The 144,179-nt window shown below is 30.1% G+C and overlaps 3 protein-coding genes, 1 non-coding gene and 3 pseudogenes across 5 annotated transcripts; 3 read left to right on the forward strand and 4 right to left on the reverse strand.

Annotated features, from left to right (window-relative positions):
• The first annotated feature begins 27,326 nt into the window (after window positions 1-27,326).
• Window positions 27,327-30,262, forward strand: LOC111311197 (glycolipid transfer protein 3-like). Its single transcript, XM_089763945.1, has 5 exons — window positions 27,327-27,866; window positions 27,943-27,998; window positions 28,275-28,405; window positions 29,251-29,386; window positions 29,963-30,262. Exons 1-5 carry the CDS (start codon window positions 27,770-27,772, stop codon window positions 29,996-29,998), a joined length of 456 nt encoding a protein of 151 aa, XP_089620071.1. The 5' UTR covers window positions 27,327-27,769; the 3' UTR covers window positions 29,999-30,262.
• A 195-nt stretch (window positions 30,263-30,457) lies between these two features.
• Window positions 30,458-33,185, reverse strand: LOC111311196 (endoglucanase 25-like). Its single transcript, XM_089763949.1, has 5 exons — window positions 32,718-33,185; window positions 32,300-32,610; window positions 31,706-32,188; window positions 31,468-31,600; window positions 30,458-31,363 (listed from the first exon to the last, which is right to left on the reverse strand). Exons 1-5 carry the CDS (start codon window positions 33,088-33,090, stop codon window positions 30,696-30,698), a joined length of 1,968 nt encoding a protein of 655 aa, XP_089620075.1. The 5' UTR covers window positions 33,091-33,185; the 3' UTR covers window positions 30,458-30,695.
• A 2,047-nt stretch (window positions 33,186-35,232) lies between these two features.
• LOC111312216 (uncharacterized protein C57A10.07-like) lies at window positions 35,233-41,232 on the forward strand. The gene is made up of 3 exons (XM_022912278.2): window positions 35,233-36,369; window positions 38,686-38,810; window positions 40,785-41,232. Exons 1-3 carry the CDS (start codon window positions 35,769-35,771, stop codon window positions 41,100-41,102), a joined length of 1,044 nt encoding a protein of 347 aa, XP_022768013.2. The 5' UTR covers window positions 35,233-35,768; the 3' UTR covers window positions 41,103-41,232.
• Window positions 41,233-51,214: 9,982 nt separating this feature from the next.
• Window positions 51,215-54,252, reverse strand: LOC111311198 (pathogen-related protein-like; annotated as a pseudogene). The gene is made up of 5 exons (XR_016343431.1): window positions 53,470-54,252; window positions 52,261-52,494; window positions 52,041-52,173; window positions 51,652-51,952; window positions 51,215-51,570 (listed from the first exon to the last, which is right to left on the reverse strand). The product of XR_016343431.1 is annotated as a pathogen-related protein-like (transcript).
• On the reverse strand, window positions 53,954-54,046 carry LOC149520510 (small nucleolar RNA Z221/R21b). Its single transcript, XR_016326594.1, has one exon. It is a non-coding gene; the product is annotated as a small nucleolar RNA Z221/R21b (small nucleolar RNA).
• An 18,819-nt stretch (window positions 54,253-73,071) lies between the features above and the next one.
• On the forward strand, window positions 73,072-73,867 carry LOC111310732 (putative protein phosphatase 2C 49 pseudogene; annotated as a pseudogene).
• Window positions 73,868-100,438: 26,571 nt separating this feature from the next.
• LOC111311199 (protein LAZ1 homolog 1-like) lies at window positions 100,439-102,650 on the reverse strand (annotated as a pseudogene).
• Between the last annotated feature and the right edge of the window lie 41,529 nt (window positions 102,651-144,179).

Below are 144,179 nucleotides of genomic sequence, written 5' to 3' on the forward strand. Positions count from 1 at the left end.
ACAAGCCAACGTGTTTTTGGAATAGACCCATATAAGAGTAAGAGTATGTGCTACCAGAACCAACATCATATTGTGGACTGATTTGTTTAAGGCATCTGTCCAAATGTTCACCGCAAACCAATGATTATTAGTTTAATTTAAAACTGCAAGGTGGCTAAGTCAACTGTTGCTAGTTTAACACCTCCATCTCCTTACAGATTTTAAGTTATTTGTTTTCGTGTCACCAATAAATGTCCTTAATTATTCTGAAACACATTGATCTCTATATAGGTGGATGCAAATCACTATTATAAAACAAAATGATAGTAGTCGTGATAGAAATATCCAGTCCGGCTAGCCCAAATTATTCCAAAAAAATAAAACTTACAGGTTACTGTTGGTAAATGGTGGAGACCTGAAATTGGATCGTTGCCGGGTGATAGCACTTTAGTGTTGGGCAGAGTGAATATACTGTCAGACCAAGTCATGAAACCAAAACGGAGAGGGCTAATAGAAGAAGCATGAGGAGGTGAGCAATGCTGCCTTTCACTTCTTCTGCGTATTCCGTTGAAGCTAGAGCCAGTATTGTCAAGGGAAATGAGTAAGCCCACCAGGAAACATTGAACCTTCTCATCACTCTCCTGAAAAGAGCCGGTCTGCAAACCTGTCTCAATACAACAAAAATTTACGCAAAAAATCAGTATATATATAGAAGTTATTGCATCAATTGTATGTAACATTGATTAAGTATACCATTCTGTGTCTGAGTTATGAAATGGGAACAAAAATGGCCAAGTCCATGGAAGGACCACGGGTTTGTGTGCAAACACACCTTTTAATTATCTATAATATATATTTATATATTTATATAACTTCAGACTGAGGTTGTGTCATGAGTTAAGTGACACCAACTTAATTGAAGAAAGTATACATAAATTAGATTTTAAAATCAATCATGTATAAATATATATATATTATCGATCGACTCTTAGATTAGTTGATATGTTTTTGAAATTGACACTTAAAAGATTACAGATTCAAGAGAGTTCTATAATGTTCTTTTTAATCATATAAATAACATGGTAAGAGAGTTTAAGGATAAATTAAGAATTTTAAAAGAATTATCAATTTTTTTGTATATATTTCACCCACGTAATGGTGTGTGGATATGGTTAGTTAATTAGAAGTTAATATATGCTCTTTGATTGTATAGCTGAATTAGTGAAGTTGTACTAATTTATTTTTTTATAAAGAGAACAATTTGAGAATAAAATATTATGTATGCTGAAATTTAAATCTCAAATTTAGAATTTGAAATCATTAGTTCAATACAAATAATGAATTTTTTTATGTGGTTGGGTTCAAAGCTTGAATCAAATCTAAATTTCATCAAAATTTAAAGATTATTAGGTACATCCATCGCATTGTTGCGAGTCAAAAAAAATTTTTTTTGTTATTTTATTCGTCAGTGTTTTTAAAAAGTTTGTCTAATTTTAAAAAAAAAAGAAAAAAAGCAAAATGTACAAAAAAAAACTCATATAAGGATGACACTAAAATACCTAAATTGGTCTATTATTCTCACAAAATATATATTATAAAAAATGAAATTTTATTTTAATTTTCTTGTGTGTAAAACCAATTTAATACCAAGTTTTCAACCGAAAAAAAAAAACCAATAAATACATATACAAATATAAAACTAAATAGATAATAAAATATATATTTTATATATATCATAGGGTGATTTAGGGCAGAGCATCCTAAATTTGTTTTTAACCCATCATTGGTTTGAATTGATTTGATATTGATTTTTTTATAAAAAAAATGCCCATATTGAATTGAGATAGATAAAAATTTATCAAATATTGATTGTTAATTTGTCATTTTTATTAATCATCTCATTTTATTGTAAAATTGATTTAGTTTAAATATTAAAAAAAATACAAAAGGAAAAGAAAAAACAAATAAGGGTGCTATGTGGACACATCCATTAACATTATTTTTTAGAAAATTGATCTAATTAAAAATAATAATAAATAAAAATAAAAAAACCAAACAATTTAAAAAGCAAAAAAAAGAAAAAAACATACTATCGAATTGAATGGAATTTAGACCCATTAGATACAAATTATTTTGTCTATCCATCAGCTCTTTTTGTTTCAAAATTTATGTATTTAAAAAAATGAAAGAAAAAAAATTGGAGTGTTTTGTGGATATATCTATCGAGTTTTTTCTTTAACAAATTTATCTAAATAAAAACATTTTCAAAAAAGGAGGGTAAAAATGTTTTTTAAAATGAAAGAAATATAAGGAATCACATCAATACATTGAATGAAGGTTAAATTAAAATTAAAATTATAGACACCTAATTTTGTTCGAGCAAAACTTAGTTATGTTGTGAGGTCTTTAAAATCCAACCTAGTTCAAAAACCAATACTTCTTTAACTTTGATGAGTTTCTAAAATCGAATTTAGGGCTAATTTGACTCAAATGCCCTAAGGTCAAACCTGATCAAATAAAATCAAAGTTTATCAAAGTTAATCAAAATCAATCAAATTGGGTCAAACTTTGGTCAATTTTTACAATTCACAACTAAATGAGGTCAATAAGGCTTGGAATTGGAATTTGTGATTTTAATGCACTAAAAACTTTGATTACACTTTAAAGGGGTAAAATTATCAAAATACCTTTTAGAGGTATTTTTATAATTTAACTCTCTCAAAAATGATTTTTCATGAAAACTTTTAAATCATGATTAAAAATTAATTAATAATTTTTGATGTATTGAAAACCTCAATTTTACTTTGAGATGAATGAAATTATCAAAATATCCTTTAGAGGTATTTTCATAATTTGACTTTCTCGATGTTGGTTTTTCTAAAAAAACTCCAAATCATGATTTGATAATATTAATGAATTTTGGTACATAAAAGCCTTGATTATATCTCGAAACGTGTGAAATTACTAAAATACTATTTAAGGGTATTTTTATAATTTGACCTTTCTTAGGTCAATTTTTGCAAAACGCTTCAGATAATGTTTTGAAGTTATTTTATGATTTTTGATGCATTAAAAACCTTAAATGCACAACAAAAAGTATGAAATTACTAAAATACCCTTTATGGATATTTTGTAATTTGACCTTCTCGAAGTCGATTTCTCACATAAACTTTCAAAACATGATTTCATATTATTTTATGATTTTTTATGCATTGAAATCACAAAAAAAAAATGAAAAAAGGATCATGGTTTTCTAAGAAAATTACATAAAAAGATAAAAAATTTTAAAAAGGGTAAAATGGTCTTTTCACACTATCTAACTGCATCAATAGCCTCATTTTGTGCAGGATACATCATAAACCATTAATCTTTCAAAGGCCTTTGATCCAAAGGTGAAAGTTAATTGCTTGAAAAATAAACCAACAAAATAAGATGAGCTATTAGATGAAATTTTGATCAAAAGCTCTCATGCATTTTGAATGGCTTATATATTTATCATTTATGATTGAGAATTTAAAAGAGGAGATAACCAAGGAAATGGCATGAAAAGGGAGGTAAAATGAGAAAAAAAAAAAAAAAGAGAAATTGGAAAGCTTTTGAAGGTATAATTTTTATCTTATTTTTCATACATTTCCATACATTACATATTATTTTTCTTGGATTTTCTTAAAAAGAGAACAACTTCTTCCATAGTTGCTTGCCTCCATAACTCTAAGTTTGATCCAAAAATTCAATCAACTGATCAATAGTTTGGATTGAAACAAAAAAGATAAAAGAAAGCAAAAATCCACCATTAAAAAGTTTTTGGCTAAGCTTGATATCTTCCTTGGTCGAACCTCTTTTGTTTGTTTTTCCTTGTTTTCTTTCTTTTGAATAATGTATTTGAGCGATTTGAATGTTATACTATATATTATTTGCATGATTGTTGATTGTGTTAATAGTTTGCATGATGTGTTTGGCTAGAATTTGTGTTTTGCTCTTTAGTTAATTTACTACATGTTTGATAAAAATCCTTTTACGATAAAATGCCTACATGTGATAGTTTTCTAAGTGTTTGGTGCATATTCTAGCTAAAGAAAACAAATATGTGCTTGGGAATGGCCATAAGAAGTATTTGGTCTAGCCTCCCCCATGGCTTGGTCGAACCTTTTACTTATGGTTATGGCCAAATGTTGTTCATTTCATATTTGGTTGCTTATGTTCTTGATTATTTCCTTATTTTTTTATTTGTTTGATGAAATTTTCAATGAATAAAAATGTGAAATTAGTAAACTTTTTTTATAGATTTTACTTTGTTTGCATGTGTTTGGTAAAAAAAAAAATGGTGGAGACATTTCCCTATTGTTTGGCATGAAAATAGTATGGTTGAACCCTTTTAGCCTTGAAACCCCTAATGTTTGATCCATTTTTCACTATATTGTTGCATTCATGTTTAGTTTGTGATATATTTATAACTATGCCTAAGTTTGTAATATCTTTGTTTCCATATTCATACATATTCTATGTATCAAAGTTTGCATTTTTATCAATAGCATTTTGGTTATTTTGTTAACCCTAAACCTTAAACTTTAAATCCTAACCCTAAACCATAAACCTTAAATCTAAATCCTAACATTAAACCCTAAATTGAAACCCTAACTCTAAACCAAACCCTAAACCTAAACCTTAAATTGTCATGCACTTACATTTTGTCATTCGTTTTTCATTATCATGCACATATATTATATATTATTTAGCTCATGTATACCATACATATGTTTTATAAATGAGGTTTTCCAAGAAAAGTGTTTTAAAATAAAATAATATCTAAAGTAAAAATAACTTTTGAGATCTGGCTTAAATATAGGTGGACTCTCAATGGTTATCATTAATTACATGTATTATCTCAATTTTGTGAGGCAATTTGAGAACTTTTAAGTTAGGGATTTTTTTAAGCTCTTTCTAAATATAAGATGGTGAAGGAAATATCTTGATACTTAAGACTTTTTCATATTGATAAAAAAATAAATTGTTTTGTCTTTTTTTTTAACAAAAAAAATTGATTTGGTTTCAAAAGAAATTTTTAAAAATCCATCTTTTGTAATAAACTAGTAAAGAAAGGAATTAAGTTATAAACATTATAATAGGGCCATTTTGACCAAAATCTAACTTTGAGGGTGCTAATCTTTCTTTACGTATAACCGACTCCCAAGCTCAAATATAATTTTACAGGCTGCAAATGTGTTTTTAATAAACTTTAAACTTGTTTTAAATGTTTTATTAAAAAGATAAATTTTTCAATAGCTAATCACATCCTAAAAAAAATTAGTGACGGGATTTTGGTTTTGATTTATTGAAAATGTTTTTTACCCCTTTTTTTTGTTACTCTCCAAGTCCAGTGGTCAGATTCCTAAACCCATATGTCACAATAAAAATGAATAAAATTTATACAATTGATGGATGGATTAATAGATTAAAATTTAATTATATATAAATATAATATTTTTTATTAGAATAAAATATTAAATAATAACTATATTAATATAATACATATATAAATATAAAAATAAAACAATTCATTAAAAATGTAATTATATATACCTGAGGTAAGACAAAAGACTTTAAACATGCCTCTGACCTGACTTCGATTCTAATAAAAAAAAAATCTACATTGGATTTTAATTTAGGAAACCTATACATATTGAATTGGGCCGAATTAAAATTCACAAGATATGAGTTATTTCGTCATTCCAACACCCATTAACTTTCTTCTTATAAATTTAACTAATAAAAAAGTTAAATTTTTTTTTTAAATGAACATCAAAAAAAAGAAAAAAAAGTCAAATAAGGATGTCACATGAATTTATTCAATTAAGGTATTAAATAATAATTTTATTAATATAATACATATATAAATATAAAATTAAATGAATAATAAAACATATATTACATATTCGGGTGGAGAAAAACACCGTTAACTCCTATTGGACCTAACCCAATTTTTGTGGAAAAAACTTGATTCGGCACTAAATAAAAAAAAAAAAAAGATACCTATTGAATATGAACAAATAAAAATCCATTGAATATGGTTGTTTTATTATACATGCCTCCATTTTCATTTTCATTTTTCTTAAAAAATTTATTCACCAATTTCTTTTGGTGAAAATTTAATTTAATTAAAAAATAAAAAATGAAATGGCTTCACACGTGACATATCCTTAGTGTCATGTAATCTAGAAACATAGCATGCTTTTAGTATCAACTAGGTACAACACAAAAAGTATAAATCCATAAAAAATATATTTATTATTTTTTCAAAAAAAGTGTGTTTTTTTTAAAAGAACTTAGTATAGGTGGGTTAAAAATTATCAAAATAAAAAATATTTATTAAATATAAAAAAAGAATCTTAAAAAAAAATTTAAATATGAGAAAAAGTAAAAAAAAAAAAGAGGAAGTGATAGAGTGCCATGCGACACTTCAAAAAATTTATTAAATACTTAAAGGAATTTTAAAAAATGCAAAACATAAAAGATAAAAAATGAAATAGGGTATAATGTGAACAAATTTTTTGCTTTTCTTTCTAAAAAATATCTTATTCAAAAGAAACAAAAGAAGGAAGAAACAAACTAAAAAAAAAAAAAGAAAGAAAAAAAAACGGAAGAAAGTTAAATTACTATGCAATATCTGCAATAATAAGTTTTTCTTGAAAAATTAGATCATGGATTTTAAAAATCAAAGACTAAAAACACTAAAAGAAGAAAGGACGTTTTTAATAATTACATCAACCCAACTTTTAAAATATTTAAAAATATTTAAAAATATTAATCAAATAAAAGAAAGTTAAAAAAAGAAAATATAAATAAAAAATCAATTGGTTCAACATGTTGCATGCCCTTGATGTCAAGTAGATCACAAAAAATAAAATCTAAATAATTATTTATTAAATATATTAAAAAATAAAGAAGTAAAAAAAAAAAGAATAACATGTGGCATATCTTCAATATAAAATGGATCTCAAACACAAAAAATTAAAATCTAAAAAATGATATTTTAAAAATGTTTTTTTTTTAAAAAGAAAAAGTTGGTATAAATGATCCAATAAAAAATAAAAAAATCATTTAAAATATCAATTAAATATAAAAAGGTAAAAGTAAAAATAACAAAAAATATATTTAAAAAAGAAAAACTAGGCCAAAGCAATAAAAAAAATAATAAAAAGTTTAAAGTTTAAAAAAATTTAAAAAGAAAAAAAATGAAAAAAGTTAAAAAAAGCAAAAAAAAAAAATTGTCGACACATGGAACCCCCGCTTAAATGCATTAGCAAAATTTAAGAAATAGATTTAATAAATATATAAAAAATAGAAAAAAAAATCAAATATGTGGCATACGCTTTCCATTAACTGAGTCCCACACAAAAAAAATTATAATAAAAAATATTAATATTTAAAAAAAAAGAAAACTTAAAAAAAAAACGAAAACAATTTGGTAAAGTGGGTTCTAATTTTTTTTTAAATTAAATCTTTAAAAATATTTATAATTTTCTTTAAATAGGAGAAATTAAAAAAAGGCAAAAAAACGAAGAACGAAAAAGCATCACATGGCATCCCTAAGGTTTAAGTATTGTGTGTCGTACAGGAGCAAAATTAATAATATGGATGGTAAAAAAAAAAGTTGAAGGCGGTGCATGCCACCAACTCACCTTACCTCCCACAAAAATAAAATTTTCATCAAATTACTTAATGTTTTAAAAAAAAAAAGAAAAAAGATGGAAGAAGTTAATGTGAAAGGTCAGAAGAGATTGAAAGTTTACATAAGGAAAGCAAACTTACTTTTATCCTTTTTCTTAATTCAAATGGTTAGGAAAAAAAATATAAAAAAAGAAAACTAGGAAAAAATTAAAAAAAAAATAACAAAACAAAACAAAAGTTGTGGTGCAAGTGGACACATGCACTCTTAAAAGCCAAAAATGTTTATTATATGGATTTTTTTAATGTAGATTATATTTTAATTGTATAGAAATATATTTTTTATTAAATAATAATTTATTAATATAACATATAATTATAAAATTAAGTAAATAATAAAATATAATATTTATATATTTCTCAATGAAACTTAAGGCGGAGCACTGAACTTGTATTCGATCCAACCAAAATTTTTTTAAAAAGAAAAAATCTGACCCATATAAGTTTAGCGTGTATATAGATTGTTTTGTAATAACTGTCTTGATCGTTTTTTTATTTTTACAAAATTTGCCTCGTTAAAAAATCCATAAAAAAGGAGATGACAAAAAAAAATTAAAAAAATTAAATGAGGTGTTTCGTCAATTAATTAAATAAAAAATAAAATCATTACTTTATTAATATAATACATAAACATAAAATAAAATATAATCAAAATTATATTTTTATATACTCCAAGAAAGGTGGAAAATCCAAAATCCCTTTCTTATTCTTCAATTTAAAAAAAAAAATTGACCCACTAGAATTTATTAAAAATATACACCAATTGGATTAGAACGAATCAAATATCATAAAATATAGGTTATTTTTATCATCTTTAGTTTTAGTGATTTATATTTTTACAAAATATATTAAATGAAAAAAATTAAAGTTAAGAAAAAGTAAAACCAAAATAGAAAAAGTAAAAATATTTATACATATAAAGATAAAATTAAATAAACAATTAAAATTTTTTTATATATATTCGAAGTAAGAGGAACACCTAAATCGATCTTAAATTATTTATTAAATATATACAATAGAAAAATAATAAAAGAGGAAAAAGAAAAAAAAATATAAACACTTATCATCCCTTAGATACCAAGTAAGTCCCATAAAAAAATCTTAAAAAATATTTATTGAAAATTAAAAAAAAAAGTAAATGGTAAAAAAGCAAAAAAAAAAAAAAAGATACCTATTGAATATGAACAAATAAAAATCCATTGAATATGGTTGTTTTATTATACATACCTCCATTTTCATTTTCATTTTCATTTTTCTTAAAAAAATTTATTCACCAATTTCTTTTGGTGAAAAATTAATTTAATTAAAAAATAAAAAATGAAATGGCTTCACACGTGACATATCCTTAATATCATGTCATCTAGAAACATAGCATGCTTTTAGTATCAACTAGGTACAACACAAAAAGTATAAATCCATAAAAAAATATATTTATTATTTTTTCAAAAAAAATGTTTTTTTTATAGAAGAACTTAGTATAGGTGGGTTAAAAATTATCAAAATAAAAAATATTTATTAAATATAAAAAAAGAATCTTAAAAAAAATTTAAATATGAGAAAAAAAAGTAAAAAAAAAAAAGAGGAAGTGATAGAGTGCCATGCGACACTTCAAAAAATTTATTAAATACTTAAAAGAATTTTTAAAAATGCAAAAAATAAAAGATAAAAAATGAAATAGCGTATAATGTGAACAAATTTTTTGCTTTTCTTTCTAAAAAATATCTTATTCAAAAGAAACAAAAGAAGGAAGAAACAAACTAAAAAAAAAAAAAGAAAGAAAAAAAACGGAAGAAAGTTAAATTACTATGCAATATCTGCAATAATAAATTTTTCATGAAAAATTAGATCATGGATTTTAAAAATCAAAGACTAAAAACACTAAAAGAAGAAAGGACGTTTTTAATAATTACATCAACCCAACTTTTAAAAATTTTAAAAAAATTTAAAAATATTAATCAAATAAAAGAAAGTTAAAAAAAGAAAATATAAATAAAAAATCAATTGGTTCAACATGTTGCATGCCCTTGATGTCAAGTAGATCACAAAAAATAAAATCTAAATAATTATTTATTAAATATATTAAAAAATAAAGAAGTAAAAAAAAAAGAATAACATGTGGCATATCTTCAATATAAAATGGATCTCAAACACAAAAAAATTAAAATCTAAAAAATGATATTTTAAAAATGTTTTTTTTTAAAAAGAAAAAGTTGGTATCAAATGATCCAATAAAAAATAATAAAATCATTTAAAATATTAATTAAATATAAAAAGGTAAAAGTAAAAATGACAAAAAATATATTTAAAAAAGAAAAACTAGGCCAAAGCAATAAAAAAAAATAAAAAGTTTAAAGTTTAAAAAAATTTAAAAAGAAAAAAAATGAAAAAAGTTAAAAAAAGCAAAAAAAAAAAAATTGTCGACACATGGAACCCCCGCTTAAATGCATTAGCAAAATTTAAGAAATAGATTTAATAAATATATAAAAAATAGAAAATAAATCAAATATGTGGCATACGCTTTCCATTAACTGAGTCCCACACAAAAAAAATTATAATAAAAAATATTAATATTAAAAAAAAAACGAAAACAATTTGGTAAAGTGGGTTCTAATTTTTTTTTAAATTAAATCTTTAAAAATATTTATAATTTTCTTTAAATAGGAGAAATTAAAAAAGGCAAAAAAACGAAGAACGAAAAAGCATCACATGGCATCCCTAAGGTTTAAGTATTGTGTGTCGTACAAGAGCAAAATTAATAATATGGATGGTAAAAAAAAAAGTTGAAGGGGTGCATGCCACCAACTCACCTTACCTCCCACAAAAATAAAATTTTCATCAAATTACTTAATGTTTTAAAAAAAAAAAAGAAAAAAGATGGAAGAAGTTAATGTGAAAGGTCGGAAGAGATAGAAAGTTTACATAAGGAAAGCAAACTTACTTTTACCCTTTTCTTAATTCAAATGGTTAGGAAAAAAAAAATGAAAAAAGAAAATTAGGAAAAAAATAAAAAAAATAACAAAACAAAACAAAAGTTGTGGTGCAAGTGGACACATGCACTCTTAAAAGCCAAAAATGTTTATTATATGGATTTTTTTAATGTAAATTATATTTTAATTGTATAGAAATATATTTTTTATTAAATTAAAATATTAAATAATAATTTATTAATATAACATATAATTATAAAATTAAGTAAATAATAAAATATAATATTTATATATTTCTCAATGAAACTTAAGGCGGAGCACTGAACTTGTATTCGACCCAACTAAAATTTTTTTAAAAAGAAAAAATCTGACCCATATAAGTTTGGCGTGTATATAGATTGTTTTGTAGTAACTATCTTGATCGTTTTTATTTTTACAAAATTTGCCTCGTTAAAAATTCCATAAAAAAGGAGATGACAAAAAAAAAAGATAAAAAAAATTAAATGAGGTGTTTCGTCAATTAATTAAATAAAAAATAAAATCATTACTTTATTAATATAATACATAAACATAAAATAAAATATAATCAAAATTATATTTTTATATACTCCAAGAAAGGTGGAAAATCCAAAATCCCTTTATTATTCTTCAATTTAAAAAAAAAAAATTGACCCACTAGAATTTATTAAAAATATACATCAATTGGATTAGAACGAATCAAATCCCATAAAATATAGGTTATTTTTATCATCTTTAGTTTTAGTGATTTATATTTTTACAAAATATATTAAATGAAAAAAATTAAAGTTAAGAAAAAGTAAAACCAAAATAGAAAAAATAAAAATATTTATATATAAAGATAAAATTAAATAAACAATTAAAAAATTTTTATATATATTCAAAGTAATAGAAACACCTAAATTGATCTTCGACCTGATCCTATTTTTCAAAAAAAAAAATTTAACTTGATCCTAATTTTTTAAAAGAAGCAAATTTGAACCAATCAAATACAAATTGTTTTATCATTTACTTTCTTCAATGATTTTTTATAATATTTATTTGATAAAAAAATAAAAAAAAAAGAATTAAAGGTTTTTAAAGCAAAAAAATTGAGTTACACAAAAAAAATTTTAAAATCTAAAAAATTATTTATTAAATATATAAAATAGAAAAATAGTAAAAAAAGGAAAAAGAAAAAAATATATAAACACTTATCATCCCTTAGATACCAAGTAAGTCCCATAAAAAAATCTTAAAAAATATTTATTGAAAATTTTAAAAAAAGTAAATGATAAAAAAGAAAAAAAAATCTCGGTTCCCATTTAAAGAAATGTAAAACTTTAAAAATATTTATTGCATATTAAAAAATAAAATATTAAAAATATTAAAAAAGTAAAAAAAAAAAAAGCAAAGAACAAAAAGAGAAAAGACAAGAATTAGTGCCACATGGCACCCTAAGGAAAAATATACATTAGCAAAATTTATAGATAGGATTAGAAATAAATTTGCACATTGTCACAAGTTAAAATTATTTATTTCTAATAAATTATATTTATAATTATAGACATCAAATTTTATTCGAGATATTTTTTAAAATGATTGATCCGGGATTCACTTATGAGCAAAAAGTCAAGATCATTTACGATGACCATTTAAGACTCTTAAAAACCTTATAAATTTATCAATTCAAAATTTAAAGTCAACTCAAGTCAAAACAGGTTAAACAAAGTTAAATTATGTAAAATTCTATCAAAATGGATGGAGTTCAGGTTAATTCTAAAATTTTAAAATCTCATTGAAATCAAGGTGTTATTAAATTGAATTTGAGATTTTTTTTAAAACATTAAAATTTTCATTGTGCTCTGAAAAATGTTAAATTACCAAAATATCTTTATAGGAGGTATTTTCGTAATTTAATTTTTTTGAGCTTGGATTCTCATGAAACCTTTCAGACCTTAATCGTATAATATTACATGATTTTTTATGCATTTAAAATCACAATCATACCTCGAAGAGTGTGAAATTATCAAAATATCTTTATATATGTATTTTTGTAATTTGGTCTTCTTGTGTTCGAAATTTTGTAAAATATTTTAGATCTCACTTTTTTAATATTTCATGATTTTTGGTAAGTTTGGAATCGTCGTAGTATCCCGAAAAGTGTAAAGTTATCAAAATACTATTTAAAGATATTTTTGTAATTTGGCATTTCTAAGCTTGAAATTTCACGAAACTTTTAGATCTCGATTTTATAATATTTCATGATTTTTGACGCATTTGAAATTATAATAATACTTTGAGAAAGTGTGAAATTATCAAAATATTCTTATTGAGATATTTTTATAATTTAATTTTTTCGAGTTTAGAATTTCACGAAAATTTTTAAATCATTATCATATAATACTTCATGATTTTTTATATTTTAAAATCTTAAAAATGACCATTATAACCTTGATTTTCAAGAAAAAGCTAAAATTTTGAAAACTTTGTAACTAAGAGTAAAATAATCTTTTTACATGTTTGGAGACCATAAAAATATCATCTTTGCAGTAATTAATACGAAACATTGGATCTTTATTTGATATGGATCTAATGGTCAAAAGTGGCCCATTTGAAGAAATAAAAGTGCAAACTTTGATCCTCGGATGAGGGTCCACATGGATAAAAATCAAGATCTTTCTTAAGCTGACCATTAAGAAGGCTGGGGGAGGTTTCGGTTAAGAGGGGGGCTTCTGGATAAAGGAGGAAAGAAAACCAAAAACAAAAAGAAAAGAGAAGGAGCAACAGAAAAGAGAAAGAAAGAGAGTTGAAAACGGGAAGCTTACGTAGAATAGAAGGGAGAGTGAACCAAAAATGTGAAAGGAAAAGAAAAGCAGCAGGAAGGCAGCAGCAAAAAGGCAACAAATAACCAGAAGAAGGGAACCCGTGGAAGGTGGAAGCAAACGATTAAGGGTAGGCTTGCAATGGTTTCTCTAACCCTCTTTTATTTTTGTATGAGTTTTGTGTGCTCTTTCATCTTTCCCCCGCATGGGATCCCATCCCAAACTTGTTTGTTTTATAGCTACTGTTGTTCTTCACAGCTACTGCTAATAAAGGATTATGGAAGCTCAAAGCTTCACTTTCACACATGGTTTCTTGTTTAAAATATATTGGTTTCGTTTCCTCTCATGGTTGTAGTTATAAATGTTGCTTGTTGTTTTAAACTTTCACATTTTCCTGGTCTGATTGCGTCTTCCGTACTCTTTCATCCTTTCCTCGCATGGGATCCCATCCCAAGCTTGTTGTTTCATAGCCACCGTTGTTAGTTCATAGCTACTGTTAATGGAGGATTATGGAAGCTCAAAGCTTCACTTTCACGCATGGTTTCTTGTTCCAAATATATTGGTTTCTTTAAATACCCAAATACACTAGCAATATTTTTAGAAAAATATTGAACAAGAAACCATGCGTTAAAGTGAAGCTTTGAGCTTCCATAATCCTCCATTAGCAGTAGCTATGAACTAACAACAGTGGCTATGAAACAACAAGCTTAGGATGGGATCCCATGCAAGGAAATGATGAAAGAGTACACAGGACGCAATCAGACCAGGAAAATGTGAAAGTTTAAAACAACAAGCAACATTTATAACTACAATCATGAGAGGAAACGAAACCAATATATTTTAAACAAGAAACCATGCGTGAAAGTGAAGCTTTAAGCTTCCATAATCCTTTATTAGAAGTAGATGTGAACAATAATAGTAGCTATAAAACAAACAAGTTTAGGATGGGAACCCATGCGGGAGAAAGATGAAAGAGCACACAAAACTCATACAAAAATAAAAGAGGATTAGAGAAACCATTGCAAGCCTACCCTTAACCGGTTGCGTCCACCTTCCAAGGGTTCCCTTCTTTTGGTTATTTGTTGCCCTTTTGCTGCTGCCTTCCTGCTGCTTTTCTTTTCCTTTCACGTTTTTGGTTCACTCTCCCTTCTATTCTACATAAGCTTCCCGTTTTCAACTCTCTTTCTTTCTCTTTTCTGTTGCTCCTTCTCTTTGTTTTTCGTCTTTGGTTTTCTTTCTACCCTTTTTCCAGAAGCCCTACCTTCCTGACCAAAACCTCCCCCAGCCTCTTTAATGGTCAACCTAAGAAAGATCTTGATCTTTATCCATGTGGACCCTTGGATGAAATCGGTCAAAGTTTGCACTTTTATTTCTTCAAAGAGGCCACCTTTGACCATTAGATCCATATCAAATAAAGATCCAATGATCCACATTAATTACTGCAAAGATGATATTTTTATGGTCTCCAAACATGTGAAAAGATTATTTTACCCTTAGTTGCAAAGTTTTCAGAATTTAGGCCTTTTCCTAGAAAATCAAGGTTCTCATGATCATTTTTCAGATTTTAAAATACTAAAAATCATGAAATATTATAAGATTATGATCCGAAAAGTTTCATGAAATTCTGAGCTTAGAAAAGCTAAATTATAAAAAAAAATCTCTATGAGGGTATTTTGATGATTTTACACTTCTCGAGGTAGTGTTATAATTTCAAATGCATCAAAAATCATAAAATATTATAAAACTAGGATATGAAAAGTTTCATGAAATTTTGAACTTGAAAAGGCCAAATTAATACCCCTCAAATGGTATTTTGGTAATTTCTCATTTTGCGAGATATTATTATGGTTTCGAACTCACCAAAAATCATGAAATGTTAAAAATGTGAGATCTGAAAATTTTCATGAAATTTCGAGCTCGAAAAGGTCAAATTACAAAAATACCCTTATAAAGGTATTTTGGTAATTTTACACTTCTTGGGGTATCACTGTGATTTTAAATGCATTAAAAATCATAAAATATTATAGGATTAAGGTCTAAAAGGTTTCACAAAAATTTGAGCTCGAAAAGATCAAATTACAAAAATACCCCTTGTAAGGGTATTTTGATAATTTAGCATTTCTTGGGACACAATGAAAATTTTAATGTTTTAAAAAAAATCTCAAATTTAATTTAATAACACCCTGATTTCAATGAGATTTTGAAATTTCAAAATTAACACGGACTCTATTCATTTTGATCGAATTTTACATAATTTGACTTTGTTTGGCTCGTTTTGATCCAAGTTGACTTTGGGTTTTGAATTGGCAAATTTATAAGGTCTTTACGGGTCTTAAATGGTCTTCGTAAATGGTGTTGGCTTTTTACTCGCAAATGAGCCTTGGATAAATCATGTTAAAAAATATCTCAAATAAAATTCGATGTCTATAGTTGTCTCTCTTTACATACTTCTAAAGATTAAAAATAATGCAAAGACGTAGACGATAATTTTGTCCGAATGATATTTTTGAGTGAGCGAACCTTTGCTTTTTCTTCTCTTCTTTTTTTTTTTATTTTTTTTGAAACGGTTGGTATTAAAGATTAAATCTCAAAAGCTTTTTGAATGCTCCTCTAATCAGAGGCCATGAAACTTTGAATTTAAAATATTTTACGAATCACAAAACTTTTGAATGCTCATTTAATCAGAGGCCATGAAACTTTAAGTGCTTTTCTAATCAAAGGCCATGAAACTTTGAATTTAAAATGTTTAGAGATTATGTCCGAAGGTTTTACAAATCTCAAAATCTTTAAATGCTCCTCTAATTAGAGGCCATGAAACTTTAAGTTCTCCTCTAATTAAAGGCCATGAAATTTTAAGTGCTCATCTAATAAAAGGCCATGAAACTTTGAATTTAAAATGTTTGGAGATTATGCTCGAAGGTCTTATAAATCTCAAAATCTTTAAATATTCCTCTAATTAGAGATCATGAAACTTTAAATGCTTCTGTAATCAGAGGTCATGAAACTTTGAATGCTTCTCTAATTAGAGGTCATGAAACTTTAAGTGCTCATCTAATCAAAGGTCATAAAACTTTAAATTTAAAATGTTTTGAGATTATGCCTCAAGGTCTTACAAATCTCAAAATCTTTAAATGTTCCTCTAATCAAAGGCCATGAAATTTTGAGTGCTCATCTAATCAGAGGCTATGAAACTTTAAGTGCTTCTTTAATCAGAGGTCATGAGTGCTCCTCTTATCAAAGGCCATGAAACTTTGAATTTAAAACGTGTGAAAATTATGCTCAAAGGTCTTACAAATCTCAAATTCTTTAAATGTTCATCCAATTAGAGGCCATGAAACTTTGAATTTAAAACGTTTGGAAATTATGCCCGAAGGTCTTACAAATCTCAAAATCTTTAAATGTTCCTCCAATTAGAGGCCATGAAACTTTAAGTGCGAAGATTATGCCCGAAAATCTTACATATCTCAAAATCTTTAAATGTTTTTTCAATTAGAAGTCATGAAACTTTGAGTGCTCCTCTAATCAGAAGCTATGAAACTTTAAGTGCTTCTCTAATCAGAGGTCATGAAACTTTGAATTTATTCAAAGATTATGCCCGAAGGTCTTACAAATCTCAAAATCTTTAAATGTTCTTCCAATTAGAGCCCATAAAACTTTGAGTGCTCATCTAATCAGAGGCTATGAAACTTTAAGTGCTCATCTAATCAGAGGCCATGAAACTTTGAATGCTCCTCTAATCAGAGGATATGAACTTTAAGTGCTCCTCTAATCATTTTACCAATAATATGTTTCATGAAAGATGCCCCATTTAGCAAGCCATCCTTAATGAAAGTTATGGCAAGAAATGGTTATATGGAATGAATGAGAAAAATCATATAAAAATGAACCCATTTGAGGTACCAAACGATCCATGTCACTTTAACAAAAAAAAGAATGAATGAGTTTACATAGCTCAAATTATCTAAAGGGTAATGAGATCTTTCTTTTCTAGTTAACGTGGCCTCGAGACATATGGTCAGGCCAATTTTAAGGTAAAGAACTAAAAGGTTGGTAAGTTTCGTGATCAACATGACCTTGATGACATATGAGTCAGGCCAACTTTTTGGATAAAGAGGCTGAAAAGTTGATAAATATAAGCAACATGCCCCGAAAACACATGAGCCAAGAAAAATTTTGGGTAAATAATTGTAAGGTTGATAAATTTAAGGTTATTTTATAGAATTTAGGTTAGCTTTGATTTTGAAATTACAGCATAATATTGACACATCAAATTACCACATCTAAATCCTTAAGAAAAATGTCATATTTGTCTGATCTTCTAGGAATCCAAATTTCATTCTTCCTTTTTAAATTAGTTTCATTGTTCATTACCTTGGAAAAAAATATCACATTTTGATATCATAACATTTTTGGGTGAAAGCAAGGTTCACGAATTCAACTTTATGGCTTTCGAAGGGTCATGGCTATTGAATGGAATCAATCAAAAAGCTTAAGAAAGATGTTTAGGTATTTAACAAATCTCTAATAATGATCACCAACTCATACGAAACTCAAAATTTTCTCTTTTTTTTTTTTTCTTTTTTCCCCTTTTTCTTGTTTTTGCTTATTTTTCCATTCTTTCACTTTTTCTAAAATACCTTTTTTTTTTTAACCTTAGGATATAACTATGTAAGGCTTTATTCAAATCTAGCATTTTTTTCCTTTTTACCAATTATAAGTCTAAAATTTAATAGAAATTGAAACTATTAAATGATGATGTAAATCTATGGAATACTCATAATGCATAAGATTTATTCATACAATGCAAACATTCAAACATGACCCTAAAAATTCATATTCTTAATAATATTCTTAAGATGACATTCAAACTTAAAAACAGAGGTTTCTCATTCAATGATTCAATTTTAGCATCATTGACCCGCAACTCTCCCACTATCAATCATCAAAATCACTAATCAATTTTTTAAATTGTATGAAATCTGCATCAATCAAAGCTTGAACTGTATCCATGAAGGCAGTGCAATTTTTCAGAGAATGGCCCACAAGGCCAAAATGGCATTCACATTGGGCATTGAGATTGTACCATTTGAGAGAGGAGCAATAAAGTGATTTTTTTAAAACAATGGGTATAAATCTATGTAGAACATGGGTATTGGGTCAATAGAGATTTTTTCTTTGGTATTGTGAAAGTTTTTTTGTTCTATGATTGGTTTGCTTTACTGAAAAAATGGTGGTCTAATTGGGTTTTGAGTGAACTAGAAAATTCTGGGTTTGAAATTAGGTTGAAAAAGTGGTGATAGGATAATATACTAAACAAGTGGCTATGAAATGTGAATTGGTAAATGTGAATTCAAGTGTGAAATTCTTGGAGGTTGTATAAAGTTTAGGGGCCTAATCCTAAGTGTTTGGAAAAGAAGTTAAAAATAGTTATGAGAAAGACTTAAGTGTGGGTTTAGACTCAGGATAGCTGGTGATGGTTGTTTGAAGCTAGGTGACTCAATCTTGGAAATCAAACTTTTAAGTTCAATTATTTATGTGAAAAATTCACTCATTCCTTTCTTGAGGTCGTCCAAACTTTGGTCACTATTTGAATCACCCAATGCCTTAGCTAGAACTAACAAGAGCTAGTTGGTTTTGATTTAGTGGAATTAGAAGTGACAATGATCCTTGAAGAGCAACAAATTCAATCCCACCACTACCTTTAATCATTTCCATCAATTGGGCCATCTACTATTTTATCTCCCGAAATTCGAACCAAAATTCCTCTTAATTCAACTCTAATGTACTAATCTTTACTTTCAATTGATCTCTCATTTTCATCATTTTTTCCCACCAAGACAATCATCTTGTTCCTAGATTTAGACATAAAAAATCTGTGTCGTTACCCTTATTGAATGAATGCCACAAAAATAATAACACACAGAGCATGTTTATGAATACATGAATATGATGACTAAAGAATGTCATGAAATGCATATATGCCTAAGACAAGAGATTTTTCATGCCTAAGACAAGAGATTTTTCATATAAGGCCCCAAATGGTAAAAGTTTTCTCATCCATGCATGTGTATGTAAGGAATGTAATGAAATACAATGTACGTTCTACAAAACTCTACCATCCATGAATCTATATGCATGAAATGCAATGACATACTTGCATGAGTGATAAGATGTACCTCTACAACATACTTGTATAAAATGCACGAACTTACCATATACATATGATATGTCTATATGAAATGCAATGCATATGTTGTATTAGCCTAATTAGATTAACACTACCTTAAGATATGCAATAAGACATAGTGCATGCATTACCTATTAAAACATGCACGGAAGGCATGTATCATTTATCAACATGTGCATAAAATGGGAGCATATACTATTCATTAATGTGAATGGGATGCATGTAGCATCCATTGATGTGATGGGATGCAATACATGTATTATCTTAATATGATGTGATCAAATGGGTGCATATACTATCTATTATGATGTATGAGATGGGACGTAGATACTATCCAATTATTATTCCTTTTTTTTAACATGATGAAAAATGTATGTAATAGATCAAATGACAATGTGAAAGACAAAACAACATTCAAATTTAAAAATCTTTTTTTTAAAAGAAAAAAAATTCAAAAACATAAATTTTATTTAAAAATCCTTTATTTTTGAAAATTTTTCATTTTATTTTAAAACCTTTTTAAAAATACAAATTTTGGATAAACACAAAATGAATGAACTTGATGTTAAAAGAGAATCTTTTTTCTTAAAAAAATGCTTTTTTTATTTCTCTTTTTTCAAAATTTTAATTTTACGTATGCCATTATTGTTTCACATTATTTCAGTTTTATTTTCATCATTCATACACCGAAATACAAATTGTATTGGAATGTTTCTTTGTACCTTAATTCGGGTAATTTTCTATAAAATGATTGGCATAGCTCTACCTAAGGCTAGTCCTCTAAAGTTCATGATATGCTGAGTGAGGACTTATATATCTAAAAGGTTCTCAAATTGTTCCTTACTGATGTCCATATAGGACTAGTAAGGTACTCTGATCCTCACCCATTATAAGCTATGAACAAAAAGGGTTCAATCTAAGTAGGAGTATTTCACTTGCCATTGCGGAGGTTATCACCTCACGAAAGCATAGATACTTTACTCCCTCCTAAAAAGGGTTAGAGTTCGAGTATAAAACTCATGCATGATGTGAATGTGTTGTGTGTGAACAAGAGAACAAAGTATTATAATCTTATTCTAGGCACTTCATGACAATAATAATAGCACATATGAAGCATAAAATAAAAGAGCAAATAATAAATACATAACATGGGTAAATGCAATTTTCGTTTTCCTTTTATTATTACCACTATTATTAACATTAGAAAGAATTGAAATTAAGAAAATTAAAGTTAAATACAAATTAAGACCATTAAATCAAAATTAAAGATAACACATTAATTTTTGGCTTGACTCTCTAAAAAAATGACATCCCTAGTAGAGTCGCCAATCTATCATAACAGTTTTGGGGATCGCTAGACGAATTTGAAAAAACAAAAGAAATGGAGTCATCACCAATCTTTTTAAAGGTGTGATTGGCCACTAAAAAATTTATCCTTTAATAAAACAATAAATACATATTTAAAGTTTTATTGAAAAGATAGTTTTTGTCTACGAAAAATAGATTGGGTTTAGGAGTTGATTACGCGTGAGGAAAGATTAGCACTCTCACGACACCTATTTAAAATGGTACCAATTAATCATGTGTTATATTTGATATTGACAAAAATGGTCTTGGTCTTGGTGTTTAAAAATTAATTTTCTTATATATTTTTTTTATTATTATTTTTTTAAACATATTTTTATTATTTTAGTAAACTTGAAAATAAATAAAAACCTTATATTGAAAATTTTCTAAAAATATCCCAATACAATGGCAATATTAAAAGGAACAATCTCACCTGAGAATCACTACACAAAAGTCTCAAAAATCATATCTTTGGTGGTTCATATTCATTTCTAATAGTTATTTAAAAACATAAAGTAGTAAGTAATTTTAAAAAAAATAATATTTTTCTAGGATTTATTTTTGAAAAACGAAAAATTTTTATCAAAAATTAATTTAAATGTTCCAATACGCTAGCATTATTTTAAATATATTTTCTTACTTAAAGATTCTTAAAGAATCACTATTCAAATTTCTTTAGAACCTTATCTGCGGAGATTTTTCATTTGTTTTCAAAAAACATTAAAAAAATCATGTAAATACTTTTATTTCTAAAAGCATTCTCTGATTTTTAAAAAAAATTGTTCAAGTTAAAGAAAATAAATATAAAATGAAAAATTTTCATATTGAAAAGAAATCTCTAAATATTCTAATATTTTGATAATTTTTAAAAGATTTTTCTCACCTAGAGAATTTTTAGGAATCACTACTTAGACTTTTCAAAATCTCATCATCAAAAAAAAATTTTATTTAAAAAAAATATGTAATGCAAACAATAGAGTAGAATATGTACACAATATATATATATATTCATTAGGAATTAATCTTCTTAAATCATTCTCTAATTATCACTAAAAACTTGAAAAGAACAAAGGAAATAAAATTTGTATTAAAAATTTTCCCAAATACCCCAATACGCTGACAATATTTTTAAAAAATTTTCTCACTTAGAGATTTCTTAAGAATCTCTACTCAAACTTTCTTAAAATTCATCTTTGAAAAATTTTTATTCACTTTGTTCTTTCTTACTTGGCTATTTAATTTTCCTTTCAAACTTTGATCATATCAATTTCATTACCAAGGGAATCAATTATTAAAAACATCTATAAAAAATTTAGGAAAAAAAATACAAATGAAACTTTTTTATATTAAATATTTTCTTAAATACTCCATTACTTTGGTAACATTTTAAAAAAAAATCTTCACCTAGATATTTTTAGAGAATCAACATTCAAACTTCTCTGAAATGTCATCATTAGAAAATTTCATTCATATCATTATTATATGCATAAAAAATAAAGTATATCAAACATGAATTTAAACACAAAATATTAAATTAAAATAAGCATGAAAATCTAAACAATAAAAAAATTAACAACACATAGAATTAAACTTATAATTGAATTTAAACAATCATAAACAAATTATATGAGTATAATTAAAATAAAAAACACATAAAAATAAACTCTATTAAAAACAAACTTCAAGTTTTATATTTTTATAAAATTTTATTTACAAAATATTCCAATCAAAGTAATAATTTTTTTTATTGTTCATGTCAGGATCAAGAAAATATAAACTCCACTAACCTTTTCTATCGTCCCCACGTTTGGTCTTTTGATGGATGTTTAAACATCATCATTATACTTGTTTATAAAAAAGGAAGCCATCGTCTCCTGCCAGATTATACAATTAAAAGGGGCCCACGTCTTGGCTCTTCCATGCATGTTCATTCTTTTGTCAGTCAAAATGATGCACATGACTCACATGCAAGGAATCCCCACGTAGAAACAAATCTATGAAAGGAAAAGAAACCAATATATTTTGAACAAGAAACCATGCGTGAAAGTGAAGCTTTGAGCTTCCATAATCCTTCATTAGCATTAGCTATAAACCAACAATAGTGGCTATGAAACAACAAGCTTGGGATGGGATCCCATGCGAGGAAAGGATGAAAGAGCACGCAGGACACAATCAGACCAGGAAAATGTGAAAGTTTAAAACAACAAGCAACATTTATAACTACAACCATGAGAGGAAACGAAACCAATATATTTTAAACAAGAAACCATGCGTGAAAGTGAAGCTTTGAGCTTCCATAATCCTTTATTAGCAGTAGCTGTGAATAACAACAGTAGCTATGAAACAAACAAGTTTGAGATGGGATCCCATGCGGGGGAAAGATGAAAGAGCACACAAAACTCATACAAAAATAAAAGAGAGCTAGAGAAACTATTGCAAGCCCACCCGTAACCGGTTGCTTCCACCTTCCACGGGTTCCCTTCTTCTGGTTATTTGTTGCCCTTTTGCTGCTGCCTTCCTGCTGCTTTTCTTTTCCTTTCACGTTTTTGATTCACTCTCCCTTCTATTCTACATAAGCTTCCCGTTTTCAACTCTCTTTCTTTCTCTTTTCTGTTGCTTCTCCTTCTCCTTTCTTTTCGTTTTTGGTTTTCTTTCTTCCCCTTTTCCAGAAGCCCCCCTCCTTCTCACCGAAACTTACCCAGCCTCCTTAATGGTCAGCCAAGAAAGATCTTGATCTTTATCCACGTGGAACTTGGATGAGATTTCATCGAGAGTCAAAGTTTGCACTTTTATTTCTTCAAAGGGGCCACCTTTGACTATTAGATCAATATTAAATAAAGATCAATATTAAATAAAGATCTAATAATCCATATTAATTATTGCAAAGATGATTTTTTTTTGCCCTTCAAACATGTGAAAAGATTATTTTCTCTTTCGTTGTAAAATTTTTAAAATTTAGGCATTTTCCTTGAAAAGCAAGGTTACTATAGTTATTTTTGAGATTTTAAAATATCAAAAATTATGAAATATTATAGAATTATGATCCAAAAAATTTCATGAAATTTCGAGCTCGAAAATGTTAAATTACTAAAATACCCTTATGAGAGTATTTTGATAATTTCACATTTTTTGAGGACTATTATAATTTTAAATACATAAAAAATCATAAAATATTAAAAAACTAAGACATTGAAAGTTTTGTGAAATTTGAGCTTGAAAATGCCAAATTAAGAAAATACCCCTCAAAGGGTATTTTGATAATTTCACACTTTTCAGGATACTATTATAATTTCAAACTCACCAAAAATCATGAAATGTTACAAAAGTGAGATCTGAAAAGTTTTACAAAATTTCGAGCTCGGAAAGGTCAAATTATAAAATACCCTTATAAGAATATTTTGATAATTTTACACTTTTAAAGGTGCCACTGTAATTCTAAGTGCATGAAAAATCATGAAATATTATAGGATCAAGGTCTGGAAGGTTTCACAAAAATACCCTCATAAGGGTATTTTGATAATTTGACCTTTTCTCGACGAGGCACAATGAAATTTTAATGTTGTCTTTCTTTTGATCGAATTTTATATCATTTGACTCGTTTTAACTTGAGTTAAGTTTAGATTTTAAATTGACAAATTTATAAGTTCTTTACAGGTCTTAAATAGTTCTCGTAAATGGTCTTGACTTTTTGTTCATAAATGAGCTTCGGATCAATCATGTTGAAAAATATACATGACAAAATTCGATGTCTACAACAATAAATTTAATAAATCAATAAATATATTTACATTTACAATTTTTAATAAAAATATTTATTATTGAAAATTTAACAATTAATTTGTATATAATGTATGCATTTCATTATTGTACTTCATATAACAAATCAAATTTAAATCCATTCTGTCAAATATATCTTTCAAAACATAATTAAGAAATAATAAAATAAAATAATTGAAAAAAAAATAAAGTTAAAACTTAAAAAAAGGGAAAGCTCTAATAAAAAAGAAAGAAAAATAGCCAATTTAAGGTGTCATATGAATATCTCTACTTAAGGATAATAACATATCGGGTTAAGGTTGATTTTTGCTAGCTTTAACTCTAATCTAATTCTTTAATAGTCCAGCTTAACTTCGACTCAAATGTGGCATTGAGTTTTAAGTTTTTATACCTAACCGCAACTCAACATATACATATGTATAAATATTCAATTTCTCGTGATTCGAAATGAATTGAATAATTTTAATTTAGTATAATGTTTATAAAACTATTATTTTTTATCTATAACAACATGATTTGTTGGTGAGTGCTAGACTTTTAATTCTAATGATCAAAAATCAAATTCTAGTAACTTTAAGTACCAAAAATATAAAATTATTAGTTTTTTTTTAATATATATCATATGTTAATTATACAAAATAACTTGATTAATATAATATATATAAATATAAATTAAATGAATAATAAAAAATATTTTTTTATATATATTCTAATGAGGGTGAGATGGAACATTCCAAACCCGCCTTCAACCCTATCTCAAATTTTAAACAAAAAAAAAAAACTATCTTTGCTTCAACCCGATTTCAATTTAAGAAAAAAAAAAAGCCCCTATTAGATTAGAACGGTTCAAAATCCATATGATACTAATTGTTTTACCATATTTACCTCTAATAACCCATCATCTTATAAAATTTATTTAATTAAAAAAAATGATGAAAACTAAGAAAAGCAAAATGAAGTGCAATAAAAAAAAAACAAGTATAAATGCCAGGTAGACACCTCAATTAACTATTTATCTTTTCAAACATAATTAAGAAATAGTAAAATAGATAATTTAAACTATAACAAAAATTAAAATAAAGCTAAATTTAAAAAAAATGTAAAAACTAAAGAAAACCAAAGTACAAAAAAAAAAAGTAAAATGTGGTGTCACACGGACACCTTCCATTTAGAGATAACAATGAGTCGAGTTAGGTGGATTTAAGATCACCACAACACCGAAATTGACTCTTTAAGAATTCTATCAATATTTGACTTTAACTTGATGTCAAGTTTTTTATATACTAAACTTCAACCTAACATGTACATGTGTAATATGCATATAACTCGACTTCACCCAAAATTAAGTTTAATAATTTTAATTGAATATAACGTTTATAATACTATTCTTTTATATAAAGTAAATCTTAATGATATATAAATTATAAATTTAGCATTTTTATTAAATTACTATATTAAAAATAAATTTATTAGTATAATATATTTACATAAATATAAAATTAAATAGCAAATGAAATATATTTTTTATATACTTTGGCGAAGTACCTTATACCTCCCTTCGATCTGATTCCAATTTTAAAAAAGAAAAAACCATCTAACCACTTACTCCATTTCAATTTTAAAAAATGCTTCTACTCAATTATGACAGGTTGAAACCCGTCTAATACAATGCTAACATTTCACAAACAACTAAAATTTAATTTCTACCGCTGATTTTAATTATAGATAAGAACAGAATGTTCTTGACTTTTTGTTAATATGTCCTAATTTTCTGTATCATTACGTTTGCAAGTGAAGGATGCTACAGTCGCTTAGTTGACTCTCCTAACACTGATACATATTTGTCCAATTCCTTCCAGCATTTTCTTTATGTATAAGAGGCAGAGTTTTGTTACACGTGAAAGATTCCCCGTATGAGTTTAAATCTCTCTTCTAAAAAAGGACACAGCTTTTTAACGAAACTCGAACTTGATCAATTTTGTAGACCTTTTGATGATGAAGGTTAGTGCAAGATTCAATTCTCCCTCCATTTATAGCCTTATTTTCAATGTATCGAATGAAGGGAAAATAAACAGATAATACCCTTGGTTAATGATACCATTTCAAAAATACAAAATTCTCTTAAACTTTCTTCAATAGAAAAAGAAAAATCCCAATTCGAATCATATAGTAACTGGTTGAGTTTGGGACAAAAAATTGGTATGAACAAATTGTTGGAACTGCAATGGATCAGTTGAACTAAATAACCTTAAAATTTTCACAGATTTATATCTAGATGGTTAAGACCTCAAAATCATAGAATTTAAGTTTTAAATCCATGCTGCAACCCTGTTGATAACCACTAGCTGCTCTAGTTCAATTTTAGAATTTCTAGTTTGTTTTGCTTCCTAAACCTTCTCAGTATGGCCAAGATGATAAATATTCCCTCATATATCAGGAAAAAAAAAAAAGAGAAAAATATGATTGTTTTAATTCAAGGACCCACAACAGTTTTATGCAGTCATTGATGAGATCAAAACTAACAGTTGAGATCTTAAATAAAAACCATCGTCTCTTATATACCGTAAGATTACATTTAAATAACAGTGAGATGATAGCCCGTAGATAACTCCCAAGTCAAATACAAATTAGTCACCATCAATGTCTTACAGAAGAAATTATTGAATATTAAGCAATAATTAACAATAAAAATAACCAAAGTAAAAAAAAAAAAAAAGGATTTCAGATTAGAGAAGCTACATGTTTGTCCACCCCAGCCAGTGTTTTTTTTGTTCTGAAGTAACAATGAGTTTTGTTAGTTTATTCGGTCGTACATCTATTGGAGTAAATTCTAAAATCTCCCAGTCTGTCTATAACCGATAAAAGATATTCAGGAAAGTTAGCTGTGAGCTATATGAGGTAAGCTAGAATCAAGAAAGGACAAGGAAGTTGTAGAGATTGAAATGAAGAGAAAAAGGGAAATGGACTAAAGGTCGGAGTTAAGGTTTGCCATTGAAGAGCTGTCCATGTTAGCCAAAGTTCAGCCTGGTGATAGTCTCGATGCTGCTCATATACCAACCAAGCCTTTTCTTCATGTCTGCACCTTGATTCTTCAAGTTCTTGGTCAGTTTCTCTATTTCTTCTTCTTCTCTAAAATTTCAACTAAGCTTTCTTTTCCCACATATTTGTTCTTTTGCAGAAAAGATAGGCCCAACTATGGCTGTCCTCAGACAAGACATTTATCAAAATATCCAGGTTAAAAGTAAATCACAGCATAATAGAAGAATCTTTCTTTTTTGTTTTCCATTTAATGTGCATACTTGACTTTCGTGCATGACAAGAACATCCTCGTGACTTTTCAGCAAACCTTGCACTTATTGCTTTATTTTTGTCGTTTCACCAATTTTTCCATGGCCATCCCTGTCCATGTAGGGACATATATATATATATATATATATATATTTGGTCATTTTCTTGATTATTTGAACATTCATGGAACTACCTTTCTCTTCTTTTCTCTTTATTTTTTAGAGATTGGAGATTCTTTGCGAATCCGATCCGACAAAGTATTCAAATTTGATTGAGATGTTGAAAAAAGAAGATAGTGAATGCAATGCAAGAAAGGGTACCAGCTGCAGTAGAGCCTTTCTGTGGCTTACCAGGTAAACGGATTATATATGAACTGACAGTTCTCTAAAGATATTCCCATTTAATCATTGCCAGCAATAAGGTTAACAGATGTAAATAAAGCTTTTCTTTGATAATCTAACTTACACAGTAGATGCGGCTTTGTTTTCTGTGCTTTGAATTCAGTGATACTGTCATGGTTGACATATCAAAGTTTAATGAAAAGTCAGGGTCTGCCATCTTTGATTTTCTCTGTTATAGGTCATTACTGTGTTATGATTTGTCTTTTACTACAAGAAATTATTTTTGTTCTTTTGCCAATTTTCATTGTCCTAGTTGAAGTTTCAAAAGAATATTCTGTTTGTTATGTCTTTCCCCCCATTCATACTTTAGCAAACTTGAATTATAAGATTCGAATATTTAGTATTTACGTTTAAGTTACACCGTCAATAATCTCTTTTAATAAGCGATTTGTAAATTCAATGTAAGTTTGATTTTAAACTTGCAATCTGCCCTAAACCTGGAATGGAAAGATCTTCCTTTACTCAAACTTTTGTTTACCAAAAAAATGTGGGTAAAAAGATGTGGTTCATGCCATTATGAAACTCTTGTCATGCGTCATTGGCACTTGCAAAAAAGTAGAGATGATTATGAGTACAGAACCAAAGCTTTTCCCCGGGAAAATGGAAACCCGCTAGCTAGTCTTTGGTTTCAATTCTTAACAACTTTTATGAGCACACTTGAAGACACATAGACATACTTTTTGCTCTTGGTCTAATATCATTAAGTTATGCTAATAGTTTAATATCAATAAGTTATTCTGATAGTAAGTAGTGAAAAATATTTAATTGAAAGCAATTAAACTTGTTTCCCTCTTCAGGTCAATGAATTTTATGGTAGCTTTGTTACAAAGAATGGTGAAGGATCCGGGGGAGAGCATGGAACAAGCAGCTGAAGAATCCTATAATATTACCATGAAGCAATGGCATGGATGGATTTCTTCGGCTGCTTTTAAGGTATTTAGGCATTCCTGCTCCTTTGCAACAAATTTTCCCTCAGATTTTACTACATATGAGTTTCAAGTGATAATGATTTAGCAGTTCTCTTTTTTTTTTTTACCAATTCCCGCTTATTCAAGAAAAAGCATAATTTCATTAGATGACAGGATCTGAGGCTAAATTTTAGCAGAGGCATAATATTCCCGGACGGCCTACAATTCTGTCTTGACTACCATTGTTTCATTGACGCATTATATAAGCCGTCAATTGTCATATTCTTTAAGCAATGTTCAAGCATTGTTCCATAGTACTACAACATTGCCTTAACTTACTACTAGTCTTCATCATGAACTAACATCTGTAAAGTTTGCAGGTGGCTCTAAAACTTGTCCTTGATAACAAAACATTCATCAGTCTCCTCATGACAAAAGATCAAAATTATGACAACCTTAAAGATGATATGCAGACCTTAATTTCATTACTTGTTCCTTTACTAGAAGAGATCCATTCTATCCTGTTGAGAATATTTGTCAATCTTAATGTATTATCCAGCTTCTAGTTCGTTGTTTAATGCTTGTTTTCTTAATTATGCAGAGATTTTATCGATTAGATAGGTTAAAGTCTACCTGAGGAGAATACCTGGGGAAGAAAAAGGCAAGAACAAACAGATGGAGCTTGGCTTTCTTACAGCTTGTAGTCTTCTCCAATCCCATTTCCTTTTGCTGGAAATATACATCTGTAAATTTTCTTCTAAGTTGTAAGCAAAATCTGCTGTAACAGCTACTTTTTCTAATGTATCTAGACATCTAATGTACAGAGGATTCTCTAAAAAGCTCTTCTACTCTTTGTACAAATGTTTGCATCATCAGGGAAACAACCAATTTATTTTAGTCTTGAATTGGCCCCATTAAGCATGTATGTGTACTAATAAGGTAGTTTGGAGGCCTAACCAAGTAAAAACTAACTGGGAAACCTGAGAGCACAACTGTTCAAGCACAGCATTTATTCCCATTCTAAACCCTTTCAAGGACAAACTTTGGAAGTAATTTTAAGAATGACAGAATGGAATGTCAAGAAGTGATATGAGCCTTGGAGCAGCTACCACTTTTATTAGCAGACAATTTGAAACACAAGAGCATCAATTTAGGTTATGCACATTATTTGTTTCCTTGCCTTATCTCTTGATCAATTAGCAATTACAAAAAGAGAATGTGTAACTGTGCTCAAGGAAACTTGTTCAAGGTCAAAACCTATTTTCCCTAGTGTTAGCAACAGAATTTCTCCTACACCATTGGAACTTCATGGGAGTATGATGCTGTTAAGGAACTTAAGAATCCAAATGAACTTTTTCAAAGATTCCCATCAGGTCGAGGCCCATATTAGGGCCTTTAGAAGCAGCAGAAATGCGAGGAGGGTCAAGATGTGCGATGAGCGCTGCAACCAAACCAGCATTGCTTGCTATGCTTGGTTCTGTGAACCATGGCTTGTCCCTTTCATCAGAGAAATCATCAAATTGATCTGGTCCAGCTACCATTGCTCCCAAAAGTATATTTGGATTTCGATCCTGAGAGTGTAGCCATCTATCACCTTCATCACAAGAGTAATATTGACCATCCCAAGGAATTGATGCACTCCTGTGGTGAACTTGTGTTGGATAGTGATCTCCAAAGCCAACCATGTAACTCATCTTCCTGGGGTTATCTCCTAAAATGTAATTCACCTGCATAAATGATGAAATAATACCTGTATGAGTATTAAACGACGCCTTTTTTAATTGAATGATTAGGATCTTCATACTTGTTATTGACAGATATAGACTTGCCTGAGAAGTGGAAAAGCTCTGTAACATTTCCAAAGAAAAAGCATCATTGCTGCAATTCCAACCAGATCTATGAAGAAGAGTAAGGTAATCATTGTATAATTTACTCAAGAAAGATGCTGTTGCTGCAAACTGGAGTGGTCCGCTATAATCAGGCCTTAAGAGGATCAATCCACCTACGATAAGGTCACAGAAGATCATAGATGATTCAATGACTCCAGAAAGCATGCATCCATTTGCATAAAAATACATGAAAGATTCATCCATTGAAAATATTTGCCTGGTGTTCTATAGAAGTTTTGTTCTGAAAGATAAGAACACATAATATGATCAGTCATGTTGGACGATATTCCCAACGCTTCTTCATAGGGAAATCCAAGATCACGAAAGAAACGAAGTCTTGTTAACAAAACCTACAGAGCAAATATACATGGAAATGAATTTAAAATCCATTGATGCGCCAAATATAGAAAATTGATTCTTATAAAAACAGCATAAAAGGTTTTTACTAAGTTTACCGTATTGGCAGTGAGCTTATTATTCCAATAGAAGATCCCTTTGTCATCTATTGTTTCATTGTTAGCTGCTGAAGCAAAGTTTGTGGTGGCATAGTCGAGATAAGTATAGTTCCCAGTGGCAAAGAACAACCAAGTTTCTCCCCAGACCAACTCATCTTTGTACCCGGATGAGTTATAAAACTTTCTTGCTTCACCTCCACAAGCATCAATAGTGGTGTAAGTTGCAGCTTTGTGAATCTGGTCTTCCTTTTCTGTAATCTCATATAACTTCTTCGCTGCTTTAATTAATCCTTGCGAGTATTCATTCTCTTCTTTGAATACTATTGAAGCAGCCGCTAGTGCTGCAACAATTTCCCCTGCTAAATCAGAAGCTGTCGCATCACAAACTGAAACAGGCCTCTTATAGCTCATTTCTTCGGGCCTTTGCCAGCAATTTATGTCATTAGGGACTGAATTTTGACTGTCATTACCAGCACTTCCAACCTAAAGGCACATCACAGAAAGCAATATCAAATGACACAAAAATCCAATTTTGTCATTACAATTAAGAGTTAAGACTACAAGTTTGAGGCTCATAATTTATAAAAGGCTTGCCTGTGAATACAAGATGGTGGGATCAGAAGTTGCATTTGGAGCAATAAAGACCTTGAGCAAGTAGTCACTGCCCCATTTGATAACATCTTTTATATGCTCAAGCTCACCTATATCTGCATATTTTTGATGGTATTCGATCACCGACCAACTCAACAGGGTGATGGTATAAGCTGTAGGGAAAGTAAACTTAATGTTGTTTCCAGAATCATAAAATCCACCCACAAGATCAGCTGGCGTATTGCTTAAATTCCCATCTTGCAATCCTGAACGTCCTCGAAATCTTATTGGACTATTACTAGGATAATTCCCAGCTGCAGAAAAAAAAAAGGTACAGAGTATGCATGGATATCAATGAATGATAATCTACAAAAAAAATGATCTTAACTTCAACATAACACACAAAGATTCAGAATCTTACACTTTTGTGCATCAAAGAATGTTATAGCTTGGTTAACTGCAAGAGTGAGATTCTTTGATGGTCCATGTTGATTATTCTTGTGAGGTAAAAAGTGCAGTAGCAGACCAATTGCTAGGATAACAAAAGCTACAGTCAATGAAATATAGAGAAAGCGTTTGTAGTATGTTTTATCTGTGATGCAAAGCTCATAATCATAGGATTTAGAGTACGGAGAGGGAAGGGAACCATTGCCGGTTGAGGAGCTTGGTCGAACATTGAAGTCAAATTCTATAGAGTTCCGTTTGCTTGCCGAAGAAAGAAGCCTGCTTGATTCCGAACTTGCATGAACAAACCTTACAGAGTGCTTTTCTGCATCAGTACTTGGGCCTGTCATGGTTGATGAAGAAGCTAGTTTCCAGGAAAGGTTTTGCCGAGAAAAAGAAGAAAGAAAATTGTTATATGGAAACAGTTTGATTCAATATTTGATTGATTTACTTTTTTTTTTTTTGTCTTAGCTCATCTCTTAGCATACTTCTATGTACAGTTGTTCCTTCCCAAAGTTTTGGCCATAGGCCAACTTTTCCAAGAACAGCTCATTCAGGATTAAATGAATTTTATAGATCCTGGACAGAAATAGAATTGTACCGCAGCTCACTGGCAAAAGCACATTATTTTCATGCTACCATGGCGTGCCACTCCTCCTTTTACGTGATTAAACTTTCCCTGGTAATAAAAATATCTCCTTGCAAATTAATTAGAGTGAGCATTTGAAAATTACAAGTTTGAAAGAATTTGTGTAATATTTTTTTTAAAATAAATTTTAAGGTAAAAAAGTTAAGGGTAAATTATAAATTTTTTAAAAAGTATCTCCTTAATTATATAAGAGTAGATTATAAATTAAAAAAAAAAAATCTCCTCAATTATATTAGGTTTATACTACTAATTGCATGGAAAGTCCATGAAGCCAGTAGCCACCGTAACAAAAGTTGGAAACAGAATTACAAACAAACAAAAGGATGAGACATTTGATGATAATAAAATTTATCCATTTTAACGGTATTTCCAATGCATGGTTTCTGTTCATGTAAATGACAATTAGTTCAAACGGGGGAGACAGAGATAAGCCATTCATTTGGCAAGCCTCTGCCGGCTATTTTTGTAAAATTGTTAGAGCTCTCATCATGGAAAGTACAAAAGCAGTCATTAAGTTGCACGCACCCACCCTTCCTTTTCAAGTTTAACTTGAAGCAAAACCTTTCAAATATATTAAAAAAATTTCAAAAAACTGAATCAGACAAAAACCCATATCTGATGCCCATTTCCAAGTCCCGGAAAAATAGGTAAGATCAATGGCACCTGAGTCAATTGCTAACAATTTTCATTTCTCGCATCTTCTTGTTTTTATGAAAATTCATTTTAGTCTAATAGATATAGTGAATGCTCCATGGTTAATAGACCAATCTCCAATTTATTTAGTATTACTGTTAACTGGTTTCAATTAAGATAAAATGCGAGACCACTGCCAGAAAATTAAATGGAAAGGGCCAAAGGTACGATAGTCCTGAGACTGTATCATCCTTTTTCCTTGTTAATAATCCTAATAGGTGGAAGAAATTTATTTTAAGAAATTTGTTCTCTAAGTCAGACCTATAATGTGAATCAAATTTACATGCAAATAGTGAATGCTAAGTATATTTGATTGAAAAACTAAAAAACAATGGATTGAGAGGGTGAGAAATAATAAACATGAATTAAAAAAAAAAACTTAAAAATCCAAGCCCAAGTTGGAAAAGTTTGGAAAATTTTTTTTAAAATAGTACGATGCCAATTTAAAAGGATTTTATTTTATTTTTTTTTAAGAAAAAGAGGTTTTTTTTCCTTGGTATGCTTAGCAGGCTAGGCACAAACAGAAACCTAAACTTCGAACTTGGGCTAAAATTGTAATTAGGAATGAATAATTGATCAATTCAATCAATTTGATTTAAAAAATCAATAATCAATTTAATTGCTTTTTATTAAATAAATAATTTAATCGATCAAATTTTTTTAAGTAATTTATTATAATCAAATTGACTAAAATCAATTCGATTAAGTTATTTGGTTAAATAATTAAAATTTTTCATTTTTTTATATTATAAATTATTATTTAACTATAAATTTAATTAAATAAAACTCAAATTTAAATATTATTCAAATTAAATCACTAAATAATTTAATAATTTTAATAATATTTTGTAAAAAAATAAATATAAATACTTATCTAAATTTTTAACTTTTACTTACTAAAATTTTGATTAATTTAATCAATTTAATCATTGCTTTTAAAAATAAAAAATTAACTGAATTAATTAATTTAATTAATTTAAAAAATTAATTATAACTAAAATAAAATAAATTAAATTAATCAAATTTATTCAATTTCAATCGATCAAATCAATTTTGACTTTTGCTCACCCTTAATTGTATCTATTTTTTTTACCTCAATTGTATTTGAGGCCAGACCACCTTGATAAACAAACACTTTGAGAAAATAAATGAATCTTGTTTTGGGCCTCAAAAACGCAACCCAAGTATCCAGTCCCTGTTGTTAGTCTCTCTCCCTGACTCTTTCCCCGACCGTGAACCATGTCAACGTTCCAAGCTCCCGAATACATTTATAATTCTCCGAAATTCTGGATCTGATTTTCTACCATCTTTTTATCTATCTCCTTGGAACAAATAAACAAGTAGTCTCTTTAAAACTAGAAGTTAAACCTCTCCACCAATCTAGATCTTTAAAATTCTCCTGCCAGGTTTCTGATGAGTGTACTCCCTCTACCTCTCAGGTTTTCGTTCAACTCTTATAGAATTCAAAGACAACCAAAGCCCATTTTATTTATCTGCCTTAAAATTCATTTCTGCTTTCCTAAGCTGCAAGCAACATTGATTGATCAAGATCTTTCCTGAAAGTATTTTATGCTCGACTTTCTGGAATTGAATCAAAAGTCATGATCTTTATTCGTTGGTCTGTCCAATTACCTATCTGGGTATGCTAAATTTACATAAATCTCGAAGCCTTCCGGCTGGATTTGTATGATCATGAATAATTATCCATTTGGGTCAAATAGTCCTAAGTCCTTCAATGCATACCCTAGGGGTGACTTTGATATAGAATCAGGAACTATCAAAAGAACAAGAAGATCTAGAAATTCACCATTTTACCCTGGTAGAATGATTAAGTCCTTTGCTAACCGCCTTCATTACTATTACAAGCTACATCCACTTCTTGTTTTCTTCATTTCCTTGTCATTTGGGGTCACAATCCTCATAGTTTTATCTTTATATCAGCACCACTATAGGATGCTGAGTAATTATAGGAAACTTGATGATGGATTCAACAATAATTATCCATTTGCCAAGCTTAAGAATCTTGTAATGGTTGCTGGCCATTCTGTTTATACAAGCAGTAGTTGTGGGAAAGTTGATAAGGAGGATTCTTGGTTTTTGGAGTCTTATCAGAAGAATCCAGGCCAGGCTGCTACTTTTTTGGGTCACATAAAGGAAGGGATAGAAAGTACGGCACTAGATGATGAGGCTTTGCTTCTGTTTAGTGGTGGAGAGACTCGGAAAGATGCTGGTCCTCGAAGTGAGGCACAGAGTTATTGGACAGTTGCTGAATCCAAAGCATGGTTTGGTATGTTCACTTATTCAATCCTTTATTTTCCTGACTATATGCTGTTCTGCCATGCCTCATTTCTAGTTCAAATGTTCCAGTTTTTGAACGATGAGATGTAAACTTAACAATATAGGACGATTCTGCTGATTGTTTACGTGATCATTCTTTCTATATATTTGTTGTTTTTCTATGCAATGTCAAGTTTACTGATTTGATGAGGATCACTAGATTTAGTTCCAGCAAGTTCATGGTTCTTTAAATCCAAATTCACTACTTTTTTAGGGCACTAGTGAGAGTTCAATTAGCAAGAGGCCTTTTCCACCAGAATATCAACAGGAATATTTTTGGGGCAGACGAAACTTGTGGTTTGATTGAGTTTGTAAGAGTACTAGTTAGACAAGAGTTAGCACCAAATTCAGTGACATATTTATAAAACGTTTGAATATATTGATGGTGGTAACACTGTTAGACTGGATACCAGTTAAGCTACTCCTTTCGACTAGTAGGACATACCAGTATACGTGCTAGCGATTTCATTCCACTCCTAAAGAAAGTCCTCCATATTTACATGGAAACTGATGTATGAAATCAACTTCTCTCATGTGAGCTGTTAGCTTGTGTTTTATTCAATTTGGCCCCTTTTGTGGGTGTTCATGTTCTCTTGTGGATGTCTTTATTTCATGGGTTTGAGGTCTGATTTAGGGAACTCAACATAATTATCCTGTCTGATATATTCACATTTCAATGTGTATGCTTCATCGTTACTAATTGGATGAAAATTTGGTGGGCAAGTAGATCTAACTTTTCACTTCTATTGTTAATGCCAAAGATTTAAATAGCGGTCGGATAGCGGTATAGCGGCCTCTATTTCGCGGTCGCGCCATTATCCGCCACCGCTATTGAAGAAAAAATGGGAGAGAATTTGAATCTCGTATATAGTGGACATATTGTGGTTGCGAATTGCAGCGTAACGTTGAATAGCGGCAATAGTGGTCTATTATTGCCCGCTACTCCGTTCTTCATTCAAAAATTCAAAAAAAAAAAATTTCATTTGATTCTCTTTAAAAACTTAAAATAAAAATAGCAAAAAAGAAAATAAACATCAATTTACAAATTCAGGAAAAAAAAACTCACAAAACTTAAACTTCCAAAAATATCTATTCTCTCAAATTTAACTTCAATCAAGATCAAGTATATGCAGTTTAAGGTAAGCAATTAATTCAGCACTCAAATTACCTTTTTTTTAATTTCCAAATATGTCATGATTTTGTGTGTTTGGGATTGAATTGGGCTATGGTGCATTGGTAGAAGGGGGGAGGAGTTGCTGGGACTTAAAATGAGAGACAAAAAATGAGAGTGAGACTTGAGGTTGACGGAGACGAGCAGATAGCACACACCAGAAAAAAAAGAGAACTGAGAGATGGGGATGAGGATGAAGGTTTGGAGAAAAAAATTATTGAATGCAAGGTGAGGGGATGAGAAGTTGTGTGGCTCTGTGCAATTTAGTCAAGAGGCAGAGGAAGTAGACTTAAGGCTATTGTTGTTGAAGATTACTCACAACATGGAGGCTGCCAAGTTTGATTTACTGTAAGCGCATAAAAGCATCAGTTGTAGCCACTCTGGAGTGAGAAGTAAACCCAACAGCATATTTGAAACAGTAAAATTAGTGCCAGTTAATGACAAATCTCCAGGATGTTCTAAGTTTGCAACAGAAGTGTTGCAAGTGAGATAAGTTTCTCTTGATTTGGGGCTTCTTTTCTTTCGTTTTTGAAGGGAAAAATTCAAGGACAAAAAATCTAAGCAACAATAGAAATGAGGAAGAACTTTTAAAAATGTAACTGCAATCTGTCATACTTTCCTGACTCCAATTATCATTAAAAGTTAGAAATGAAGCATGAAATGCTTTCTTGCTCTTTCATTAAGCAGTTGGTGATTAAATCACTGGAGCTATGGGTATTACTCTCATTCTGCTTCATTCCATCATACAGGGGTTACAATAAGGGATACCAGCAATATCGTATTATGAATTAATATCATGTTGTCTTTGTGAAGCTGTTGTTGCTGATTAATGGCAATTATATGTTTATAATTATGCCTTAAGGCACTTTTGCTGATTAATTGCTAGTTGTATGTTTATAATGATGCCTTACGGCATTGAAGAACTCCCTTGATCATTTGATCTATTAACAATGAGTTTGTCACTGCAATTTCCACTCCCTGGTATAGTTCTATGAGTTTGCTTCTTTCCTGTCTTTATTCCGTGAAATAGTTTCGGCAGCATGAAAGCTTTGAATCAACTGAGTGTCATTGTTATTGTATTTGATTGTTCTTCAGGTAAGGAAGAAAGTGTGAAGTGGAGGGCATTAACAGAGGAGCATGCAAGAGATAGCTTTGAGAATCTTCTCTTTAGTGTTTGTCGGTTTCGAGAGCTTAGTGGGACATACCCACACAACATAACTGTAAGCAATTCCTACTTGAACCGTTCTGTGTTTTCTGGTCTTTCTTACTTTTATTTCTTCCTCCCCCCTCTTCTTCCCTCCTAATGGCTTGTTTAGATAGGATGAAAGAATAAACTGGAAGGTAATCAGTGAATAATTTTTACTTTTTGTTAAACGTATGATTCTACTCTTGGTACAAAATGGCAAAACATAAGCACTAAGTTGCAGTGGAAGACAATCAAAATAACCAACTTCTCTGTTACATGGACTCGGGTATGAATGTCAGATACAGGTGTTCGTCTGCATGTCTAATTCGCCTTTTGTAAAAAGTTTGAGATTCCAAGATTTTGCTAGAAGATATCCAAAAATGGTCCGGCCTGATACTTTTCTGTCCATTCTTTTTGAGTATAACTTTAATCACCACTCACTAGTATGACTTCCACAAAATACATGTGAATAGTTATGATGGATCTATGGAAAAGTAACTGAAAGGAACCCAATCCATCTAAAAAATAGGATAGGGATGAGTGGGCTCTTAAATTATAAGAAATATAGTACTAGTTATGAAGGTTAGTAAAAAATCTGAAAAGCTTGATACACTTAGATGAACCGTTTGTACTAGTCCAATTTATAGAAACAAAATACTAATTGTCCTAAGCTGAACCCACATCAAAGTTAAGCTCATAATATATATATGTATGTGTATATATTATGTTGACAAAAAACACACTCATTTACAACCAAGAGACAGAATGTAGAGTTCCTTCACTACTACACTCTTTCACAAACTCCACCTTCCTGCTAACTCCATGGTGTCTTATCGTGCAAACAACTCCTTGGGACCTTGACTACCTCCTTGGTCTTACATTCTTTTGTGACATCCTTGGGACAAAGAAGGATCTTACATTGCAATCTCATAACATCCTTGTAAATGGCTAAAAATTTCAGTTCCTTAACTCAGTAATCACGCCCCCCTACCTTTTTCATTTATTATCTTTTTCAATTTCTGTCTCACTTGTTTTCTCCTTTATGCCCTTGCTCCTTTAATCCTTGTATCTTGATCTAAGGGTAGTTTGGAAAGGAAATAGAATTTGGGAAATGAAATGAAAATGTGTGAAGATAGAAGGGAGATTTAGGGTTGACGTTCTTGACAGAAAGAAAAAAGAAAAAGGAAACAGGACAAAGTTTAGGGAGCTTTGAGTTTTAAGAGGTCTTGCGCTTGAGTTTTGTGGTCTAGTTGCATAACCACCATCAAGGTGGGAAACACAGATATCTCACGTAAGTAACAAGGGATTGAAAGTTGGGTTTTGGGGAGAGTTTGACCATTGTAATTTCTGTTCTTTGATAGTCAATTTTTTCTTTGAAGCCCCAGTGGATGTAAGGAATAGATTCCCAAACTGTGTGTATTGTTTGTGTTTTCTCTTTACTGTTTCGTTTCTTTATTTTTGAGTTTCTTGAATGGCTGTTGCCTAGGGTTGATCAATCTTTTTCTAAGTTGGTTATTTTTATTGTCTTCTGCTTCAAATTAATTGTTTGGATTAAGGTCTAAATCACAACAAATCTTCACTTGTTTGGAAAAATTGTTTGACATGTGCCCTTAGGCATCAGCTATAGTATACATCACTCCACAATAAAGCTTTTTACATGTTCTTCCCATCTGTCAAGTACCAGATGATGGATGTTTTGCATCAACTAATCTCTAATGTGACAAAGAATAATTTTGAGGCATAAAGAAATATTGATCAAAAACTTGAACTCAATAGTGTACTTACTGTTTGTACTAGTAGTGGCTTGCTCTGCATTTGTACATCTATGATGAAGATGAGGGAAGCCCATTGGTTTCCCAGACATGTTACCTCAAACTAGGCTTGTTTTTTATTTTTTTATTTTATTTTTTAAAATATCTACTTGCTAGTTCTTTATTTAGAACAAATGCTTTTTGCTTCTCCAGTTTTGGAAAGAAAATCTATACTAATCCTATTGTATTTGGACCAGGTTGTAAGTTATGATTTCAAGGAAGAGAGGTTTGCACACTTGCATCGCACTGCAATTGGGTTTCCTGAGTCTCGATTCTTCTACAAAGGCACCCCAGCTTCATCAACTTCGAAAGAAGCAGCTTTGAAAGGTGAGGCATTGGTGAGGACTCAATTTCAACAAGATCCATATGGATGTATGGGATCACTTAAGAGGAAAAAAGTAGGCCGTGATCCTTTCCATCGGTCTATCCCATATCCCAATGGATGCCCCGAAATTGAAGGTCTGTTTAGATACTGTGGGACTTCTCCTTATCAAGGTTCTCTCCCATGGGCATAATACTTCTCTTGATATCCTATACTTGCACCACCTAGACCTCCAAACGGACACTTGACAACATAATATAAATTCTTGTTAAATAAAATTTCAATTACAAAATTAATAGAAAGGAGAAGATGAATTTTTGTCATTTTGCTTGCTTATGTTATACTATGATGAGATCACATTGCTAAGCCTTTTCGTCCAAATGGTTAGTTTTATTTTGTTTTGTCATCGGCCTAGGATGTTATTTTGCATCATCTCTCGAAATCACAAACTTCTCTAGCAAATCCAAGTATTGGCAAAATTAGTCCAGCAGAGGTTTTCAGAGCATGATCATGAGAGAACAGAACCGTTGCACGCTAACCAACATCATGATCAGACCAACGTTCCCAAGGTTCTTCCATTTCTACAACTAAGAAGGGGAACGGTAATCACACAAAAACCAACAAATACAAACAGATGAAACACTCAACTTATTCAAAGACAATGGCCACAAAATGTTCTAAGTTTCACAGAGAACTGCAAGGCAGGCATGAAATACGAGCAGCAACTCAAAAAAAAAAAAAGAAAGGAAAAAATCTAGGATCACCTTGATGGATATAATCCACTTACCCGGGAAATCCAACAGCAAGATACCCTTCTTTCAAACTCCAAAAAGGAACGTTATGATGGTAAACCGATCCCTTGGACCATATTTATTACGTCAAATCTGTGTGGATCTCAATGGAGCCACTGACGCATTAAAGTGCAAAGTGTTCCCCATGCCTGGTTCTATTCCCTGATACCAGGATCCTTCCATTCATTCAATCAAGCCTAAATTTTCAATTTAGGATTCTTAAGTCAAATCCCAAATCCCTATTAAGTATATAATATTTCATTTGATATTTTTAGATTACTTAAATAAAAACTTTTGACGCATAAGATATACATGCATAATTAACTTTAACAGATGATAAAAAAATTTATAAATGTTAAAAAACAATTAAATAATAAATAATAAATGAAAATTTTATTTTTTCACTCATTTTCTTCTTTTTTTTTTTTTATCGGTTCTTTTTCTAAAATACTCATTCTCTCTAAGAATGATAATGGATTGAGTTAAAATAAATTTTTACTCGACTCGCTCCTTTAATATTTATATCCAAATTGATTGATATTAAAATATTATTTTTTATATCTTACTTAATTTATACATTCATAATCTGCAATCAATTTGAAATTAATTTAATAATTTTAATTTAATATAATATTTATAAAAATATTATTTTTTAATTTAAATTATAATTTAATTATATATGAATATAATATTTTTATTAAGTTAATATCTTAAATTAAAATATTAAATAAAATTTTTTATTAGAATATATAAAATTAAATAAATAATAAAAAATATTTTTATATATATTTAGGTCAAGGTAATGTTGCTTAAAAATTCGATTCTAACCTAAATATGATCTTAAAAAAAGAAATCGATTGACATAATTTCTAATTTTAAATAAATTCAACCTTATCACATCATATTAATTAAATCTCGTTAAGCACGAATTATTTTTCATCCCAAATTCTTTCTCATTAATTTTAGATTCAACTCAAAGCATCTTGAGAATCCAAAATTCTACACTATGGTTGCGGCCTCTGGCACCACTCTCCATGATTTCCTTCCCTGAACAAGAAGGAATTTTTTTGAAAAAGAAATTAAACTATTTTCATTATTTAATTTGCTTCCATTTCCCTCTCCCGAAAAAACCCATCAGCTCTTCTCCAATGACAATAAAGAAAGCCCATTTGTGTATGCAACACCTGTCCCGCCACCACCTACCCAAGCTCCGTGTGTCGCGATAACCAATTTTGGTTTAGGTTTTGACTTCCTTGGCACAGCCATGAATATTAGTCAGTTACTGTTGGATTTTTTTATGAAAGAAATGGTAGGTAAGAAAATTGATACTGATGGTGTAATAATACCTGAAAATATTTTTAAAAGGTATTTTAATAATTTTATATCTTTTAAGTTGTGATCAAAATTTTTAATATATCAAAAATTTAAAAATAATATTTAATTATAATATGAAGTTTTTTTACAAAAAATCGTGATTGAAAAATTCAAATTATAAAAATATCATAAATAGTATTTCAATAATTTCAATCTTTTTAAAGTATAATCAAGGTTTTAATATATAAAATATCACGAAATTATATCAAAATATGATATGGAGGTTTTCACGAATAACAGACATTGAAAATATTAAATTACAAAAATATTTTTAAAGGGTATTTTGATAATGTTACTCATTTCGAAGCGCAATCAAAGTTTTTAATGTATCAAAATCACAAATTTATTAATTATAAACCTTAATAATCCCATTCGATCGTGAGTTCCAAGAGTTGACATTAATTTGATCAAGTTTGATTGATTTTAACTAAATTTGACCAAGTTTGATCAAGTTTAATTATGGTGCATTTTGGTCAAATTAATCCTGAATTCAATTTCAAAAATTTATCAATGCTGGATTCAAATTGAGTCGAACTTTAAAAACATCATAATTTAATGTATCAAAATCACAAATTTATTAATCTTAAACCTTAATAATCCCATTCGATTGTGAGTTCCAAGAGTTGACCTTAATTTGACCAAATTTGATCGATTTTAACTAAATTTGACTTTGTTTGATCAAGTTTGATTATGGTGCATTTTGGTCAAATTAATCCTGAATTCAATTTCAAAAATTTATCAATGCTGGATTCAAATTGAGTTGAACTTTAAAAACATCATAATTTGTTACAATTTGTCCAAATAAAATTGCGTATCTACAAAAGGTTGATTAATTTTCAATATGTTGGAATGACCTTGAATAGGTCGTTAATTATTTTGGGAAAAAAAGTAGGTGATGAAATTGAAAAGAGGTAAGTAGAATTTCATACACTTTACTTGTTTTTGAACCTACACATATATATGTTTTAAATGCGTGAAAGTTTTTTTTTTATTTTTGATATATGAAAATAGGATTAAGCATTTGATTATTTTTCATTTTACTATATAAATAATGGATTTTGCTTATGAATGAAATGATAAATTGATTTTTTCTTACATAATGATTTTGTGATGACTATGAATTTACATATTTGGAAAGTGGGATCATCGACACCAAAACTAGTTTTACAATTTTAGCTAATGGGTTATAATAGTTAGCAATGATCATAAGGATGAAATTATCAATATGACCATTATCACAGGTTATATTAGTGATTGTAGTTAATGATGAACAGATGATAATGATGATTTATGATTTTAAAGATTGATCCCTGATTTGTATAAAGCATGTAATTGACTATAATTTATGATTTGTAATTGATGAAATGTTTGATATGATATCAATTTTTTAAATGTTTACTTAAATGTTTTGGAAGCATAATTGAATGATGTTTCTAAATAAGTTATATGTATGCATAAAAATAATAATTGATCTAGTAAGGTGTATGAGGTTATACTTGTTGAGTTGTGATTTACTCATTTTCTTTTTACTTTCCTTTTATAGATGATTAAAATGATAAGTATGCTTTAGTCTTGTGAGAAGCTAGAAGACTCTGGGCAATGAAGACATTATTTAGCAAATAAGAGTTTATGAAATAATTATTTTTTAGTTGTATTATTTGACACTGATTTTTTAGAAATTTGTTATTTAGTTGGTTTATAGATACAAAAATTTAAAAATATTACTTTATTTGAGAATTTTTTAATGATTGTGAAAAATGTTTTATATTACTTTGAGGTTTTACTTTAAAGTAATATGACCATGTTGCATATTGGTTTCAGGACATGACATAAAGCCAAATGTCATTTGGTATCAGAGCTAGCTTTGGGATACTAGCAATGTGTTATCGATGACAGTGGACTTTCGTTAGAGTTGGAAAAGATATCATGGTCCTAGAAAAGAACAATAAATCCCACATTGGATATGTATTAGAATTAGTCTTGGGATATAAATGCTCATATTATCTTTAATTTGTGATGCATTTTTGTGAGATAAAATCATAAGGCTTAACAAGGCAAAAGTGGACAATACCTTAGAAGTTGGTATGGATAATAACATTTGATATTAGAATCAGTTTTATGGGTATTAGATGTGCCACCGAGAATAATAGACTCTCGTTAAAATAGGAGATGATGTCATTGTCTCACCAAGAACAGTGAACTCTCGTTAAAGTGCAAGATGATATTATTGTCCTAGTTGGAATAGGAATGATGTTATTGTCCTAGTGAGAAATCATGAATTCTACATCGGTTGTATACTAAAGTAGGTTTTGGGATATAAATGTTTATACCACTTTTTAACTTGTAAGGTTTTTTTTTATGGGATAAAACCATGGGATCCAATAAAATTAGTGAATAATGTCTCACAAGTTGGAGTTAGGAAATATGTCATATTGTCTTAGTTGGAATGGGGAGGATGTTATTGTCTATTAGAAGAGTCATGAATCCTTCATCTTGTGAGGTTTTTTTTGTGAGATAAAACCATGAGTTCAATAGGATCAACAAACAATACATCACAAGTAAATTGTGTACTATAGTAGGTTTTGGGATATAAATGTTTATACCACTTTCGCAAGATGTAAGTTACTTTTATGAGATAAAATTATGAGACTCAATGGGATCAGTGGATGATACCTCACAAGTCGATTGTGTGCTAAAGTAGGTTTTGGATATAAATGTTTATATCACTTGCAACTTGTGAGGTTTTTTTTATGAGATAAAATCGTAAGACTCAATGGGATCAAAGGATAATGCCTCATAAGTTGGAGTGTGAGAAGATGTCATTGTCCTAATTGGAATGGGAAGGATGTTATTGTTCATGAAAGTAGTTATTAATCTTACATCTTATGAGGTTCTTTTTGTAAGATAAAACTATGAGACTTAGAGAGATTAATACTTCAAAAGTTAGAATGGGAAAAGATATAATTGCCCTAGTTGGAATGGGTAAGATGTTATTGTCTATGAGAGGAGTCATGAATCTTACATCGACTATGTACTAAAATAGGTTTTGGGATATAAATGTTTATATCACTTTCAACTTGTGAGATTTATTTTTGGATAAAACTATGGGATCTAGTGAAGTTAAAATAGATAGTACTTCATAAATTGATATGAATCATGACATAAACCATTTTAGAAATACTACTCTAAAGGCAACATGAGATTCTTTTTCTGCGTTATAGCCCGTCATATTATCTTATAAAGAGGTTTGCATAAAGGACTTATAGTCTCCCCCAAGCTTTTCAATTTCTTCTAAAGTCAAAGGTTTCCTTATTAAATATTATGATCGAAGGCTTTTTGCCTTTGATCAATAATAAAATAAATCCGAGATAAAAAAATACAAAAACAAAATGGTGATACCATTTATGTTGACAATATAATTCTCTAGATTAACAAATTTATAGTCATCGGAGGATATCTTATGGAACATTTTCATTTCTCATGTCTTGACAAGGTTCTGGACTATTTTTTCAAGTGATCAGGGAGGCCATATCTGTCATCAACAAAATGAAAAATCAGGCAGTTACACCGACAAATTGAATACATATATATATATATATACACTAATATATATACACACATGCATATTACAGAGGAAAAAGAAAACTTAATTCTGCCTTTTTCAAAGAGTTTGTTAACAATATCATAGTTAGAAGGAGCACCAAACTTCCACTTGGTGTTCTTTTCACCCACTTCATGTAAGAAGAACAGTACTCATCTTCTTGATCAATGATTGGTGAAGCCACTTCTCAAACAACAAAAGTTAAGCTCTTGATTGATTTCAAGCACTCTGGTACACCAGTGATTTGTAGTGGTGATTTCTTTTAAAATTTTATTATACGTACTAGACTAATCTACAGTAGATAAGTAACTATTTATGGTGAGTGACCGGTCAAAGTTGGTAGTGGAAATCTTTGAGGCCCAAGGGCTAAGGTTTCGTGGTTTATTTCACCAACCACATAAAAAGTTGCATATATAATATGGAATTGTCAAATTTTTGGATGACTTGGGATATAAGATAATAATATATAGCTCCGTTTCAATTGAAAAGTATATGATCAAAATGTTTTAGCTTGACACTACTCTGGGGAATCATATTATCAGTGGTTGATTTACCTTGCGAAATAGAAGAGAATGAATGAAATGTACTTGTGAATTAATGATTTGTTAGAAGATGTGTTTAAGACTGTTAATGTGGATTCATGAATGTTGCTTAGTTGAATGTTTCATATTGTTTTTATTTTTTTGGTTTTGGTTACATTTTTGTTATTCATGCTGGTGGTCATGGCTTAATCTTAGGACCATGATTTTAATGGGTAGTTATTAATTAGGCTTTAAATTATAATGTTTCTGATGTTAAGAAATGTAACAGTGAGTAAAGTTTTCTTTGCTTCAAAAATAACAACATTTGGTATCAGAGCTATCTTCTTAAGAGATTTGATGTGTCATGAAAGTCGAAACCAGTTTCTTTGTAATTGCTCTGACGGTGTTCGATGGAGATAACTACCAGATTTGGGCAGTACGTATGGAGACATACTTGGAAGCTTTAAATCTTTGGAAAGCAGTGGAAGAAGACTATGAAATTTTTGCACTTCCAAACAATCTCCCTATGGTACAGATTAAAGCGCAGAAAGAAAAGAAGATAAAAAAATCAAAGACAAAGGCCTGCTTGTTTGTTGTAGTCTCATCCATCATCTTCACTCATATCATATCTCTGAAGTCAGCAAAATAGATATGAGATTATCTCAAGAATAAATATGAAAGAGATGAAAGAATTAAAGGGATGCAAGTCCTTAACTTGATTAAGGAATTTGAACTTTAAAGAATGAATGACTCCAAGACGATTAAAGATTACTCCAATAGGCTTTTGAGTATCGCAAACAAGCTAAGGCAGGTTTCAATTTGGATGCATTCTCAACCACTTGATCTTGAGGCTATTACAAAGAACCTCAAAGCTCTGACAGAAGAGCACAAGGGTAGCAATTATTTTTAGAAAGTGCTTGTTGTGTTCATCTTCGGTGGTGTATGTGGAGCATTGACAGCTTTCTGCTTGCTATATCTATGGAACATCTTTGGTAATAGGCGCCCGATAGCACCTGAAGTGTGTGGTGTGCACTCTATGGATGACAGTCCTATAAGAGGTACAAGACTACTTTCTGATGTTTATCAAAGATACAATATTGTTGTGTGTGAACCTATAAATTATGAAGAGGCCAAGAAAGATCAAAATTGGATTGTTGCAATGAAGGAGGAGCTATTCATGATTGAAAGGAATGAAACATGGGAGTTGGTTGATCGACCCTAAAACAGAAAAGTAATTGGAGTCAAATGGGTGTACAGAACCAAGCTTAATATTGATGGCTCAATCAACAAGTATAAAGCTAGACTTGTGGTCAAAAGATATGCTCAAATATTCAACGTGGACTACTCAGATACCTTCGCACCAATCACTAGACTCGACACCATCAAGGTTTTACTTGTCGTTACAGCATAAAAGAATTGGAAAGTGCACCAATTAGATGTTAAGTCAGCATTCTTGAATGGTTTTCTGCAGGAGGAGATTTATGTAGAGCAACCAGAAAGCTATGTTAAGGAAGGAGAAAAAGATAAGGTTTATCTTCTTAAAAAGGCACTTTACGGATTGAAGCAAGCTCCAAGAGCTTGGTACAGCAGGATTGATGAACATTTACAAAACTTGAGATTTATCAAAAGCTTATCTGAATCAACATTATATGTGAAGCACAATGGGATTGACATTCTTATCATCTCACTATATGTGGATGACTTACTTATGATAGAAAACAACACAAGTATTTTGAAGAAGTTTAAGCAAGAGATGATAAAGTTTTTTGAAATGACAGATCTTGGATTGAAGACCTTTTTTCTTGGAATGGAAATCAAACAAAATGAACATGAAGTCTTCATCTGTCAGAAGAAATATGCTAAGGAGATTCTGAAGAAGTTTAAACTCGAAAAATGTAAAGAAATGAGCACACCAATGAACTCAAAGAAAAAGCTTTGTAAAGAAGATAGAACAAAAAAGATTGATCAGGCATATTTCAGAAGCCTGATTGGTTGCTTAATGTTTCTCATAGCAACTCGGCCTGACATTTTGAATGCTGTAAGCATTTTATCTCGGTTTATGCATTGTGCAAGTGAATGGCATCTCAAGGCTGCAAAGTGCTTAGATATATGAAAGGCATAAGTGATTTTGGTATTAAATACACAAAGAGCAAAGAGTTCAAGCTGGTTGATTTCTTAGATAGTGATTGGGGAGGTTCCATTGATGATATGAAGAGCACTTCAGGCTATTGTTTCACACTTGGTTCTGGTGTTTTTTCATGGAGCTCGAAAAAACAAGAAATTGTAGCTCAATCCACAGCTGAAGTAGAGTTTATTGCTGCAACAGCTGCTGTTAATCAAGCTTTGTGGCTAAGGAAGATTTTAATCGATCTTAACATAGAGCTGGAGGAAAGCACAAAGATTCTTGTTGACAACCAAGCTGCCATTGCTATCTTTCAAAATCCTGTGTTTCACGAGAAAACTAAGCATTTTAATATTAAATTATTCTTCTTAAGGGAAGTGCAGAAAGATGGAGCTATTGTTCTTGTCTACTGCAAAACAGAAGATCAGGTTGCAGATGTTTTCACCAAGCCACTGCCAATTAGCAAGTTTGAATTTTTGAGGACAAAACTTGGTGTTTGCAGCTCCTAAAGCAAGGAGGAGTGTTAGAAGATGTGTTTAGGACTGCTAATGTGGATTCATGAATGTTGCTTAGTTGAATGTTTCATATTGTTCTTGTTTTTTTTGTGTTAGTTATTTTTTTTGTTATTCATGCTGGTGGTCATGGCTTAATCTTAGGACCATGATTTTAGTGGGTAGTTATTAATTAAGCTTTAAATTATAATATTTCTGATGTTAAGAAATGTAACAATGAGTAAAGTTTTCTTTGCTTCAAAATAACAACACGATTCAATTTACAAATTAACTGGAAGCAATGAACCCGGCATAACTATGAGAAATGATCAAAGTACTTTGGAGAAATTGCCAGTAGGACAACCTGTTAATAATTTAATTAGCAAGTTGGAATGAACCTTGACAAGATCTATAATTTAGGAGTTCTAGTTAAAATCAAATTCTTCATACATTGAACTCCTTGCTGGAGGGAAGAAAAATGAGGGCCATATTCCATTATCTAAGTAGTCTGTTTATTGCCAAGGAAGTGTGCAGCATTTTTTATAAGAAACATGTTTGAGATTTTATATTTTTTCCTTTTTATGCCTAAAGATTTTCTTTAACTACACAATCAGAGGTAGGCCTCTCCTTCCCATAAATCCCATCTCGTTCATTTCAATATTGGAACCTGAGGAGGTTGAAAGAAGAAATGTTGCACAAGATGTGAAATTTCATGTTCTTTCAAAAATATTCATACAAAGGAACTCTCCACTTAATTATAGTCATTGTATTCAATAAAAAATAAATAGTATATTCTTCTTTTTACAAAGGAAGCTGTAGTCTATAAATAAGGAAAAAGGCTGCAAGTCACAGGATTCGAACCTTAGACCTGTTGAATGCAACTTATTAAGGATAATTGCGTGAATCAATTGAACTATCTTGACTAAAATTGCTGGTTGGAGTATGTTGGCCAATTATTTTTAGCACAATTTAAGCCATCTTGATTCTGTTCGGTAGAGTTTTACTCTTCATTTGTAATAATCCAGTTCATATATTCTACAGCCTCTTGATTTCTAAGTAAAATGCCCTATCTTGTACAATAGATAATTCTGCTCTCTTACAAACCTAGGCAATTGTTATTTGGCCTAACAGCTAATTTGTTGCTTGCTTTTCTAGCTTTGGTGAGTACAAGTTTGAAGGAAAGCTATCTTTGATGGGGTCCAAAAGTATCATATTCCCTTTTTCACTTTTCTGTTCTGCAATTTTTATCCTAAGCTCACATACATAGTTTGATAGAAACAAAAGTTAATCTGTATGGATTGATCTGATGAATTGACATGGGTATATAAAATTGTTCACCATTCCATGCAAAAGAAATACTACCAGAAAAGCTGAAATGCTACTACTAGAAAAGCTGAAATGCTAAGATATATGAAATGGAAAAAGCCTTTTGATCCCTGTCTATGGAACTAAGTTTTCAATCCTCACACTTAAATGCCCAAATTGAGCATTTTCTTATTTACATTATACAAATTGCACAAAACTAAACCTGCAATTTGCTGATAGTATTTTATTTTAACGGACAAAGAGCAACCCCAAAAGGGTATTTATTAAAGTTGTAGAATTCTGCAAAAGATTCTAGCCTGTGTTCCTAAGTATAGGACAGCTTGAAGCTGCCTCCAATCCAGAACTATCCATGGTGGCACCTTTCACGAGACCTCCAAGCAGTTCTCCACGATCGTAAAAGAACTCCACTTTCACAATTTTCATCTCTTCATCCACCTATTTCACAACATATAGTACAGTCTAATAATCTACATGAAAACAGAAAGAACTAGGGGGAAAATTTTCTCAGATAAATACCTCAAAGATGGCAATTCCATATAACTCTATCAATTCTCCTGTAGGGGCGTGCCCTTGAAAGGACCTTCATTGTAACCCCAGTGCCTGAACTTGTAGACAATCTCTGGAGGTCCTGTATAAACCTTAAGAACCTCCAAGGCAAAGCCTCTTGGAAACGTTGTTATGAACGCCCTGTGAGATGATTCTGCTGTTTCCCTATCAGGATCGTAACACCTGAATTCCTCAGGAAGGGAAGTTTGCAAGTGTGGGTTATAGCCTCCTCCAAGCTTCTTTATGTCCATCATGTTTAAAGGTTTCCGACCTTTACAACATATTAATCAACAACTTTAATTTAGTATGATTGACAAAACATTTGTACATGTACAACCTGTTTCAACTTCTAGCATTACCATTTAAGCCAAATACAAATTTCTTTACATCCATTGATTTGAAATCATCGAGGGATGACTTGTGGAAAAGCTCCATTTCCCATGTCTTTACAAGGTTCTGCACCTTTTCTTCTAGTGATCCAGGAGGCCATACCTACCATTAACAGATTGAAGATTGGTAAAATCAATAGATAAACAAGCAAACTACAGACGGAGCACGAGGCAGAGAGAAAGGGAAGACCTTGGTTCTTTCATCTTCGAAGAGCTTGTTCACAACAGCATAATTTGGAGGAGACCCATATCTCCATTTGGTATTCTGCTCTCCTTCTCCCTCCAAATAAGAACGATATTTGTCTCCTTCAATACCTGACATCGCCATCTTCCGAAATGACAGAAGATCTGCTTGAGGATTATTTGCACTGGAGGGGACGGATATATAGGTGGAGAATTTACCGAACATCATATTATAATAATCCTGAGTGTTAGCGTATCACAGCATCAAAGTCTGAACTTGAATAAATTATTGGTTAAACTATAATTAATTAATCACAAACATCAATATTAAGCAGCCATTCAATGTATCAACAATCTTCTTACATTATCAAAATAATGAGAAAATTTTACATTGTTCAAGTGGAGGTGTTAATGGAGGAAAAAGCCAAGCAGCAGCCAACGCACTGTTCATGAGTAGTACGGATACTATATTGGATTAATCAAAGGTGTAAGCAATGACATTATGTCGGATGACATAAACATATTACAGATACATTAGTTTTTTTGGGTGACTAACCGACTGTTGACTGTTAAACCTTTGAACTCAAATCAAGTTAGCTACTGTCCCTGCAACTTCTTCCTAAAAAAGAAATTGTTAGCTTAGTCAACTGAATTTGGGAAAAATTCATGGTCGGAAAGGTTGATTAGTACTAGGAGGTAGGTGAAGATAAAGTCATTACTTCACAGGGTAGATATAGTCTAATCATCAAAGAAAAATTCAAGATTTTTAGATGTTAATCTTTGGGGTAAGTTTAGTTTGCATATTGTGCATCACTGATCAATTGACTGAGTTCTGCAAATGGCATATCTATTAAAGCACAGAGAGGAAAGGTATGAATGAGTTTATCATCATTCTCCTCTCCTCGAAAAAAAAAAAAAAAACATTTAGCATGACAAACAGAAAGCAAAAAAGAATAGGATTAATGCAGCTTCTATAGACAGTTAAGTTTTTACAACTTCTGAGCATTTGAAACAGTACATAAAGATGTAGGTAAGAACTTGGTTATGGTATCAAATGATTCATTATTGCCAAAATTGCGAGCAACATGTTCTACATAGGAAACATGAGAAATCGTTTACCAAGCAAATTATGGACCCAGGTTTATCAAAAGTGGGATCATAGTAATGGCATTAAATATTAACCAAACAAGAATAGTTTATGGCATGCAGTATTAACCTTACTTAAGGCTTCTGCTCTTGCAAAATACGCATTTAACTCATGTATTTTTTGCATGTATATAACCAGAAAACCCACTGTTAGATTTCTGTCAAAAGCCTAATGAATCAGCTTAAATTTATTGTTCTTAATTTTTTGTTTCAAAGGAGTCAACAGTATTTGCTGGTTTATCAGTTGTTCATTGCTTAAAGATTTTAGAGGCAGTTTGTTTTTACAGATGTATAACTTAAAGAGTGGAACCATCAGAAACCAAAAGTTATCCCCAGAAGCAGAAAAGCTGCACGGTCCGCATCATGGTTCAATCTTCCCGTTAAAGAAGATCACATCACTTGGTTCCCTTATTTTTCTTTTTCAATTGAAAAACTGAAGGGGTAAAAAACGAAAATGAGTTTAACGATGATGAATCAAATCCTGGAAAATCAATAAAAATTAAATAAAAAAGATAACAAAAGAAAAGACGCTAATAAGATAGAAACGGGAAAAGGAGCTCAGAAAAAAAAAATGGGTAGAGAGATATTAGCAGCACATAATAGAATCAGCGTGGTGCATGACTTTCTCTAATTCCTCATCATTGCCCACAAATTCAAACACCTTTCAAAATCTACATTATAACTTTATAATGAAAATAAAAAGAAAAAGCCAGAGTCGAGATCAAGAAGGAGACAATAAGAATAATAATAATAAAAAAAACTGGCTGCCCCGAAGGTCATCCAAAATGCTAACTGCGTTTGACATTTATAAAGAGGATGAAGCTCTTAACCCTAATTGCATCTTCCCATTTTGTTTTTCTCCTAATCACAATTTTACCCTCGATGCCCTTCCTATTTTCCCTTTATGGCTTTCATTTTGGACTTTGGTTTCCGGATTGTCGTGGGCTATGCTGCACGTATCAACCCATGATATGGTGCAAGGTTGTTAATATAGAATAATATTTTGATTTTTTAAAATGATATATGTCAATATTAATTATTTTAAATTTTTTAATTTAATATAAATATATATGAATTTCAATATCATCAATTTATCATGATATTTTTAAATATTTAATCTAATTATATGATATTTAAATGAATATTTTTTTTATGTAAATATTAAGATAAAAGCAAAAATATGAAAAAAAAAAAGATCTTGACTTCATAATTATTAAATTTTAGGGAGAGAATACAATTGCCTTTTTGAATGAGATTGAAATGCTTATGAATTTTGATTTGAAAAATAAAGTATAAAAAATAAGTTATAGTAAAAAATAAAAGAACTCAACTTTTAATGGTTATTTTATCAATTAATTTTATTTTTATTAAGTTAAAATAGTCAAATAATAAAAAATAAATAAAAAATTATAAAACACATTTCACATTCACATATGGATTGAAATAAGTTAAGTCATCAAAATTTACCAAAATCAATAAAAGCAACCGATATTATCTAATACAAAACTTGATACGAAAAATAACTTTTAAATATATTATATTTTAATATAACTGTAATATATTAATTGATATAGTTGATGTTGAAAAATTTTTGTGGCTTCTAATTTTTTTAATAAATTTCATTTTGATCCCTTATTTTTTTACCTTAATTTAAGATTAATCCATTAATTTGAGAATTAAACATCCCGCCTAAAATTATAAACGTTGTTAACAAAATTTGAGCAATTACATCATTATCAAATGGTGGAAACATAAAATCCCATTTCAATATTAGTCTTGGTTAGGTCTCCTATTATACTCATCACATAATCATGTCTCTTTGTCTTTTTTCCTTGTCAATATCTAAAGATGGCAAGATGATATTATTTGTAATGATTACAATATAATTAATCAATCATAATTTAAAATATAAAATCTATCAAAATTTTATATAAAATTCATATTTATAAGTAGTGAATTTTTACATAAATTTTTATTTTAATTAAATTATTATAGCATTGTAATAAAAAAATTATAGATAATATGCTTCTAAAAATAGCAAAATGAACCGACAATATATGAGGCTTGTCTTGCGTAATGAGTCATTCGAGCATGGCTTAGACTACAATTACTTGCCTTGTTTAGCTCGATTTTTATTAAGAATTGTGTTAGGTCAAGATACCATGCCCATCATTTCAACTCGACACTTACAATGCAAAAGTTCGTAGAAATATCAATCTTATCCATATTTAATAAGAAATCTGATAATTTATCTAAATGAAAATAAAAATAGATATTATATTATGGAGATGAGGATGGGAATGAAAACGAGTTTAATGGACATGAGAATAGGAAAGGATAATATAGTACTTATCTCATGTCATAACCATACGTTACATATATATATATTTAGCAAATAGATTTTATATTAAATCACATAATTATTATTTTAAATTAATTAAAACTAATATATTTTTATTTATTAATATATATTCATAAAGAATTACACAAATATGCAAGATAAATATAAAATAAGCTAAAAAATATATTTTTATTTTTTAAAAAAAGCTACTAATATAAAGATTATTTATATTTATTAAATATCAGTATAATATGTTTGGATTGAGGCAAGGGGAGAGAAAAAAAAAAGAATGAAAAGGAAACAAAAGGAAATGGAGAGTCATTTCCCTTTTTTGTATATGACATAAATAAAAATAAAGGAAAAGAATGTATGCTTAGCTTTCTTTGGTTTCTCTCAATTTTCTTCATTTTTTAATTACCCCAAATTGAAAGAAAAGGAAGGGAAAGGAAAAGAAAAAAATTTTAAAAATAAAATGATTATTTTATCCTTATTAATTTTTAAAAATTAAAAGTGTATAATTTTGAACTCAAAAATTAGATTGAGAATACAAAACATAATTTACCAATAAATTTATTGTCTCTAATTTTTTTCTCTTAATTTTATGAATTTCATAAATTTCATTGATAACTATTTTTATAAAGAAATAAAGGAAAATTGAAGTCTTTAACTGCTTGACTTAGTGATCAAGTAAGCCTTAAAGAAGATATAGAGTTGGGGTTTGACCCCAGCCTCTCACCCTCCCTTATAAATATAGGGCTCTGCCCCCATTGAAACTAAAAAAAAAAAAAAATTGAAAACATGAAATACGTTAACATAAATATGTAAATGTCATAGTAAAAATAAAAATTATCAAAGGTTATAATAAAAAAATAATTTAATAAATCATTTACTTTCCTTTCCATTATTTAAATTTTTTATTTTTTTTATTAATTTTAGCTATCCAAACAAATGACACATATATATTTTTATTTTCTTTAAAAATTCTTTCTTTCTTTTACTTTACTTTACTTTCCTTTCTTTTACTAATGATAAGGATGAAAATGTGAATAGATTTAAAATATCTCTACAATATAGATACAAAAAAAAGTATAATATAAAAATCAAAGAATAAAGATAGATAATATTTTATCTATTTCATACTTTACACATTGAAATCCCTATAAATTTGTATAAATTTGATTTTTGATTTTTTTTTCCTATTTGGCTCCATCTCAAACGAAACTTTCAATTTCTTTAACTTACAAGTTGACCTTGCATCTTACTACACACAAACCCCAATATTGAATACATGACGGTCATTATTCAAAATGAAATATGACCATTTGTTCCCCACTCCAACAATGATCCATCGTGCTAAGCCCAGGCCAGTTGCTTATCTTAACTTATGCCACGCAAGCAAACCTCTCGACCTTTCTTATCTTTTTTAATTTTCTTCAACTCCAGTAATGGAAAATAATCAAAGCCTAAACAAGTTTTCTTTCATCGGTAGAATATCAAAATACATAGTAATTTCATGGGTGAATCTTCTTATTTTCAATTGATTTCTCACATTTTCTTTCTTTTTCCTTCTTGATTTTTTTTTTAACACATCCGGGATTTTTGTCAAAAAGATAGAAACCAACAATGAGTAGGTTAGGCCTAAAGGTAAGGCTTTTTTACATTGTCAAATCGATAATTTTGGAAAGAGATGCCCAATTCCTAAAACTAATGGATTGGTGTTGAATTAAGACAAAAAAATCTGGATGGAATTTAAAAAGATATTTTCACTAATAATGGGAATTTGGAATATATATATATTTATATATAATATGTGTTTATTTATTTATTGATTATGTGTTAACTTGTAATTTAATGAAATCGTATAAAATTTATACATTGTTGGTAAATCTAATAAAAACTCATAACACATATATATATATATATATATATATATATATATTAGAGTAGGGATTCACTTGTACCAATGTAATTCTTATATCTTTTTAGATTTTTAAATCAAAATTAAATTTATGATTTATTTGATTCAAAATAAATTTTTAAATTTAATAATTTTGGTCAAAAAATTCAAAAAAATTATAAAAATTACACTAATATAAATAAACCCCTCATCTTTTAGTCTATATACATTTATATGACTAGAGAAAGGAAATGGTGTTTAGAAAAGTAATTGCCTAATCAGTTCCTTTTTTTACATTTTTTTCTAGACAGTTATTACTCGATTTTTATTGTTTATTATTGTTACTTTATCAATAATAAGAAATGTCTAAACTCCAAAGTAATGTTTGATATTAAATAATCATTTTAAAAATAATAATGATTTACACATGAGTAGATTATCGTGTCTGGTAAACATTTAATGATCTTATATGACAGTAATTTGGATAATCGAAAATGATCATATCACTACTTTAGTGAACGACTTAATTTTCAATTAAAATGATGAAAGATTTTTATTACTGAGGTGAAATAATATATAAAATTAACAATAGTCAATACTATCTATTTAATATATAAATTAAAAATTTTCTTCCTCTTAAAATTATAATTATTTAAATTGTAAAATTTTATATATTTAAACTAATATCGTTATAAAAAAATTAAAAAATAATTTGTGTACTTTTATTAAAATTTTTTTAATGTTTTATATACATAATATAATTTTTTCTTTTGTTATGATTTTAATATATTAGTTTTTTTTTAATTCATATGTCTTTTTACATAATTTATATTTTAAAAATTAATTTACATATTAATAAATTATTTTTAAGTTAATAATTTAATTATATTTTATTACTAATAATTTAATAATTTAAGTAAATGAAACATTACTAATATTTTACAAATTATTATCTTTAAACAATATTAAAATCATTAACTTGTATAACTATTACAATATGTATAATTATTTTTGTATTTTTAAATAAAATAATATTTAAGTTTTAGTAATATCAAATATAATGATTTTTAATTTTTAAGATTTAATAATTGTTAACCAAATGAGTGATAAAATCACCTTAATAACACGATCACTTCGACAATTAAATTATCATAATAATCTTGAAAATGATATCATCTAAAGAAGAATAGTTTAATTGACAAAGTATTATTTTTTATAAATATTTTTGTACATATTTGCTCATATACTAAAAGATCATACTGATATTCTTAGTATTTGATTCAACAATAAAGATATGAATGTATTAAATTTAAGTATAGTCTCCTTGGAGTTTTTATTATAGGAGGATTGGAGTCTTGTTCTACCTATAAGTAAGTTATTGCCTTAGGATCGTCTTAGTTAGATTATCCTTGAAGAATAATTAGTTTTAGTCTTTTAGTTATCAGATAGTATTCTGATAGTGTTTTCTTAAAGTTTTTAGTGTAGTAAACAAGGGATGGAGTATCTGTTGGATTCATTATGGAAGACTTGAAGTTAACAGAAGAAGAGAATGACCATGTTGTTACAGATATGGGTGATAGAAAAAATAAGAACGAAGAAGAAAAAGCATGGCTTGTGGGAATGTTATTCACAAAGCGGCCTTATAATAAAGAGGCCATGAAAAGAACGCTTAAGCTTTTATGGTGACTGGCTAAGCAAGTGGAGATAGTAGATTTGGAGGAAAATATATTCCTTTCAATTTTGCTATGATGATTGATAGAATAAGAGTTTTGGATGGCTTACCATAGTCATTCGATGCGTAAATAATACTCTTTAATAAGTATGATAGGAGTTTAAAGCCAGAAGACTACAAATTCAATAAAGCACCATTTTGGATCTGTGTTTATGGATTGCCACTAAGCATAAGGAGCCATGGAAATGCAATAAGGATTTGGAGGAAAATAAGAAATCTTAAAGAGATAAATGCAATGCTAGATAAATGTGGGTGGTCGAGGTTTTTAAGAATCAGATTTGAAATGGATGTGACAAAATCGCAAAAAATGACTATTTTGGCAACCACATAATGGAACTTGAAGGAGACTCAGGCTAAGTTATGAAAGGCTACCAAGTTTTTGCTATACCTGCTATCATAACGTATAGTTACCGCTAGACATGGAGGAAAAAAATTACTACCAATATTTTTTGATTAGGTCTGATGGACCACCTGAAGCATATTCTGATTTGCAAAAATAGATGTCAGGTTCAAGAGTCGATTATGCATGGAGAAGGTTATAGCACCCTTATAACACCCATCCAAAGGATGACACCAGTTTGATTTCAAATTATCAAAGCCTTGATTATTTTTATGATTTACCAAATAATTTAATATTGAAAATTAATCTTAAAATTGTCTCAATATTTTGGTAGTAATTTAAGATAATTTTCTCACCTTATGAGTATTTATAGAGACTAGTGTCCCATTCTGAAGAGGCTTTATAATCGGATTTATTAATTTTTATCCTAGCAAAATCAACAAAGCCTTCTAATAGTTTAGTAGGGCTTATTTCAAAGCAATCTTCCAATAGTTTAGAGGATAAAGTTATTTTTTATTTTTTGATTTTTTTATTGTATAATTTTTTATTTTTATTTTTTGAAAACTGATTTATGGAATTTCTCAATAATTTGGTGGATTCCATAAAAATTTCTCAATAGTTTGATAGAATTCCATGAATTTATTTTGTAAGAATTGAAAAAGGATTTTTTATTTTTTATTTTTGCTATTTATTAAAAGGATTTTTTTTCTAAAAAATTTTTAAAAGATTTTTTTTTTTAAAATTTACTTGAAATAGATTTTTTTGTTTTGTTTGTTTGTTTTTTAATTCACTGAAAAGATTTTTTTTTATTTTTATACAATCATTTTTTTAGCAGAAACAATTTTTACAAAATTTCTCAAAAATAAAACTAGAAAAATAAAAATTAAAAATAAAATAAGTTAAAAAATATAAAATAAATAAAATAAAAAAATAAAAATAAAATGAAAAAAAGGGAACCTTGAGATCAAGTCAGGTTAAAGCACGAGTCAGCGCACGGGTCAATAAGTCATCACGCGATCTGGGTTGCTAAAACATTACCGTTTTGGCTCCATATAAAAGGTAATTCCCAGCCTTTCTCCTCAGAAAGCCAGCCCTTTTCTCTCTCTAAACAGAGAAGCTCTCACTTCTATTTAAGAAACTTCACTAAAGATTCAATCGAAAACTGAAAATTTCATTGGTTTCTGAGAAGGTCACTAAAAAATTCAACCGAAAACTAAAAAATTCATTGGTTTCTAGAAATCTAACTAGAAATTGGTTGGAAAATTCAACCAATCATCGAAAAATTCATTAAAAACTTCATGTTCTTCCAAAAAATCCAGATTTTTCCAGAAAAATCTCAAATTTTTGTAGATTTGCCCAAATTTTTTCACAAACGCTCCAAAATCCAAATCCAAACCCCAAAACCTAAACTAACCCAGAATCTTTCGAGCAAAACCAAAATCAGAAATTCAAATCCCAAACACTCCTATTTTGCCCAAAAAAATTCCAAAACACCTATTGTCCAAAAATCAACCTTTTCTTCTTAAAATCTACCCCTTGTCCTGTTCTGTAATGATCCGTCCAATTTATAAGTTCTCTTAGGATAGATTTTAAGAAACAGGCAGAATCAATTTAAGCTTGAATCCTGGGATTTGATTCTGTCCGAAACTTAAAATATGTCTAGGTTTATTATTGATTGAAAAATTCTTTGATTTAAGCTCTGATTGACCCTTTAACCAGATTTGATTCCCAATTTCAGTTATTTGATCGACAATTAAGAAAAAAAAAATAAAAATAAAAAATAAAAAAATAATGATAATCTTGATAATAATAATAATAATAATATACTATTTAAAATATCATAATAATAATAGTAATAATAATAATATATAATATAACAATTATACTATAATATATTGCCATATAGTATACTATAATAATATTATAAAAGTAACCCTAAGAATAATCCTATTGACCTAGGACACATATGAGTGTCTACAGTTGCCTCTCTTTACATATTTCTGTCAGACAAGGATGATGCAAAACCTAGACACCCATTTGCTCGAGTCAAATCAGTGAGTAAAAATGACTATGATGAAACCACGAGTCAAGAATGAAACGACCAAGACCCAATCGAGGTAAAAAATAAATGACCAAGATAGAACCACGAGTAATAAGAAATAATCTAGATTGAGCTAAGATCTACTGATAGGGATGAAATCATGAGTCGAAAAGAAGTGACCAAGACTGAGTTAATATCAAAAATAAATGATCGAGATGAAAGCACGAGTTATAAGAAATGATCTAAACTGAGCCAAGATCCGATAACTGAGACAAAATCACGAGTCAAAAAATAAAACGAGCAGGACCAAGTCAAAGTAAAAAATAAATGATCAAGATGAAACCACGAGTCAAAAATGAAGTAACCAGGATCGGGTTGAGGTAAAAAATAAATGACTAGGACAAAACCATGAGTTATAAGAAATGATCTAGACTGATCCAAGATTAGGTAATTGAGACGAAATCACAAGTTAAAAAATGAAACGACCAGGATCAAGTCGAGGTAAAAAATAAAAGATCGAGATGAAACTATGAGTCATAAGAAATGATTTGGACTGAGCCAAGATCAAGTGATCGAGATGAAACCATAAGTCAAAAAATAAAGTGACCAGGACAAAACCACGAGTCATAATAAATGATCTGGACTGAGTCAAGATCAAGTGACGAGGATGAAACCATGAGTCAAAAATGAAGTGACCAGATCGAGTCGAGATAAAAAATAAATGATCAAGATGAAACCACGAGTCATAAGAAATAATCTAGATTGACTTAAGATTAGGGTAATGATAATAGAATAAAGCGAGTGTACGCCCTATTTGAGATACAAATGTAATGTAGTGCTGATGTCATGAAATTTCAATTGTGGTGACAAGGTTCTTAAGACTCCACCAGTATTTCTTAACTTTTTGGTATTAATAGTCTCAAAGCAAACTGTGTTAACTGATTCATGTCTTTTTTTTCATTTGGTCCCAACTCATAATTCGTGTTAACCAATCTATCACTGAATTCATTATCGAGTCATCTTATTTACCCTTTGTAAATAATTTTCTCATGATTCTTTTCATTTATCTCATCTTGAATTTCATTCAAAAGAATGAAAAACTCTTTATGAAAAATGTCATTATTTATTTACCATCATTCGAATTAGTGACAAATATAATACATTTTCTCGATTCATTTGAGGAATGTTCATTTAGTGAAGGGTAAGAAAGGGGATCTTTATTATTGGAAGAACAAAAGATAGGGTCAAGAACAACTCAAGGGTGAACAAAAGCAAAATGCTGTGATTTGTTCAAATAGGACATTAACATCCAAAATAATGATTGCTTAGACAAATTTAAACTCAAACTCAAGATCATCCTTAAAAAACACATTTCATTAATATCTTCAATCTTTGAGTTAATCATTATCCTCATTTTGGGGACTTTCACATAAAGTTGTTTTTTTTTCAAGTTTTCATATTAAACCATATTTTCAAGTTTTCAATTTAAGTCTTCCTTTTTTCTTTTTTCTTTTTTTTTTCTTATTCTTTTTGCTCTTTTTTTTTTTGTTTTTTTGTTTGTTGTTGTATTTTTTTATTTCTTTTTTCTCTTTTTTTTTGCTTTTTACTTTTTTTTTTCTTTTTTTTTGTACACTTTCTTCTCATTTTTTTTCTTTCTCCTTTGTTGACATTTTGATCAAAGCTTTACACAATCCCAAGACAAACTTGCCCTAATTTAATTCATGATTCTCAAAATCAAATATTCACATTTGATAAAAATAGACTTTTAAAAGACATATCATAGGCTAGGGTAAAATGTGCCAAAAAAAAGGATAAAATAGGCCCAAATTATATTTGAAGAGTCATTAAACCAATGATCATTTTTTCATGTAGAGCACTTTGACATTTTGCCCCATCAATTTTTTTTTCTTTCTTCTTTTTCTTTGGTGAAGCATACTGGCATTTTGCCCCAATAATTTTTCTTTATTTTTTTTTTAATGGAGCATATTGGAAATTTACCCCATCAATTTTTTTTCTTTCTTTCTTCTTGTTTTTTTGGTGGAACACATTGACATTTTGCCTTATAAATTTTTCTTTTTGTTTTTTCTTTTCTTTTCCTAAGAAAAACAAAAGGCTTTGCCCTTAAAGTTACAAAGGGTAAACAAACTTTTCGAGTTTGCCCCCCAGTGAAGGGGTGATTCTTGGTTAGGGTTTTTCTTGGTTAGGGTTTTTTAAAAGAAATTCTCAACCGACTCAAATGGAGTAGCAAGGGATAATAATTTTTAAAGGATAAAAAAATGATTGTCATTTCTTATTTCGAACATGAATACTCTTAATGAAAAATATTAATTGGCTAAAAACAAGCTTGTAAATGAACAATCACAATGATCATGTGTCACATCACTTTCAAAATTCTTCATCAAATTTACATTTTTTTATTTAGTAGTTCCAATGAATCAACAATCTTCATCTATCAATCAAATCATCATGAATGATGTTTTTAAAATCGAGTTATGAATTATCAGCCTGACTAACTGAACATTTATTATTTGGAATTAAATAATGGATATGGGAAAATGTATGAGAAGGTAAAAGTAAATAATGGTGATTCATATAAAAAAAAGAATGAAAATGCATAATATCTATCACTTTTATTAAAATAATAAAAAATAAATGAAATCCAAGTACATAAAAGAGATCCATATTCTCAAAAAATTCTAAGATGATAATTAATTTCAATTAACCTTCATAAAGTCATGCCCTTGAATGATTGGGCAAAGAGTCTTTATGGATATTCAGCTCTCTTGATTCATTAAAGCTTATCGAGCTTGCTTGAATTAAACTTTGCACCTTATGCTTGAAAGCAGGGCAAGTTTTTATAGAGCGACCCATACGCCCATTATAATAGCCATATGTGGCATTAATATTGTATCATTTGGGATATGATGGCTTCAATGGTTTCAAAAGGATTGGGGATACTAGGTCATTCTTAACCAATTTTGAAAATAACTTAGTATAAGTTATAGAAATAAGATTAATGTTAGCCCTCTCCTGATTGTCTTTGGATATTCTTAAATCACTCACTTGATTGTTAGGCCTTAAAAATGGTGTAGTAACAGGATTAGGCCCATATACAGGTGCTTGAAAAGCTTATTAAGGAAGACTTGGAGCAATATTGCTTATGATTGGGAGATAAGGTTGGTAAAGAACTTATGCAACATTATTGGCTGTTAGATAATAAGCAGGATAAACATATGGTGGATATGGGGCATAATTTCTAGATTGCTGCCCCTCAAAACTCACCGCTTGGGCTTCATCTTCTTTTTTCTTAGGCATCCCACCTTTCTTGACGTTATCAGTCTTTCCCTTTTCAAGCTTGTCACTCTTGATGGTATTTTCAATAATTTCTCTTGAGATTATCATATCAGCAAAGTTTTTTATTGCGTTCCTTATAATTTTTTTATAATATGGTGACTTTAAAATATTTACAAACAAAACTGTTATTTTTTTTAGTTAAAGGTAGTTGCATTTGAGCAGCGACATCCCACCATCTTTGGGTATATTCCTTGAAAAACTCAGATGCTTTCTTCTTCATGCCTTATAACAAAAGGTGATTAAGAGCCATATCTATGATGTGATGATATTGGCTAATGAAAGATCTAGTTAGATCATTTCATGACTTAATGTGAGTCCTATCTAGTTGGATATATCATATTGCAGTAGACCCGATCAAGTTATCTTGAAACACATGCATGAATAGCTTCTCATTACTAGCGTGAGCTACTATCTTATGATAATACACTGTGATATGCATGATGGGGTACTTGATACCGTCATACTTCTTAAATTTTTGTACCTCAAACTTTGGAAGAATCACAACATCTAGAACTAGATAAAGGTTGGTAGCATTTATGGATCCATAAAAATCAATGCCCTTTATAGCCCATAATCTTTCCTCAATCATGCTCATGGCTTGATCGATATTAGAGTTTTTAGGGGTACAACTATCTATAACATTTTTTTCTTTTTAGTCTTGTCTATTTTGGGAGTTTGGATTGGCTCATCTACCTTTTCAGTGAAGATATGATTGGTATAGCTCTGAACATTCCCTTGATTAAATTTTGGAAACATGGTTTATTATTGATGAAAGCTTGGAATAGTCTGAGTCTAATGTAGGCTGAAACTTAGAGAATATAGTGGCTTAGTATCTTCATGTGAGATGTCATCTTTTATTGCCTTTCCTCTATTTCCCTTTTCCAAAGCTTTTAGGATTCTGCTCAATTTTCTTTCAAGTGTCTCCTGAGCTTTTTCTATTCTTTCAAGTTGATCTACATTGTCTTGCTCTATTTTTTTGGCTCTAGCTTGAGTATAGTACTAGTGTTGAGCTATCATTAAACATTGATTTCCTATAATTATGGTGCAAATTTAGAATGATGTTTATAGATCTATCAAATTATGGATGAGAATGAATGCATGCATACATAAAAAAAAGAGTTAGTAAGCATAATATGTAATTTGCATGTATGTTTATGAATATATGCAAGAAGAAAAAAATAAAAAGAAGACATAAAAAATTAATTAGTCATATCAAAAAATAAAGAATAAACACTATAAAAGCAAGTAAAACAACAACATGATCCTAGATTTTAGGTTAACTATGAAGGGTGGGAGGATAAGGCTCTATCTATGGTTAGGCTTTTTAGGGTTAACTATATGCGATTTAGGTTGATTCTAAAAGGTTCCTAAATTATTCCTTATATCATCGTCCATCACAGACTAGTAAGGCACCTCAATTCTCGCCTATCATAGGCTACAAGTGAAAAAGGGTCAATTTGAGTGAAATTGTTTCTAGACCCGTATGGAGACTTGAAATCTCATGAGGGCATAAGTATTTCACTCCCTCCTAAAGGTAGAGCTTGGGTGGAGGGCTTATGTTATACACATACAAATGAATGACAGATATATATAGTAAATAGATGAATAACTAAAATAAATATAAGCAATGAAAAGAAATAAAATAAGGAAGAAAATAAATTTCAAGTTTATTAAACAAGGCTTGGATAATAAGGAATCATTTACTGGCCTGACTCTCCATATCCCCAATGGAGTTGCCAAACTTCATAACATATAGATTCGTGGACCTATCACTAGATGTGGAGGAAAGGAGTCATCACCAATCTTTTTTGGTTAGGTGTGATCAACCACCTGAAACATATTCTAGTCTACGAAAATAGATATTAGGTTCGGGAGTCGGTAATGTATGAAAAAGGTTGTAGTACCCTCATAACGCCCATCCAAAGGATGGCACCGATTTAATTTCAAATTATCCAAACCTTGATCATTTTTATGATTTACCAAATAATTTAATATTAAAAATTAATTTTAAAATTATCCCAATAGTTTGATAGCAATTTAAAATAATTTTCTCACCTCAAGAGTATTCATAAAAACTAGTGTTCCATTATGAAGAGGCTCTATCGTCGGATTTATTAATTTTTATCCTAGAAAAATCGGTAAAGCCTCCTAATAGTTTGGTAGGGCTTATTTCAAAGCACTCCTCCAATAGTTTAGAGGATAAATTTAGTTTTTAGTTTTTTATTTTTTTATTATATAATTTTTTTTTTGAAAACTAATTTATAGAATTTCTCAATAGTTTCATGGATTCTGTAAAAATTTTCCAATAGTTTGGTAGAATTCCATGAATTTATTTTGTAAGAATTGAAAAATGATTTTTTCCTTTCCTTTTTGATTATTTATTGAAAGGATTTTTTTTTCTAAAACAACTTTAAAAGATTTTTTTTGAAAATTTACTTGAAAAAGATTTTTTCGTTTTGTTTGTTTTTTTTAATTAACTGAAAATATTTTTTTTATTTTTATACAATCATTTTTAATAGAAACAATTTTTACGAAATTTCTCAAAAATAAACCCAAAAAATTAAAAATTAAAAATAAAATGAAAAGGAAACTTGCGATTGGGTCGGGTTAAAGTGCGGGTCAGCGCGTGGATCCTAGGTTGCTAAAACGCTACCATTTTAGCTTCGTATAAAAGGCAATTCCCAGCCTTTCTCCTCAGAAAGCTACTCCTCTCTCTCTTTCTATAAACAGAGAAGCTTTGACCTCTCTTTAGGAAACTCTATCGGATATTCAATCGAAAATTGGAAATTCGACCAGTTTTTGGGAAGGTCACCGAAAAATTCAATCAAAAACTGGAAAACCCATTTTTTCTGGAAATCTGACCTAAAATTGGCCGAAAAATTCAATCGGTCACTGAAAAATTCATTGAAAATTTCATGTTTTTCCTAAAAATCTAGATTTTTCCAAAAAAATCCCAAATGTTTGTAGGTTTACCCATATTTCTTAAAAAATGCTCCAAAATCCAAATCCAAACCCTAGAAACCTAAATCTAGCACAAAATCTTTCAAGTGAAACCAAAATTAGAAATCTAAATCCCAAACACTCCTATTTTACCCAAAAAAAATTCCAGAACATCCATTCTCCAAAAATCAACCTTTTCTTCTTAAAATCCACCTCTTATCTTGTTCTGTAATGATCCATCCAATTTATAGGTCCTCTTAGGATAGATTTTAAGAAACAGACAGAATCAATTCAAGCTTGAATCATGAGATTTGATTTTGCCCGAACGTCAAAATATGTCTAGGTTCATTGTTGATTGGAAAATTCATTGATTTAAGCTCGGATTCAATTCCTAATTTCAGTTATTCGATCGACAGTAAGAAGAAAGGAATAATAATAATAATAATAATAATAATAACTATATACAATATCATAATAATAATAGGAATAATAATAATAATATATAATATAACAATAATACTATAATATAGTGCCATATAATATACTATAATAATATTATAAAAATAACCCTAAGAATAATCTTATTGACCCCGGATACATATAGGTATCTACACCTACAGCAAGCTCGGGCACGTTGAAGAGGAATGTGATAAAATGACACAATTGGGAGGAGGAAAAACATAATGCAAACAATATGGTGGATGGCTTCGAGCTTCACCACTAAAATACAAGGATTCTGCATGGGAGACAGGAAGCTACGGTCAAAAGATGGCACCAGATGTTAATATCCAAGGGAGGAACAAAGTAAACGGGGGACAACAAGCCACTGTGGCTGACGGAGGAGGGGTGGCTCGCAGACTACATCTGGATAACACAAGAGAGTTGGGTTGTGATAGGATACGAGAAAAACAGGATATGCATCAGCATGATTCCCTCTTTTTTTTTTTTTTTTTTTTAAATGATGAAGATCAGAAGCGAAATATCAGGAACTCAAATGAGGAAAGATGGGAAAAGGATAAAATAAAAAGGCAAGAAATGACAGGGTTTTGATGTCAAAAGGGAGTGGGAACCAAGTAACAAGGGAGGCAGTAGTACAAGGCAATCGTGAAACGAGCCAGACCATGGGCCAGGGAGAAGCTATTAACCCGACACACGATTGCCAGGTCTCAACCACAATTATATATGAGAAACTTTTAAACAACTTGAAGCCAACAAAGATCCCATGCTACAAGAGAGACGCAGAGAGAGAGAGAGAAACAATAATGACAAATTGCATGAATATGGAAAGATCGGAGGCCATAAAACTACACCAAAAAAGTTGACAGCAGAATGGAAGAGAAACCAAGCGAGGGGAGCCCTTGCAACACAGAAGAAATCATGACTAACCAATGGGGGATGTGATGGAAAAAGATGGCCCGTGTGTCCAAAGTAGAACCACAAAAGCTGAGAATGGAAGTAGGATCCGGAAGGGGCTACGGACATGGATATAGACAAAGTAAAGAAAAAAAGCATGAAGGATGCAATGATGGAATTAGATGGTACATCAGAACAAACGGCAGTGCTGGAGCCCAGTCCCACTGAGAACAATGAGATGTATAGCTCGGAACTGTCGTGGACTTATGAACCCATGAGCAGCTCGAGCTTTAGAGAATATGCTGAAGAGAGAAGATCCTGAAGTGGTTTTCTTAAGTAAAACTATCTGAAGTGGTTTTCTTAAGTAAAACTATCTCCAATGTCGCTAAACGAGACAGAGTTCGAAAGAGATGCAAAATGCATGGAATGTTTGGGGTAGATGGAAACGGGAAAAGTGGAAGTTTGTTAATACTCTGGAAGAAAGATGTGAATCACGGTTGCTGAGCTACTCGATATATCATATAGATACAGTGGTCAAGGACTTGGTAGGGAATGAGTAGCGCTTATCAAGGTTTTATGATTAACCACGATCCAGAGATTTGATCATTAGACGTAAAAACTTAAAATCATAAAAACACAAAAAATTATCATCAATCTTTTTTAAGGTGTGATTAGTCATTCAAAATTTTATCTTTTTAGTAAAATAATAAAACGAGTTTAAAGTTTATTAAAAATATAATTTTGATCTAAGAAAACAAGATTGGGTTTTGGAGTCAGTGATGTGTGGGGAATGATTAGTATCCCATAGTAGCCTTAAAAATTGGTACCAATTAGTTTTATATGAAATTTAATTATAATTCCCTTTATTTTTAATAAATAAAATTATTTAAAAATATTTATTTATAAATATTGTGAAAATCGTCAAATTAAAAAATACTTTAAAATTCTCCTACATAAAGGTAGAATTAGAAGATAATCTTTTTCGTCTAAGATTTACCACAACATTTTTTTAAAAAATAAAAATAATAATTATTGGTGACCCTTCAACATCTAAGCAAAATATAAAAAATTATATTTTATGAAATATTATTTTAATTTATTTATTTATTTACTTTTGAAATTAAAATTTTAAAACAATAATCAAATAGTTAAATAGCTAACCAAGAACATCAATAATTAAAATAAACATATATATATATGAGCAATAAATGCAAATATAGATTTAAATGTGTCCTAAATGACAAAAAGATGCAAATTCTAGATCAGATTCTTAAATATAAAAGAACCATTGGGACAATCCAACCTCTAAGCAGAGTTTGGGGGTGACTTTTTTATATTTAAGATTTTATTTTTTATTTTTATTCTTTATTTAATTTATTTTTTAAAAAAATTATATGAAAATTCTTAATAAAATAAAATTTCCTAAATACCTTATCATTTAGGCAATATTTGGGAACAAATTATTTCACAAAAAAATTTCACATAAAACCTTGAATTTTGAGATGGTCTTGGGGTTTTCAATGGATAAAGGTTTAAAACTTCATTTTAGGGTTTCAAGGTTTCACCTAAGCTTTTAGTTTCACCTAGGATTTTATTTTAAGGTTTCATTTTAGGGTTTTAGATTAAGGTTTCGAATTTCATTTTTGTTTAATAATTCTCCAACATCTAGGTGAAATTATTATATTTAAAATATGATTTTTATTCATTCCAACATTTAAGCAAGGACTTTAAAATTTTAGTATTTATTATTATTGTTATATTTATTATTAGTGCAAATGACAACTAAAACACATAAAATATAATCAAAGAACATAAGCATGCCAATTTAAAGGTTAATACATAGATAACATCATTAATCAATCAACATTAAACATAGGCCAAAATAATTATATGATGGTAGGCATGATAACAAGAATGATAATAGAAGTGATATCAATTATGAAGTAAAAGACCATATAATCATTCAAAATTCTAAGTTTTTACCTAATATGTTTATTTTTATTTTTATTTATTTTATATTATTTTATATTCTATAGTTATGACTTTCTTGTAAATTCAAATTTTCTTTAACAAAACAATATCAAGCCCTTGTTACCCCACATTTTCTATATAGCAACCTTTCTTATGTTTTTATATATATACACACACCTAATAGTAGGCCAAATACCAAAACAATAAATTGAAAATTTTAAACTTACCTTTAACATTTATGCCATCGGGTTTCATTAACAGACTTTTTTCTTTTACATTCAAAAACCAACAACCATAAATAAGCATGGCATGATGATGAAGTTTGAGGCCTCTATAACAGCTTGCATAAAAAGAAAAAAAAAAAACTAACGTATAAGGAAGGAAGCTTTAAGTTTCCTTGCATAGATCCCATGTAGAAAAAAAAATACCAAGCATAAGATAAACTTTAAGCTGTCAAACAAATAGATGACTATACAACAAGAATGAATCTATATTCACTCTATGTTGGTGCTTTAAAGTTTCACAAGCATTCCCTCTTTCCTTATTGTGAAAGTGTTTATTTTATCTAAAGAAAAACCTTTTTTATTGTCACAAATAGAGTACTATTGGTTCAAACAACTTACATACATTAAATAGATTCATATAACTAAGAAAGAAAGGAGGAAGAGAAAAAAAAACTACCTCTCACTCTTTTTTCTCTACTCTAATTTTTATGTTTTGCATTTTTTTGCTTGCCCATTCTCTACTGTTACCAGTTTATGCTGCTACCAGTTTAGTTTTGTTCTTTACATTTTTTCCTTCTACTTCTACCTCTTTCATCTAGCTCTCTTGCTATTACTGCTTCACTGTTTTAAGTTTATTTCTTCTTATTTTCTTTTTTTTTTTTCTTTAGTTCATTTCCTTTCCTCTACTATTGATTTTATCATTTCTTTTTTGCTTTTCTTGCTTCCCATTCTTTTTTAGTTTTTCTTTTTTTTTCCTTTTATTTTATTTTATTTTGCTATCACCGTCTACTTTTATCACAACCTTATTTTTTGCTATTTGTTTTTCTTGGTACTTACTTGTGCTGAGCCCTAACATGAAAGTAATCCGTAAGGACAAAAGAAAAGAACATTAGAGGTAAAGGTAGGGGGTGTTCTCTGTATTTGCACTCCGATGTGTAAATCAGTAAGCATTAAGTCAAAAAAGAGGTGAGAAAGTAAGAAGGAAAGAAAGGTATAAGTTAAATAAATTTGGCTTCGTAGTACTTGAGTCTTCATATTTATAAGTAAGTTGAGGGGGATAAAAAAAGGATAATTAGGATAAAATTAAGCTGAAGTACATTGGAGATGTCAAATCGATTTGACATATCAAGTCACACAAATGACCAAGATATCTTTGGTTGTTTGTTGAAGACTAAAAGAGGAAAAAAGACTACTATGCCTTTTTGACCATTATGTGCCCTTAACACGTCCTCCCATCAAGTGGTTTAAGTATTAAATTACCATATTTGTTACCGATATCCCTGATGTAGGGCAAATGGTTGCATATTTCGTTGAAGGTCGACATTGTAGGAAGAGGTCAATTTTGAATGATGACTAGCTTTGATCATTTTTTGCTACCTAAAAAAATTATAAAAAAAATCATTTCTCCTAGTTATTGTGAAGAAAACATCTAAATCGATTTTATTTGAGTTTAAAGAGTAGACGCTTTATTAGGGCACTTTTGTGTTTGGTTATGATAATTGTTTGAAAAAAGAAGAAAAATGGTAGTTGAAACTAAGGTTGTTTGTCAAAAGAGAGTGCCGGTGTTGGATGTTACTTTTTTTGCTAAAGAAAGTAATATGGAGAAGATTGATGAAACGTCGACAGTTTTTTCATCGAAGTTTGGACAAGCTAGTTTTGTTGAGTTAGTTTTTGCCAATTTATCCACCTCTCAACTGGATATGAAATCTTTAGAAAAAGTCCCAAGTCTAAGTACTGAATCTATCGTCTTGCAATTTATCCTAAGCATCCGTTCAGGTAGTTTTGCTAACATTGGACCGAAGAGATACATGAAAGATGAACATATTAGAATAAATGATCTATTTTCACATTTAGGATCCCTTTTCAAGTTTTTCAAGCCTAGTCTTTTTATGAGGTGTTTGATTGTCATGAAGGTCCAAATGTAGCAGCTTATATAAGGAAAAATGCTCTTAGATTCTTTTTTGAAGATGTTAATTTTCCTCAGACTTGTGTAGTTGATGATGTTTTCTTAGAAGGGGTTGAAAATTCCCTTCAAAAATTATTTTTTCTTGCTAACCTCAGTCTTACGGATAATTATACTGTGAATAGCTTTTCTAGAACAACAGCTCTTACTATTTTGATATTTGGAAGCCTTCTAATGGTGGCTAATGCTAGTGATTGCCAAGTAGTTCTCTATAAAAAAAGGGAGGCAATAGATATATCTGAATACCATAGGCTTATTTATCCATTAAAACAAAATAGTTGTTACGTATATTTAATGGTCAAAAGGGTATAATGGTCTTTTTCTTCTCAAAGCCTTTAGTAGACAACTAGGGGTATCTTTGTCATTTGTTAGGTCAGCCTAACATAATCAGTGTCACTTCAGCTCGACCTTATCCTGATTGTTCTTTATGGTCCCCCTCAGTTCACTTATAAATATGAAGACTCAGACACCATGAAAATAGGTTCATTCCATTCATTTTTCTCTCTTTTTCCTACTTTCTTGCCAACTTGATTTTTGCTAACTTGCATGTCAAAGTGTAAATGCAAAGAACACCCCTTACCTTTACCTCTAATCATCCCTTTTTTTTGTCCTTACAGGATTACCTTCAGGTTCAAACTTAACACAAACAGTGTTTCTTTGTTGTCGCTCACAACATAATTTTTTCTTCACATTTTGTTTTTTTTTTCTTCTGTTCTTCACTTCTCTATTATTCTTTTCATTGCTACTGGTTTCTAGTGCATGTACCCACATTGCCAGCCCTTCTTTTTGGTCTCTTCTTTTATGATTTTAATTTTTTTTTGCTCTTTTTTTCTATTTATTTTCCTTTTTTTGTTTTTGGTTTCATTTTTTTCTCTTTCACATTCCTCTTCAATTTTTCTGCTCACCATCCTCTTACACCCTATGTTCTCGTGCATGATTTTTCCTTTTTTTCACAACCTCTTATGTGCTTTACTTTATGGCATGCATTTTTAATTTCAGTTTTTCCTTCTTTTCACGTCCTTATGTAGCCTTTATTTTTCATGCAACTAAGCTTAGCCCAAGGGCTTCCTCATTCTCATGCAAGACTTAAGGTCATATAGGCCTTTTTGGTAGGCCATCAAATGGGCCATGTTATGGTTAATTTGGTTCCCATTTTAGGTGATTTTAGGCCAAGTTTTTTAGCATTTTTTTTTAAATTAGCCTTTTCTAACATTTATTATTATTTTATATATATATTCTAATTTTTTTACTATTATAAAAAAAGTTTTTATATATTTTTATTTTTATTTTTCAATTAATTTTTAATTAAATTTTTTTTTATGGCCAACAATAGGTCATTAACAGGCTTTTAAAAAACTTTTTATCAAGTCTTTTATTGGGCCATTTTGGGTCTTTTATCTGAGTATCCCACAGGAGGAGAGTGAATGGGATTGTTTTTCTAGAAAATAAGAGGGGTGATTGGTACAAATGGGAATAGAAAGTGGCTAAGCAGGCTATAAAGTATTTCAAGGAGGTTTTTAAGACTCAATTGATAGCCAATCTAGATTAAATTCTAAAGACAATAACCCCATGAGTAACAAACAAGATGAACAATTACCGCTTGTCAAATTTCATTGTTGAGGAGATATATGAGGCCACAAAGCAAATCTACCCAACAAAAGCACCTAGACCGGACGACATGCTTGCTTTATTTTTTCACCAATTTTGGCACATTATAAGATTGAATGTTACTAGTTTTTGTTTATCAGTGCTAAACAGGGACATTAAGTTAGATGAGATAAATCACAAACATATAGTGCTCATACGTATGATGATTAATCCAAAACAAATGACATAGTTTTGACCAATTAGTTGTGCAATGTTCTTTATAAGATTATTGCTAAGACTATAGCTAATAAGTTGAAACATGTGTTACCTTCTTGCATTAGTGAAAACCAAAGCGCTTTTGTCCCAAGTAGGCTAACAACAAGATAATGTCATTGTAGCATATAAGCTCTTGCATGCCTTGAGGCTTCAAAAAAAAAAAAAAAAAAGGAAAGGGATGGAAGGCCATAAACTGGATATGAGCAAAGCATATGATACGGTAGAGTGAGAGTTTATCGAAGTAGTTACGGGGGAATTAGGCTTTAGTGAAAGATGGATATCAATTATAATGTGCTGTGTGAGAATTATCAAGTATAATGTGGTTTTCAACGACTATGTGACTGATGCTATATTTCCAAAAAAGGGCCTTTAACCCCTTATCACCATATTTGTTCTTAATATGTACAGAAGGTTTATCAACGCTCCTAGCCAAGTCTCAAAGGAAAGGTATGCTACAAGCAGTCCGAAATAGTGTGAATAGCCCAAGAATCACTCACTTATTTTTTGTAGATGATAATTGGTTTTTCATAAAAACAAAACAGACTGAGTGCGAAAAAGTGACGCTTGTTACAGATCTATGAAGAACATTCTGGGTAGAAAATCAATTATGATAAATCAAGTTTGTTTTTCAGCAAGAACACTAGGAAAGATAAGCAGGAAATAGTAAAGAACATGTTTGGAATTCAAGTCACAAATAGCCTAGAGAAATATCTTGGTTTACCAATGATAATCGAGAAAGGAAAGAAAAAGGCCTTCAGCTCGCGGACAAAATGAGGCAAAGAATACAGAGTTTGAGTCATAAATGGATATCTAATGGAGGTAAAGAGGTGTTTGTCAAAGCAGAGCTGCAATCAATGTCATCATATGCAATATCATGCTTTATGTTTCCAAAAGGGCTGCGCCATGAGTTAAATATGATAATGAGCAAGTACTGGTGGAGCCGGGTAGGGATTGGAAAGGAATACACTGATTGACTTGGAGGAAAATGTGAAAAGGAAAACGGGTTGGTGGTACAGGGATTAGGGATATGGAGTATTTCAACACGACTTTATTGGCCAAGCAGAGTTGGCGATTGTTTCATAACGCATCATCACTAGTGCATAAGGTGCTTAAAGAAAAATACTTCCCCATGACCTCCTTTCTCGAAGTAAACACGGGACGTTCTCTGTCGTATATATGGAGAAGTATTTGCATGGGAAGAGAACTACAACAGCTTGGTGTAAGATGGAGAATAGGAAGCGGGGCGAAGATCAGAGTATGGACTGACCCATGGATACCGAGGGAAGGTAGTTTTGTCCTATCCCCAAAAGAAAATGCCAACCCGGTGGAAAATAGGGTAAGCGAGTTGATAAACGAGATCACCAACCAGTGGGACGCCAACAAGCTAGAGATTATTTTCCCAAGGGATATTGTTACAAATATCCTAGCAATATCACTTAGTAGTGTTAAAACCCAAGACGACAAGATATGGCATTATAACAAGGATGGAAAGTACAGTGTAAAAAGCGATTATCGTCTCTTAACATAAGAAGAGCGAGGATCCCATACAAGCCAAAAAGTTAGGGGCGAAAAGATAGTGAGCATGGATCGAAACTATAGAGTAAATTATTGAAGACTAATCTCCCAAACAAAATAAGGGTTTTTGCATGGAGAATGAGCCATGTGATTTTACTGGTGTGTGCTAACATGAAAGAAAGGAAGATACTAGAATTAGCGACATGCCCAAGATGCAATCAAGTAGAAGAAACGATTCTGCATGCAATCACAAAATGCCTGCATGCGGTTGAAGTATGAAAGAAGCAAGGCTGAGCAAGAGTTTGGTAGAGCAACAATGGCAGGATGCAAGAGAGTGGATGGTCTGAATGGTCAATAGCACTTATAAAGAAAAGCTAGAAATGGTCCTAACACCTGGGCAATATGGGTCAATTGAAATGATGCAGTAATAAACAAAGCGCAAAGGATATATTAGGACACTGCTAAATTCGTAAGTAAATATCTAGACGTAAACCAACAGTTGCAAGAACGACAAGACAAGCTAGTAATTAAGCAAAGAACAACGTGGCAGGCACCTTCGGAAGACGCTACAAAAATGAATTTTGATGGTGCGCTTGACACAGGAGAAGATATTGGAGGCATAGGTGTGGTGGCCAGAAACTCTACTAGGGACGTGATGGGAGCCATGTGCAAGGCAATAAGAGGGTGCAGGGATCCTATAATGATTTAAGCACTGGTAGTAATCGAAACAGTGAAGCTCGTAACTGATTTGGGTTTTTAGAAGATCATAATCGGGGGGGATGCATTGGGGATCATAAAGCAGATCATACAGAGGGATAAAAACCTATCTGCAATAGGTAACCTTATTGAGGAAATAAAGTTGAGGTTGAATTTTTTTGTAAAATGGAAATACATACATGTAAACCGTGAGATGAATATGGCTACCCACTTTTTAGCAAAAATGACTTTAAGATACAGTGAGGCTACACACTAGGTAGAGGAATGTCTAGATATTATCGGTATAATTGTTGAGCAAAATAGTCTTTGCATATAATCAAAATGTATAGATCCCAAGATCTATCGTTAGACATGGATTAAAAAAATCACCATCAATATTTTTTGTCTAGGTATGATTGGTTACCTAAAACATATTCTGATTTGTAAACCAGATTTAAGTTCGAGAGTACAGTTATGTGTGAGAAAGGTTATAGTACCCTTACAGCGTCCATCCAAATGATGGTACTAGTTTGATCTCAAATTATCTAAGTCTTGATCATATTTGTAATTTACCAAATTATTTAATATTGAAAATTAGTCTTAAAATTATCCCAATATTTTGGTAGTAATTTAAAATAATTCTTTCACCTCAAAAGTATTCATGGAGACTAGTGTCTCACTTTGAAGAGGCTCTATTGTCGGATTTATTAATATATTTTTATTCAAAAAAATTAGTAGAGTCTCCTAATAGTTTGGTAGGACTTGCTTTGAAACAATCTTCTAATAGTTTAGAGGATAAAAAATTTATTATTTATTTATTTATTTTTAAAATCAATTTATGGAACTTCCCAATAGTTTGGTGGATTCCATTTTAAAAATTAAACCCATGAAAATTCTCTAATAGTTTGATGGAATTCATGAATTTATTTTGTAAAAACTTTTATTTGAAAAGATTTTTTTAACCTTCTTATTGAAAAGATTTTTTTTTGTTTTTATAAATATTTTTTTTGAAAACCTGAAATGATTTTTTTTATCCAGCTTATTCTATTCTTCCATAAAGAAAAGATTTTTTTATTTTCCTAAAGATATTAAATAAATGCAAAATTACAAAAATCTAGTAAAATTATGTAAAAAGATAAAGCAGGAACTTAAAAATAAAAATAAATAAAATGAAATCTAAAAATAAATTGAAAAAAGAAAAGGAAACCTTGTGATTCAGGTTGGGTTCACGCAGGTTGGCACGTGGATCTTAACTTGAGTTCACGTGGATCCTAAGTCACCCAAAATGACGTCGTGCAAAGGTAATATATAAGTCAGCTTCAACGTTTTTTGCTTTAGAAATCCCAGATCCTCTCTCACTATAGCCCAAAAAATCTTTTGCCTTCTCTATAAAACTTCAGGAACGATGTTGAAAAGTTCAATAAAAAATTGGAAAGTCCACGATTTCTAGGAAACTCGCCAGGAAGTTCAACTGGAAACTGAAAATCTTGCTAGTTTTTAAAAAAGTCATCGAAATCCCACTGAAAAATTCAACTCTTGCCGAAAAATTTCGCTAGAATATTCATAAATTCTTTCAAATCCCAAAAAAACTCAAAAAATCCTCAAACCTTCCCAGAAAGCTCCAAATCTCTCCTGAAACCTTCTAAAACCTTAAACTTAACTCTGAAGCCTAAATTCAAGCCCAAAATTGCAAATTGAGCCCCAAATCTCAATGCCAAAATTTTAAAAATTTTTACTGCCAAAAGTTTTTTAGATCTTTTTTCTTTAAAAAATCTCCCTGTATGTCTTCGTCCCCTGCAATATAAGTTCAATTTATAGGCAGCTCTAAAAACGATTTTAAGAAACAGATAGAATCAATCCCAGGCTTGAATCCTGGGATTGAATTCTGTCCAAGCGTGATTTTAGGTCCTTGAATTTCAGCACTCACATTGATATGATTTTTCGTTAACTTTGATCGAACTGGCGAGATTCTGATTCCAGATTTCCTTGTTCATGTGCAGATTGGAGCCAAAAAGAAAGAAGAAAAGAAAAAAACAAATAATAATAATAATAATAATAATAATAATAATAATAATAATTTACAATAGTATACCATAATATTATATTATAATATACATTATAATAATAACAAAAATACTAATAACAAAAAAATTTAATTCAATTGGGCTTGGACACAAATGAGTGTCTACAGTTACCTTTCTTTGCACATCTCTGTTAGATAGGGATGTTGCAAAGACCTAGACATTCACTATGTTCAAGTCAAATCAAGAATGATCTGTAAGTCTGAAAAATAATCTAGACTAAGCCAAGATCAGGTGATCGGGACGAAACCACAAGTTAGGAATGAAACGACCAAGACTGAGTCAAGGTCAAAGATAAATTATTGGGATGAAACCACAAGTCAGGAAGTGATATGGATTGAGCCAAGATAGGGTGATTGAGATGAAATCACGAGTCAAAATGAAGTGACCAGGATCGAATCGAGGTAAAAAATAAATTATCAAGACGAAACGACAATTATAAAAAATAATTTGGATCGAACCAAGATCAGGTAATCGGGATAAAACCATGGGTAAAAAATGAAGCGATCAAGACTGAGTCAAGGTAAAAAATAAATGACCAGAATGAAATCACGAGTCATAAAAAATGATTTGGGCTGAGCCAAGATCAGGTTAGTGAATAATGTAAGTGTATGCCCTATTTAGGATGCAAATGAAACATTAATCGTGGTACTAAGGCTTCTACATTATTATTTCTGCACACCTTTGGCAAAGAAACCATCCTTTATTACCCTGAATATTTATCTTCATCCTAAAAAAAGCTATAAAAGTCAGTTTTCTCTTATTTGGAGGAATTTGTCTTTGGTCCTTGCCTCTTTTAATTATTTAAAGTAACAATACAACTTTTTATGACTTTGTTCAATTATTGACTATTATTTCAATTTCAAAATATGAGATGCAAGTTATGCACTTCTTTTATTCATGGCAAGGTATAAAAAGAAGAGACAAATATATATTAGCAATGTAAAAAGAAAGAATAATAAGACAATTTTCATTTATTCGAATAAGCAATAAATTACAAATAATGGTATAGAAACAAAAAAAAATGTATAGGGATGGCTATTTGGGGATAGCAATGCCCCAAGACAAATGATTAGATAATCATGACAACAAATCTTGGATTTCTTTAGAAACTCAACCAAAATATGATACCCCGACACCTTAGAGCTCTTTGAAATTCACTGTCTCTCGTGTGCCTTTCATGTGATGCCATATTCTATTCATCTGAGTTTGCTTTCGTTCAATTCAAGCTATCTTACAAGGTTTTCAATTTGAACTTTTTCTTTGGGTCCAACCCGCATTTTTGGGTTTTCAACTTGAACTCTTTTTTTTTATCTTTTTTTTTTTGTTCAAGCCACTTTTTAGGTTTTCAACTTCAACTTTTCTTTGTTTTTTTTTATTTTGTTTTGTTTTTGTTTTTTTTTTAGGTTAAGCAAAGTAGTTCTTCATGGCATTATAGTTAATAGGATTAGAAAGTTCATCCTCATCCATTTCTGACAAGATTAAGCTCTTTTCGAAAAAGCTCTTTTCATCACATATGATCATTCCCAATTCATAGTCCATTTTTCCTATCAACATGTTGATTTGGAAGATTTTTTGCTCTTTTCATCACATATGATCATTCCCAATTCATAGTCCATTTTTCCTATCAACATGTTGATTTGGAAGATTTTTTTTCGATACCAACTCTCCTTCTCGAAAATGATGAGGTTGGATATTTTTTTCATGAGCTTTCATTATTTTTTTTGGTACAGCTAGCCATGGTAAACTGTTGTCAGCCTCTTCTTTTCAATAAAGTTCAATTGCTCATAATGCTCTCAAATCTATTCAGCTTTTTCTAACCTCACTTTTCTTAGGACTCTTAGAGATAAGATTTCTACTTTTACTGATAATACAACTTCCATTCCATAAACTAAGAAAAAAAAGAGTTGCCTTAGAAAAGGTACGCATAGAGGTTTGATACGCATGTAGAGCAAAAGGTAATTTCTTGTGTCAATCCTTATATGTTTCAGTCATCTTTTTTAGAATCTTTTTAATGTTCTTATTTGCAACGTGTACTATCCCATTCATTTTTTGATGGTATGGAGCTAAATTATGATGTTTGATCTTAAACTAAGCACATACTTCTTACATCATCTTACTATTCAAATTCTTTACATTGTCTGAGATGATTTTTTTTTGGAGCCTATATCTACAAATTATCTTTCTTTTGATGAATTTGTAGACCACTGATCTAGTTATAGTTGTGAAAAAAGCAACTTCGACCCATTTAGTGAAGTAATCAATTATCACAAAAATGAATCTATTCCCATTTGAGGCTTTTGGGCTAATGAGACCAATGACATCTATTCCTCATATAGAAAATGTCCAAGGTGGTGCCATAACATGTAGAACACTAAGTGGAGTATGAATCTTATCAGCATAAATCTGGCTTTTGTAACATTTTCTAGCATACTCAATGCAATCTTTTTCTATTGTTAGCCAATAATATCTGGCCAATATAATTGTCTAGCCATTATGTGTTCATTTGCATGTGCACTGTATACGTCATCATAGACTTCCCTTATAATCTTTTTGGCCTTAAAAGCACTTATACAATATAATAACATTTGATTTTTGCTTCTCTTATACAAAATTTTTTCATCTAAAAAAAATCCCCTAGTCAATCTTCTTAAGATTCTCTTATCATTTTTTATTGCTTGATCAGGGTATTATTGATTCTTTAGATATTGCATAATGTCATGATACCAAGGACTGCCATCTTTTTTCTTTTTCAAGGTGGCACAATGTACTAGCATGTCCTTGATATCTAGTTTGATAGGTTGAATTTCAGTAGTGTCATCGATTGTACTATTATAGCCAAAGTGGCCAAGGCATTTACAATATGATTTTTTTCATAAGGCAAGTGTTCAAACTAGATTGTCTTAAATTATTTGCATAGCTCTAAGATGTATTTGTGATAAGGGATGAGTTTTGAATCCCTTATCTCCCATTCACCTTTTAGTTAATAAATGACTAGAGCTGAATCCCCAAACACCTTTAACGTTTCAATTTTCCTTTCCAAAGTAGCATGTAATCCCACAACACAAGCTTGACATTCAGCTACATTATTGGTGCAGTTGAAATTCAATCTTGCTGTAATAGGATAGTAATGTTTTGTTGGAGATATTAAAACTGCTCCAATCCCATGCCTCATGGCATTATAGCCCCATCGAAACACATTTTTCATATCTCTTCCTAGCCATTATCTTCTTCTAACCCTGAAAAGGCCATAATTCTTCATTTAAAAAATCAAGCTTTATAGGTTCATAATCATCAGTGGCTCTATCTACCAAAAATTCAGTAATGACACTTCTTTTGATTGTTTTTTAACTCATATGTCATATTCTGAGAGCATCACTTGCCATCTTTGTGATTATTTCTGATAGTGATGGCCTTTTAAAAATGTATTTGATGGGATTCAGTTTAGCTATGAGTCGAGTTGTATGATAAAGCATGTACTCTGCCTGAGTCTCTTATCTGTCTAAGCTAAAGCGTAACAAAATTTCTCTAGTGATGAATACTTGGACTCGTACTCTATGAATTTTTTACTCAAATAATAAATAGCTCTCTTTTTTTTGCTAGATTCATCTTGTTGACCCAGTACACATCCCATTGACTTTTGATATACCACTATGTACAAAATTAGTAGTTTTTTTGAAATAGATGGTGCTAATATTAAGGGATTTGATAAGTATTATTTAATCTTATCAAAAGCTTCCTGACATTCTTCATTCCACTCATTGGATTATTCTTTTAAAGGAGTTTGAAAATGGGATCACATTTAGAAGTGAGTTGAGAAATGAATCTGGAAATATAATTTAATCTGCCTAAGAAACCTCGAACCTCTTTTTATGTGTTTCGAAAGAATAAATTTTGAATGGCCCAAATTTTATTTGGATCAACTTCTATTCCTCTTTCATTGACTATAAATCCCAATAGCTTTTTTGATTTAGCTTCAAATGTACATTTGGTCAGATTTAATTTGAGCTGAAACTTTCTTAACTTCTCAAACAATTTTTTAAGATTGACTACAAGATCTTCTCTTTTTCAAGATTTGGTGATCATGTCATCCACATATACGTTAATCTCTTTATGCATTATGTCATGCAAAAGTGTTACCATAGCCCTTTGATAGGTTACCCTAACATTTTTTAGTCTAAAGAGCATGACCTTATAGGAAAAGGTTCCCCATATAGTGATAAATGTGGTATTTTCCATATCATCTTAGACCATCTTTATCTGATTATAACCAAAAAATCTATCCATAAAATAGAACACTGAATGTCAAGCCATATTGTCTACTAGTGTATCTATGTGAGGTAAAAGAAAATTATTTTTTAGACTAGCTCTATTTAGATCTTGATAGTCTACATGCATTCATACCTTTCCATTTTTCTTATGGACAAGTACTATATTAGCCACCCATTCAAGATATTTGGCCACTTGTAGAAAGCCTGTATCAAATTGCTTATTTATTTCTTTTTTAATTTTCAATAGCATCTCTAGCTTCATTATTCTCAACTTTTGCTGCACGGACTTGCATTATGGCTTCAAAGGTAGCTTATGCTTTACTATTTCAGTGCTGACCCTAAGCATATCTTGGTAGGACTAGGCGAACACATCTATAAACTCCCAAAGCAAATCCTCTAACCACTACCAATCAATTACTGAAAGTGAAATACCAATCTTGACTTCTTTTTTGTTTTCAGCATCACCTAAATTTATCAGTTCAACAACTTCTTGATGAGGCTCAATAGATTTATCTTTCTACTCAATTAAGCTCATTAAATTTAGAGACAGTGTATTCTTTAAAGTTTTTTTCAATATCAAGTTCATCGATATTAATCAAAATTTCAAAATTAAACCCTGAATCATTATCATGATTACCTTCACATTCATTTGGGGACCTGAAAGTTAATGGAATAAGAGATATTGGCAAGAAACTTTTGATGGGATAATGAATGGAATAAAAGAAATAGACAAAATGCATGCTCCTACTTTTATTAAAATAATGAAAAATAAAGGGCCCAAACATAAGAGTTTATCCTAATGCTTTTGGGCATAAGCAATTAGGAGATATGATCACATTGAGAAAAAATAAAAAATAACAAGTATTTGGATGACCCTCCAATTCTTTAATTCATAGCTAGGTGGGCATGGGTAAACTAAAGCCTCTTCATTTTGACTATCATTATCCACCATATGAATGGATAGCTTGGCAAAAGCTTCTTTCCATTTTAATTCTTCTTTTGTGTATTCCTCAATTTTCAAGTGCATGTATCATCCAGGAATAAAAGTTCATTTAAATGGGAAATGATCATCGATCTGCTCTTTAGCCTTCTGCTATTATTCTACATTTTCTCTATCTCATAACCCAATCATGATCTACAACTGTAATCATCAATCTTAGAAAGCTTTATTATTCCTTGAAGGTTTTTGTCGAAGTCAAATCGAATACTCCAACCCTTGTTAATCAATTGATTGATCACAATTTGATTGAATTTGAGTTCTTCACCTACTGCATTAACAAGCTCAAAACACCGATAAAAACATTCTAATGATTCTTTTGTTGCTTCCACATATAGGGCATTTATGGGTTGGGTCACTAATAAATCTTTATCCCCCGCCACAATCACTAATTATCCTTTCACATTAAATTTGATCTTTTGATGCAATGAGGAGGGGACGACACCTATCTTGTGGATCCATGACCTTTTCAATATCCCCCAAGACTTCTCATCTAGTCTCATCAAATGCTCGGACTACCATTTGACTACTTTAGATATGGGACATATCAAAAGACAACTTGGCTAGAATGGACATAAGCATGACATTAATAGCTGATCCATCATCGATAAAGACCTTAGTTATTATATGGCCTTTACATTTAATGATGATGTGCAACGCCTTAGTGCTCATTTTACCTTCAAGTAGAATCTTATCATCACTAAAAAAGATGTGATACAACACCGTTAGGTTCCTTGCCAAGTGATTCACATACTCTACAGACACGTTATAGGCCACATAAGCCTGATTTAATACTTTTAGCAAGGCATTGTGATATGGTTCATAGTTTAAGAGAAGTGGTAGTAGAGAAATTATGGCTGGTATTTTATTTAGTTACTCTATCACAGAATATTTGTTATGCTTGACTAGCTTAAAAAATTCGTAAGCCTCATTTTCAGGCATAGACCTTGGGGTATCTTTCTCTGAAATCTTTGGTTCAATCTGCTTCTCTTTTTTTTTTGTTTTCTCTAAAATTTTTAGAGTATAATATTTTTCACTTCTAGTTATGCCTTTTACACCCATTATGTTGCCCCTGAGTCGTTAATTCATGCTTATATCTCCAAGGTATCACTTTTTCATCTTTGTAAGGAAATGGATGTAGGACTTTGAAAGCTGCTGGTTTGGAAACAAACTTATTCCTAACTAATTGTAGCTTTTTCTTACAGCATATGGTGATAGGTTTCGGCACTCACCTCTCTGTCATAGCCACCCTGATGTCTTTTGAGACTTTTAACTCCTCATATAACTCTATCTGGTAAAAGTCTATTAGCTTCTGTAACTCTTGGTGAAACTATTGACATTTTTAATAGATTACCTCAAAGCTTCATTGTGATACTTATACCTTTGATTGGGCATGCATCTTCTCATACAAGTGTGTAGGGTTATTGGTTATATCAACCCCGCATCATATAAGGCATCATAGAGTTGGTTAAATGACATTTTAAGCTCTTTTACCTTTCTTTTCACATGTTTCTTGCCTTCGTCCAAAGCATTGATTGTATGACTGGGTAAGGGATTCCCGTTGACATTGGGTACTGAATTCTTATTGGTATTGAAGCTTATCAGCCCTTATTTGATTAGACTTTACACCTTATCTTGAAGGGAATGTAATTCTTGGTAGAGTGTCCTGCTATTCCAAAATGGTAGTCACAATAGGAATTGAAATCATATCATTTAGGGTAAGGAGGTTCAAGCTATTTAGCAGAGACAAGAGAATTAAGTGGTTCTTGTAAAGTTTTTGGTATAGTTTGATGTAACTTATGGGGACAGGGTCGAATGTAGGTCTCTCTCTAGTTTATGGTTCTCGAACAGTACTTGTGTTAGCTGAAAGAGCAGGAGACCGTAGTGATAATAAATGAAAAGGTCATGTAATCGATTAGTAGGTAAAAGCATGATTTGTTGTGTGATGGTATTTGCAATAAGTTGGTTACGAGTAGCTTCTAAATTGTTGCCCTTCAAGACTCTCAACTTTGGCCTCACTTTCTTTCTTTTTAATTATTCTTTTAAAAGGCTCACTTCCTTCAAGTTTACCATTTTTTATGGCATTTTCAATGATCTCTCTCAAAATCACCATATTAGCTAAATTTTTAGTCGCACTTTCTTTCATTCTTTCATAGTATGGTGACTTTAAAGTGCTAATAAATAGTACTATAATTTCTTTTTTTATCAAGGGAGGTTGTACCTAAATAACTACATCCCACCACTTCTAGGCATATTGCTTAAAAGATTCGGATGCTTTTTTTTCCATTCTTTGTAAAAAAAGGTGGTCAGAGGCCATGTCAATGATGTGGTGGTATTGATTAATAAAGGATCGAGTCAAATCTTTGCATATCTTTATGTGAGTCCCGTCTAACTGAACATACCACTTTGTTGTAAATCTAGCTAAACTATCTTGAAAGATGTACATGACAGCTTCTCATTGCTAGCATGTGCTGCCATCTTAGGACAATATATTGTGATATACGTGATAGGGCACTTAGTACCATCATACTTTTTTAACTTCGGTACTTTGAATTTGGGTGGCATCACCACGTCTGGTACTAGGTAAAGCCCCACTGCATCCATGGATCTGTAGAAATCAATTCTGTTAATAGCCCATAATCTTTTTTTGAGCTTATTTATTGTCCGATCAGTCTAAGAATTTTCCATAGGCATAGCTGTTTGCGACTTCTCATTCTCTTTTCTATCATCTAAGTAAGGAGTTAAATGGATTTAACTGTTTTTTTGACAAAAATAAGATTATCATAACTTTGGATGTTTTCATGATCGGGTGTATAAGTTATTCTTGGATAATTGTACTTTGGAAAAATTATCTATTAAGGTTGGAAGATTGAGGCAGTTTGAGTCTGTTGTGGACGAAAACCCAGAGGATATGTTGATTTAGTAGTTTTTGGTGAGGTATCTTCCTCTATTGCCTTTCTTTTATTTGCTTTTCTTTAAGCTTTTAAAATTTTGCTTAACTTTCTTTCAAGCCTTTTCTATCATTTCAAGATGATTTACATTATCTTACTCCATCTTCTTGGCTTTAGCCTAGGTATTGTATGAGTGTGTAGCTATTTTTGCACCTTAATACCACAATTAAAAATCAATGATGATGTTATGATAATGAATAAATGAATCTGATACAATGCACGGAAAAGAAAAGAAAAGAAAATATTTATCCTTTTAAACAAATTCAACAAAAGTGAACTTTTATTTATTCCACAAGAGTCTATTTTATATCAAATCTAATACTGTCCCTCTATAAAAATGCCTAACTTGTTTATAACGATCTTTAGCCTCCTCAATGAAGTTTAGTAGTCTCTGGCCATATTCCCCTGCTAATATAATTGAAGCTCTCAATGCCTCAGCCTCTTCTTCCATCTCGCCTGCCTTTATCACTACTTTGCCTATCTAAGTTGTGAGGTGCTCTATGTATCTTTGTCTTCCCAATCTTTCTCTCTTGTCGCACTACACCTGATAGGATAATTTTTTATGCTTTTCTATGAGGGTTCTAACATCATCTCTTTGTTCATCTAATTTCAGCTTCAGGGTCCAAATATAGTCTGTGAGCATTTTATTTTCCTATTGAACTTCACCATATCATCCTCTATTTATGCACATTTGTTTTAACTTTTCATTCTCACAAGTCAGATCTGTATTGTTTATTTCTTTGGCTTACACCTTTAAGTGCAATCTCTTATGCTCTTGTCACAACTCTTTCAATTCTTTAAGGGCGTTGTGCTATTCTCTGACAACTTTTTGGGCCTTGCCGTATTCCTTAAAAATCTTATGGACTTGGATTTTTAATTTTTCTACTTTGTTTTACCATTGGTTTTTTTGTTCCCTAGAGCTTAAGAATTTCTTGTTTCAGTTTTTCTTTTATTGCTTCACATTTTTTCTCTATAGATTTTGGTTCTAGAAGCATATCATTTGACTCATGGTTCACTAATTGGCATTGGTCTGTAGGTGTAGATGCCACCATTTACCCCCTTTTGGTTCTTTAAATCAAATACTTCTGAGTGGCCTTATTAGTAAATGGTCCATAACTTACCCTCTTGGGCTTCTTTTAGGCTTTGATCATACTATCAATCTAAAAGGTTTCGGCCTCCCTATATGAATAATCAAACTACCTGAGCTTATAAGTCATAGAAGTAAACTGTTCAGTTCTATGTTGTCTCCTTACCATCAATAGTTCATAACTCGTTGACCCTCACAAACCTAAAAATGGAACTCCCATATTATCTTCACATTGATATAACATAGGTTCCTTATTCATCCATGGAGCTAACCATTTTACTTGATTAGTTGTGAGCTCTTTCAACAGATATTTTCACTCTTGAGTCTTTGTTTTTGGCCAAATGCTCTAACAGAACTCCCTAATTGGGTTTTGAGTGTAGAAATAAAGCTTGGAAAATGCTTTTTTTTTTTTGCATTCGAAATGGCTTTTCATACATAGATATAGTAATGGTATGCAACCTATGAATCTTGCCTTGTCATTTTGTCTATAAAAGTTTAGAGATCTTATGATTTTTGTCAAGATAGCTGGAGAAGGATTACACCCTTTTTCAATTTGTTCAAAAAGATCAACCATTTCTATCTCAAATATGGCCTAAAACCTTGGAGAAAATGACCAACTTGTATATGGCTAGAGTAAATACATTCATTTCCTAATCATCATCTAGATGCTTGACAATGAAATCTTGAAGAATCTCTTATAAGATACCCTTATGCTCTTTTTTTTCTTGAATGTAAGAATCTATGATCTTTTTTCTCACTCTTAGAATCTAGCCCAATTTCCTACGATTCCCTAATTTGTGTTTTTTCACATATATTCTATCTGGACATAGTAGATGCATGCACACTAAAGTCAAGTACTCCTTTATAATTGGCACCAAATAAACCTCATTAAAGATGAAGCAATGGTATGAAGGATCCCAAAATTATACCATCATCCTAATGAGTGAGTTATCAACATCTATTGATAAAAGATATGCAATATGCCCAAACTTCTGACAAAAAACTTCCTGCTTTAAAGGAGTCATGTTGTTCCATATATCTATTAGGTTTTTTAAGTCATTCTACTTGAGGAGCAAGCGAACTTCCTTTGGTAGTGTAGAGATATAACCAGGTGGCAAACAATCTCCTTCTTTTTGCTACTTTTTCTTTGATTCTATCTTTACATCTAAGGGAGAGTCGCATTTGAACAATGTAGATAAGGTGCAAACCTGACGTTCTGTGGAGTCCATGAAAACTTTTGTTGAAATAATTTTGGGGTAAAAACACTATGCAATCTATAAGTGTTTATGAATATGCATAAAAGGAAAAGAAATAAAAGAAAACAAAGAAATTAGTTAGTCACTTCAATAAAACATAGAATAAACACCATATAGCAAGTAAGATAACAACATGACCTTAAATTTTGGATTGACTACTAAGGATGGGAGGATAAGGCTCTATCTATGGTTAGGCTCTTAAGGTTAACTATATGCATTTGGGTCAATTCTAAAAGGTTTCCAAACTATTCCTTCATCATTGTCCATCACAGACTAGTAAGGCACCCTAATCTTCACCTATCATAGGCTACAAGCAGAAATGGTTCAATTTGAGTGAGAGTATTTTACAGGCCTATACGGAGACATGAAATCTTATGAAAGCATAGGTACTTCACTCCCTCCTAAAGGTAGAGCTTAGGTGGAAAGCTTATGTTATACATTTGCAAATGAATGAATAACTAAGCAAATATGAGCAATGAAAAGAAATAAATAAAGAAAGAAACAATGAAAAAAATAAATAAAAAAAGAAAACAATTTTAAATGTATTAAGCAATAATAAGAAATTGTTTACTGACTTAACTCTTGATTTGTCTCCAATAGAGTCACTAAACTGTCATAATGTATAGATCCATGGACCTACTGCTAGACATGAATTAAATGAGTCCCCACCAACTAGGTGTGAATGGTCACCTGAAACAGATTTTGATTTTCGAAACCAAATTTAGGTTTGGGAGTATGGTTATGAGTGAAGAAGGTTATAGCACTCTTATAGTGCCTATCTAAATGATGGTACCAATTTGATCTCAAATTATTCAAGCCTTGATCATATTTGTAATTTATCAAATTGTTTAATATTGAAAATTAGTCTTAAAATTATCCTAATAGTTTGGTAGTAATTTAAAATTAGTATTCATGAAGATTAGTGTTTTACTTTAAAGAGGCTTCATTATCAAATTTATTAATGTATTTTTATTCAAAAAAATTAGTAAAACCTCTCAATAGTTTGGTAGAACTCACTTTGAAACAATCTTCCAATAGTTTAGAGGATAAAAAATTATTATTTATTTTTTTTTATTTTTTTTTAAATCAATTTATGAAACTTCCCAATAGTTTGGTGGATTTCATTTTAAAAATTAAACCTATGAAAATTCTCCAATAGTTTGTGGAATTCATAAATTTATTTTGTAAGGACTTTTATTTGAAAAGATTTTTTTTTTAATCTTCATATTGAAAGGATTTTTTTTGTTTTTATAAATATTTTTTTTGAAAACTTGAAAAAAAAAATTTATTTAGCTTCTTTTATTCTTTAAAAAGGAAAAGATTTTTTATTTTCCTGAAGATATTAAATAAATGTAACAATACCAAAATCCAGTAAAATTATGTAAGAAGATAAAATAGAAACTTAAAAATAATACATAAATAAAATGAAATCGAAAAATAAACTTAAAAAAAAAAAGAGAAACCTTGTTCGAGTTGGGTTCACGCAAGTCGACACACGGGTCCTAACATGGGTTCATGCAGATCCTAAGTCACCCTAAATGACATCGTGCAGAGGTAATATATAAGTCAGCTTCAGTGTTTTTTGCTTAAAAAATCCTAGAGCCTCTATTTCTCTAGCCCAAAAAATCCTCTGCCTTTTCTCTAAAACTTCAAGAATGGTACAGAAAAGTTCAATAAAAAATTGATAAGTCCACCGGTTTCTAGGAAACTTGATGGGAAGTTCAACCAAAAACTGAAAATCTTACCAGTTTCTAGAAAAATTGTAGGAATCCCGTAAAAAAATTCAACTCTTGTTAAAAATTTTGTCAAAAAATTCATAAATTCTTCCAAATCCTAGAAAAACCCAAAAAATCCTCAAACTTTCCCAGAAAGCTCCAAATCTCTCCCGAAACCTTCTAAAACCTTAAACCTAACTCTAAAAGCCTAAATTCAAGCTCGAAACTACAAATTGAACACCAAATCCCAATACCAAAATTCTAGAAATTCCTACTGTCAATTTTTCCATACCTTTTTTCTCTAAAAAATCTCTCTACGTGTCCCCATCACTTGCAGTACTAGTTCAATTTGTAGGCAGCTCTAAAAATGATTTTAGGAAACGAACAAAATCAATCCCAAGCTTGAATCTTAAGATTAAATTCTGTCCAAGTGTAATTTTAAGTCCTCGAATTTCAACACTCACATTGATATGATTTTGCATTAACTTTGAACAAACTAGTGAGATTCTAATTCCAAATTTCCTTGTTCACGTGCGGATTGGAGCCAAAAGGAAAGAAGAAAAAAAAAATTAAAAAAAAATAATAATAATAATATAATAATAATGTAATAATAATAATAATAATGATACTAATAATAATTTACAATAGTATACCATAATATTATGTTATAATATATACTATGATAATAACAAAAATACTAATAACAAAAGAAATTGATCTAATTGGGCTCGAACACAAATGAGTGTCTACACATATAAGTAATGAAGTTTATCCTATTTCAAAAAAAAAAATGAAGAAAAAGGATCACATGTTATTAGAAACAAATGCCCACTCTGTTAGAAAAAAGGTTTCATTGACAAAATTTTAAAGATGACTCATACTATATGGTAAAATGATCCATATGCCTAGATAATTTTATAGTTGAGGTTTAAATAATTATTTTTTATTAAGCAACAAAAAATTCCTAAGATTTGCTCAATACATTTCCTTTCAAGTCGGTTCAAACAAATTTATTATGCTAAACTTAACAAATCACTACAGGGGATTAGCTTTTTAGTGACTTTTTTTTTCATGTTTAGCAGCATTTATAAACATTACTAAAAGATTAGCGACGTTTGCCAAAAATGCTACTAAGAGTGCTACCTATATCTGTGTCAAAAAAAATAACGACGTTTATAGTAAAAAAATATCACTAAATTTAGCGGCATTGATAGTGGAAAACACCGCTACATTTTGGCATCATTAAATAAAAAAATTAAAGAAATAAAAGCAAACTTAAATTCATAAACTAAATATTATAAATACATAATTTGTTCCAATATGGATGGAATGCAAAGTTTAATACATGCAATAACATTCAATTTATTTTAGTACATTAACAAAAAAATCTAAAATGTATGGAATTGATGATTGTATAGATTTGAAACACTACCATTTGATACACAACGAATCCTTTCAAGCAAGATTAAGTCGATTCATCAAACACCATAATTTAAAAAAACAAATGCCAAGATGAGATGAAAAAAAAAAACCATAATAAACTATTTCAAAATGGTTTCCAAAAGATATCTTCAATGAATCAATAAATTCATGTTAACAAGTAACAATTTTTAAGTAGTTTAAAAAATATTATGTTAAAAAAAAAACTAAACCTAAAATTTCATTTATGTTTGTAACTAAATTCAACGTTCAATTTCAAGTTTTTTAGAGAAAAACCCTGTTTCTTTCACTTTCTGTTCTATCTTGAAATTTTCTCACCTACTAAACAAAACCAAACTCAAAACTACAATAATGAAATAAATTGGTAAAAAAAAAAGAAAAAGAATGGCCAAACACTGAAAATTACCAATGTGGAAATGAAACTTACCAATAAAGCTTGAACGGCGACAGGAATTAAACAAATTAGATAGGAAGTTTAGAGATTTAACCTAATAATTCAAACAGGAAGTTTAGGGATTTGACCCAAAATGCAAGAAAGCAAACTTGAAATTTGCAAAAACGAAAGGAAAGAAGATGAAAATTGATTACAAAATGACTAAAACTTAGGTAGAAAATGAGAAGAAAGTGACTCAAAATGAGCAGAAATAAAAAAAAAATGAATAAGGGAAAGAAAAGCATAAAGGAAATCTCACGGGTTTAAAATTTAAAGGAAATTTAGCAGTGGGAATGTGTGATTATTGAAGGCGTTTTTGGCTAAAATTACCTTCAATAATCCTCTTCAATTTTTTTGGGATTATTCAAGGCATTTTCAGTCAGAAAACACTTTGAATAATCTTTTTATAAAAAATTGAATGAGGTTATTCAAAATGTTTTTGGCCAAAAATATCTTCAATAATCCCTTCTATTTTTTTTTTTTTGGATTATTCAAGGTGTTTCTAGCCAAAAATGCCTTGAATAATCCTTTTTCATTTTTTTGGGGATTATTCAAGGTGTTTTTTATCAATTAAAAGTCAAAATATATAGCAATATTTAGGTTAACAAATGCCATAAAAAAATATTTTTATTACAACATTTTCTTAAAAACTTCCTAAACATAAAGGTAGAATTCAAAGATAATCCTTATCGTTTAAGATTTATTACAACATTTTCTTAAAAATAAAATTAATATTCGTTAAAAATTATAATTATTAGCAACTCTCCAATATTTATGCAAAACACTAAAAACTATATTCTTTGAAATATTATTTTAAATTTATTTATTTATTTATTTTTGACATTAAAAATTTTTAAACAATAATTAAATAACTAAATAGCTAACCATAAACATCAATAATTAAAACAGACATAAATATAAGTAATAAATGCAAATATGAATATAAATGTGTCATAAATGACGATAAGATGCGAATTTTAGATCGAGTTCTTAAATATAAAAAGACCACCGGGACTCTTCAACCTCTAGACAAAGCTTGAGGTCAATTTTTTTATATTTAAGATCTCATTTTTTTATTTCTTATTTAATTTTATTATTTTAAATTATGAAATTATATGAAAATTCGTAAGAAAATAAAATTTCCTAAATACCTCATCATTTAGATGGCATTCGGAAACAAATTATTTTACAAAAAATTTTCATATAAATCCTTGAATTTTTAGATAACTTTGGGGTTTGGAGTAGATTTAGGTTTTGAATTTTATTTTGGGTTTTGGATTTCACCTAAGGTTTAGAATTTCATTTAGGGTCACGTTGAGGGTTTCAAATATCATTTAAGATTAAGAATTTTAAGATTTTATTTAAGGTTTTAATTTTAAGGTTTTATTTTAGGGTTTCATTTAGTATTTTAGTTTTAGGACTTTAAAAGTTTATGAACTTTTCTAAAAATCTTTAAGATCTAAGCAGATTTTCAAAATAAGCTCGTTTTTTATAATTTCTCTAAAAAAATAAATCTTTATTTTTTCATATATATTTTCTTTTATTAAAATTTTATTATTATTATTATTATCATTATTTATTAATATTTATTATTTTATTTTTATTAATTAATAATTCCCCAACATTTTAGATGAAATTATTATTATTATTATTTTTAAACATGATTTTTAATTCCCTGTAACATCTAGACATGGATTTTTAAAAAAAATTTCTTGTTTATTAATTTTTTATTATATTTTAAAAGATTTAAAAAAAAAAGAAAAAATGCAAATAATATCTAAAATGCTTAAATGTAATCAATGATAACATAAGCATATCAATTAGTAACATAATACATATGTAAAACCATTAAACAACCAAAATTAAGTATAAGTTAAAATAATCATATATTGGTAACGACAATTATTAATAAATAGTAACAATAATAATGTAGAAAAGCTATTTATTCCTATGATCTAAGTTTTTACTATTATTTGCATTATTTGGTTTTTTATGTTTATTATTATTATTATTTAAAAAAACCCAAAAAGAAGTATGCGGACCAGGTGAGGAGGTGTTAACCTCATGCAAACCAATGCAACATTTTCCCTGTTAGGAACTCTTTATTCTCTGTTTTATTTCTTCTTCTTTTGGAAATAGAGGCCTAGATTTAACTACAAGAGAAATTAGAATAAAAAACTAGGAATAACAAGACCAAAATTGAAACTTGAACATGAAAATTGAAAACCTTGCGCCACACCTCCAACAATAGCTAAAAAAGAAAGTTTTCACAGCTGGTATTGAATGTAAAACAAATTGGCCACTTAGAGCTACCATGCAAGGAAAGCAAAAAAAAAAAAAAACAAGTACTTTCCTTAGAAAATCTTCATTACTTTTGGTCTTAAAAAAAATCTCTTCTTATTCTTCTTTTCCTTCGTACAGGAGGAAGGCATTTCGTACTCTTCCTTTAGTCTCCATTCCAAGTTTTGTTATTTTTATTTGATTATTATTTTTACACATTTTTTTTGAAAGAGAAAGCTAATAAGACTGTAAACATTCAGCAACTAACAACAAGAAAAACATGAAGAACATGAAACAGTATGCACAAGACAAGACAAGAAAAGAATCACTTAAGTTGGTCCAAAAAATAGAAAATTGGTTTACGTGTCTACTATCAAAGGCAGTTTGTTACTCAATCCTATAAGCCTTTTTTTGCTTCTGATTTTTCTTTTCTGCTATCTTTTTTTTTGCTTGTTTCTGGTTTTTTCAATCCTTTTTTGCTGCTACTGGTTCACACTTGTTGTTGCCATTGTCAAAAATTTTTTTTCTTTTCATTCTTTCTTCTCCTTTCTTTTTCTTGTTTTGTTTTTTTGGTCTGGTCTGTCTTGCCAACATTTTTTTTTGTTTGTTTTTCTCTCTTCTTCCTGCTACTGCTGTCTTTCTTGGTTCATGTCTATTTCACTTAATTTTTTGCTGAGTGCCTTTTTCTAGTACACAACAAAAATGAATTTTTTATATGAAATTTAATTATGATTTCCTTAATTTTTTTAGAAATAAAATTATTAAAAATATTTATTTAAAAATGCTATGAAAATCTCTAAATTAAAGAAATACCTCAAAAATTCTTTGACATAAAGGTAGAATTTAAAAATAATCCTCTCTGTCTAAGATATATCACTATATTTCCTTAAAAATAAAAAAAAAATTTAAAAATGATAATTACTGATGACTCTCCAACATTTAAGCAGAGTATCAAAAATTATATTCTTCGAAATATTATTTTAAATTTATTTATTTATTTCATTTTTTAAACAATAATTAAATAGCTAACCATAAACATCAATAATTAAATCAAACATATATATATATAAGCAATAAATGCAAATATTAATATAAATGTTTGTCCTAGATGACGATAAGATGAGAATTTGGAATGGATTCTTAAATATAAAAAGACCACTGGACTTCCAACTTTTAAGTAAAATTTAAGGGTGACTTTTTTATATTTAAGATCCTATTTTTTTGTTTAATTTTATTATTTTAAATTATGAATTATACAAAAAATTTTAATAAAATAAAATTTCATAAATACTTCATTATCTAGACAGTATTCAGGAACAAATTATTTCATAAAAAGTTTTCACATAAATCCTTAAATTTTGAGATAATTTTAGGGTTTTTAGTGGATTTAGGTTTTAGACTTCATTTTAGGTTTTGGGTTTCATCTAAGGTTTAGGATTTTATTAAAGGTTTTATTTTTATGGTTTCATTTAAGGTCATATTGAGGGTTTCAAATATCATTTAAGATTTAAGATTTTAAGGTTTTAGGGTTTTAATTTTAGGGTTTTATTTTAAGGTTTCATTTAAGAGTTTAGTTTTAGGACTTAAAAAATTTACGAATTGCTCTAAAAATCTCTAACATTTAAGTATATTTTTAAAATAAGCTCATTTTTCACCATTTCTCTAGAAAATGAATTTTTAGATTTTCATTTATATTTTCTTTTATTAAAATTTTATTATTATTTATTAATCTTTTATTATTTTATTTTTATTATTTAATAATTTCTCAACATTTAGGCGAAATTATTATTATTATTATTTTAAACATAATTTTTAATTCCCTCTAACATCTAAATAGGGATTTCCAAAATCTTTTTTTATTATTTTTTATTATTATATTTAAAAAAAATTTTCAAAAAAAAAAAAAAAAATGCAAATAATATCTAAAATGCTTGAATATAATCAATGATAAGATAAGCATGTCAGTTAGTAACATAATACATGAATAAAACCATTAAACAACCAAAATTAAGTATAAGTTAAAGTAATCATATATTGGTAACAACAATTATTAATAAATAATAACAATAATAATGTAAAAAAGCTATTTATTCCTATGATCTAAGTTTTTACTATTATTTGCATTATTTGGATCTTTATGTTTATTATATATTATTATTATTTAAAAAAATACAAAAAAAAAAAATATGCAGACCACGTAAGGAGGTGTTAAACCTCATGCAAACCCATGCTATTCTCTGTTTTATTTCTTCTTCTTTTGGAAATAGAGGTCTAGATTTAAACTACAAGAGAAATTAGAATAAAAAACTAGGAATAACAAAACCAAAATTGAAGCTTGAACATGAAAACTGAAAACGGCCACACCTCCAACAATAGCGAAGGAAGAAAGTTTTCACAACTGGTATTGGACGTCAAACAAATTTGCCACTTAGAGCTACCATGCGAGGAAAGTAGAAAAAAATGAAAAAAAAAAAAAGTACTTCCCTTAGAAATCTTCATGACTTTTGGTCCTAAAAAAACCTCTTCTTATTCTTCTTTTCCTTTTTACAGGAGGCATTTCGTACTCTTCCTTTAGTCTCCATTCCAGTTTTTATTATTTTTACTTTTTTTTTTCTGAAAGAGAAAGCTAATAAGATTACAAACATACAGCAACTAACACCAAGAAAAACATGAAGAACATGAAACGGTATGCACAAGACAAGAAAAGAATCACTTAAGTTGGTCCAAAAAATAGAAAACTCGTTTACCTGTCTACTACCAAAGGCAGTTTGTTACTCAAACCTATAGACCTTTCTTTGCTTCTGATTTTTCTTTTCTGCTATCTTTTTTCTGCTTGTTTCTGGTTTTTCCGCTCTTATTTTCTGCTACTAGTTCACGCTTGCTGCTGCCATTGTCAAAATTTATTTTGCTTTTCGTTCTTTCCTCTCCTTTCTTTTTCTTATTTTGTTTTTCCGGTCTGGTCGGTCTTGCTAACATTTCCTTTTTTTTTGTTTGTTTCTCTCTCTTCTTCCTGCTACTGCCGTCCTTTTTGGTTCCTGCCTGTTTCACTTTTTTGCTAAACGCCTTTCGCTGGTGCGCACCCAGCTTGGCTCCTATCTCTTCTCTTTTCCTGCAGTTTTCACCATTCTCTTCTTTCTATTTTCCTTTCGCGTTTTTTTACTGCTGCCTGCCCCTCTCGTTTCCTACTTCCTTTTCTTCTGCTCATGTCTGTTTGTTTTCTTTGCTACTGCCCCTCGCGGGCTTTAGTTCTTTTTCTTGCTTTTTCGCTCTTCTCTGCTCATGTCTGTTTCCTTGTTTCACTGCTGTTTTTTATTTTTTTTTCTTTGCGTTTTCTGCTACCAGTGTTTCCTCCTCTTGTTTCACGTCCTTTCTTCTTTCTGCTGCCAGCGTTTCTGTTTCTTCTTCTTTTTTTGCTTCAGTTTTTTTTTCCTTCCTTTCTGCCGCATGCTTCCTTTCTCCCTTTGGTGCCCGAAAATTCTCCCTTTTCTCCTTTTTTCTGGTCCTCCCTTTTTCTTTTTTTTTTTTTTTGCCTTTGCTGCCCACGTTCCTGCTTGCTTTTTCCCTTCTTCTCCTTATTTTTCTGCTCCCCGTTTCAGCAATTGGCAGCCTCCCCACCATTGCCTTCCCCTTTCGTTTCCAGTTTTTTACTTGGCTGCCAGGTTTTCTTGCCACCACGCTGCCAGTTTTCTGCTTGTGCTCCTCCACATTCATGCAGTTTTTTCATCAACCTCTTCTTCACGTGAGCTGCAGTTTCCTTTTTATGTAGTTTTCTTGAACAATTTGTTTTTTTTTTTTTTTGGTCTTCCTCTTCCATGCATGGCTTCTTTATGCGTGAGCTTTAGGCCAAATGGGGGAGACGCCCCTCCACCACGCTAGGCCCCACGGGCCTCTTTTCCAAGCAAAATTTTTAAGGCCGAATGGGCTTCCCTTTAGCCATGGCTTGAGCCTTCAACAAAGAGTCATGTTTTTGAGCTTTGATCCATGGCCACTCTTGGGCTTTGCTTTGTTTTTGTCTAATTCCTCGCATTTCATTTTATTTTACTTAGGCTCTCGTTTATTTTGAATTTAGCTTTTTCTTTTATTTATTTATTGTTATTATTATTTTATTATTATATTTATTTGATTTGTTTTGTTTTATTTGATTTTTTTTTATTTAATGATCAATAATGAATCATTAATAATCTTTAAAGATTAATATTTTATTAAGCCTTTTATTAAATTGTTTTGAGCTTTCATTTGAGTTTAATCAATTTCGAAATTTTTGAACATTTGAAAATAAAACATACAATAAATCCAAAAAATTATGATCAGACCCAATTATAAAACTGAACCCAAATTCAAATAATAAAATATTTCAAATAAAATTAAATATCTACCGTACCATATATCTAAGCATTGTCCAAAAGAAACCATATTGAAATACCTTTTGATAACTCTAATAGCAACAAGCAGTTGCAAATATTATTGAGCACTTTTATTCCTGGGTGCCACAGCTTTAGCTTGGATATGATGTCTCTTGCCATTGGCCAAACCACTGTCCCTAACACTGCCTTCAACAGTATTATCGTGAGCTTCAGAAAATTAGAAGGAAGAAAACCAGGAAAATAGAAAAGGTATCCAGCCATAAATGCAGAAACTTAAAAGAGTCTTTACGATTTCACCACTCCCCAAGACCACATCACGAACACTCTAGGGAAAGTTTAAATGATGTTTAAATGCTTCTCTCTCTCATAATCTTTCACAGTTTGGACCTCCTCGGGATCTGGCTGTGTTCCTAGAGAAGCAAAGTCCGTCATAACAGCTACATTATGAACACATCTTTCTCCACGCTTGTAAGGTACCGCAGGGAAGACATATAGATGCACGTCAGCAGCAACACCCATCTATTTTGCAAACAATACTTTAGAAACCTCCCACATGAGTATAGATTTACACTTTAAAAATATATTATAATTTTGGCAAAAGAAACAGTAAGATTTTTGTTCCAAATGAGAAAATTACTACACATTGTCAAGAAAAACTTACAACATAACTCATCTACAGTACATAAACTTTTATCAGAAACACCCTGCCTTGAGTATGTATCTAATGCTAAAGGTACCATGATAGTACATGCATTTCCAACCTACGTTACTTAGAATCAGGAGTGAGTGTCAGACATGGGTATCCAACAAGAGTCTCTTCAACTATTTCTAGGCTCGCTTACATTTGGAAAGTTAAGAGACCCTACCACCATCCCTACTTTGATGTGTTAGATATGTGAGTAACAGTTTTAGCAGAGGTTTCAATTGTGAGAACTTACGCAAAAATGCCGAAGGTAAGACTGGTTAAAAAATACCCAACCAGAACTCAAGAATGAATGGAATAACATATTGTCTTGCATAGACCAACAACAGCAAACCTTTCAACACCTTCAAACATCGGTGCTTACTTAGTACATTTTCAGAAACAACAATCTCTTGCTAAAAAAAGGAAAGAAAGAAAGAATTTTCTAAAATCTTGCAGCCAACTTATCAATACAGATATATTGTTTAATAACATACCTCAATACAGATAATGTAGTCTTGGATACATACTGAGCCAACGACCCCTTAAAAGCTCCCATAGAAAAAAGAAATGCAACGGCAACACCTTGCCACCAAGTCAGGAATTAATTGACTTAAATGTCAAAAACTTGGCCAATGGTCTAATTGGTTCCAGCTTCTCTTTAGTAACAGCATAGAACTGTACAAGACAATATGGGGCCCAAGTCTGACTGAAATTAAGAACTACAGTCAAGTACAGGTAGCTGCCAGAGAATCAGAGTGCTTAAGGTTAGACTGAGATGATAGATAACAAAAAAACTACTAAAATTACATGCAGTTAAAATCCATAGCCACCCATGATACGTATATATGTGTAATAAAGTTTTCAGATTCTTAAAATGTGGAACCATCTGTCTCTCCCGTATCTCCATTCAAACTTTCCTTCTTCATAAAGTCCACGGGATTCCAAAATCATTGCCAGTAATGCGTAGATCATTTTCAGTATCATCTGAAAGACAGATACTTTGATAAGCATCAGAAGGCTGTAAAATTTCAAAGAGAAGTAGATGATCCAATGAAAGTTTCTTAGAAATATAAATACATACATACTGAACAATTCCAATCTTTACAGCATGATAGAACTTGGGACCAAGATACCAATCCTTCAGGAAGCAATTTAATGAAAAAGGATGTTCTACAACTCCATATGAATATGCATCTTCTAAAAGAGGGGTGCTGGTAGTGATTACTATCTGACTTTCCATGAATTCAATTGTACGTGCCACCCCACCTACAGACATCATTTTTTCAGGTCAAATCAAAATTAGGGGAAAAAAGAAACATAAACAGTAGTGCATATTTTTGTTAGCTGAAAACAGTATTAGTAGGACAAGTAAATGGAAGCAAAGGATGGATGTAACATGCAAGAAACTTGTCCCCATCAGGACACCCCAATGGTTATCACTAAGACTCCAAGTAGGAGGTTAACAACACTTATTTATGACTCCATCATGAAAAGCCATGGAATAGGAATCCAAGCAGTCTATTGTAGCTTGTCACTATTTGTCTCTAAGCACACATCTGGGCTTCATAAATTACAAAAAAAGTTTTCTAAATAAGAGCACAATTATTCAGGCATAAGAATTCTTTATCATGGATCTCTAGCAAGTAGATTACTTATAAAATGAAACTACCAAGCTACCTATTTTCAACTAATTTGTATTTAGAATAGGAAATTTTCTAGGCAATAGATTTCCTTTGATGATGCAGCTATGAAATGACAAACTAGATGACTATAGCACTAAGGGCAAGTTAAGCATCATTGTCTTGGTTGGAAAAAGTTTGGGTAGGGAGAAGTGCATTTAAAAAGTGTGGTTAGAAATTTTAAATGTTTGGTATTGTGGGAAAACACTTAGTTACAGCTTATTGTAATTTGTGTAGTTGATTGTAATCTGTATATATTTGTATCCCTAAAATTAATAATTTGTATCTCTAGAATTAAGGATAGAATATTATAATAGAAAATCCTTTAATTATAGGGATCAGATTTAGGAAGATTTAGTTTCCTAATTTACTCTCTAGTTAGCTGTATATAAACCTATGGCGTTTGTATAATTCAACAGAACTCAGTTTGTTTCCACAAAGTTTTTCCACACTCAGTTTTTCCATAGTTTTTTCACATGGTATCAGGGCTTTAGGCTTTTCTTGGTAAGAAAAGTTTTTCAGCCTTTGTTGCTGAATTCTATTTTAAGCCTTCATAGCCAAATTCCATTGTCTTTCATAATCTTATTTTTCCTTTTGGCTTTTATTGCGTAGAATCGTCTCTCGTTAAATCTTTACTATTAAGACTCATTTTAGTCTTGAGAAAGATAACTATGTCAAAAATAGCAGAATATGCTGCTACTACCCGATTTGAAGAAGTGACAACTGGTCAAACCATAGGAGAACTACAAAATATCCAAGTGGCATACAAATTGAATGGAAAGAACTACTTGAAGTGGTCTCAATTGGTTCAAACCTTTCTAAAAGGGAAAGAAATATTGAGCCATCTTCTTGGTATTGGCCCTAAGATAGGAGATCCAAAATTTAAGGCTTGGGATAAAAAGGATTCTATGATTATGTCATGGATGGCAAATTCTATGACACCAAATATTAGTAACACTTGCATGTTTTTATCCATGGCCAAAAACATTTAGGAAGGAATTCGACAAACCTACTCCAAAGTTAGAGATGCTGCTCAAGTCTATGAGATAAAGATCGAGATTACAGTTCTCAAACAAGGGAATAAGTCAATCACAAAATATGTTATTCTCCTAAAAAATCTTTGGCAAGAGATGGACCACTATCGGTGCATAAAAATAAAGTGCAGTGAAGATGCAACAACTTTGAAGAAATTTATTGAAAAAGATCGAGTTTATGATTTTCTTATCGAACTTAATGTTGAGTTTGATTAAGTCAGAGTCCAAATTTTGGAAAAAAGGATCTGCCTTCTTTAAATGAGGTGATCTCCATGGTTAGAGTAGAAGAGAGTAGAAGAGGAGTAATGCTTGGCAGTCTACATGTAGAAGGATATGCTATGGTGTCTAATGGTGGGAAGAGCCACAACTTAGACCAATTACCAGTCAGTGAGAAAGGGAAAAATGATTTGGCTAAAACCTCAAATTGTGACAATCTTTGGTGCATCTATTGTAAAAAGCCAAGGCACACCAGAGATCATTGTTGGAAACTAAATGGAAAACCTTCAACTTCAAGTAAAGAATAGGGTTATAAATGAGGACAACCAAGAAATCAAGGAAAAGCTCACATGACTGCAATAGAGTCAAATCGAGAGAAGTCTTGAGAACAAGGAGAGTTGGACAAGAAGAGATTGAGAAACTGAGAAGCCTAATAGGAACTCTTGAAAAGACTATTAGTGTATGTTCTTTGGCACACTCGTGTAAAGTATCTAGTTCAAGTAAAGTCTCTAATTCTCATGGAATTTATGTCTCGGATAAGTCTATTAAGAGTTCTTTTGTCATTGACTTAGGAGCTACAAACCACATGACACATTTTTCATAAAAGTTTAGTACATATACCCTATGTCCTGATAATAAAAAAATTATTATTGTAAATGGTTCACTTACTACAGTAGCAGGATTAAGAGATGCTCAAATTAATCCTTCATTTGTTTTTAAAGATGTTTTTCATGTTTCTAGATTGTCTACTAATATGATATCTATACAAAGACTTACTAGAGACATGAACTACAATGTGACTTTTTATCCCTCCTATTATGAATTTCAAGATTAAGGATCGAGAAAGAGGATTAGACTTGCTAAGAAAAATGATAGACTATATTATCTTGAGACATCCAACAACGTAAGTAATATCAAGAATAGTTTACCTTTGTCATTTCTTTCTAAAAAATCTCTCAATAAAAATAAAATCTAGCTTTATCATTTTCGTCTTGGACATCATTCTTTTGAAACTTTGAGAAGCATATTTCCTTCTTTGCTTAAAGGATTAAATGTAAAAAATTTTCATTGTGATGTTTGTGAACTTACAAAACATAGACGTATGTATTTTTCAATTAGTAATAAAATGAGTTCTACTCTTTTTTACTTGATTCATAGTGACATTTGGGGTCCCTCTACAATTCCTAATATTTTTGCTATAAAATGGTTTATTTCATTCATAGATGATTGTACCAGAGTCTCTTAGATTTTTTTTACTTAAATCCAAATCAGATGTGAATAGTATATTTTTAAGCTTCCAAATCATGATCTAAAATCAATTTGAAGTGAAAATTAAGAGATTTAGGTCTAATAATGCAGGAAACTATTTCAGCCAGAGTCTATCTACATATTTTCAAAAAAAAAATTATCCATAAGTCATTTAGTGTTAATACTCCATAGTAGAATAGAGTGACAGAAAGAAAAAATAGCTATTTATTAGCTATAACCTAAGCCTTCCTTTTTCAAGCAAATGTACCCAAATCCTATTGGGAAAAGTTGTTCTCACTGCCACACACATTATAAATAGGTTACCTTCGAAGGTTTTATGATTTAAAACTCCTATGAAACTACTCTCACAATTCTATCCCAAATTTAATACCACAAACAACCTCACACCTAGGATATTTGGTTGTACATCATTTGTTCATGGTCATAGTCATAATAGGGAGAAGTTAGATCCAAGAGCAATTAAGTGTATCTTTGTAGGGTATTCATCAACTCAGAAAAGATGTTATCATCCTCCAACCAAAAAATTTTGTGTCCACAGATGTCACTTTTGAATAAAGTAAACTATTTTTTACTCAACCTTATCTTCAGAAAGGGACATCATTTATGAAAGATAAGGATAAAGACTTCTTTTTGCTTGACTTGTCCTCCTCCAAAATAGTTTCACCTATTAATTCTTTTGAGTCTAAATCCATTTTTTTAAGTCAAAGTCAAACACTGAATCTAAGTTTGAACCAATTCCAAACACAGAAACTATGACTAAGGATAATTCTACTTTTGATTCTATAAAGGAATTACAAGTATACTCAAGAAGAAAAGTTCCAACCCATGAACCAGTGGAAGTCTAAGAACTTGATCCTAACTCTGAAAATGAGGTAACTACAATCTTTGAATATTTCTCAAAATGAGCATAAATCTCCTAAAACTAGTGATTATGATCTGCCTATTGCCATTAGAAAAAGAACCAGAAAATGTACTAAACATCTACTATGCCCAATCTCTAATTTTGTGTCATTTAAAAAATTCTCACTATCCCACAAAAATTTTCTTATGAGCTTAAACATTATTTCTATTCCATCTACATTATACGATACATTATCCAATGAGAAATCAAGGTAGGCCATGAAAATAGAAATAGGACCTTAAGAAAAAACTAAGACATGGGAACTGATAGAATTACCTACAAGAAAAAATTCAGTTTCGTGTAAATGGGTTTTCACTGTAAAATACAAGGTAAATGGTACTATTGAAAGGTATAAGGCTAGGTTTATGGCTAAGAGTTACACCTAAACTTATGGAGTGAATTCTCAAGAAACTTTTGCTCCAGTTGCCAAGATGAATACAGTTAGGATTTTATTATCTTTGGCTGCAAATTACAATTGGTAGCTTTAACAATTTGATGTAAAGAATACTTTTTTACATGGTGATTTGAAAGAGAAAATATATATGAAAGTTCCACCGAGATTTGGAAGTCATCTATAAGCAAAGTATGCAAATTGAAAAAGGCTTTATATGGCCTTAAACAGTCTCCTAAGGCTTGGTTCGAGTGATTTGCCAAAGTGATGCTAGCAATGGGATATAAGCAGAGTCAAAGGGATCACACACTATTTATCAAGCACTCAAATTCAAGGAAAGTCACAATTCTATTAGTATATGTTGATATAATTGTAACCGAAGATGATGAAAAAGAGAGAGAATCTCTAAAATAGTGTTTGGCAAGAGAATTTGATAAAAAGAGCTAGGAAGATTGAAGTACTTAGAAGAAATTGAAGTAGCTCACTCACGGCATAGTATTTTCATCTTACAACAAAAATATGTGATGGATCTTTTGAGAGAAACTAGGAAGCTCGAATGTAAACCTACAAGTACCCTTATAGATCCTAATCATAAACTTAGAAAAGTTAATGAAGATACTGTGTAGATAGAGAAATGTACCAAAGATTAGTTGGAAGACTCATTTATCTCTTACACATTAGACCTAACATAGCATATGCTATGAGTGTCATAAGTCAATTTATGCATAGTCCTAAAGAAATGCACCTACAAGCTATCTACCGTGTGCTACCCTATTTGAAGGCTAACCTTGGGAAAGTTATCTTGTTCAAAAGAAATTTAAGACTGGTACTAGAGACATATACAGATACTGATTATGCAAATTTGATAACTGATAAAAGATTTACCTCAAGCTATTGTACTTTTTTAGGTGGTAATCTTGTAACTTAGAGAAGTAAAAAACAAAATATGGTGGGAATATCAAATGCTAAAGTAGAGTTTAGAGCAATGGCTTAAGAAACTTATGAACTACTATAGTTAAAGATTATTCTAGAAGAACTGAAAATCAAATGGGATGGACCAATGAGACTCTATTATAATAACAAGTCTACAATAAGCATTGCACACAATCCTATGCAATATGACAGAAAAAATACATTGATGGAGGCTTAATTGTTAGGATCCATACGATAAAAGAAAAAAGTAGGTGAGCATGTCAGTTTTACATATACTATTAAAGTGTTTAGAGATTCAAGTTAAGAGAAGATTTGTTAATGTTTGCCTTAAATCTCTCAATCCCACATCAAAAGTTGAGTGAAGTTATAAAAGTTAAGAGTTCCTATTGAATCCCATATAAGGAGTTTAGTAAAGTTAGAAGGTGTTTCATCTTTATAAATAAGATGCTTTGATTTTAGTTTGGTAATTTAAAATAGTTAGACACCAAAAGAATAACTAAGTGAATAGGCAATTAAAAGAATGTAACTAGGTTTTAAGTTAAGTTTTAAGTAAAGAGTTTTTTCTAGCATTTTTTACTTTAAAAGTCTCACAGCTATAAAGATTTATTTATTAATGGATTAGGTATAGAGTAAGCTAATTTAAGTTGGAGCAAAACAAATATATTTGTATGTTTTTATTTTGGGCTTGTTCTATTATTTGTGTGTGTGGGTGTTGTGAGTATTTGTTTTTTCCTACATAGTGCTAATGGGCAAGAGAGCTACGCTTCTTGCTTCATTATGAAAATTATTGTATTTATATTCATATGGGTGGTATATGTTCTTACAAGTATGTTTTAGCCATCAAATTTGGATTTGAAATGAATGGATCAGTTAGAAATAGATGTTTTCCTCTAAAATTCGAAGTCAACAAGTTAATATTGAAAAGAGTTTAAACATCTAGCTGCAATATTTAGTTGCTGTTAGTGCTTACTCTAAGCAATACTTATTCTGCAACCTTAACCCATAATTTTACCATGGAGGCTAAAAATTTGCATAATAATGAATTTTGTTGTAACTAGTAGATATTCAAACTATATTTCAAATATGGGATCTTTACTCATAGGAAAAGTTAATGCTAATAGTTAAGTCAAGTGTTAGTAGTTTGTAGTTTATAATGATAATTTGCTAAATTTAAAAGCTTGCAATTTCCTATCCTAGATTATGGCATCATTTGGACAAATAAAAAAAGCTTGCTAATATAATTTTACATGATACTATGAACTATTTTTTTAATTATCCATGACATTGAATATCTCATATTCACATAAAAAAATTTATAATTTTTATAGAGATTCACAGAAAATATTTTAAATAAGAAGCAAATCAAAGCATATTATTGATATTAAATTTTCATCAAAAGGAAGAATTGAACTATACATAAAAGAAAATTTGGTCCTCCTGATATTTACAATAAATTCACTCTTACAAGTAAAATAAAATGAGTAAATTATCAATTGTGGCTTCTTCTATAATAGCCCTATTAAAAAATTATTTCATTTGCTTATTTTGAAAGATATGAGAAATAGATATATGTTCTCAAAGGCTATAAGAATTTCCTCTCTTTTCTAAGCTCCAGCAATAACCATAACCATAATTTTGGATTGTTTCATCTAATAAATCAATCCTGGAAACAACTTTGGCTCATATATTGAAACCTAGCTATAAGAATTCACAAGCCATGTAGACTTAAAGGGTATTTAAAATCATAAGAGGCAACCATGTTTTATATCTTGAATTCCTTAAACTTAACATCAAAACCAAGTTTTTGAATGATTCGAGCAAGGGAAGCCAGGAACAGTTGCTTCCTAGTCTAGGCTCTAATGCAAAATATCTTTCCAAAAGAGAATATGAAAGTAGCAATTTTGGTTGCCCTTATACTCATCATCACGGCATCAAATATTTTTGGGTTGTATTCAGTATTTTGAGCATGAAGAGCAATGGCTTTGAAGTCTAACTTGTAACCTAAGTTCACAGTCGGTACCATAGTCTCAATGGTAGTTTTTGTGCCAAACTATCCTAAAAAGGTAAAACCCTGAAAACATAAAAGAGAGAAAAAAAGTAGTTAACAACAAAGATTGAGGGTGATCTTCCATTTGTGCTCCGATACCCAAGTTAGAGATCAATCTAAAAATGAAAAAAAAATAATTAAATAAAAGGCTTAAAGCTAAAAGGTTCAAGATTACTTACAAATACCTAGATAGTGCTATTTATACTTGTGTGATGAGGGATTTTAGGCCTAGGCTATCTAAGGTCAGCCTTAAGGACTAGAACTAACCTTGATGAAGTGGCCAAGCTGACATGGACCTCGAAATTCAGGTCTGCTTAACATGTCAGTTTAGCCAAAATAATTAAAATACCTTTAATTGTCAGTTGATTTATACTAATGAAAAAAAAGATTATTTAGCCCTTTCAACACTAAAATGCCCCTAACATTCTCTCATTCCATCGAACAATCTGACATTTTAGACTGACGAAGATAAAATTGGTCGATCTATCACTATTTAAGTCACATTGTTGATGAGCATGGGTTTCATTTGGAGCTTTTGTTTGACCATTGGTCCAACCTTAACTTGCCAAGGTAATAAAGGAAAAATGTTTTACGTAAGGTGAGGTGAACAATGTTTGTTGATATAAGGAGATTAGCATCATGTTTATATCCCTTAAACTATGATTGACATCCTATTATGTTGATAGCTAATGTGGTACTTATGCATTTTTTGTTGTGGATTATATGAAGTCCGAGGTGGCATAAGTGTAAGGTTAACATTATACTAGTAGGTTTTTTAAGGTTAATTTTATGTAATAGGTGGGCTTACGTACCCCTTATACAGATTCATTCGAATATAAATTGATTAAAGAGAGAAAATTCGATGATTCTTTGAAGTAAAGCTAAGAATGTAAAGGGTCATATTCGATAACCGTTATGGTGACAAAGTTTAATCTTGAGCATTTATTAGATCTAGAACTTGGCTATATAAAGGACCCTTTGAGGTCCCATTTTCTTACTACCTAGATATCTAAATTCTTAAGTTAACCAAATTTAACCGACCTTCAAATTTTCTAACATTCTTTTGTCCGACCTTTTTTTTTTTAAATTTTTAGCATATTTTTTTCCCTTTCATTATGTCTTCTATTTCTAGCATGTCTAACAATTTTAAGGTAGAAGTAAATGAAGGTCATATCGAGTAAACTTTTTTTTTGAATGATGAAGTACCCTATGTCATTACAAAAAGGGACTATCGTCAAGCTGCCTACTAGTTAAATCCTATGTCTGTTGAAAGCTAAAAATAAATGAAAAATAATGCCTAAGTAAGAAGAAAAAGGTTTATCATAGGATGAACACGCTTCTAGGCATAATTGATTTTAACCTTCAAAACTTTTCAATCCTAATAGCCGTGTTCAATTTATCTTTTTTATCTAATCTTTCCTTTACTTCTTTTGCTCTCTCAAACTATCCTTACTCTTTTTACTTTTTTTCTTTTACCCAACTTGCCAATGATTTGAGCTCAAAGTCTAGCTTTGGTTTTACTTTTGAGTTTAAAAAGTCTTTTGACTCCCCTTCAACTTCTTCGTCCTCTGATGTAATGAAAGTCTTAGCACTTGTTAAGGTTTAAAGGCATGTTCATTCTTTAGAGGTCGAACAGCTAGTGATAAAGCTTCTAAGGTTGAGCAATCTTAGAGCTCCAAATAGGCAGAGGGGTTTGACCAAATTGAAAAAGAGGGGGAAGGTGAAGGGTAGGCAAAAGCTGCTGACGATGATGATGATAAAGACGCTATCCCTTTTTACACTATTTGCCCCCTAGGTATAACCTCCAAGAGGGTAATGAGGAGCCTAAAGTGTAGAACCAATCCTAAAAACTACCTTAATCTGTGCTTTACTCACCATGTCTCCATAATGAAAATCAAGTTTGATTTCCCTAATAAAAGGTATAGTATCATAGTGTCGACCTTTAAAAATAAAGTTGTTACCCCTTTAGAGTCTAAGCAAATTTAGGTATAGTGGGACTTTATAATGGTTGGCCTAAGATTTTCTTTACATTTTTTTTATTGTAGAGCTTATTGATTGCACTAAAATTTTAGCACTTTATCATAACTTTTTAATGCAATTTCTTTTGAATATTTGTTTGTTTCTTGAAAAATTTTAGAAAAATACTCTTAAATGCATAAATATTCAATGTATAAGCAAAAATATGAAAATGAGGGAAAATAAAGCTTTTTGGACTCATTTTGGATGCATGTTGGTACAAAAACCTATGCAAGGCCAAAACTAGTATGCATATGCTTTTTGTTGCGATCATGGGAGATTTTTTTACCTTTTTCCTCTTTGATTTCCTTAGCTTACTTAAGCTTAACTAAACTTTATTTTAAGCTTTAATCTTTATATTTTAATGAAAAAATATCATTTTTAGCTCATTAGTGTTTTGTCACTTTTGTAGTATCTTTAAATGTGTTAAAATGGTGATATATGCATTGGTGTGGTTTGAAACCATCTTTGAGCTAAGAATTTTCTAGATTTTTCTAAAATTTTTCATGCATAAATTGGCAACTAAATGGTCTATATTTGGTTGGAAATTGAATGAGGAAGTAATTACAAGTTGGTGCCAATAATTAGAAGCAAAGATTGAATGCAAGCAATATGATGCACTTGATGGATAATCAAGGCTTGTGGCTCCGTTTCTTAGATTCAAAGAGGGAGCAAATGTAGTTGCTTAGTTAGCAATTTAAAGGCTTCTCATTAGAGGTAATTTTAACTTTTTGGAGCTTACAAGATCAAAAGAAGCAGGTATGAAGTAAAGTGAAGCAAATAAAAAAGGTAAAAGAGATAGTTAGATGAGTTGGAAGACTATAAAAGATGTGGCAACTTAGCTGGCATTTTTTTGCATTTTCATTGGTTGAACCACCTCACTTTTAGCCTATAAATACAAGGGTCGGCCAGCCATTTGGGTGACTTTTTAGAGATTTTTCTAAAAATTTTTTTCTTTAATCTTCATGCCTTTATTTTGTTCTTTCTAAACAGTTTCCTCTTTGTTCTTTTAGAAGGCTATTTGAGAGAAAATTACAATTATTTTCTAACAAAATTTACTTTTATTACCTTTATTTTTCATGCCTTTTAAGAATTTTTCAATAAAAGTTCATGTTCTTTAAAATTCGAGTTCAATTTGTTCTAATTTCTCTTAAATCTCAAATCTATTTGGCAATTTTTGTTTCTAACCTAATTGCCATTTTTTCCATTGGATATTAATCAATTTTTGTGAGTTTTAATCTTTTTTTTTTATTATTCTTTATTCATACCTCTACAAATCTAGAAAAAATCACATTAAAAATTTTTAACAAATTTCCTAAAAATTCTTCAAAGTCTCGATTAGAACTAGAAGTTGAGTTAAAGCTTAAGTGAGTGACAACAGTTGAAGACTCTTTTCCCCTAGCTGGTGTAGACATTGAATTTTGTTTGGAACATTTAATTAACATGATTGACCTTTGCCCATTTATGAATATGGATTGGAGCCATTAATTTAGGACCATTATGTAAATCATTTAAAAACCCAATTATAAGTGTAAACAAAGCTTATTTGAAGCCCATAAGAAAGCCCACCTTAAGAGCTCATAAAATGCATCGATATTTAGGCCTATAATAAATAAAGGAAAAGAAGAACTGTATTGTCAAACTCTTTTGCATGGGATTTATATGGAGACTACATTTTCATGGGCATGCATGAGAAATAAAGAATAAATGAAGCGAGTAAGCCCTAAGTCAATTCAGGTCAAATTCGATCAAACTTTATTAATAAAGTTAAAATTAGTCAAACAAAGTCAAAATTACACAAAACTTAATCATAATGGATATAACCTAGGTCAATTCTAAAAATTCACAACCTAATTGGAATCAATGTGGTTTAAAGTTAAAATTGATGATTTTCAAAACACTAAAAATGTTTATTGCACTTGGAAAAATATAAAAGTACTAAAATGCCCTTGAAGAGGATTTTCATAATTTGACTGTCTCAAAGCTGATTTTTTTCAATGAAATTTACCAAATCTTAATTTCATAATATTTTATGACTTTTTGTGCATTTGAAATCATAACAGTACCTCGAGATATGTAAAATTACTAAAATACCCCTTAAAGGTAATTTTTTCATTTGGCTTTCCTGAGATCAAATTTTCATAAGACTTTTCGAATCTCAATTTTATAAAATTTCATGATTTTTAAGCTTTAAAATCCCAAAAATGAGCATGAGAACATTGATTTCTAAGAAAATGGCCTAAATCTCGAAAACTTTGTACTAAGGGTAAAATGGTCTTTTTATTTGGTTTAGGGGCTATAAAAATCCAACCTTTATAGTGAATAATATGGATAAGTACATCTCATATTAAATCTTGATCCAATGACTAAAGATTACTTCTTGAAAAAAAAAAAAGAAGGAAGGAATTTTTCCCTTTAGATGAAATTTGATCCAAAGGCTTATATTTAAGCTTTCAAAGATATTTTAGTGGTTTTCTTCTTTACAAGAAAAAAAGGGGGGCTTTTTAAAAAAAGGGTTTTTTTGAGGAGAAGACAAAAAAGTAAAAAGAAATAGAGGAAAAAATAAAAACCAAAAAAGAGGAAAAACCAAGAACAAACAATAAGAAATAAAAACAAAAGGTAAAAACTTTTTTTTTCTTTGTTAATATGTAATGTATATCCTGCTTCATATATGCACCTAAAAAATAAAAAATGAAGGTTGGTAGCCTCTAAGTCCCTTTTAAGTCGTTGCTTATATGGTTTAAACCAGATCTTTTAAAGAAACTTGTAAAAAGTTTAACGTTTTGCATGGTATTTGATTTACTCGCATGGTATTATTTTGTAGGTAGGAAAAGTTCAAAGCTTTAAGAGTTTACTACCTTCTTCATCAATTGGAAAAATAGTTCTAGCTTTTTCTAATGGCAACAGCAATTTGAATCATTCCATGGGGCTGTTTTACCTTATTTTTTTCCCTTTAGATCTCTATTCCTTTATCATTCATGCCTCATCATTGGTTAGTAAAAAAAATGGACCTAAAACTAGCTAGGGAATCATAGTGCTTTATTTTTCATGGGTATTCACAATTTAAGCTTTCCCACAGAGTTTTTCCTACATTGTTTTCCTTCCTTGTTTCCTAAAGAAGTTCCCATCTTACTTCCATGTTTGTAGCTTACCTCCCATGAATCTTTAGATAGAAAAAGAGCTTGTAAACTTTAAATACATTTATCTGGGCCCTGTTCATTCTCAACTAACTTCCTTGCTAACGTTTCATAGCCTTTTTACTTTAATTTTTTTTTAAATCCTCTTAAGTTTTCCTAATATGTTATCCCCTTGTCCATTATTTTTCATAATTAACTTTTGAAGAAATGGCCACTATATCAAGCTCATTTTAAGTGCCATGACTACAATCCCTCCATTGGTTAGGCAGTCACAGTTTGGCCATTGTTCTTGGTTTATTTCACTTCTCATTTACTTTTCTAGAATTCTTTAGTTACTTCTTACTTCTTTCCCAACATTTTACCTTCAATTTCATGCAACCTGTGGAAAAGAATAATTAGAGTTTGAGGGGAAAATGGGGCTATCTTCGTTGTTCAATTTTCATTTCATGGTGGTTGCTTGCTTATGGGTTGAATCATTACCTTTGCTATTCAAGATCTTTGACACTAGATGAGGATAGTATATGGTTTTTTTAGGTTGATAAATCATCAATATAGGCTTTATGTGACTTGATCCTTCTTGTGTATATTTTTCTTGTACTTATTTTTTAGGTTATTCATTACTTTTCAAACTAGTTTTCATCCTTTCTATTGCCATGGGAATTTACTTTTTAAGCTTATTTTCTTCTAGGCTTGAGGTTGCAGAGAATCCCCTTCTAAATCAAATCGTGGGTCCCAGACTTGGTTTTTAATAATTTTGCAAGTAATAATAAAGGTCTAGGCATTAAAGAGTTGATACATTGGCAGTTTCTCTTGTTCCTTGTAGTGTTAAATCCAAAGTAGAATGAAAATGTGACATAGATAGAATATAGGTCTAAAAGTTTTTATTTTTATTTTTTCCTTTCTATTTCTTATTTATTAATATAAGATAGCTTTAAAGCATTGGGGTAGGGGCTAAATATATTTATTCTGAATCGGTCCCATGCCTATTACATGTAGGCCTACACTCATTTCTCTTATGTTATTATAGTAACTAAGTTTAAGCCTCGTGCATTATAATTTCTTTGTTTAATGTTCTGTGTGTTAATTTTATGATTAATATTTTATGTTATCATTATATAAATATGCGCAATTTATACCCTATATGTTCTAGCTTGATACAACTCCAAAAACATAATAATAATAGTAATAATAATAATAAAAAAAAAATTTATGCAAATATATATATTATGTAAGAATATAAAATTTATTTTTTAAAAGAATTATGAAAATGAGTTTGTTCCGAAAGTTTGCCTAGATGTTGAAGACTTTTAGAGAGATTCGTAAATTCTTAAAATTTAAACCTAAACCTATCCAAGACCCCAAATTCGTTTTAAATTTCTAAGGATTTGCAGAAAACCTTTTATGAAATAATCTGTTCTCGAATTCTGCCTAGATATTAGGGTATTTAGGAAATTTTATTTGATTAAAAATTTTCATACATTTCTACAATTCAAAATAAATTTGTTTTGCTAAAAAAAAATATATAAAGAAAAATAATAATAAAAATACCATGACAAGATTTTAAATATAAAAAGTCACACCCCAAATTTTGCTTAGATGTTAATAGTCCAAACAGTCTCTCTATATTTGAAAACCTAATTCTTAAATTCATATTTTATCATCATCTGCATATAACTCATTTTCTAGAATAATGTATGCGTTAATGATTCACAAATATGTTTGTTGATGTTTAATATTAATTATATTATTCATTTTTTTACTGCATAAAAAGTTTTCTTAAAAATTTTTAATTTTAACCAAATAAAATTAAAATAGCATTCCGTGAAATATAATTGTTGGTACATTGCCAAGATGTTGGAGAGTCATTAAGATTATCATTTACAAAGAATGTTATTTTATTATTTTAGAAAGAATGTTATGATAAATCTTAAGTGAAAAAATTATATTTGAATTCTACCTTTATATCGAAGATTTTGAAGATATTTCTTTAATTTGAAGATTTTCATAATATTCCTAAATAAAAATTTTTTGAAAACTAATTTTATTTCTTAAAGACAAAGGGAATTATAATTAAATTTCATATAAAAAACAATCATTTCTATCCAGAATCACAAATAGTGTATAATTAATTAGTATCAATTTTGTTGGCATTATGAGAATGCTAATCCTTCCCTACATGTAACCATCTCCTGAACCTAATATGTTTTTGTATACCAAAATTATCTTTTTAATAAAGTTTTAAACTTGTTTTATTAAGATAAAATTTTTAGGTGGCCAATCACACCCTAAAAAAACATTAGTGGTGACTCTCCGTGTTTTTCACGATTTTTAAATTTTTATGTCTAGCGTTTGAGTATCCAAATTGATACGTTATGATAGCTTGGCAACTCTACTGCAGACCTTTTGAAAGTTAAGCTAAAAATTTTGATTATGCACCATTAAAAGTTTTGGATTCAGTTGGTTTTAATTGATATTTAATTTAATTCCCTTTATTTTCTTAAGAAATACATAAGTTAATAAATAAAATAAATTGTATGTTAGTTATTATTTTGTTTTGATTTTGTGTTTATGGTTTATTATGTTATTTTGATTAATATATCCCATTGCACACTATTACATATTCATTTACATGTATGAGCTCTAGACCTAAGCTTCATCATTTTTAGGAGAAAGTAAAATAGCTAAGTTTGCGTGAAGTGATAACCTATGCATTTGCTAGCAAAATACTTCCACTCAGATTGAATCTTTTTTGTTAGTAGCCTATAATAAGTGAGGATCAAAGAGCCTTACTAGTTTATAATGGATGATGATGTGAGGAATAGTCTGGGAACCTTTAGATGTATAAATCCTAATCTAGCATATCATGAGCCCCACGAATCCTGTCTAGGATAGAGCCATGCCGTCCTTCTCAAAAAAATTACTTAAAGCTAGGATACTATGTACACTCTGCTCTATTATATGCTACACTTGATTATTTATTTATTTATGTATTTATTTATTTATTTTATTAACATTATTGACTTACTTAATTCTTTTGTTTGCTTAATTTTACTACATGCATCATATAGGTATCATATTTCTTAGAAGTGAATTATTTTAGGCCAATCATCAGCAAAAGAAGCTCTCATGAAGCCTACAGTGGTATCATCATATGTAAGAACTATTTAGAGGTTAAAAAGTAGTTAAAAAGTACCTAAGAAAAAGAAAGGGACTGTTTAGGATGTGGCTATATTTTGACGCTTCCACAGCCAATGTATGTGGATCTCAATCGAAGTGACATGTCAAAATTAGAGGCTACCTAGAAATAATAGGAAATAGAGAGAAAGGAATCCTTTTCTAAGATATATGAGGATGTGGCATTGTTTATGTTGGTAAAAATTGATGAATAAATAATTAGAGTCACGGTACAATTTTGGGATCCATCCTATCGATGCCTTCTATTCAACCAAAAAGATTTGGCCTTTATGATTGAGGAGTACTCATCCTTGCTTTGAATAGAATTCGTAGATTAATACATGATCTACTGGCAAGAACAAAAGAGGATCAAGTTTAAAAAGAAATTGGCTAGGATCATGAAAGTTGGGATAGAGAAAATTGATAAACATAGGAAAGAATATAGTAGAATCAATTCAATTCGTTCAACTTTTTTGTTAGAGCACATAAAGAAACATTTTAATGATGATTACGAACAAGACATGTTTGCTTTGGTGATCTATAGGTTGGTAATATTTCTCAAAGTATTAGTGCATGTGGAAGTGTCTGTAGTTGATTTCTTTGAGCAATTAGGCTCTAACCATCCTAGCCAAAACCATTAGATCATTAAATTACTATCGAATAAAAGGTGAAGGCGATTCATAGGATGTGCTCAGCTATTCTACATTTGGATTTAAAGTCACTTTTAGGAAAAAAAACAAGTGTCTTTTTGAACTTTATCTACTCAGTTTATCCTAATCAAAAAGTTTATTACTAAAGAATACTACAGATATTAGATAAAAAAACATTGGATGTCATTTTTTTTAATCTAATGAGCAAAGCCATAATGTAGAGAGCATCATGGATGTTTTTTTCTGCCATATTATACAATTGTGAAGACAAATTAGAGGTTTCGTTGAGAGGCAGTTAGCTATGCACCTTTTATGGTTCACAAACAATATGATTTTCAACAGTTTATTCCTATAACTCATGGACTCAACCTATTCAAATTTAATTATGGTGTACCTAATTACATGAAAAAGGTCTAGGAAGTCATCAAAGCTTGGAAATAGAGTAATTGCATGAATCCTATCAGGTATGGGGATAATGTGGCAGAAAGCTATATTTTATAGAGAATGAAAAGAATCAATAAAGTTAGGCCATTGCCGAAAGATGTTTCAAAATAGCTGCCATCCTTACATCAAAGCTAGTGTTGACAGCCTTTGAAATTGCCTAGAAAGAATTTGAGGTAGAAAGGAAAAAATGGAGAAAAAAATATGGTAATGTTAGAATAGGTTAATAAATTGAGATAGGATCTAATGATGAAAAATGATGCATTGCACAAGCTGGCCAAGGAACAAAAGGTGTTGAAATGAGATTTAAAAGATCTCCATTAAAAAAAAAAAAACTAAGAATGGATGTTGGGCTTTCGAGATGATCCAATAGGGAAACCAAGGATTTAAGGAAAATGATGAAGTACTGGAAAGGTAGAGCCAAAGAAAACAAAAAAGCCATTGTCACTCTTATTTAGGACCAGCAAACATGGAATGACAAGTTTTTTAGAATTGTCAAAAAAAACAAGTAATTAAATGTCATATTACAGGAAGAAGAAAGCAAGAATTCCATTGTGCAAAAGACATTGGAGCAAAAGTTGACAAGGCTAGGGCACCATTAGTCAAGAACCAAACCACATGGATAAGATTTTGACGAAGTGGCAAGAAAATAAGGACAAAGGGGCCTATATCTGTAACATAGAAGTAGAAGCTTAAGAGATGTGGAGAGCAAAAAGCTTAAGAAGGTAGCAATACATAGAACACTTAAACTCTCAAATTTGTAAGGCTATCCAAAATGTTGGCAAACTGGTTGAAAAAGCAGAAGCACTTGAACTGGAGATATTCCGACCCAAGGTTATAGCCAATGGTTGTTAGACTTTTTATGTAAAGGTAGGGAGTAATATGCTCAAGTTAAATGTTTTTATGATTTTAATGTAATGATGATCGGACGATGTACAAGAATTCCTAAGGTTAATGAAAGTTTCTTTTGTTCAAATTGATCCAAAACAATGCCCTAATTACATTACATTCATTCCATGTATGCAATTTAATAAAAGTAAAGATTGATAATAATAATAATAATAATAATACTAATAATGATATTATATCAATTGCTCTGATTCATGGTTAATAAACTGAGATTTAAGGATAACGAATCCAAAGAACCCAAGTCAATCAATCTCACATAGATATAACACTCGTTCTTGAGCTCGAGTCATGGAAAAAGAGAACGCAGCTAGGCTTGAGAGAGTAAAAAAGGCATAAGAAGAAGACATAGGGGGAAGTCAAGGTACTCAATTGATGGTAAGTTAAAAGTACAGGTAAATGAGTTAGTATCAGAGAAAGAAGCTTGTGAGTTTCTAAAGCTCATCAAACATAACGAGTATAGTGTGGTTGATTAGCTAAACAAATTGTCAACTCGCATTTCTTTACTATCATTACCATTAAGCTTAGAGCCATATAGGGATGCTTTATTAAAAGTACTTAATTAGGCTTATGTCAAAACACAATATTTCTATTGATAAGGTATATCACATTGTGGGAAATATTATAGCCCCTAACTCTATTACTTTCAATGATAATGAAATACCTCTAGATGGATGAGGTAATGTTAAGGCCCTACACATTACTGTCAAGTGCAAAACCCATACCATGGCTAAAATATTGATTGTAATGGGGTCATCTATTAATGTCATTCAAATGACTACATTGTCAAAGCTTCTAGTGGACCCCTCTCATATGAGAAATAGCCACATGATAGTAAAAGCTTTTAACGAAACACAAAAAAAAAAGTGATCAATGATATAGAGATTCATTACAAATTGGCTTGAGTACCTTCATTGTCCCATTTTAGGTGATACATATAGCACTTACATATAGCTATTTACTCGAAATACCTTGGATTCATACGACTAAAGCTATACCTTTTTTTTTACACCAGAAGTAAAGTTCATTGTTGAAAGAAAACAAGCTTGTCTAGATGGTGAAGAAGATTTATTAGTGATGAAAACCTTGACCACTCCTTATGTAAAGGTTGTAGAAGACGTGACTAAATGCTGATTTAGAGCTTTTGAAGTAGCAAATGCTACTTATGTTAGAGAATGATCAAAGATACCAATCTCTTGATTATCAAAGACTATAGATATGGTGATCAAATAGACTATCAATAAAGGTTGGCGAGCCAGATAAGGTTTAGGAAGGGCTTTATAATGAATCAAAAAGGAATTGAGCACGATTGAGAACAAAAAAAAAAAATAGAGCTTAGGATACAAACCTACTACTATTGATAGAAAGAATATGATGCTAAAGAAAAAAGAAAAAAGAATGGCACACCTCAAAAGACACAAATTGGTTGATGGAAAAATAATGTTTCCTTAACTATGTGAAACATTTTTTTTTTGATAGATATGTCTATCCTAGATCATCAAAAGTTGAAAATGATGGACTAACGATGGGATTGGAAGAAGCTTTCTCTCACATTCAAATTGACACAGATAAAAAAGTTGTGTAAAATGAAAAGATGTTCTTTTTTTTCCTTTTAGGTTAGAAGATCCAAGAATGATGTGTTGATTTCATTATCCTCAAACCATTCAAACTTAAAAATTCTACTTGCTTCTATCTAAGAGCATGTGAAGGTCAAGTGTATGGGCTTACTTTCATTATCATAATAAAATGATAAATGTGATGCATTCCACATATACCATCTTCTCTAATTTTTTCTCTATCTTTTTTGTTGTTATTCAAAATTTTCTTACCTTTACCAAAATCAATCCATATTTATTTGAGATTGTATCCATTTTTAAGTTTTTAAATAATAAACATTATGGACAATCAAGATAATAATGCTAGATTTGATTTTAAAAATTCAATTCCCATTACCAAGCTTTATAATGTTGATTTAGGAGACTATGATTTGCCTCATGATCTATTAAAATGGATGGAGTATGAGAAAAAAATCATAAAACCCCATCAAGAATCCGCTAACTTGTTAAATTTGGGGATGGTGAAGTAAGAAAGAAGTTAGGATTGGTACTTCATTATCACCAATTGAGAAATAAAAATTGGTGGATTTGTTGTAAAAATATGTAGATGTGTTTACATGGTCTTATCAAGATATGCTTAGACTTAGCATAGATATTGTCAAGCATAGACTACTTTTAAAACCAGAATGTTAACCAATACAATAAAATTGAGACACATAAAGCCCAAAATGTTGCTAAAGATAAAAAAAAAGAAGTGAAAAAGTAGTTTGATACAGTTTTTTTAAGAGTAGCCAAGTACCCTGAATGGGTAGCAAATAAAGTCCTAGTTCTTAAAAAAGATAAAAAAGTTAGGATGTGTCTAGACTATCAGAACTTGAATAGGGCTAGCCCAAAAGATAATTTTCCATTGCCTGATATCGATACTCTTATGGATAACACTACTAGACACATTATCTTTTCATTCATGGATGGATTTTTCAGCTATAACTAGATCAAAATGGCATGAAAAGATATGGAAAAAATCATGTTTATGATAATGTGGGGTACATTTTACTATAAAGTCATGCCTTTTAGGCTAAAGATTGCTAGCACCATATATCAAAAAGTGATTGTCATCCTTTTTCATGATATGATACACAAAGAGATAGATATGTATGTCGATGATATGATAGTCAAGTGTTAAGAAAGGGAATATCATGTAGCTAATTTTTGAAAACTCTTTGAAAGGTTGTGGAGATACCGGCTTAAATTGAATTTGGCGAAATGTACATTTAATGTCAAATCTAAAAAATTGCTAAGGTTTATGGTTAGTGAAAAAGGTATAAAAGTAGACCCTGATAAAATTCAAGCCATTCAAAAGTTGTTAGTGCCATGCATGCAAAAGGAAGTGAAAAGGTTTTTGGGGTGATTAATTACATTTTTCACTTTATATCTCAATTTACATTAAAATATGATCTGATCTTTAAGATGTTTCATAAAAATAATCTAAGTAAATGAGATGAAGAATGTCAAAATACCTTTGAAAATATTCATGAGTATTTGACAAGACCACTGATGTTGGTACCACTAGTTGTAAGAAGGCCATTAATCTTGTATCTAACAATGCATGAAAAATCAATGAGACATGTACTAGGGCAAAAAGATGAAATTGGTAAAAAAAAAAAAAAGCATGCCATCTATTATTTAAGCAAAAAATTTACAAAGTATAAGGCCAAGTATTCCCAAATAGAAAAAATATGCTGTGCCCTAGCTTAGACTACTCATAGGCTTAGACAGTATATGCTCTATCATACGACTTGGTTGATATCAAAGTTAGATCCTCTTAAGTACATTTTTGAGAAATCATCTCTGTCAAGCAAGATAATGAGATGACAAGTCATACTTTCGGAATATGATATTGTCTATATGGTGTAAAAATTCATGAAAAGGAATATGATAGCTAATTTTCTTGCTTATTGAATTACAAAAGATTATGAACCCATTAAGTTTGAATTTCAAGATAAAAACTTAATGGCCATCTTGTAGGATGAAAATGAAGAGCTTGTAAGAAAATTATGAAAGATATTTTTTGATAGGGCATGGCATTAGGGCAATGCTAATATCCCCAAAAGGAAATTACTACCATTACACTACAAGGTTGGATTTCAATTGCACAAATAACATTACCGAGTATAAATCATGCATCATAGGTTTACAGATGGCCATTAAAAAAAAGATTGAAGCACTCGAAGTATAGAGGGATTCAGCCTTGGTAATTTATCGACTAAAATGTAAATGGGAGACCAGGGACTCAAAATTGATGTTATACCAAAGGCACATAACTAACTTGATAAAATAGTTTAAAGAGATCCAATTTTAGTGTGTTTTAATGCCTTGCCTATTTTAGTAGTAATGTTTAAATTAAATGATAATACAAGAATCTAGCCTATCAAGTTACAAATAAGAAATTCACTAACCACTATTTGAATATAGAAGAGGAGGTGGATTGACAACCATGGTATTATGACATTGTGTAGCATATCAAATGCCAAAATTACCTTGAGTAAGCTTCAAAGAATGATAAGAGGATTCTTCAAAGATTAGTAGCAAAATTTATGCTTGATGGAAAAATCCTGTATAAAAAAAGTCAAAACCAAATGTTGTTAAGATGTGTAGATGCTATTGAAGCAAAAAAGATACTTAAAGAAGTGTATGAGGAAATTTATGGAATACAAGCCAATGGGCATATAATGACCAAACAGATTATAAGAGTGAGTTACTATTAGTCTATATTAGAAAATGATTACATTAGTTATGCCCGTTTGTGCCATAAATGCCAAATTTACACAGATAAAATTCATTCCCCTCCAATCCCACTACATGTCTTGGCACCATCATGGCCTTTCTTTATGTAGGGAATAAATATGATTGGACCTATAATCCTAAAAGCTTCGAACGAGTAGTGTTTTATCTTTGTAATAATTGATTACTTCACCAAGTGAGTGAAAGTAGCTTCATATGCTAGTATTAAACGATTAGTGGTGTGCAAATTCATAAAAAAGAGATAATATGCCAGTATGGGTCCCCAAAAAGAATCATTTCTAATAATGCTAGCAATATGAACAGTAAAATGATGAAAGAGTTGTATGCACAGTTTAAAATAAAAGCACCATGATTCAGCACTGTACTACCTAAAAATGAATGGTATGGTAAAGGTTACGAACAAGAACATTAAAAAAAAATTAGAAAAGATGATTGATACATATAAAGATTGGTACGAAAGTTACCTTTTTCCTTACTTGCTTATAGAATATCAATTCGAACATCTACAGAGGTTACTTCGTTTTCACTAGTGTACGGGATGGAGGAGGTTATTTTACCAATCAAAGTGGAAATTCCTTCCCTGAGGATTTTGATAGAGGTAAAATTGAATGAAGTAAATTGGAGTCGAGATCATTTCAAACAACTAAATTTCACTGAAGAAAACAGGCTCTTAGCATTTAATCATAGGCAAATGTACCAAAGAATAATCAAGCAAGCATATGATAAGAAGATACAACCCTGGTTTTTTCACAAAGGTGCTTTCACAAAGGTGAATTGGTTTTGAAAAGGATTTTTCTGATTCAACATGACAATAGAGGGAAATGGACACCTAATTGAGGAGGTTCATACATGATAAATAAGGTATTCTTTGACAGAGCTTTGATCCTTGCAGAAATGGATGGTGGTGAATTACCAAATCTTGTGAATTCTAACATTGTTAAAAAATATTTTACTTAAAAAAAAGAAAAAAAAAGTTTAAAACAAAAAAATAAAGAAAATAAAGAAAAATAAAAAAAGAGACAATTCAAATTAAAAACCCAAAAAAGGTGGTCTAAACAAAAAAGAAGATCATTTAAGTTAAAAACCTAAAAAAGTAGCTTAAATAAGGATGGAGCTAGAAAGAAAACCTTTTAAGGAACGAAAGAATGGTATATAATTGAACGAATCAGCATCGGAGTTAAAGGAAATGACTTTTAGAGGCAAGTTTCCATTAGTTGCAAGAATAGAGCAATGATTAGTTATATGAGATCAAACATAGCAAAATCATAAATGTAACAAGTTTTTGGAAAAGCATCTAATCCAAGTAGGTCAAAGTTGTTCAAATGTTCATCATTTAAATAAATAATATTTGATTCTCGAAATATCTTTGAATTACCTATTTTTTGTGCTTTAAAAAGCTCATCTTTCTTTTTCTAAAATCAAAATAAATATCCCATGGTTAACTAAATCTCATATTCAACATTGAACATGGAATCATTGTATTTGTCACTTGAAATTAGGATAACGACTAATAATGTTCATGATAGACCAATGTGTCACTAAAAAAAAAAGAGTGTAAGGATGATGGAAAATAACAATATAGGGTTAAAAAAATGAAATGCAAAATTGATCACTAAAAATAAAAAGAAATAAAAAAAAAGAGAGATAAATAAAGAATTCAAAGAAAGATTCAGGACAAGCAAGTGTCAGACCGGTCCATCAAAGTTTAAAATTCTAAACTAAGAGGAAAGAGAAATAACTGGACAAAAAAATAAAAGATTCAGAAGGACAAGAATACTAAAAGTGACTTCTAAAGTTTGAAAGAATCGAACCAATCTTAAAAATCGAATTAACATTATTGAAAATGCATAATCTAAATCATTGATTATATTTTCATCTTTTTGATTCATCACAATCATTGCCTACATCACATACATTTTTACAATAAGTTATATTAAGGGTCTTTTTATGAGACATCTAAAAGAATTAGGATATGTTTCTTTCCAAACAAGGATGACGGTTTGATTAAGAGAATTGGCCCTAAAGATGAAAAGTTACCCTTAGCGCGATCCTTAAAACCTTGACTATCAATTTATAGAGCACCAAAATAATCATATTTTTTTGACTTGCTGCTCAATCCCAGCTATTTTATTCTTCAACTTGTAGTTTGATCCTAGTCTTATTTATTCTTCGACTTGCGATTCGATCCCAATCATTTTTATTCTTTGACTTGTAGTTTAATCTTAGTCCTATTTATTCTTCGACTCATAGTTCAATCCTAGTCATTTTTATTTTTTGAATGGTAGTTCAATCCTGGTCACTTTTATTTTTCGATTGATGATTCAATCCCAGTCATTTTCATTCTTTGACTCATGGTTCAATCTCTAGCATTTTTATTCTTCAACTCGTGATTCAGTCTTGATCATTATCATTCTTCTACTTGTGGTTCAATCTTGGTCATTTTTATTTCCTAACTTGTAGTTCAATTTTAGTCATATTTATTCTTTGACTCACAACTCAGACCCGATCATTTTTATTTCCCAACTTGTGGCTCAATCCTAATCATATTTATTCATCAACTCATGATTCAATCCATGTCATTTTCATTTCTTGGCTTGCAACTTAGTTTCGATCATATTTAATTTTTGACTCGTAACTCAATCTCGGTCATTTTTATTTCTTGACTAGTGGTTTAATCTTAGTCATTTTTTATTTTTGGTTCATGGCTCAGTCCTAAGCGTTCTTATTCATTAACTTGTGTACCAATCTTAATCGTTTTATCGTAATTTATGAACTTTTTTTTTTAAAAAAAAGAAAGGTTCGCCTTTTCTCTCACTTGAAAGCATTATCTGAACAAAAATATCGTATATGTATTTACATTATTTTTTATTCTAAAAATTATGTAAAAAGGAATAGCTGTAGATACCGAATTTTATTTAGAATATTTTTTTAACATGATTGACCTAGGTCCATTTGCGAACATAGGCTGAACCATTAATTTAGGACCATTACATAAACCATTTAGAGACACAATTATAAGCCTAAATAAGCCCAATTGAAGCCCATAAAAAAGCTAACTTTAAGAGCCCATAAAATACATCAATATTTAAGCCTATAGTAAATAAAGGGGAATGAAACCCATAGGGTTGTTGTCAAACTCTTTTTTATGGGATTTATTTGGAGGCTAATTTTCATGGGGATGCGTGAAAAATAAAGAATAAATGGAGCGAGCAAGCCTCAAAGTCAAGTCGAGTCAAATTTGATCAACTTGGTTAATAAAGTTAAAATTAGTCAAATAAAGTCAAAATTATACAAAACTTGGTCAAAATGGATAGAACCCATGTCAATTATCAAAATTCACAACTTAATTGGAATGATGTGGTTTAAAGTTAAAATTGTTGATTTTTAAAATATTAAAAGTTCTTATTGTACTTGAGGAAGTACAAACTTACAAAAATGCCTTTTAGGGAAATTTTCATAATTTGACTATTCAGGGGTCAATTTTTTTTCATGAAACTTACTAAATCTCAATTTCATAATATTTCATGATTTTTGGTGCATTTGAAATTATAGTAGTACCCTAGGAGGTGTAAAATTATTAAAATATTCTTTAAAGGTATTTTCGTAATTTAGCCTTCCCCGAGATCGAATTTTTACAAAATTTTTCAGATCTCAATTTTATAATATTTCAAGATTTTTTGGTTCTTTAGAATCCAAAAAATGAGCATGGAAACATTGATTTCTAAAAAAATAGCCTAAATACCAAAAACTTAGTACTAATGGTAAAATGGTCTTTTCATTTGGTTTAGGGGCCATAAAAATCCAACCTTTGTAGTGATTAATGTGGAACAATAAATCTCAAATTGAATCTTAATCTAATGGCTAAATATTACTCCTTGAAAAAAAAAAAAAACTTTGGCCCATGGATGAGATTTGATCCAAAGACCTATATTCAATCTTTCAAAGATATTTTAGTGGCTTTCTTCTTTACAAGAAAAAAAGAGGGCTCTTAAAAAAAGAAGGTATTTCATATAAGAAGATAATAAAAAAGGCAAAAAAATAAAAAAAAAATGAAAACCCAAAAAGAGGAAAACCCAATAAAAACAATGTGAAACAGAAACAAAAGATAAAAAAGGTAAAACCTTTTTTATTATTATTATTTTATTGATGCATGTAATGTATATCTTGCTTGATCTATGCATCTAAAAAATATAAAATGGAAGCTGGTAGCCTTTAGGTCCTTGTTAAATTGTTGCTTATATGGTTTAAAGCTAAACTTTTAGAGGAAACCTGCAAAAAGTTTAAGGCTTTGCATGCCCTTTGATTTACTTACATGGTATTATTTTGTAGGTAGGAAAAGCTCAAAGCTTTGAGTGTTTACTACCTTCTTCATCAGTTGAAAAAATTGTTTTACCTTCTCTAATGGCAACAACAGTTTGAATCATTCCATAAGGCTATTATACCTTGGTTTTTACCTTTTAGATCCCTGCTTCTTTATCATTCATGTCTTATCATTGGTTAGTAAAAAAATGGACCTAAAACTGACTGGGGATGCCTGAACCATACAACTTTGTTTTCCATGGGTGGTCATGGTTTGAGCTCTCCTATAGAGTTTTTCCCACATTGTTTTCCTTCATTGTTTTCTAAAGAATTTCCCATTTTACTTCCATGTTTGTAGCTTACCTCCCATGAATCTTTAGAAAGAAAAAAAACTTGTAAACTTCAAGGACATTTATTTGGGCCCTGTTCATTATCAAGGTACTACCTTGCTAATGTTTCATTGCTTTTTTACTTTAATTTCTATTTAAATCCTCTTGAATTTTCCTAATATGTTATTCACTTGTCCATTATTTTGTATAATTAACTTTTAAAGAAATGGCCACTGTATCAAGATCATTTTAAGTGCCATGACTACACTCCCTCCTTTAGTTAGGTAGCCATAGTTCGACCACTGTTCTTGGTCTATTCCACTTTTGATTTGCTTTTTTAGAATCCTTTAGCTGCTCTTTACTTATTTCTCAATATTTTACCTTTCATTTCATGCAACCTGTGGAAAAGAATACTTAGAGTTTGAGGGGAAAATGAGGTTATCTTCATTGTTCAGTTTTCATTTCATGTTGGTTGTTTGCTTATGGTTTGAATTATTACCTTTGCTATTCAAGATCTTTGATCCTAGATGAGGATATTATATGGTTGTTTTTAGGTTAATAAATAATCAATGGGAGATTTATGTGACTTGATCCTACCCAATTATATTTTTCTTATACTTATTTTTTACGTTGTTCCTTGCTTCTCAAACTAGTTTTCGTCTTTTTCGTTGCCATGGAAATTCACTTTTTAAGCTTATTTTCTTCTAAGCTTGAGGTTGCAGAGAATCCCCTTCTAAATCAAACCATAGGTCTCAGACTTGGTTTTTAAGAATTTTGCAAGTAATAATGAGGTCTAGGTGTTAGAGAGCTGATACATTGGTAGTTTTTTTTCTTTTTTATAGTGCCTAATCCAAAGTAGAATGGAAAGGTGACATAGATAGAATATAGGTTGAAAAGATTTTTTATTTTTTATTTTTTTCCTTTTTATTTCTTATTTATTATAGGATAGCTTTAAAGCATAGGGGTAGGGGTTGAATATATTTGTTTTGGATAGGCCCTACGCGTATTACAAGCAAGCCAACACTCATTTCTATTATATTATTCTAGTAACTAAGTTTGAGCCTTGCACATTATAATTTCTTGGTTTAATGTTCTGTGTGTTAACTTCATGATTAATATTTTATTTTATCATTTATATATATATATATATGTATGCAATTTATACCCTATATGTTCTAGCTTGCTACAACAAGAAAAAAATAATAATAATAGTAAATTTTATGCATAAAAGAAATATATATAAAATATGTAAGAATATAAAAATTCATTTTTTTAAAAGAATTATAAAATTTAGCTTACTCCGAAAATCTGCTTAGATGTTAGAGACTTTTAGAAATGTTTGTAAATTCTTAAAATTTAAACCCAAACCTATCCAAAACCCTAAACTCATTTTAAATTTTTAAGAATTTACATGAAAACCTTTTCTAAAGTAATATGTTCCTAAATGCTGCTTTGATGTTTGGATATTTAGGAAATTTTATTTCATTAAGAATTTTTGTACATTTTTAGAACTCAAACTCAAAATAAATTTGTTTTGTTAAAACAACAAATATAAAAAAAAAAATAAGGGTAGGATTTTAAATATAAAAAGTTGTACCCAAGTTTAGGTGATCTCTTTATATTTGAAAACTCGATTCTTAAATTCATATTTTATCATCATCTGCATATAACTCATTTTTTAGAATAATGTGTGCATTCTTAATTCATATATATGCTTGCTGATATTTAATATTAATATATTATTCATTTTTTTACTACATAATAAAGTTTTCTTAAAAATGTTTTAGTTTTGAATAAATAAAATTAAAATAACATTTCGTGAAATATAATCATTGGTATTCTACCTAGATGTTAAAGAGTCATCAATGATTATCATTTACAAAAAGTGTTATCTTATTATTTTAGAAGGAATGTTATGATAAATCTTAAATGGAAAGATTATTTTTGAATTTTCCTTTATGTCAGAGACTTTGAAGGTATTTCTTTAATTCAAAGATTTTCATAATAGTCCTAAATAAATATTTGTTTAAACTAATTTTATTTCTTAAAAACAAAGGGAATTATAATTAAATTTCATATAAAAAACTATTTTTATCTAGAATTATAAATAGCGCATAATTAATTGGTACCAATTTTGTGGGTGTTTTGGGGTGCTAATCATTTTTCACACGTAACTGACTCTCAAACCCAATCTATTTTCGTAGACCAAAATTATCTTTTTAATAAAGTTTTAAACTCGTTTTATTATTTTATTAAAAGTTAAAATTTTTGGGTGGCCAATTACAGCTTAATAAAAAATTGATGGCAATTCCTTGTATTTATCACGATTTTTAAATTTTTACATCTAACGATTGACTTTTAGGATCGATATGTTACAATAGTTGGGCAATTGGTTTACTCATTTCCCACTTTTTACCTTTTGAATCATTTGTTTACTTTCTTAGATTCATTTGCTTACCTTTAATTCCATGATTTTCAATTCTGTTTGGATTTTTTTTTATTACGTGTTCTATTTTGTTCTTCATTACACTCAATTTTTGATCTAGTTCATTAAGCTTGGTTTTTTATTGTTTCTTGCTGTTTTTTTTGTTGATTTAGATAATAAACTTGTAGATCTAGATTACTTTAGCTTAGTTTAAATTCATTCAACTTGTAAAAGTGTAGATCTAGGTTTTTTTTTTCCAAATTCGGTAATTTCCAAAGTTTATGTTCATTTTCATTTTTCACTTATTTTGGGGATTTTTGCAATTTTGTTTCTTTAATTGCACTTTAATTCTATTTAGATCTTAGTTTGTTTATTATTTTTGCAATCAAGAAGTTGTTTGGATCAATTCTTGGAAGTTTCTAGAGATTTTTCTTGTTAGAAGTTAAGAGGTAGTTAATAGTTATTTCAATTACGTGTTAGTTAATTTTAGTTGCTACTTGTTAGTTCTTTTTTATTGTTAATTGAGCTTTTCAATTTCAATATCTTAGATAAGAATCATATTCAAAACATGTTCGATTCAATTCAATTTACCTTAGCTACTATTTTGGTTAACTTTTCTAGTTTACATATTATAGATTTACTTTTTGTTAAAAACATTTATTGCTTATGGTTTTATTCACTTATTCTTATTAGCTTAGCTTTGTATATACCTTTCAATTGAATCAACTTTACAAGGAGTGTGGGAATAATAGGTACTTAGACTAAGTCTTTTTTAACTAATCATTGTGGGACAATATCTTGTCTTTTAGTCACTATTATTAATTGAACAATCTGTGTGCTTGCAGAAATCGCAATCACTTCTTTTATCTTACAAATTAACTCACTTTTTTTATTTTACAAACTAACTATCACTTAACTCATCGTAAATTTTTTTTAGTACATAATAGGATTTATTATTCTTTGTAGAGAATTAGGTCTTGTCCTTTTTGTCCCTCTCTTGAAGGAATTTTTTACAATGAAAAAGCAACCTCATGATAAGAGCTAATTCTATGTAATAGCTTGGCTTTCGAAGAGGAATTTTGCTAATTGCCTAAGCTTAATAAAGACCTGAAAGATCCTTTTCCTTTGTATATAAGAGGTTAAGGAAGTTGGAGAATTAAATAATGGTCCAAGCATTTTTTAAGAAGCTAAGATCAACCTTCTAACTACAAACATGCTCAATGTTCAGTATACAATAAACGACTTCTTTGATAGGGAAGTTAGTATTTGATGCCTATGAGTTGACCTCCCTTAATGTTATTAAGAAGGTAAGGATATTGGGGTAGGTGTTAGTAACTTTTAATACTATGATTGTTTTTATTAATTTTGTTGCTAACTTTTAGCTTAGTTTTTCTTTGTAGACATGTTTGGTCGAAGTGCAAAGGTTTTGATGTCTCTTTTTGTACAGCTTCCTAAGCTCATTACCAAGCCTTTCCTTAGCTCGTTACCTATTCTAGAGGTATAAAATAATTAATCCACAACCTCATCATTAGGGGTAGGTCTATGGTAAAAGCTAGGTTGTGCTCATAAAGCTAAAGTTGAAGAAAATGACCCTAAGACCCATAAAAAAGCCAAAGGTAGAGTCTTCATCCTCCAAGCTCGTGGTCAAGCTCCAGCCCTCTTCAAAGAGAATATCAATAAACATAAAGCTTGATTCATCAGAGAATGCCTATGAGGATCCTAAGGTGGTGAGAAAGCTCACACAAGTACCTTATCTAAAAAAGGTTTGCTTATTTGTAAGCTCAATTAAATTCATCAATTCCTACTATTTATTTTTTATCATTGAGCTTGACTTTTATTTTGCATTTTCTAAACAACTTTCAACCTTTGTCTGCCAAAACACAGGATAGGGCCCGATACAGTGTTACCAAGCTTTGGCTCATTATTACAAAATTAAGTAGTACACCAGAACCTATGCTTGTAACTTTTACTCTTTTATCGAAATGGTGAAAAAGCTTAAGGTCCCTAATGCTAAGATCAAAAAGACCAATGAAGAGCTAAATAAGTAGGTCGAGGACTTGAGCCAAAGGCTTGAAGACATGTCAGCCCAAAAAGCCATAATTGAGTCCTTGCAATAACAATCCACCTCAACCTGAGTGAGACATTAGTCGAGGTTAAGCGCTTGAGAGTAAGCTAACAGCTACAAAACAAGTAAAAGCTGTGAGTTGTTGAGAACTTCTTGGAGTTCAACGGGTTCTACAACATACAGATTGACTTTGTTTGGGACTAGGCATTCAACTCATTCAAGTTAGCTCTAAAAGAGGTGAAGTTTCTCCATGATGATTTAGACTTGTTCTCGATCAACATAAACAGCCTAAGGTCCTAGTAGGTTATGGCACCAATAGAAAAAGTTCAGGATAAGGAAGACTTAGAGATTATGGCTGTTATAAATGCTACATTTGAGGCTGAGGCTAAGTAAGGTAGGGAACCTAAGGTGGAAGCTCAAGTTGGCAAACCTCAAACACCAACTCCTAAGGAACAACCTTAAAAAAGGCTTAGGATAGTTTTATCTTTTTCTTTTATTTTATCTTTTTTTGTAATTTTTGAATTCAATTTGTAAATATTACATATTCATTAATGAAAATAATTTTTTTTACAATTTTTCAACTCAGTTTATCTTTATGTATCCTTAGCTTGGTCATACATAATTTGTGATGAATAATTTTCCCAAGTCTTAGCTTAATAATTAGAATAAAAATAAATAAATAAATAATTAGAAATAACTTCAAACTTTAAACTGGAGAGGTTAATCAATTAACCAACTTGGTAATGAGTTCTAGCTTAGACTTTAGTGTCGAATATTAATTAGTCTTCAAAAAATTTTTGAAAGGTAGACCAAGTCTAAAGTTGGTCATGAAAAGATCAATTGATCTCGATGAAAAGATTTTAGACTTTAATTTTAAGAAATTTACCAAGTATGAGCTTAGACATTTTGTAATATCTTGGATGCTTTGATTTTAAGGACTTGGATCCCAATCTTCAAGTTTAAGATCAGTCTTTGTTCGAGTTCAAGCTTCAGACTTTTTGAATGTTTAAGTAGTTTTGTTACTTTAAACTTAGTCATACGTAAGCAAATTACAAGATGTTTGATCTTCAAGTTTTTATTCAACTCAAAACTTGACAGTACAAATGAGCTTTAAAATTACAAAGTGAAAGCTTGGCCTTTAAGCCTCTACTAATAATAAAATTTTAAATTATCTGAATTCTATGTCCTCAGAATGAGATTTCCATCCAAATCTTTCAATCTGTAAGTTCTAGTTTGTATGACCTCTGTAACTATGTAAGGGCCCTCCTAATTTAGGGTTAGCTTTCCACGTTAATCATCAACTCTCAAGGCTTTCATTTTTCTAATTACCAAGTCACCATTTTTTTATGTTTTTTCATTGGACCTTTTTGTTATAATAGTTGAAAATCCTCTATTGATAGGTTGTTATCCTTATCAAAGCAACGGCCTTTTACTCCTTAATTAAGCCTAAATTGGCCCTTAAGGCCTTTTCGTTCTTTTCTTTAGATCTGAGCATGACTTAAAGGCTAAATGAGTCAATCTTAACAGTCACTACGCCCTACATTCCAAAAACCAGGTTAAAAAGGGTTTTTCTAGTAAAGATGTTTGTAGTCATACTTATGGCCGACAACACTCTTGAAAGCTTGTCGACCCATTTGCCCTTGGCTTTATCTAATATTTTCTTGAAGACCTCAAGTATAGTTTTATTTGCTACCTCAACTTGACCATTAGACTTTGGATGTGTGATTGAGGTGAACCTTAAATTAATATTAAGGTTGAAACACCATTCCTTGAACTTTGGGTTTTCAAATTGTCTCCCACTATCAATTGTTATGGCCTAAAGTAAGCCAAATAGGTAGATGATGTTCTTCTAGACAAATTTCTTGACTTGAAACTCAATCATGGTGGTTAGTGCCTCAACCTCAAGCCACTTGGTGAAATAGTTAATGGCTACTAGCACAAACCTCTTTTACACTATGGTCGAGATGAATGGACCTAGCACATCCATTCCTCATTGCATAAATGTCAAGGGTTGATTATGGGAGTGAACTTAATCAACGAAAGGTGTTGTATATGAGCAAACCTTTGGCACATGTCACAATTTTTTACTAGTTCATTCATGACCTTTCTGATGGTTGGCTAATAGTATCCTACATCAGAACTTTGTAAGCCAATGGCTAAGGTTCAAGGTGATTTCCACATTTTATGGATTTCCCTAAGTACATAATTCACCTTTTCTTCATCCATACATCTCAGTTAAAATAGGCTAAACAATCTTTTGTATAATTTCCCATTAATGATCATATACTGAAGAGCTTTTCTCATCAGACTTTGGCTTGAATTTTATCCTCATGTAACTCTCTAATTATCATATAGGCTCTTATTAGAGACATCCATAACTCATTTTCCTCAATTTGGCTAAATTATTTCTCATTGATGCTCTTTTTTGTTAGTTTTTTTATTAAGACATGTGCTAAGCTATACATCATAATACCAGCTGCCAGTTTAGACAATGAATCAACCAAAGTATTATCTGACCTTGATATTTTTCTCAACTTGGTTATTAGGAACATTGTTAAAATGTACTAGTGCTTTATCTAAGTACTTCTTTATTCATTCTTCTCGGACTCGAAATTCTTTATACTCTATTTCATTGTTAGAGGCTTTGAACTCGAACTTTAAAGCATATTGGAATTGTATGTTTTCTAGGCTAATTAAAATTAGGCCAGCTCTAATTCTCTAGTTTGTTACTAACCTGTTAATAAAAAGTTACCAAGTCTCTTATTTTTTCCACTTATTGGCCACGTTGACTATCTTTCATAGTTATAAAATAACACTATCTCATCGTGGACTGGTCTCTTTTGATTTTTCTAACCTTGTTAGGCATTGAAAACACAATCTTCAAATGAGGAGCTAAGCTAATAATTCTTATAATAGACTAGCTATATTAGCCCAATATCATGTTGTAAGATGATAAGACATCTACCATCATAAACTTAATGACTAAGGTAACCTTTCTTGGTTTTGTGCATAATAAAATTGAATATTTGATAGTCTATTTGACTAACACTTATTCATTTTCAAAGTCGATCAAAATGGTGGTTAACAATTTCAACATTTTTTTAGTTGTGCCCATCCTTAGTATTGTTTAATAGTATAAGATGTTGGTCAAGCTCTTATAGTCAAATAGGATCCTCTTCACTACATGGTTGTAAACCATAGCTTGAATGTTAATGGCATCACCACGTTAGAACTGGATAAAGAAAAGAGTGTAGAAGGGAAGATAGAAGCAATCTGTTATTCTGTCTTTGCACAAACTGATTACTTACGACACACGTTTTATATTCTAATGAGGTTCGATTTCATATACTTCTTTGCTTTTTCTTAACTAAACAATGTGTTGTATAGGTAGAAAGGATGACTTGAAAAACTTAATAGCGAAGACATCGAAAAAGGTAGATAGAAGGGCACTTTTAATAATAAGGACTAAAGCAAAGGTTATAGGATCCTCTTCACCACATAGTTGTACACCACAGCCTGAATGTCAATGGCATCACCACATTAGAACTTGATCTCTTTCAAATCCTCTTATATGACAGAGATGAGCTCGTCTATCCAACTTTTTTACTTTTTAATTGAGGATCTAATGGCCCTAACTATCCTTTTATGAAACTTTTTCTTAGCTGACTTCAGTAATCATATTGATTATTCTTGCAGTAGGCCTGTTGTCCACATTGTTTCCTTTTTTTTCTTCTTGTTTGGCCTTCTGGTTGCCACCACCTTGGTTTCTCTATCAACCTCTAGTTTTTTATTCATTCCTACCTCATCTTTTTAATCTCTCCTTCTAAAACTCCTCTCACCTGTCCATGTCTTCTTTGATCCATAAATTTGCATACCTAACCTCTTTTAATCATATTCTCAATCTCATTTTTTAGGTCAATTTAGTCTTTAATGCTGAGGTCATACTCTTTATGAAAAACACATCTTTTTGTTGAATCTTTTCTACTATTTTACCTTAATTGGTTAGGCTATCTGAGCTCAGGGTCCCTTTCGATTCACATCAGAATCATCTATTGAGAGGTATTTAGTTTAGTGTAGTTATTATGTTGTTAGCTTAGGCTTTTAGCCTTATGGTACCCTTTTAATCTTTTTTCATTATAGGATTGCAAATTTTTTTTATGAGTTGAGGAAGATGATGAGCTTCTCTCACCTCGATTACTTTTCATTGTAGTTTTAGCATTTATGTATTTTTCAATGACGAAAAAAAATCAACTAGTCTTTGATGGCTCTAGAGAGATGGTGAGCTTGAAATGATATTCTTTGTTATTGAGTCTACTAGTTAGGGTGGCCACTATAGTGTCTTGTTCTAAGTTGTTGACCTAAAAAGCCTCAATGTTAAAATGTATCATGTACACTTTCAAGGATTCATTTAAGTCTTGGCAAATTGACATTAGACTAAGTGTCATTTCCTTTGTTCGTCGGCTACTGACGAACTAGGATAAGAAAAAATGACTAAATCTTTTGAAGGTGGTGATTGACCTTAGCTCCAAACTACAGTGCCAAGATCGAGCTACACTTTTTCACATTGTAGCCAATCTTTGCACATGAAAGGTCCATCGTCTCCCTGCATCATTATGTTAGTTTTGTACAATGCCAAATGATCAAAAGGGTCATAAGTTTCCAAGATTGGCATCTTGAACCCTTTTAGTGGTACTATTAAGTCAATCTCCTTGATAAAGGGAAAAGTTTCTAGGAAACTTAACTCATCATCAAAAGTAGAGGCTTTAGTCTTTAGTTCCTGCTATATTGCCTTCATCTAAGCTTCTAGATCTTTCTTTGGCAATGGTTCCAAGGTGACTTGTTTGGATTTTTAGGTTGTGACTTATAGTAAGGTGTGTATGGGTAATGGGTTATGTGTGTTTTTTGTTCATCATTAGATGCTGATGAGGCAATGATGTCATTATAACTTAGTACTTTTTAGATATGTGTATTTTTTAGAGTGGTCGGGTTAGGTGCTTTTGAGATGTGCGATGGGCTTAAAGCTATTGAGTGAGTGCTTAGAATTGCTCCATGTAGGGCCTATTGCTACAGGTCGATCAAGGTTAGGTTGGCTAAACTGGTTGTCTGTTCTAGCAGCAGCAATTTCTCCTCCCTCGATAATTCTCTTTCTATGTGGCATTTTAGATAGGCTATGTGAAAGTGCCTCTACTTGACACGCCAAATGTTTATGCCAAGCTTTCTTGAAAAACTAAAACGTTAAAAACATAAAAGAGAGAAGAGAGTAGTTAACAACAAAGGCTGAGGGTGATTCTAGCATTTGTGCTCCAATGCTCAAGTTAGAGATCGGTTTAAGAATGGAAAGAGAAAGTAATGAAATAAGGGTTTAAAACTGAGGGTTCAAGATTACTTATGAATAACTAGATAATGCTATTTATACTTGCATGGTGAGGGGTTTTAAGCCTAGGGCAGACCTCGTAAGCCTGAGTTGAATTAGTTGTTGACTATCTCTTCAAGGCATGACAAGTCAGCATCTAGAAGTGCTAAGCAATAGGCTACTGAGGTGGCTAAGCTAACATGAACCAAGAATTTAAGTGAGTTTGACATGTCAACTTGACTAAAATGACTAAAATGCCTTAGCTTATCAATTGACTTATACTAATAGAAGAAAAGTTTATTTTGTCTTTTAGACACTGAAATGCTCTTAATAGGTAAAAATTAGAATCAAGACGACCTAGTGAGTGCCTGAAACTAAAAGGACTAGAAACATAGGTACTGGCTAACTCTATATCAACTGCCATATTCTTTTGAAAGTAATCATGAAGTGCGAGGAATACCGGTTTTATTGATAAAAAAAATTTACAGAATTGGAGAAAAGGAAATATGAAACTGATTAATTATTTTTTTGCCCAAAAATAAGATGAAAAGAGGTGGCAAAATAATTCCAATTTCAATTGGATTAGATATTTTATAAATAACTTGTTAGTTATGGCTAAGTCTAACTATAGCATGTTTCTTTATTTATTATATACTAATAATTTGCCCTTACTTCACTTCAGCTAACATATGCTTCACTAATAATTTTTTAATATTAACAAATAATAAATATTTACAAAATAATATCTAATGTCAACAAATTAACATATTAATTAGAACTCCATTATTCATGCATAAACTATAAACAAAAAATTAATCTCTAATGATTCAAAACTAATAACTTAAGACTTTTATAATGTATTGAAACATAATAAAAAAACCGAAATACAACAATCTTGGTTTGATTCATGGATATTTATACTATTCAATAGATATGTTCAATTTAAATTATATTAAACACTAAATGCATTTATCCAAAATTAATTAGATTTATGAATACACTATAAAAAAAGTCATTTTTGCTAGAATTTATAAATGCTAGCAAAAGACCACAAAAGTGCTAGTGTTGTTATTACTAGTAGTTCTTTGATTATTGACTAGATGAATGTTAGCAAAAACTTTTCGATGATTAAACTACCAGTGCCAAAATAGTGTGTATATTTACCAATATGACTTTTTTCGACACTTTAAACTACCTTTACAAATAAAAAACCTTTAATGGCTTTTTCAAGTGCCAATAAAAGTTATTATTTATTTAAAATTTTCATATTTATTGACTAAATTATAATAACATTTAAAACTACCTTTCAAAGCTTATTTCAATTCTTTTATATTTTTTCTTTTCTAAATTACTATTAATCTTAAATTTAGATATTTTAAATTCCAATAAATATAGTCGTATAGAATACACCAAATTGAATTTCAAGCTAGCCATTCAAAAATTTATAAACTATTATTTTTCATAAAATGAAATTGCAATTTCTAATATGATTTTATTTACAAAAACAACAAAACTAATAAAGAGAGTAGCACCAATCAAAGTTAACAAAAAGAATAATCAGACAAGAAAGTAACATATCATCTTAACATAATTCTACAATAATAACAATGAAAAAAATCCTAATTCATTTGTTTAGCTCCTAGAGTAGCATCAACTTATTAGAACACATGTAGTGCTATGTGCATATCTGCTAATAAATTAATTTACAAAGAGAAATATATAGTCAAGTTTATCAAGTTAGTGTAATGAGGAATCTAATTATTAAGAAAGAAAATAGGCAAACAAACACCTTTAAGTTTGGTGTAGAAGGGTCAGGCAACTGATTGTTGCTTGGATGGGTGCTAAGGATAATATTTTGCATCTAAATGCAAATGGATGGAATTACATCACAGAAGCGAAAGTGATAATTACACAAAAACTCAGGGAAATCATGGAGCAACATAAGCTAAAAGTCAAGGTGATTCAAAGGTGAAACCATGTATTCCCATCTTAATCTCTAAGGAACAAAAATTCACATTTTTACACACAAATGTAGTAAAAGTAGGATTCGAAAGTTAAAAAATATATGTTTGTTTTTCAATCATATGTGGTGTCCCAAAGTAGAAAGGAATACTAAACAAATGGGACATTAATGTCATATAGTTTTCACTATCAGGTTTTGCTTGTGAGATTGGCCTTACCGTTGTCACCATAGCTAAAGAAGCACTAGCAATTATGAAAGTCACTATGTGTTCATGATAATGTTTCCCTTTATGCACTTTGTAACCATTTGGCATGAAGCTTTCAACCACAATCTAGCAAAAAAAAAAAATGGAACTATATCACTTAATGTATACAGTTTTAATTTAGCAGAAATAGATTCATTGAAACATGATATATATGCTTAAATCTCCATTTAAAGGACAAAAGCCTTTTGATAAGTTGTAGTCCAATTTAAATATATAAATTTCCAAGTATAGAATTAGAGAGTAGATTCAAGACATGGATTAATATGGCTAATGGTGCTTGACTCAACTATCATAATTAGTCAATAAATGAATAAAATGATTATAGACTTGTGAATATACTAACAAAGAGAAAAGGACTTACTTGTATATGGTTAGCAACCACAAATATACCAACAAATCCTTCACCTATTACACGACCATCTAGTCTAGCCAATAAAACACTCAACCCATCAATTTTACTTTTTACACCACCGATGTCACTAATTGTAAAAGAAATAGCTAAGGACAATATCTCGAAGAAATCCTACAAATTAATTCAAATTTTAACTATTGCATGGATAAAAGGAGGTTTTAACATTATACCTAAAAGTTGGAACATCAAGGTAGCATGTGATGAAACAATGTCTAACAGCCAGTTAAAAAACAACCTGAAATATGGCTTTGGGACCAATCAACCCATCTAAACCTTGAATTAAATAAAAAATATATATTCAAATATATATTCTCACCATAGTTAAATTAATTGTTAATATATGCCAATCTTAACTAATAATATATCATCACTTCATTCAGAAAATTAGTATTTAATAGTTGATAGTTTGGGATGAAATTCAATGCAAGCAATCTCCTATAAAGATTTGTTTATGCTTTTTAGACATGTAGTTACTAACTAACCAAGCTTATATATTATTTTTGTTTTTAGAGCTTATGTCAAACTTATGTAATGAAAGCATGTCTAAATTATTCACCTTATTTTTAAACATGATTGCCTCGACACAAGCAAGCTATGATGGTCATTGACATGAAGATGATGATTATGATGATATTGTATACTAAAAACAAAGGAAAGCAAAGAAAATAAAACTAGGACTGAAATTATCTTAAAACAAACAAACTTCATATGTTGAAATTCGTAGAGGCATTTATCCAAACATTACATAGATATAGTAATAAACACGTAAAAAAGGTAATTGGTGCCTAGAAAAGACTAAAGCCGAAACTACACACAAGGTCTAGACACACAAATTCAAATGTTTTTTCTGTTTTATACATTTCACTATAATACATATAATAAAGCTATATATAAAACAATTACTAAATGTTCTACACAAAACTAGGATTTCAATGAAATTACAGAAAGAAAATTAAAATTTATAGCGAAAGTTGAATAAAATTAAAAACCCTTTTCATTTTCTTCATTTTCTTCAATGTTCTAATTAAGCAACTAAATAAATTTCATTAGTCACACCTTTAATACAATTTATTCCTATTTTTCTCTCAAAATGAGAAATTGAAAAAATATCAACCTGATGATTCATGAATTAATAATAATGATGATGATAATAAAATACAAGTAAATTTTAAAAGGAAAACAAAATTGAGTGTGAATTTTCACTTTTGTTTGGTAGTAAAGAAAACTTAAGAAAATAAAATTTGAACAATCCACGAAATCAGCTTATTTACCAATATTTTTTTCGTCTTATATGTTAATTATCTATACTTTCTCGGCAAGCAAATAACAAGGTCAGTGAAACAAAATTAGGCTTTTGTTTCTAACCCATTTAGAGAGAAAAAAGAAAGGAAGAAAAAAGGAAAGGATCACTTTTTTGCATAACAAAATCGATGTGGTTAAATAAAAAAAAATTTAGAGTGATTTTTTAACGAAGAATTTAAAGAGATTATGTTTGGGTTAAATGTAATTTGCTACCTTTAAAAGTCATCAAATCCAGGTGGTTTACAAATTAATGAGAATAATTAATTTTTAATAAACTAACATAGGCAATAATCTTAACCACAAAGTTACAAAATGTTGTAAAAAATGATTGTCTTGTAGTGACTTTAAATTTTCTAATGTTTTCCAAAAATAGACATATTCCTCCATCAAGCCTAACAGCTGTGAAAATACACTGCCACTATCACCACCTCTAACAATTTTGAATTTTCAAATGTTTCCGAAAACAATCTTATCCCTCAATTAGGTTTTAGCAGTTGTGAAAATACACCACCATTATCACCATTTTCAAAGGTCTAATGTTTCCCAAGAACAAACCTATTCCACCGCACATTAGCAATACGCTCACCTTATCAATCAGTTATGTAATAGGCCGTAAAAGATCCATGAAATTATATAGTGCAAGGCATTTGTATTTTATGTACTCTTTGCTTTTGCTAAGAAAATAAGAGAAATTAATTTAGAAAAAATTAAGTTGCCTAAACAAATTAAAATAGCTATATATATGTATGCTCTCATTATATTTTATGGTCTTAGAATTAAATGACATTTTTTGGATATTTAGAAATTAATTCAAATTTATGTGTAAAAACATAACTATAAATTAATCAGTAGGCCAACATTATGCTACAATCTTATTTTAATTATGAAAATACAACCTATAATTGACATAGGGCAGGGAACAAATTGGCTAGCAAGGACATATTGAGACCATTGTTCCTGAAGACCATTTCTCTTCAAATTTTTTAAGATATAACACCTTATGAGTTTAAAGACAAAAAAAAATGTAAGATAACAATTGTTAGGACTTACCTCATTCTTAAAATTCGTGCATGCCCTCTACAAAGCTACCAAGTCATTTCTCCACAATCTTCTAAGCACATAAATTAAAGAAAGTGTGATTTAGTATGAGTTTTGGGTCAGTAGAACAAATTCTTGCTTAAAATGATATTAACATATTTGCAAATGGCTATCTATTTTTATAATACAATTCATTTTGTGTGTAATCAAAAATAAGATAAATATTGAGTTGTTAGAAGTTTTATCAATAGTTGATAAAAAAGGATGCCAATTACCAACCCAATGCTTATGAAGAGAATGCCATTAAAAGTAGCAAGAAACTCAAAGTTGGATGCTTGGTTGCCATAGGAAACATCCTAACTGAATGAATCTTAATATGCTAGATTA

This window comes from Durio zibethinus, chromosome 1, assembly GCF_047325235.1.
Source record: "Durio zibethinus cultivar Kanyao isolate XHJ-2024 chromosome 1, ASM4732523v1, whole genome shotgun sequence".
NCBI lineage: Eukaryota > Viridiplantae > Streptophyta > Magnoliopsida > Malvales > Malvaceae > Durio > Durio zibethinus.

What these genes read in the sequence shown, in the direction of transcription:
- LOC111311197 (XM_089763945.1), top strand. Translation starts at nt 27,770, where the DNA reads ATGTTAGCCAAAGTTCAGCCTGGTGATAGTCTCGATGCTGCTCATATA. An exon ending in CTTGATTCTTCAAGTTCTTG is followed by an intron (nt 27,867 to 27,942) that starts GTCAGTTTCTCT and finishes GTTCTTTTGCAG; the next exon opens with AAAAGATAGGCCCAACTATG. An exon ending in TTTCTTCGGCTGCTTTTAAG is followed by an intron (nt 29,387 to 29,962) that starts GTATTTAGGCAT and finishes TTAATTATGCAG; the next exon opens with AGATTTTATCGATTAGATAG.
- LOC111312216 (XM_022912278.2), top strand. Translation starts at nt 35,769, where the DNA reads ATGATCATGAATAATTATCCATTTGGGTCAAATAGTCCTAAGTCCTTC. An exon ending in TGAATCCAAAGCATGGTTTG is followed by an intron (nt 36,370 to 38,685) that starts GTATGTTCACTT and finishes ATTGTTCTTCAG; the next exon opens with GTAAGGAAGAAAGTGTGAAG. An exon ending in CATACCCACACAACATAACT is followed by an intron (nt 38,811 to 40,784) that starts GTAAGCAATTCC and finishes TATTTGGACCAG; the next exon opens with GTTGTAAGTTATGATTTCAA.
- LOC111311196 (XM_089763949.1), bottom strand. Translation starts at nt 33,090, where the DNA reads ATGACAGGCCCAAGTACTGATGCAGAAAAGCACTCTGTAAGGTTTGTT. An exon ending in CCACCATCTTGTATTCACAG is followed by an intron (nt 32,189 to 32,299) that starts GCAAGCCTTTTA and finishes ATGTGCCTTTAG; the next exon opens with GTTGGAAGTGCTGGTAATGA. An exon ending in AAACTTCTATAGAACACCAG is followed by an intron (nt 31,364 to 31,467) that starts GCAAATATTTTC and finishes ACCTTATCGTAG; the next exon opens with GTGGATTGATCCTCTTAAGG.